Genomic DNA, 132,773 nt, shown 5'->3' with positions numbered 1-132,773 from the left:
GGAGGTCATTGACAGCGTCGATGTTCCGACACTTCACCGGCTAGTGTAGAATTTCGCTATTCGTCTGCGTCACATAATCGCAAATGATGGCACGCATATCGAGCATGTCACAACCTACATCCGAAAAGGGGTAGTGACGTTTACATGTTGAATAATGCGTATGTACGCCGTAGTTAGTAACTAATGTAGGTTTTTTTCACATAGTTCAATAATTGTCACTCTATATCTTTCATATATTATAAAAACGTAAGTTTTTGTGCGTTGTAGTATGTCTGTTACCCCTTCACGCTGAAACGGCTGTAAGTGTATAGATAAAATTTGCAATGAGGGTTGCCTGTACCTTGAATTAAAACAGGCTATCTTATATATTTCTAAAAACCAAAGGGTTTCGGGTGCGGGAGAAAAGAAGTGTACCTCATGACGCGGAAGTAGCCATACTTCATTCATCCAGCATCTGTGAATGAGAGCACTAGTGACTTTTTGCAGACTTTACACGTGATTTCAAGCCTTTACGAAACTTTTCCTCGCTGACATCCCCCACAAAAAGATGAAAGATGTTCGTCGCTTACTTAATTTTCGTTGTTCACTCAGGAAAACTGGCGCCTAAGCCATAACACTTTATTTTATTACTTCTTCACTACTATCTGTATTCGCGGCACATTTTGCATGCAATATTCACATATATCACTGATTTTTTGTTGTTGTTGTTGTCATCAGTCATCTCACTGATTTGATGCGACCCGACACGAACTCATCTCTTGTGCCAACCTCTTCATCTCACAAGGGGAGGCCACGGCGTTTGGAACGCGGATTTACTTCAAACTTCTCCCACTCGTAGCACTACATTAGGACAATAAAATGTGTAAGCGGTAGCGCGTACTTCTCAAGCGTTACTGAGAAAATCGCAAGATAATTTCGGTCGTCAAGTATATACCTGTGCGTGGCCGTTTTTACCAGGAAGCGGCAGCAGCCGAGTGGGTAGCGTTCAAGCCCCTGATCGCTGGATCGAGTCCCGTTCGTCACTCTTTTTATTTCTAACACAGTCGTTTTCTTTACTATTTACATTACAATTGATATAATGGGAAAAATGCTTGTAATCGGATGAACATTTATTAAATTTGCAGTGTTATTTGGCAGCCTACAAATTTTTATTGTCACAAATAATATAATATTCATAACTATCGACTAGTAAACGACCAAACGCATAAAGTGATACTGAAAATGTCTGCTTGTCCGTGATTTGAGAAATCACGTATACCTGGAAGGAGCCCGAAACTACTTGTTACCTCCAAGATTTGACCAGCACAGACAGCATTCGAAAGACGTACAATTAATCGTCGCTTTCGACATTACGAGTACAATGGCAGAATGGTATTTTTTTGTAAAAACATGGAAAACATAAAGTTAAACGGCACCAGCTGCATTGAATAAATGCTGTTTTCGCATACGCAAGGTCTTTTGAGATTTTACGTGGAAAAGCGAACCTCGTTAAAATTTTCAAAAACCTCTCTTTCAGCCAAGAATTTGGAAGAAAACCATGCATAACGCTGCATTTCCTCAAATATCGGCGCTGATAATTGATCATGCAGTATCGAGTGTATTTTAATAGCGTCTTCAAGAGGCAATTTTCGATTAAATACGAACAGTTTTGAAGATAAAAATTTGTATACTGCCAAATAACATTGTAAATTTAATAAAAGTTCATCCGATTACGTGTATTTTTCCCATTATATCAATTGTAACTAGTAAAGAAAATTGTGTTAGAAATAAAAAGAGTGACGAACGGGACTCGATCCAGCGATCCAGTGATTACGGGGCTTGAACGCTACCCACTCGGCTGCCGCCGCTTCATGGTGAAAACGGCCACACGCAGGTATGTACTTGACGACCGAAATTATCTTGCGATTTTCTCAGTAACGCTTGAGAAGTACTCGCTACTGGTAACATATTTTGTTGTCCTAATGGAGTACTCCGAGTGTGCGAAGTTTGAAGTTAATCCGCGTTCCAAACGTCGTGGACTGCCCTTGTCAGAGCAGCACTTGGAACCTACGTCCGCAATTATTTTCAGGATTTACTGCAATCTCTGTCTACAGTTTTTGTCCTCTACAGCTCCCTCTACTACAGTGGAAGTCATTCCTGATGTCTTGACAGATGTCCTATTGTCCTGTCCCTTCTCCTTGTCAGTGTTTCCATGAATTCCTTCTTCTCAGTGTTTCCATAAATTCCTTTCCCATTTTGCGCAGAACCTCCTCATTCCTTACGTTATCAGTCCACCTAATTTTGAACATTCGTCTGCAGCACCACATCTCAAATGCTTCGAATCTCTTCTGTTCCGGTTTTCCCACAGTCCATGTTTCACTACTGCACAACGCTGTGCTCCAAACGCACAGTCTCAGAAATTTCTTTCTCAAATTAAGGCCTATGTTGGATACTAGTGAACTTCTTTTGGCCAGGAATGCCCTATTTGTCAGAGCTAGTCTGCTTTCGATGTTCTTGCTCCGTCCGTCATTGGTTATTTTGCTGACTAGCTAGCGTAATTCCTTAACTCCATCTACTTCGTGGCCATCAATCCTGATGCCATGTTTCCCACTTTTCTCATTTCTGCCACTTCTGCTTCGATTTACTCTCAATCCATATTCTGTACTCATTAGACTGTTCATTCCATTCAGCAGATCCTGTAATTCTTCTTCAGTTTCACTCAGGGTACCAACGTCGTTAGCGAGTTGTATCGTTGGTATCCTTTAAATTTGAATTTTTATTTCACTCCTGAACCTTTCTTTTATTTCCATCATTGCTTCCTCGATGTAGAGATTGAAGAGCAGGGGGGAAAGACTACGTCCCTGCCTTACAGCCTTCTTAATCCGATCACTTCATCCTTGGTTGTCCACTGTTATTAGTCCCTCTTGGCTCTTGTACAAGTTGTGTATTACCCGTCTCTCCCATTAGCTTACCCCTATTTTTCCCAGCATTTCGAACACCTTGCACCACTTTACACAGTCGAAAGTTTTTACCACGTCGACATATCCTTTAAACGTGTCTTGATTTTTCTTTAGTCTTGCTACCACTGTCAACCGCAACGTCGGAATTGCCTCTCAGGTGTCTTTATGTTTCCTAAAGCCAAACTGATCGTCATGCAACACATCCTCAATTTTCTTTCCCTATCTTCTGTATATTATTATCATCAGCAGCTTGGACGCACGAGCTGTTAAGCTGATTGTACGATAATGTTCGCACTTGTGCGGTCTTGTAGTCTTCGGAATTGTGTGGATGATATTTTTCCGAAAGTCAGATGGTACGTCGCAGACTCATACATTCTACACACCAATTTGAATACTCGTTTTGTTGACACTTTCCCCAATGATTTTAGAAATTCTAATGGAATGTTATCGATAGCTCCTGCCTTATTTGATCTTAAAGAGTTCCAAAGCTGTTTTAAAACCTGATTCTTGTACTGTATCTCCTATCTGTTATAAGTCGACTCCTGTTTCTTCTAATATCACATCAGACAAATCTTCCCCCTCATGGAGGCCTTCAATGTGCTCATTCTATCCATCCGCTCACTCCTCTGCATTTAACAGTCGAATTCTCGTTGCACTATCTTACCACCCTTGCTTTTACTTTCACCTAAGGTAATTTGACTTTTCTATGCGCTGAGTCAGTCCTTCCGACAGTCATTTCTTTTTCAATTTCCTCACATTTTTCATTCAGCCATTTCCTCTCAGCTTCCCTGTACATACTATTAATTTCATTCTTCAGCGACTTGTATTTCTGTATTCCTGAATTTCCCTGAATGTTTTTGTACTTCTTTCTTTCATCGATCAACTGAAGTATTTCTTCTGTTAGCCTTGGTTTCTTCACAGTTACCTTTTTTCTATCTATGTTTTTCTTTCCAACTTCCGTGATTGCCCTTTTCGTGATGACTGGGTGTTGTGTGATGTCCTTAGGTTCGTTAGGTTTAAGTAGTTCTAAGTTCTAGGGGACTGATGACCATAGTACTCAGAGCCATTTTGATTGCCCTTTTTAGAGACGTCCATCCGACTTCGATTGTACTGTTTCTATAGCATTACCTTAGCGAACTTCAAGCATATCTCGTCATTCCTTAGTACTTCCGTATCCCACTTCCTTGCGTATTGATTCTTCCTGTGTAATGTCTTAAATTTCAGTCTACTCTTCATCACTAGTATACTGTGATATGAGTCTATACCTGCTCCTGGGAACGCCTTACAATCCAGCATCTGTTGTTGGAATCTCTGTCTGACCATGATGTAATGTAACTGAAATCTTCCCGAATCGCCCGGCCTTTTTCAAGCATAGCTCCTCTCCTTGTGATTCTTGAACAGAGTACTCGCTATAACTAGCTGAAATTTATTGCAAAACACAGTTAGTCTTTCTCCTCTCTCATTCCTTGTCCCAAGCCCATATTTCCCTATAGCCCGTTCTTCTACTCCTTCCCCTACAACTGCATCCCAGTCTCTCATGACTATTAGATTTTACCTTCCTTTACGTACTATGTTACCCTTTCAATATCCTCATATACTTTCTCTATATCTTCGTCTTCATCGTCGGCATGTATCCCTGAACTATAGTGGTCGGTGTTGGTTTACTGTCGATTCGGATAAGAATATCCCTATCACTGAACTGTTCACCGTAACACTTTCTGCCCTACCATCCTATTCATAAAGACTCCTACTCCCGTTATAGCATTTTCTGCTGCTGTTGATGTTATCCTATACTCATCAGACCAGAAATCCTTGTCTACTTTCCACTTTACTTTACTGATCCCTACTATATCTAGACTGAAACTTTGCGTTTCCCTTTTCAGATTTTCTGTCTTCCCTGCCACGTTCAAGCTTCATCAGTAAGAGACTTTTGCTACATCTACATCTACATGGTTACTCTGCAATTCACACTTAAGTGCCTGTCAGAGGGTTCATCGAACCATTTTCATACTACTTCTCTATCATTACACTCTCGAATGGCGCATGGGAAAAAGGAACACCTAAATCTTTCCATTCGAGCTCTGATTTCTCTTATTTTATTACGATGATCGTTTCTCCCTTCGTAGAAGGGTGTCAACAAAATATTTTTGCATTCAGAAGAGAAACTTGGTGATTGAAATTTCGTAAATAGATCACGCCGCAAATAAGACCGCCTTTGTTTCAGTGAATACCACCTCAGCTCGCGTATCATATCAGTGACACTCTCACCCGTATTGCTCGATAACACGAAACGAACTACCATTCTTTGCACACAACTGTTCAGGCACGTACTTACATCCACCTACTTCGTCGTCAATGGCCAATGCTATGAGCAAACTGACGGTGTGTCTATGGGGAGCCCTCCCTAACCAGTGGTAGCCAACTTATTTATGGAGAGTTTCGAAGAGGAGGCAGTTCATGTGGACTAACGGAAACCCGTGTTTTTTTACCGATATTTGGACGACACGTTTGTCATCTGGCCCCACGGACCTGATCATCTACTGACGTTTTTAGGGCATCTAAATTCCGTCCACGACAACATACGGTTCACCATGGAGATTGAGAAGCAAGGGAAATTGCCCTTTCTTGATGTACTTGGAGATCAAATGGCACTCACAGTCATAGCGTGTACCGTAAGCCTACACATACGGACCTATATCTACACGTCTCGAGTTACCACCATCCTGCACAACTCAACGGGATGCTAAACACGCTGGTTCATAGGGCACACTCGATATCGGACGAACAACGTATGCAGGCAATGCGACATCAAAAATTGGGAGACTGCTAAAACAACACAAAGCTGACACGGTCTTCCGACCACCATCACAGATACGGGCCCTACTGGGGACAGTGAAAGACGGATTTGGCCTCAAGGAAGCGGGCGCATATAATATTCCATGTGATTGCGGCGAATCCTACATCGGTCAAACAATCCGAACAGTCGAAGACCGCTGCAAAGAACACCAACGCCACACGCGCCTAGGCCAGCCCACCAGATCGGCACTGGCAGAACACTGCTCGGAAACTGGACACAAAGCGAAATACGAAGAGAACAAGATCCTTGCCCCTACCAGTTTCTACTGGGACAGCATCTTCAAGGAGGCCATTGAAATTCGCGTAACGGACAATCTCATAAACCGAGACACAGGTTTTCAACTGAGCGAGGCAGGGCAACCATTACTTAACTCCATGAAGCAGTCGCACCAAAAGCGGACACAAGACCCTTCTACGACGGCCGCAGAGGACACTCCACGGGATTTACTGATGGACATAAATAACACTGACAATGTGCAGACAGACCCAAAAAAAAAAAAAAATTAGGCTACCAGACGGTAGAATACAACAGAAAAGAATTAGAAATCAACAGAATACAAATATGAAATAGGAATAGCATATCAGAATAGTATATAAGAAATTCACCCAATGTTGGAAATAAAGAAAGTCCAAACAGAATCAAATAAGACTGGAATGAAAGATGCAAAAAAAAAAATAAAAAGTAAAATTCTCCCAGCACGGGGACAACCGGACGTGCTCGATATTGCTCTTCTGAAGGGCATCGAGTGCGACTGCTGAGACGCGTAACGTCATCTCCTCCGACCACGTACCGGTCATTTTTGGCCTCGACGTGGCCGGAGCTTCTCTTCCAGACAGCCGTCCGAGCTATCGCAGGCTCGACGCAGATCGCTTTCAAACGAAAGCCCTCGAACTGCTCGAGGACGCGCCAAACTCCGCCGTGGTAGGGGCAGACGTCGCCCTAGCGTTCTTCACCCGAAGAATACTCCGAGCAGCGGAGGAAGCCACGCCGAGACGTCGCCAAGGAGCACGGGACTTCCCGCGACAGCTACCGCGCCCCATCCTGGAAGCGATCACCGAGAAGAACCGACTGTTTCGTGAATGGCAGCTCACTCGCCAACCAGACACGAAGCGCTGCTTAAACCGCATGAGACGGGAAATTAAGGCAGCAGTCGAGCATCACCGGAACCAGGAATGGGAAGACCTTGTGTCTACCCTCAATCCTGAGGATGGCAGTGGCTGGAGGGTGGTAAAGTCCTTCCTACGCCGGCGACAGCGAATAACGCCTTTACAGGTCGGGAGCGACTTCGCCAGCGGCCCCGACGCGAAAGCCAGCGTCCTGGCTGACGCATTTTCAGCAAACTTCACACCGGTGGCCGACGTCATCGACGACGACCACATACGGCGGGTCCACGAGCAACTACCAACCTTCTGCGCCGCAAGGGAGGAAGGCGACGTTATCGAGCCGATAACGGAGGAGGAAGTCGCTGTGCAGCTTCGCTCGCTGACCCCCAAGAAGGCTGGATGTAGCGATAGCGTCACAAACCTCCTGCTGAAGAACCTTCCGCCGGGCTTGCACCGGCAACTTGCCGATGTTTTCAACGAGATTCTCCGGTCAGGTGTCTACCCCTCTGCGTGGAAACACGCGGGGGTCGTGACCATTCTGAAATCCGGCAAGGACCCACGCAAGTGCTCTACCATCTGAGCTACCGAAGTTTGGAAGGTAGGAGACGAGATAGAGGCAGAAGTAAAGCTGTGAAGACCGGGCGTGAGTCGTGCTTCGGTAGCTCAGAGGGCAGAGCACTTGCCCGCGAAAGGCGAAGTCCCGAGTTCGAGTCTCGGTCGGGCAGACAGTTTAAATTTGCCAGGAAGTTTCATATCAGCCCACACTCCGCTACAGAGTGAAAATCTCATTCTGGAAACATCCCCCAGGCTGTGGCTAAGCCATGTCTCCGCAGTATCCTTTCTTTCAGGAGAGCTAGTTCTGCAAGGTTCGCAGGAGAGCTTCTGTATAGTTTGGAAAGTAGAAACCTTTACTTCGGAAATTAAACGTCACCAAATTGTATTTCCAAAATTCATCATTCTCGGTATCTTTGTCTCCGAGCTCTGAAAACTATTCCCAAACCTCTCAGCACGACCAACATCTGGAATGCTACACCAGCGACAATGCTACTAGCAGAGATCACATTGTTTGTAGTCAGAGCCTCTGTGATATAAAATATCAATTGTTTAAAACCTCTGTCTGAAAAATATCCAGTACACAGATTTGAAGTATGACACATCGAATGAAAATAGAGCTTACATCACTTCTCTTCAATAACAAAAATAACCTAGAAACCTTACAATTGGAGACGCTATCAGGCGCTAGCTACGCTCCCACCCACCACCGACAGGCAATTTACGGGGAACTGTGGGACCTGTGCGTAGGTACCTCGTGACACACAGCTCCGAAGAAGCGTCAAGGATTTTTCGAAACCATTCCACGCAGACTCAAGTGATTACAGTGTGTGTCGTTCGTTCCTACGCTGTTAAAACAGTTGATCATCATCAGGATTTCGAGTGAACGGAACTGCGTAACACCAACACTTCATGCCACTCGTAATTTCACTTGTTTATAATTTTTTCTATATTTTGTATATACTCTGTCAGTATTTAAGTAAACTTATAACTTTGTACTGAATACGGACATTTTCTGTATGTGTATTATAAGCTGTAAAATACTATATACTATAATTTTAGCCATTGGTGTCAATGTTACTTGCGTTACCATGTTACTTTCGTAAAATAGTCCGCAGCTCGTGGTCGTGCGGTAGCGATCTCGCTTCCCGCACCCGGGTTCCCGGGATCGATTCCCGGCGGTGTCAGGGATTTTCTCTGCCTCGTGATGACTGGGTGTTGTGTGCTGTCCTTAGGTTAGTTACGTTTAAGTAGTTCTAAGTTCTAGGGGACTGATGACCATAGATGTTAAGTCCCATAGTGCTCAGAACCATGTGAACCATTTTTTTTTTTTCGTAAAATAAATAACAACCGCCTTCATTCAGAACCGCGATTTCATTTCAATGCACGCTGTATTTTGAGCCCTAGGGGTTTATCATCACGTGCTTTGACAATCCCCATAGATTTTTAGCCGATTTAGGTTAACTGTCGACATGGTAACTTGACAAGGTATATTACAATGTAGCACATTGTCAATGTTAGTTTACAAAACTAAGACAAATTGAAGAATAACTTACTGTCTCCATCAGTGAATACATAGTTTCGAAGCACAGTATGACTAAACATTTTTACGCACGCATATATACACTTTCTATTCTACAGCACATGTGCACACAATAATCAAAACGGGTCAAAGTATTTTAGAAGCAAAGATGCTGCAGTTCTACAAATACAAAGCTTTTGTTATTTCAAAGAAGATACAAAGCTACTAGTTCATTAGCTGTACAACATATAACTTACAAAGCGTTTGTAAATATTTCAAATTCGGATGAATGTCGTCAAATGGTTGCACTATTAAATATTTGTTTATTTAGGAAAAAATAAACTTTGATATTTTAATATTGGTGTTTTTAAATAGAAATTGATACGATCAAAGCAACTGCAATAAGTAAACGGTATTCAGAAAAATCTGTTGACAAACTATAGAACAAAATGTAGAACAACACCAGTAATTGAAGCACTACAGGAATAACAACTTACACAAAATATATTTTCACAATCATTCCCTTTTTAGGCACAGCATCACAAAATATTGCTAACTTATTTAGAAAAATTAATGTTAAAATATAATTCTCCATTAAAGTATACTTCTCCACAAACAACAAACACCAAACATGGACACAGTAAACACAAACACCTCTGTAACAGAAGATGGTGAAATATGTAAATTACAAAGTAACTGCTGCCCTGCATTTTACATAGTCAAAACAGAAAGAACTCTCTACACATGTTAAGAAGAACACACTGATGCGTTTATGTTTAATCACTTTGACAAACCCACAATAGCCAACTACATATACCTTAATAGAAAAAAGAGTAAGTGACATCCACAACAGCCTAATAGCACTCCAGACAGAAAACCATGCTTAGAAACTTGGTCTACAAGAACAAACATAAATAATGTTACATAAAGAAAAATCTTCTGAAAACATGTTGAATGAATAAACAGCGTTTAGCAGCCACAGTTTTCTCAGTAAATTTAAAAGCTCATTTTTCCCTAATTAAACAAATATTTAACACTGCAAACCATTTGATAACATTCACCACATTTGACAAGTTCACAAATATTTGTTTTGTAGATAATGTCTCGTAACAACTAATATTGTAATAACGTTGTATCTTCTTTCAAATAATAACTCATGTGAATATATAGTCCATCATGAGGTCTTTGACTGTTTATCAATACAAATAAAACAGATAATGCAACAGTCACTTGTTTATTTTGCTCCTACACGTTTCGACGGTTCAATCCATCATCTTCAGGTGGAGAATTGTTTACGGTAAATAAGTTACATAAAACCGCAACCAGTCATTTTTTTGAATAATTATGTTTTATTCCCTGAACCAGTTTTCGAACATTTTCAGGTTCATCTTCAGATGGTTTCTGGAAGTTACATCATTATTTTTGGCATAATGCTGGGTGCCAAACTCTACCGGCCACACTATCAAGAGTTTCTCTCTCGTTTGGTCAAGCGTATAATCGTCAGGAAAAAAGAAAGATTGCGACCGGCCGATATCGTGTGTATCATTCAGAAGTCGCCAGCAACAAGAATCGATGCCACAGATATTAGCCAGAGCTTGGTGCAATCCAGAACGACGAATCGGAGGGACTACTGGATACCAAAGCTCTTGTCTCAGATGCAGCGCCCTCATACTGATGTCAATATAGAGCCGAGCCACGAGGTGCTCTGCCCGTTCCAAAACATAGCTGCAGCAGTCAACGCCACCGTAGGACAAACTAGTAGTTAAAGTTTCTGATGAAATTTATTTTCGTAAGTGTTGCACTTAGTACTGCAAGAGAACAGTTTGATAATACACTACTGGCCACTACTGGACCCGAAGATGACGTACTACAGACGCGATATTTAACCGACAGGAAAAAGATGCTGTGATATGCAAATGATTAGCTTTTCAGAGCACTCACACAAGATTGGCGCCGGTGGCGACACCTACAACGTGCTGACATGAGGAAAGTTTCCAACCGATTTCTCATACACAAACAGCAGTTGACCGGCGTTGCCTGGTGAAACGTTGTTGTGATGCCTCGTGTAAGGAGGAGAAATGCGTACCATCACGTTTCCGACTTTGATAAAGGTCGGATTGTAGCCTATCGCGATTGCGGTTTATCGTATCGCGACATTGCTGCTCACTTTGGTCGAGATCCAATGACTGTTAGCAGAATATGGAATCGGTGGGTTCAGGAGGGTAATACGGAACGCCGTGCTGGATCCCAACGGCCTCGTATCACTAGCAGTCGAGATGACAGGCATTTTATCCACATGACTGTAACGGACCGTGCAGCCACGTCTCGATCCCTGAGTCAACAGATGGAGACGTTTGCAAGACAACAACCATCTGCACGAACAGTTCGACGACGTTTGCAGCAGCATGGACTATTAGCTCGGAGACCGTGGCTGCGGTTACCCTTGACGCTGCATCACAGACAGGAGCGCCTGCGATGTTGTACTCAAAGACGAACCTGGGTACACAAATAACAAAACGTAATTTTTTCAGTTGAATCCAGGATCTGTTTACAGCATCATGATGGTCGCATCCGTGTTTGGCGACATCGCGGTGAACGCACATTTGAAGCGTGTATTCGACATCGCCATACTGGCGTATCACCCGGCGTGACGGTATGGGGTGCCATTGGTTACACGTGTCGGTCACCTCCTGTTCCCATTGACGGCACTTTGAACAGTGGACGTTACATTTCAGATGTGTTACGACCCGTGGCTCTACCCCTCATTCGACCCCTGCGAAACTCTACATTTGGTTCTGAGCACCATGGGACTTAACATCTTAGGTCATCAGTCCCCTAGAACTTAGAACTACTTAAACCTATCTAACCTAAGGACATCACACACACCCATGCCCGAGGCAGGATTCGAACCTGCGGCCGTAGCAGTCCCGCGGTTCCGGACTGCAGCGCTAGAACCGCACGACCAAACCCTACATTTCAGCAGGATAATGCACGACCGCATGTTGCAGGTCTTGTACGGGCCTTCCTGGATACAGAAAATGTTCAACTGCTGCCCTGGCCAGCACATTCTCCAGATCTCTCACCAATTGAAAACGTCTGGTCAATGGTGGCCGAGCAACTGGCTCGTCACAATGCGCCAGTCACTAGTCTTGATGAACTGTGGTATCGTGTTGAAGCTGCATGGGCAGCTGTACCTGTACACGCCATCCAAGCTGTGTTTGACTCAATGCCCAGGCGTATCGAGGCCGTTATTACGGTCAGAGGTGGTTGTTCTCGGTACTGATTTCTCAGGATCTATGCACCCAAATTGCGTGTAAATGTAATCACATGTCAGTACTAGTATAATATATTTGTCCAATGAATACCCGGTTATCATCTGCATTTCTTCTTGGTGTAGCAATTTTAATGGCCAATAGTGTATTTGTTAAATTTCCTGATGAAATTCATTTTCGCAGATGTTGCACTTAGTATTGCAAGAGAACAGTTTGTTAATATGTGCTTCAGGTGATGCTTTTCTAATCAATGACAGTTGTAAATTAACCAGAAATCCTGCCATAAAAAAGAGTGTCAAAATTAAGCAATTCTTTTATTCATCTCTGTACTTAATAGGCAATGTCCCAACTAACTTATAATCGCCCAGCCGAAACCACTAAGGATACAAACTTGAAATTTGCGGAGGATGTTGACCTTATACTGTACGTGGGATCGAAGAAGGGATTTTTCTTAATTCTACGCCCAACTGTGTGAAACAGTAAAAGGTTTAAAAAAAAATGTCGCTATTAAGGCAATTTTGAATCTAGACCTATGAAAACTGTCGTTTTGTTTCTTGTTCAGAATTAAAGGAATACATGTTTCAGAAGTTTTGGAAATCTAGCCCCTTTGGGGATGCAGCAATAAGTGATTTTTTTAAAAAAACATTATTAAAGAACTACTGAACTATTTTTAAAGCTACAGCCTTGAGAATTGGTATTTTACTTCTGTGTTAGAAACTGAAAAAAATGTTTCATTTTTTTTCAACATTCATTTCCTAAGGGGTCTCTTTAGTTAGACATTAAAAGAACGTGTTTTAATGTGTTTGGATGTTGAACTCCGAAGGAAATAAAGTAGGGGATGAAATGTTTTATGAAATCTTTGATTGTAAAAGCATGTTTTAAATTAAATGAATGAAAATTTGAATTTAGCTTCTCGGTTCGAAATGAAAAAAATACGTCTGTCACTATTTTTGGGAATTCAGCCACCAAGGGCATGAAATAGGGAAGACTGATTCACTGACTCATCACCGACCTGCCTAAACCACTAAGGATAGACACTGGAAATTAGCAGAGGGTGTGGATCACAAGAAAACAAATACAGAGGGCTACAATGACATCCAAAGCAGCTGGGAAAAAAATAAAAACTGGTATTTTAGGAGCAGCAGAAGAAGTAATAGGAAAAGAAAGGACAGAGAAAAGGAAAGGAATGGATCACTAATGACCTACTAAGTATGATAGAAAAAAGAAGGAAATTAAAAAGTTCTGTGAAGAGGGAACAGAATCAACAGAGAGGCAGAACAAGCAAGGGAAAAACACCTTTGATCTCTGTATTTCAGTTGAGGACAACATGAGAAAGGGAAATATTGACAAGGCCTTTAAATGTGTGAGACATTTCTCTGGAGACAGAAGAAACAAGTGTAGGGCTGTGATGGATGAAAATGGCAATATGTTGGATGACGATGATATGAAGTTGCAAGAAGATGGAAACAATATATAGGAAAACTGTGCAGCGACCAGAACTGTCTGAAAACATCATGGAAGAGAAACAGAAGTAGATGCACACAACAGAGGTGAACCTATGTTAAAGGAAGAGTTTGAACTAGCTCTAAAAAAATTGAAAAACAACAAATCGCCTGGTATAGACAATATCCCAGCAGAACTTCTGAAATCTGGAGGAGCAAAATTGAATCAGGAGTTGTATAATCTTAGTTTTAACATGTACGAGCAGGGTAAAATTCCTACAGACTTTGAGATAAACATTAAGATCCCCATTCCAACGAAGCAAATGCTACGTGAAAATTATAGGACGCTCAGCCTAGTTACTCACGCCTCTAAAATAGTAACTTCAATTACCTTAAAACGCATAGAACAAAAAGTCGAAGCTACACTCTCCGAAGACCACTTCGGATTCAGGAAAGATAGAGGAACCAGAGAAGCAGAGAAAGCCTTTGATAATGTTAAATGGGATAAGATGTTTGAGGTTGTAAGACGTATGGTTTGCCGGTGATGGGCGAGGCATGACAGAATCTCTGACCAGAGAGTAGTTTATCGTTAGTTGTTGCTTGTCGCGAGTCTGCGCTTGACTGCACGAGTCGACAGCAGTAGTCTGGTGTAGTCTGCGTGAGTCGCCGGGAGTCGGCATGCGTCGGCTGTGTGCTCTGCTCGCGACTCTGGTCAGGATTCTGGAGGATGAGTATTGTTGTAGAAGGTAAAGAAGCAGCCTTGCGCATAATTAATAATGTATGTTAATTCTAACTTAATTTGTTCAAAAAAATGCCCCCATAATAATTTTCATAATATAAAGTAACTTTTTTAAAGAAAAGCATTCACTTCAATTTAAAGAATATTTCCAATGCATGATCATTCCTTCCAAGAATCAGAAAAAAATATACGCCAGCATTGCACAAAGCTGTGTCGAAAAATGACTAATTAAGAGCAGATATAATTGCAGTTTTATTGAGGTAGGAATTTTTGCTTTTGTTATTCGGAATACAGGGCCGAAGGTCAGCGCCTCTGTCCTCATAAAATTCATCAGGTTACAAAACGTTTTTATTATTTTGGTGTTTAGGAATTTTTCTGTTTCGAACTTGACATTAAATGAGAATAGAATTTTTGTGGTAACATTAAATGTGAATGCATTTCTGCACACAGACTATAAATGGGAGCCAATTTTGTTCAGAGGTTACAATATTATTTAAAATTCATTTAATTATTATTATTTTGGGGAGTTTACATTTGGCTCCATTTCCATTTTCATTTATCATTAAAATTCGTGTGGGGAGGTTACAAGGTACTCAAAAAAGTAGGAACAGACTATAAAGGTAGAAAAATTATATGGAACCTGTACAAAAACGAGACAGCAGTTATCCGTGGACGGACAAAAAAGGAAGAGGTGCAGATACGGAAAGGTGTCCGACAAGGTTGCGCACTATCCCCTGTTATATTTAACCTATACATTGAAGAGGCGCCGAAAAAAGTAAGGGAAAATTCACAGACAGGTGTAGTAATTCATGGCAAACGAATAGATATGATAAGATATGCCGATGATATAGCCGTCCTTGTTGAAAGTGAAGAAGATCTTGTAGTCCTACTGAATAGAATGGATGAAGTTATGGGGGAAGAATATAATATGAGAATTAATAAAGCAAAAACAAAAGTAATAGCATGCGACAAAAAAGATCAAGTGAAAGTCCAAGTTCATGTAGGCAATGAACTGCTTGAACAAGTTGATAAATTGACTTATCTGGGCAGTAATATTACCAGGGATGGAAGGAGCGAGGCAGAAGTGACAAGTAGAATTGCTCAAGCAAAGGCTGCTTTTAACAAGAAGAAAAACATCTTAACATCTAAGAGCATCAGCCTTGAAATCAGGAAAAGATTTTTGAAATCATATGTGTGGAGTGTGGCATGCTATGGGTGTGAAACATGGACTATCGGAACAGAGGAAGACCAGAAGCTAAATTCTTTTGATATGTGGTGCTATAGACGCATGCTCAAAATAAAATGTATCGACAAGGTCACAAACGAAGTAGTTCTGGAAAGAGCAGGTGAGAAGAGAAGCTTCTGGAGTTTCATTGTTAAAAGAAGAGTGCAATTTACAGGCCATCTATTAAGACATAAAGGACTCCTGAACACAATGATAGAGGGATATGTCGAGGGAAAAAGACCAAGAGGAAGACCACGGCTGAGGTACATGGATCAAATCGTGAAAGATGTGGGATGTAACACCTATAAAGAAATGAAGAGAAAAGCTGAAAGACGCACAGAATGGAGACAAGCTGCCATTGTAGCTGTTGCAGACCAATCCTTGGATTGACCACTACAGAAGAAAAAGAAGAAGAAGAAGAAGAAGTGGATCTTACACTGTGGGCATCGTTTAAGCATGGATTGTTCGAAATTCCACTCCTAAGTGGGTGAAATAGGGGGGGGGGGGCATGAAAGGCCTGTTGAAAATATGTCTTTATTAAGGCATTTTTGAGCATTTTTGAACATAGACCTACGAAAGTTGGCATTTGGTTTCCCAGTCAGATATAAAAAAATACGCGTTTCAGCATTTTTGAGAATTCAACGACCAAGGAAGTAAAATAGTACGTGAAAGCTTTTTTTAAAGTAAATCATTATAAAAGAACTACTAAAACATCTTTTCAGCTACATCTATGAAAACAGGTATTTTACATGTCGGTTAGAAATACAAAATACGTGATCAAAATATCCACGGGTGTGCTGCCGGTCTATAGTGTCCAACGGCCACAATATTTCGGCGATCATACATGTCGCCATCATCAGGTGAACTGACGGACTGAGCTCCTGTGAACGTGCCGGCACGGAGATCCGTACGCTCTGGCTGCTCAGAGGGAACTGGGTTCGGTCACGGCGGCGGCCGATTTAAATACCCTCCGCCCGCGGCGCGCTCCCTCCGCCGTCCGCGCCCCGCGCCACGGTCGCGCGGTGGAACAGATTGCGACGGCGTCTGAGATGACGTCGGTGTGATGGCTCTGTCCGCCGTGGTCGTCACAACTATACGTTTGCTCGACTTACTCTTGATTAACCCGATCGCTGGTTCCCAAGCCTTGCTAAGATTATAGCCACAGTCACGGTTTATGAGGTCGTCATTGGTGCGAATTTCGATGGCCTCTCTAACAACGCTGTCCCAGTATCTCGACGTCTGTACCAGAATTCTCGTGCGGTCATACTCCATGGCGTGATTTTCCGACAAACAATGTTCAGCGACCGCCGACTTGCTCGGATACATCAGTCGAGTGTGCCTCTGGTGTTCACGGAATCGATCCTCGACGGTACGCATCGTCTGACCAATATACGACTTGCCACATTGACACGGATTCTGGTACACGCCGGCCTTCCTCAAACCGAGGTCATCTTTGGCGCTCCCCACCAGTGCACGAGTTTTATTTGGAGGACAAAACACAGTTCCGACCCGGTGTTTCTTCAGAATGCGGGCGATTTTTCCCGAGAGTGCGCCTGTGTATGGAATAAATGCAGTGCCTACCTCCTCCCTCGTGACTTCATCCATCTCAACAGGTTGTGCTGCAGTGGTTGGGCGGAGTGCACGTTGAATCTGCCACTCTGAGTACCCATTTTTTCGAAATACAGTTCTCAGATGTTGCAATTCCTGGGGTAGACTCTCTGCGTCAGAGATAGTGCGCGCCCTATGTACTAGAGTTTTAAGTACCCCATTCCTCTGTGAAGGGTGGTGGCAGCTGTCTGCGTGCAAATACAGATCAGTGTGCGTAGTCTTCCGATACACCCCATGACCTAGGGTGCCGTCAGCCCTTCTCTTGACCAAGACGTCAAGGAAAGTTAATTTACCCTCCGTTTCAGTCTCCATAGTGAATTTGATGTTGGGGTGTATGGAGTTTTGATGTGTAAGGAAGTCAAGGAGTTTATCCATACCATGTGGCCAGATGACGAACGTGTCGTCCACGTAACGGAAAAAGCAAGTAGGTTTCCATACGGATGACAACAGGGCTTCCTCCTCGAAGTTCTCCACGTACAAATTCTCTACCACCGGTGAGAGTGGGTTACCCATGGCGACTCCCTCCGTTTGTTCGTAGTATTCTCCATTAAAAAGAAAATACGTCGAAGTCAAGACATGCCTAAAATGTTCAGTGGTCTTCTCGTCAAACTTCTGACTAATCAATTCTAGTGACACTCGCAGGGGTACCCTCGTAAACAAGGAAACGACGTCAAAACTCACCATGATATCTGACTCATCCAACCTGAAGCTATCAAGGCGTTTAACAAAATCCACGGAATTACGGATGTGATGAGGGCATTTACCCACATAAGGACTTAATATTTCCGTCAGGTATTTGGCCAACAAATATGTAGGTGCCCTGATGTTGCTGACAATGGGGCGTAATGGTACCCCCTCTTTGTGAACCTTCGGGAGTCCATATAGTCTAGGCGGTACCGTCGTTTCCTTGTTTACGAGGGTACCCCTGCGAGAGTCACAAGCTCGGATTGGCTGAAGCATGGGGAAGGAAATCGGCCGTGTTCTTGCAAAGGAACCGTCCCGCTATTTGCTGAAGCGATTAGGGAAATCACGGATAACCTAAATCCGAAACCGAAATATTACTCGCAATAGCGAATAATTTTTACTTCAGCTACATTAGGTATTGAAAGAATACCTGCTGGTGACACATGAAAATCCGTGCCCTGACCGGGACTCGAACCCAGATTTCGCGCTTATCGCTAGCGGTCGCCTTACCCACGTCGGATGTACGTGCACGCTTCCAGTATCGATTCAGCCCTCTATACGCCACAGTGTTTACATTCCCTAGTACTCACATGTATGTCTGAAGGAACAAACAGACATTGCAAAAATAAGTGTTACAGCCAAGACAGCCAAAAATGGCGATAGCACTAATTTGAACAGGTTTGTCTCATTAACCCGCTAAGAGGGTACACCAGGGTCAAGCTCAGTTTTGGAACCCATACTCATGACTTTTTTTCCAATAAAATAATTAATAAATTACAAAACTGACATTAGACCTTTATTACTCACACTTAAGATTGTATTATGTATTTGTTTAAGTAAACATCTTTCGCCCAGTGGGCACTACACATCGACGCAAGGCCTTTCGCGGAGAGGGATGCGGCTTGGTGAAGCTCTGAACACCACAATTTTGAACCTAGAACAAAATTTCAAAAACTGCTTTGAAACTGATGATATTGCCCAACGTACCGCGTAGGATATTTAAAAAAATTGTTTTTAACAAAATGACGGCACTCTGGAATAGAAGTAAATATTTTCAACAGGAAAGTCGTTATAAAAACTTGCAAAAATACCGAAATTAAAATATATCGCAAAGATTCTAACTACTGCAATAGAAAAAAGGCCAACTCACAAGTTACAAAAACGTATAATGTAACTGCACATAGAGGGTGACAATTACCGAACTACATGAAAAAAACGTAAATTAGTTACGAACTAAACTTTATTCAACATGTAAGCGCCACTACAGATATTCGGATATAGGTTATGACACGTGCGATAGATATACCTGCCATCATTGGCGATGGTGTGGCGCAGACGAATAGCGAAATTCTGCGTGTTCCCCTGGAGTGTAGTAACATCGGTACTGCCGAGACCTCCTGAATGGCAATGGTTCAAATGGTTCAAATGGCTCTGAGCACTATGGGACACAACTGCTGTGGTCATCAGTTCCCTAGAACTTAGAACTACTTAAACCTAACCAACCTAAGGATATCACACACACCCATGCCCGAAGCAGGATTCGAACCTGCGACCGTAGCAGCAGCGCGGCTCCGGACTGGAGCGCCTAGAACCGCACAGCCACCGCGGCCGGCTGAATTGCACAGCAATGGTTTTTATCTTAATGTTGTATACTTTGTCTTTAATACAGCCCCACAAAAAGGAGACGCATGTGTTTAGATCCGGAGCATATGGCGGTCAATCGAAGCCCACGCAAGTGGGTACCCCAGAGCCAGAATGCGGTCCCAAAGTGCTCCTCCAGGACACAAACACTCTTCTGCTTCGATGGGGTCGATCTCCGTCTTGCATGAACCGCTTCTTGTCGAAATCAGGATCACTTCGGATAATAGGGATTAAATCATCTTCCAAAACCTTCACGTACCTAGACGTTAAGTCCCATAGTGCCCAGAGCCGTTTGAACCATTTTAAACCTCCACGTACCGTTCGCTAGTTACCGTGCCAACAAGGAATATCGCACCGATTATTCAGTGACTGAACATTGCCCACCACACAGTAACCCGTTGAGGGTGAAGAGACTTCTCTGTCGCAAAAAGTAGATTCTCAGGTCCCCAAATGCGCTAATTTTCCTTATTGACGAGCCCATCCAAATGAAATCCGGCTTCGTCGCTAAATCAATCCATACAGTGCATGCTAATTCCCATCATGCCCCGCGGCCAATCTTGCAGTTCGAACGTCCTCAAACAAACCCTTCGGAAGTTATGACGATTTCATATCATATAGCTCCAAACCGGTCACCCTGTGTATTTTGTGTGTTATGGCTCCATCTAACTTGAATACGACTGTTTGACATACAGCTACGTGCAGTAATCGCTACTGGACATCTGATAACGGATAAATTAAAAAAAGCGTCATATGAGCGATAAAGCCATTCCTTGCCTGTGTTTGACTTTTGTCGTAGCGACTCAGTCAGCCTTATTGGAAAACTACTGACTCTTATAAAAATGGTAGCCTGTTTGCTGCATGATTTGTGTACCATTTATCTTACTGAAGTTAAAAAATTCTCGAAAATCTTGGAATCAGTGGGACTGATATATAGCCAGTAACAGGTTCGATAACAGGCAAAAATTGCCGAGACTCTCGATTCCTGCAATGGATTGACTGTCTACATCTACATCTACATCCATACTCAGCAAGCCACCTGACGGTGTGTGGCGGAGGGTACCTTGAGTATCTCTATCAGTTCTTCCTTCTCTTCCAGTCTCGTATTGTTCGTGGAAAGAAAGATTGTCGGTATGCCTCTGTGTGGGCTCTAATCTCTCTGATTTGATCCTCATGGTCTCTTCACGAGATATACGTAGGAGGGACGAATATACTGCTTGACTCGTCGGTGAAGGTATGTTCTCGAAACTTCAACAAAAGCGCGTACCGAGCTACTGAACGTCTCTCTTCCATTGGAGATTGTCTATCATCTCCGTAACGCTTTCGAAATTACTAAATGATCATGTAACGAAGCGCGCTGCTCTCCGTTGTATCTTCTCTATCTCTTATATCAACCCTATGTGGTACGGATCCCACAGCAGTGAGCAGTATTCAAGCAGTGGGCGAACAAGCGTACTGTAACCTACTTCCTTTGTTTTCGGACTGCATTTCCTTAGGTTTCTTCCAATTAATCTCAGTCTGACATCTGCATTAACGACAATTAATTTTATATGATCATTCCTTTTTAAATCACTCCTAATGCGTACTCCCAGATAATTTATAGAATTAACTGCTTCCAGTTGCTGACCTGCGATATTGTAGCTAAATGATAAAGGACCTTTCTTTCTATGTATTCGCAGCACATTACACTTGTCTACATTGAAATTCAATTGCAATTCCCTGCACCATACGTCAATTCGTTGCAGATGCTCCTGCATTTCAGTACAATTTTCCATTGTTACAACCTCTCGATATACTGCAGCATCATCCGCAAAAAGACCCAGTGAACTTCCGATGTTATCCTCAAGGTCATTTATATATATTGTGAATAGCAACGGTCCTACGACACTCCCCTGCGCCACACCTGAAGTCACTCTTACTTCGGAAGACTTCTCTCCATTGAGAATGACATGCTGCGTTCTGTTATCTAGGAACTCCTCAATCCAATCACACAATTGGTCTGATAGTCCATATGCTCTTACTTTGTTCATTAATCGACTGTGGGGAACTGTATCGAACGCTTTGCGGAAGTCAAGAAACACGGCATCTACCTGGGAACCCGTGTTCATGGCCCTCTGAGTCTCCTGTACGAATAGCGCAAGCTGGGTTTCTTTTTCGAAACCCGTGCTGAGTCCTATAGAGTAGATTTCTAATCTCCAGAAAAGTCATTCTACTCGAACATAATACGTTTTCCCAAATTCTACAACTGATCGACGTTAGAGATATAGGTCTACTGTTCTGCACATCTGTTTGACGTCCCTTCTTGAAAACGGGGATGACCTGTGCCCTTCTCCAATCTTTTGGAATGCTACGCTCTTCTGGACACCTACGGTACACCGCTGCAAGAAGGGGGCAAGTTCCTTCGCGTACTCTGTGTAAAATCTAACTGGTATTCCGTCAGGTCCAGCGGCCTTTCCTCTTTTGAGCGATTTTAATTGTTTTTCTATTCCAATGTCGTCTATTTCGATATCTACCATTTTGTCATCTGTGGGACAATCTAGAGAAGGGAACCACAATGCAGTCTTCCTCTGTGAAACAGCTTTGGAAAAATACGTAATTAAATTTATACAGAGCGCTAATAGTGGGAGTCCTACTCGCATCTGGCCATTTGTTAATGTAGGGTACCATTACCCTAAAGACCTTTCGCCACATGAAGGAAAGTAGCTGATAACTAAAGTAAACGACAACTATAATTTAAACGTGAACAGTTGCCTGAAAATGAACCTGTCTGTTCAAAACCGGTATCGCTTCTATTTGTGTAAATAAATCACGTTATTAGCAGTGGATGGCTGTTGTTTTCTTCGGCTGGACGGAGTGGCCGAGCGGTTACATGCGCTTCGGTCTGGAATTGCGCGACCTCTACGGTCGCAGGTTCGTATGGATGTGTGTGATGTCCTTAGGTTAGTTAGGTTTAAGTAGTACTGAGTTCTAGGGGACTGATGACCTCAGATGTTAAGTCTCATAGTGCTCAGAGTCATTTGAACCATTTTTGTTTTCTTCCTTGCAAGAATCGACTTGTAACTTCCGTGACGCTCTAGATTTTGCGTTTTCTTCTATACGTGCAGTGCCTCCTCTGTCGTTATTGCGAATGGCTGCGCGTGGGGAATTGTACAGTGCCTTGAGACTGACCTACTCAATGTTCATCGGCGGAGCGGCTCGCTTCCTTTGGCAACACAACATAAACAAACGTGAACCAATACTTCCGCGTGCTGACTCCCCCTGCCCGTAAATCAGTCGCGCAAACACGCAAACACGCTAACAAGAAAGGTCTAGCCTAGTACACGGCGTGAGGGTATTACGCGCAAAACCGGTAACTACGTAGTAATAATGTCTCCTAAGTACTCGTTCACTGTGTGTTGCCACACTAGGGAGTCCATTAATTCAGGAAACCTAATATATAAGCCTGTGACGTTTGCTCGCTGAATAATAGGGAGCGATGGCAAAAATCCAAGATTGCCAGTTTACCGTAACATATTTGAGCTGCCGCACCCTTCAATTACGACAGGTGCACATAAAACCTTCCTGATTTCCAATGGAAATTTAGAAAAAAAATAAACTTTTAGACATACATATACTACTGGCCATTAAAATTGCTACACCACGAAGATGACGTGCTACAGACGCGAAATTTAACCGACAGGAAGAAGGTGCTGTGATACGCAAATGATTAGCTTTTCAGAGCACTCACACAAGATTGGCGCCGGAGGCGCACTCCTTCCACATGATTTTCGACACTGGAACGGTATAGATATAATTCCAACACCTGCAAGCAAGTGAGACTTGCAGAGCAGTCATATAGCTTTAATTACATCACAGGTCAACTTGTGATGTAAAACTCATTAGGCATTGTGCAACATGAAACATGACTGAACTGCATTCGCAATGCTACAAGAAAAACTATGTTCAAATTACGCGTATTCCACTTCTTTTCTTTTCTGGGACAACAGTATAAACGATGAGTTTTATTTTCAAATCCATAACTGATACATACCTCACACAGCAGTTCGCACTGCAACGGCTTGAGGAATGTTTAACACGATATTCCATACTGCAGTTCACTTCATAACTCCTTGAGGGATGTATGGCATATTCCAGCAGTACAATGCATTACCTCACACTTCAGTTTCCGCCACAGCACCTCGACGAATGTATGTTACATTATAGCAGTATATCGCAGTAATGTACACTGCAGTTGGCACCACATCACCTTGTTGAATATACAGCATAATCCAGCAGTATAATGCACTAACTCACACTGCAGTTCGTAACACACTGCCTTGTGAAATATATGGTATATTCCAGCACTGCAACGCAATAGCCCAAACTGCGGTTCGCACCACGCCGCATCATTGAATGTGTGACATAATCCAGCAGTATAATGCAGATACCCACAATGTAGTTCACACCATACCATCTTGTAGGTTGTGTGTAAAATTCCAGCAGTATCACATAATAGCCCACACTGCAGTCCACAACACCACGCGTTTTGAATTGCATGGCATATTCCAGCAGTATAACACAATACCTCGCACTGAGTTCGCAGCCCAATACCTTGGGGTAAGTATGTGAATAATGACCATTCCTCCTGGGACACTTGTGTTGTAAACTGTAGATTCTGTCGGCCTTTTTTAAGCTCTTGCTCTGAAACGCTTATCTTTTCATCTTACCATCTTATTTATTTATATCACAGGTTCCATTACATTGTAATATCACATACGTGAATTTTAGATTAACAAAAATAAGACAACATAGATCATGCAAATACAAAATAAGATTACATCAAGACTTACCAATTTACTGAAATGTCAAATTGTATTTACTTGTACAGATCTTACGACTCCCAATCTGTTAGCCATCTAGCATACATTCAGGTTTTTAAAGATATGTGTGAAATTACAATTGATATCAAAGAGGATCAATACAACTGAGAATTTTATTGAATTACAAAAGCTGTAAAAGTATCTTATGAATTTACGAACTAAGTCTGATTTACTGATCGGCCGTCGTTCACGCTTTTCAGTTATTTGCTTTCTGATAGTATCCTCTCTGTCGTAAAATTACTGCAGTCTAAAAGCATGTGGTTAATATTTTGGTTGTTTCCTCCTTTACAGGCGGACAGTGCGTCATCAATTCTTTTGCACCATTAGACCTATATCTCTTACGTCGATCTCTTGTAGAATTTTAGAACATGTTTTTTGCTCGCGTATCATGTCATTTCTGGAAACCCAGAATCTACTATGTAGGAATCAACATGGATTCCGGAAACAGCGATCGTGTGAGACCCAACTCGCCTTATTTGTTCATGAGACCCAGAAAATATTAGATACAGGCTCCCAGGTAGATGCTATTTTTCTTGACTTCCGGAAGGCGTTCGATACAGTTCCGCACTGTCGCCTGATAAACAAAGTAAGAGCCTACGGAATATCAGACCAGCTGTGTGGCTGGATTGAAGAGTTTTTAGCAAACAGAACACAGCATGTTGTTATCAATGGAGAGACGTCTACAGACGTTAAAGTAACCTCTGGCGTGCCACAGGGGAGTGTTATGGGACCATTGCTTTTCACAATATATATAAATGACTTAGTAGATAGTGTCGGAAGTTCCATGCGGCTTTTCGCGGATGATGCTGTAGTATACAGAGAAGTTGCTGCATTAGAAAATTGTAGCGAAATACAGGAAGATCTGCAGCGGATAGGCACTTGGTGCAGGGAGTGGCAACTGACCCTTAACACAGACAAATGTAATGTATTGCGAATACATAGAAAGAAGGATCCTTTATTGTATGATTATATGATAGCGGAACAAACACCGGTAGCAGTTACTTCTGTAAAATATCTGGGAGTATGCGTACGGAACGATTTGAAGTGGAATGATCATATAAAACTAATTGTTGGTAAGGCGGGTACCAGGTTGAGATTCATTGGGAGAGCGCTTAGAAAATGTAGTCCATCAACAAAGGAGGTGGCTTACAAAACACTCGTTCGACCTATACTTGAGTATTGCTCATCAGTGTGGGATCCGTACCAGGTCGGGTTGACGGAGGAGATAGAGAAGATCCAAAGAAGAGCGGCGCGTTTCGTCACTGGGTTATTTGGTAACCGTGATAGCGTTACGGAGATGTTTAATAAACTCAAGTGGCAGACTCTGCAAGAGAGGCGCTCTGCATCGCGGTGTAGCTTGCTCGCCAGGTTTCGAGAGGGTGCGTTTCTGGATGAGGTATCGAATATATTGCTTCCCCCTACTTATACTTCCCGAGGAGATCACGAACGTAAAATTAGAGAGATTAGAGCGCGCACGGAGGCTTTCAGACAGTCGTTCTTCCCGCGAACTATACGCGACTGGAACAGGAAAGGGAGGTAATGACAGTGGCACGTAAAGTGCCCTCCGCCACACACCGTTGGGTGGCTTGCGGAGTATCAATGTAGATGTAGATGTAGATGACTGCAAAGTTCGGTGATAGTGGTAGCTTAATCGTTAAACGTCGGCGGATAGTAGGAAAACACTATTTCGTATTTCCCCCGTTTCCATTAAATCGGAACACTTCTGTCAGATTTTTCTGTATTGCATGTGAGGTATTTTGTTGTATCTTATTGTTTTCCACGATTTGGCTGTTCTCTTAGCCAGGTTATCAGCTAGCACATTACTCCACATTCCTGTACGAGCTGTAATCCGTCCGAAATCCACCTGTCAGTTTCTGCATCTGCAGTCTTCTGATTTGGCATCGTATATCTTCAACCAAGAAGTTATAATACTTTGGATTTCGTAACTGTCAGTGTGGATTAGTGCAACACTTCAGAGTGGATTTTTGTATGTACGTTGTATGTTAACCGTGGACCTAGAAACGACGGACAAGCTACGTCCCCACCGCAGCCGCAGTGGTCCACAACCCCACGACGACTACTGCAGTCCACTTCACCCCTCCGCACCCCACACCGAACTCAAGTTTGCGGTGCGGTTCGGCCCCCGGTGGACCCCCCAGGGAACGTCTCACACCAGACGAGTGTAACCTCTATGTATGCATGGTGATGGTGATGTACGAGTACGTGGAGAACTTGTTTGTGCAGCAATCGCCGACCTGAGGCGGAATAAGGGGAACCAGCCTGCATTCGCCGAGGCAGATGGAAAACCGCCTAAAATCAATCCACAGACTGGCTGGCTCACCGGACCTAGACACAAGTCCGCCGGGCGGATTCGTGTCGGGGACCAGGCGCTCCTTCCTAATTCGGAAAGCCATGCGTTAGACCGCACGGCTAACCGGGCGGGCATCAGAGTGGATTACTGCAAGTCTATCATCATCATCATCATCAGTGTTCTGCTAAAAGGCAGGTTTTCACATGGTAGTTCTCCAGGCTGTCCGTTCTTCTGCCATCCTCTTCAGGTCTGCATAATTTCCTCTTCCCTTTACGTCGTCTATCATCTTGTATCTCCTCCTTCCTCTCAGTCTTCTCCCACAAACCAATCCTTCCAAAGCATCTGCTAGCAAGCACTCCCTTCTCAATGAATGTCCCAACCAGTTATTTTTCTTTTCTCTTACAACCTTCAGCAGACATCTTCTCTCACCAACCCTTTCCAATACCCTTTCATTACTTATTCGTTCCATCCAGCTTATTCTGTCCCTCCACATCCACATCTCAAACGCTTCTAACCTTTTCTCATCCTCTCGTCTCAGTGTCCATGTTTCTGCCCCATATAGTGCCACACTCCAGACATTTGCCATGCCTTTTCCTCAGTCCTTTATCTAATTTGCCACATAAGAGTCTCCTCTTTCTGTTCAATGCCTCCTTCGCTATGGCAATTCGAGTTTTCACCTCCTGGTGAAATCTCAAGTCTTCAGTTATCGTGCTTCCGAGATATTTAAATGCACTTACTTGGCTAATGGTAGATTGTCCTATTTTAATATTGGACAGTCTGCGTCTTGTACTGATGACCATACTCTTTGTTTTTGCTGTGTTTATTTGCATCCCATATTCCACACAAGCTTCATTCAGATCTTTGAGCATGTTATTCACTGTCCGCTCATTTTCTGCCACTAATACCATGTCATCAGCAAATCTTATACATTCTATTCTCTTTCCACCAATACATATTCCTCTTTTCCCATCTAAGCTTTTCGCAATAATCTCTTCAAGGTATGTGTTAAACAACAGTCTAAAACCTCGTCCAATGCTGCTTCCTTCTGACATTTCATTTCCGATCCTTATCTTTACTTTCTGATGTAAATATAAATTCTGTATCAGTCGTCTCTCTTTTCAATCTACTCCTTTCCTCTTCAAGATATCCATCAGCTTGTTCCACTGAACTCTGTCAAAAGCCTTTTCTAAATCTATAAAAACAGCAAAGATTTCTCTACCCTTTTCCATATATCTTTCCACTATAGTTCTTAGCAGGCCAATAGCATCTCTTGTTCCTTTTCCTCTTCTAAATACGAACTGCTCCTCTGCAATCCCTCTATCCAGCTTGCCATATAACCTTCATTCAACACTCTCAGCAAGACTTTAGCTGAATGAGAAATTAGACTGATGGTCCGGTGCTCCTCACATTTTTTAGTGTTTCTCTTTTTCTCTATTGGTATCATAACTGTTCCTGCGAAGTCCTCAGGCCATTCCCCTTTGTCATATATCTTGTTACAGGGGTAGACTAATTCTTTTCTTGCCTTGTTTCCCAGACTCTTCAACATTTCTGCTGGCAAATCATCTATTCCACATGCCTTCCTACTCTTCATCTCCTTCAGCGCCTTTTCTACTTCTGCTTCCAAGATGGTAAATCCATCTTCCGGCACATACTGCTCCTCTTCAACCTTAATTTCGCTTTGCATTTCATCCCCCTTATACAAACATTCAGTATATTCTTGCCATCTGTTCAAAACCTCCTGTGGTTCTTTTGCTAGTGTACCATCCGCTCTCTCTATTTCCATGTAATTCCTCTTTCTTTTACGCTCAAAAACTATCTCACTAGCCAGTCTATACATAATTTCATATTTTCCCTCAAGTCTATCAATATTCATTAAATTGTTGACTGACTCCAGCGCATTTAGAATGCAAATTGTTCAGCATTATTATTTGAGCATGCATTAAGCAAATGGGCTGTAATTTATGATTAAGATTCTTCTTGATAAGTATTGCTATCCCTGAGTCCACTCCGTCGTCTGATTTGCTTCCAGCCGCGTGTATGCATGTCCAACCTAATTTGATATTAGCTGCATGCCGCATTCATGGTGCTGTAATTTTAGTTGGCAGCAATGCATCTCAGGAAACCTGGGAGAGAATGCTGTTGTTTCCAAATGCAACCAGCAGGAAGCAGTCGAGCGGTACTATTCACTGGTTGGCGAAGCCCGTCAGCTTCAGTGATTAGTGCCATGGCAGAAAGTAGTACCGCCACTCCGACGCCTCTGAAACCTGAGCGTTACACACGTGTCGCTGTCGTGACACTGCGGTATGCCGCAGACTGTGGCGTCAATCGATTTGCACTCGTGAACATGCTATATAACACTTGGATCCACTCTACAGGCAGACACGTGACTCGTCCCGGCTGCTGGCGCGCCAAGTGGCCGAGGCATTTGTCACTTGCAGGCGCCGGCCGTCGCTGCCAAAGTGGGCACCCACAGCGCCGCATCACCGTCGAGACGCTTCTAATTAGCACTGAGCGCCAGTGAGTCACTGATCACGCAGTGCTCGTCTCACTCACCCACTAACTCATCATTCACTTTTTTTAAGTGTCTTGCACTACGTGATCAAAAGTATCTGGACACCTGGCAGAAAATGACTTACAAGTTAGTGGCGCCCTCAATCGGCAATGCTGGAATTCAATATGGTGTTGGCCAACCCTTAGCCTTGACGACAGCTTCCGCTCTCGCAGGCATACGTTCAATCAGATGCTGGAAGGTTTTTGGGGAATGGCAGCTCATTCTCCACGGAGTGCTGGACTGAGGAGAGATATAGATGTCGGTGAGGCCTGGCACGAATTCGGCGAACCAAAACATCCCAAAGGTGTTCGGTAGATTCAGGTCAGGACTCTGTGCAGGCCAGTCCATTCCAAAGATGTTATTATCGTGTAACCACTCAGCCACAGGCTGCGCATTATGAGCAGATGCTTGATTCAAAATTGTTAAGGCTTTCGTGGCCACTTGTTGACAAACTGCCTATAGGCTTCTGTCTCGGGTTCTTCGGCCGACGTTCATCTGATGATTTTACTGACGTTTCGCCAGCACGAGTGGCTGGCATTGTCAAAGCTTCACCGCCCATTGCCGGTGGTGAACCGCATACTGGCAGTTCACCACCGGCAATGGCAGGTTTATTTATATGGCTTAAGTCATTTAAGGAAGTTTCCCACTTCATCTAACTGGGGTGAAATTATATTAGATGGGTCCCCATCTGTTCTTGATATACGTGAATGACCTCCCTTCTTATCTGAAAGAAGAAGCTAAATGTCATCGTTTGCTGATGATTCATGCATCATTATGAATCCAGTAAAAGAAACTGCAAAAGGAAATGATACAAATAATGTCTTTCGAAAAGTTATTAATTGGTTCTCTGTGAATGGGCTTGGTCTGAACATCGAAAAAGACAGCACATCCAATTTTCTTCTGCAAGGAGTACACTTTCTTCAATAAATATAACACATCCACAGAAGTCAGTAGCCAGGGTAGAGCATACTAAGTTTTTTGGAGTACATATAGATGAGAGGTTTAAATGGAAAATTCATATTTTGGGTCTCCTAGAACGAATAGGTTCAGTAACTTTTGCAATCAGAATAATTGCTAATTTTGAGGACACAGGAAATAGTAAGCTAACATATTTTGCATACTTTCACTCTGTAATGTCATATGGAATAATATTTTGGAGCAACTCAACATGTAGGCTAAAAGTATTAACTGCTCAGTAGAAAATGCTTTGAATAATATATGGGGCTCATAGTTGCACATCTTCTAGTCATCTGTTTAAAAGATTAGGAATTCTTACAATAGCCTCACAGTACATTTAATCAGTAATGAAATTCGTTCTTAACAACTCGGGCCAGTTTCAAAACAACAGTAACATTCATCATTACAATACCATAAGAAAGAAAGATTTACACTGTCCTCTACTTAATCTACCTTTGACACAGAAAAAGGTAAAAATATGCTGCTGAAAAACTTTTCGATAAATTACCATGTGAAATAAAATGTCTGAGAGACAGCAGCAACAGATTAAAAAATAAACTGAAATCTTGTCTCTTTTACCACTCCTCCTATACCATAGATGAATTCTTGATCAGGAATAAATAAATCTATAGGTATAATATGTGCACTTTGTTTAATTTAAGGGAATGAGATAGGTAATAAAAATTTTAAGCTTAAAGGAAAGAAACTTGATTCTTGTGTGCATTTCTTATGCATTTGACACATTATGCATCGTAAGAGTTACTGTGAAATTGATCACTGGAACACTTAACATACTAACATGACAAACATATTGCAAACATGACATAAATATTGTGTGTGTGTTATTGATGTAGTTTTTGATACATATCTTAGGCAGGGAAATACTGTTAGTTACACTCTCTACATTTTTGATGGACGTTTTAAATGTGAAAATAACATTTTGACTCTTGACATAGGCACTGTGTGTGTTTTTATCTTCTTTACTGCTAAAATTATTCTTGGTCATGTTTATTTCTGTGCATAGTGCCATTTAGGCATAAGACGAAACGTCAGCTGCCTGCTTAGCATCTTATTTAAGTAGAGCACATGTGTTTTGTAGAATTATACATAAATGTACAGGTGGAAATAATGTAAGTTAGACACTGTATGTTTTCAGAGATATTTTAGACATAAAAGTTACACACTGCGTCTATGACATAAATATTGTGTTGCTGATGGATTCTTCACATATGTCTTAGATGTAGAATTACTGCACGTTACGCCCTTTATGTATTTTAGATGTGGAAAAAAACATTGTGAGACCTGACTGATGCAGACACTGCGTATGTGTGTTGCTGTCATATATTTTGACATACATTTTAGATGTGGAATGAAAATTGTAACACTTGACATAAATACTGTGTGCATGTGTGTGTGTGTGTGTGTGTGTGTGTGTGTGTGTGTGTGTGTGTGTGTGCATGCTCGTGTGTGCTTACATATTTTTGATAATAGTAGGTACAATTTGATATGAATATATTTAATTTGAGGGCTTCATAACGCCTTACATCAAGTGTGGTACAAAGGACTGAACTAAGATTGTTGACGGATGGTGAGTAACCTTAAAGTTAGATCACTAGCGCCAAGATGAAGATATATTGTCAATATCTTTACAATGTTTCTGATAATTAATCGAATGCTTTTGAACATGGGACAAAATTCAACTTGTTTGGATACTTCTGAGCATTGAATCAAAGCTGTTCCAATAAATTTTCAGAATGGCGCCATTGTACACAATTCAGATGAAATTTACGTATTTTAGATGCATAATTTGGATGTCGAAATACTTACTATTAAGTAAAACCCTTTACACATTTTCAGTAAATAAGTCTTGGCGTTTGGGTACTTTTGAACAGGGTGCAAAATTCAGATCGTTTGTATACTTTTGAACACGGAATCATAATGACTGACAGAGAAGTTGTTGTTTTCACTGCCTTAGATTTTCTTGTAATTTCCCACAAGCACAATTGAGCTAGTTCTGCATATTGCAATTTTTTGTATTTCCTATCTCACCATCCTGTCTCACCATTTTGTGTTTTTTAATTACCTGCCATGCCATATTGCAGTTTTATTAAATTTCCCATAATGCCACTAAGTATTTTTGAATTTCCTACTACTGCTATCTCATATTTTTTGGCTATTTCAGTACCGGCTATTGGTGGTTGCTTGAGCTGATGAACAACTTTGCCACAGCCATTCAACTGTCAGTGCTTGGTTAAATGGTCAAATGATATGAAGATTGGCTATGAACTGTAATGGGTGATTCATGTTAATGAATATCATGGAAGCAATGTTTTCTCACACAGATCCCATGAAGTTCTTATGTTTACTCGTCATAGTTCAATTCTCCAGACTGTAGTGTATAATTACTTGTAAACTGCTTAGAAGTGAGCTCTCTGATACTTTGTTTCCCTCCAGGTGACTGCTGCTACAGCGTTATTTTCTTCTTATGGTTGTAATAGATGAAGTGTGGCACTTGTCAAAGGAAAAGTTGACCATCATTTAAATTTATTCTGATTAGTGAGGCATTCTTCTTATTTCTTTGATGTTTTGTCCATATGTGACATTTTAATAACGCAGTAACGCAGTTGATTCGAAATAACTTTCATGTCATGTACCTTATATTAGAGATGACCACTGACGACGGTGGTGTGCACAAATATCCATAGCATGCGATTTTTGATGCAGCAATGATGACGTATCCATGCTTGTAACTTAGCTAACTACTGTGTTTGCTTAACACTGCATCTGATGTCGTTGTAGTACGTTCATGTAGCTCTCTTACCTTAGTATGGTGTGTTGTTGTATTTTTAGATGCACTTGAGAATGGGCAGTGCGTGAAACTAGTGGTGGAAATAACATCCTTCTTCAAATAGTATGGGGTTGTTTGATGTGAGGGAGCACCATGTTACCTGAGGACTTGTTTGTATGGAAGACAATGAAATGAGAAGTCATTGACGATGGTTATGAGGATATTGCGATTTTTCAGCTGCTAGAAGAAAGGCACTGAGCCATTAGATGAGTGATTGTGATTTGAGGATGGCTGAGAGTAGGCCCATATTTGGTTAATTGAGATCAGTAAAACGAAAGACACTGACGGCCTAATAAGGATAAACGAAATACATTCCCTAATACTGGTCATGATGAGATATTTACATCATGTAACCCAGTATGAGTGGAAACATAATATTTTACTTTCAAAATGATGGGAGCTGCACTATAAATTGATTGTTTTGAAGTCGTAAGGCACATGAATTAGTTGAGATGAAGCGAGGCTAGCAAGAATATTAGTGATCAGTATTGTGTTTGGAGACAGGAAAAAGGCAGAAGCTGGAGCACTGAGAAAATGTATAAATTGTAAAGGTTCCTTCCTCTGTCACTTAGATAAATGATCACCCACTGTGAGCCACCACTTAAAATTCCCAACATGTAGAAAGAAGACAAGTGAAGGTGTTCAATGTTTTAATGACTGCAGTATTGTGGTAAATTGCTCGGACCAAGTTTGCTTCTTCGTTGAATATGAGATAGTTTACTGAAATTTCGAGTGTTTAATTAATGATTTGAAATGAAAGGTGATGATAGATATTCTCCAGACCTTGATTATTTTCCTGGTACTTATTTTCACAGTGATCTGAATTTTTATAAAAGCTGTACCAACCAGCAGTCGCACATGTCAAATTGCGTTCCTCCATTTACCAGCTGTATAAGAACTGGGTGTATTGAAATGATAATGCTATAATTTTGCATGTTTATGTGTAGGTAATAATTTTTTTCTTTTTAGCTGTGTAGTTTGATTTCTACGGCTATCAAAATATAGATGATACATGTGTCACCTATGTGTGGTGTTGTGGTATAAATTATTTTGTTACTAAGAACACATTTTGTTGACATACCCAGCGAGTACTATGGTACTCTTCTATCGCTTGACACTCTCTTACAGGTGGTGACTTTCTTATGTATGCTCTGTGCTCAATGATTGTTTTCTTCCCGACAGATCGAGGAATGACATCTGCTTACAGATTGACCATTTAGCTATTTTTAGACATAATCACCACTTCTGTCGATTCATTTTTGTAGATGCTGTGACACTTTTTGTATGCCCATGTCATACCAGCTCGCCGCCATGCTATTCAGAAAGTTATGAACCTCTTCTTTCACCTTGTCGTCGGAGCTGAATCGCTTTCCGGCCAAATATTCGTTTAACCTAGGGTACAGGTGATAGTCACTGGGCGCCAAGTCAGGACTAAAGGGTAGGTGGGTGATTATGTTTCACTGAAACTGTTGCAGGAGAGCAAGGGTTTGCCGAGTGATGTGTGGGAGGGCGTAGTCATAGAAAATGTGTACAACCTTGCTGAACATTCCTCTTCTCCGGTTCTGAATTGCCCGTTTAAGTTTTTTTCAGAGTCTCACAGTACCTTTCAGCATTAATTGTGGTCCCAGCGATTCAGCTCCGACGACGAAGTGAAAGAAGAGGTCCATAACTTTCTGAACAGTGTCTACAAAAAAGCATCGACAGAAATGTTCAAGCGGTAAACGGATGTAAACCATTGTAGAAATAAACAGGTCTATGTAAAAAATAGGAGACTTTACTTTTGGGATTACTCTCGTCATCTTTAGTCGTTGGCTGATGGACTGTCACATGATTCGATTTAGCATGGTCTTTGCATGCTACTGACTTATCATCTCCTGCAGATCATTCAATGGCCCACCCAACGCCATTCTCCACATCCATAATTGGCGGCATCTTCTGTCATAATAACCCCAACCGTCCCTGTGATGTGTCAGTGTGTATGATGACCCAGTGTGTGTTGAGTGTGCAAGGTAAGTATCCCTCTCTTTCTTAGAAAAACGTTTTGATGCTAGGATGCTATATATTCGATATACCACTTTAAACTGAATTATAGCAAACAGTTTTTCCATCAAGTTATCGTATCTCATACACTGACTTAAAATTATCAACGTAGTTCCCGTTTTATTTAAAATTCCTGTTTGTCATTCTTATCTTAAGGTTGTTCCTAGGTTATTTCAAGCACTTCCTTGGAAATTAGCCGCAGATTTTTCTTTCTTTAATATTTCCGGCGTATCTTGATTCTTCAAAAGATAAGAGTGGCGCTTGCCAAGTTGCTGGAATGTCGTACACAACATAAAAACGTTTCACACAATTTATTTTTAAATGAGAGAGGAAGGGACGAAGTGCGTCTGCTTTACGAATCGAACCACTAACCAGCTCAAGCAGGTCAGGCTTTTACACCTTCCTCAACACACTACTGACTAATTGTCTCCGCTTCCCTGTACCTCTCATTCTGCAATGATATTAATTTCTCCGGACTCAGCAGTTAAAATGAAAAACATCCACAGGTACAACTTCTTCAGACATGTGGAAAATACACCTCTTTCAGATTAAAAAAAAAAAAAAAAAAACACTCCGTCTTCAGGCCACGAGTGGCCTCCCGGGACCATCCGACCGCCATGTCATCCGCCAAGGAGGATGCGGATAGGAGGGGCGTGGGGTCAGCACACCGAAGCCGCTACTATTCGGTCGAGTAGCTCCTCAATTGGCATCGCGAGGTTGAGTGCACCCCGAAAAATGGTAACAGCGCACGGCGGCCGGATGGTCACCCATCCAAGTGCCGTCCACGCTCAACAGCTCTTAACTTCAGTTATCTCACGGGAATCGGTGTATCCACTGCAGCAAGGCCGTTGCTCCTTTCAGATAACGTCAATAAATTAAATTAAAAAGTACGTAAGTACACAAAGGTGACAAAAGTCATGCAGTAGAAATATGCACATATACATTTGGCTGTAGTATCGTATTCACGAGGTATAAAAGGGCAGTGTACTGGCGGAGCTATCATTTGTACTCAGGTGATTCGTATGGTTTCCGACGTGATTAGGGCGCGAGACGGTTATTAACAGACTTTGAAAGCCGAATGTCTTCACTTAACGATCTAGAGCAGCGGCGATAGCGTAGAGTTGTCACTGCTAACACACAACCAGGACTGCGTGACATAACCTCAGAAATCAATGTGAGATCTACGACAAATGGACCCGTTACGATAGCGTGGCGAAAACTGTTAATGGGCTATGGCAGTAGACGGCCGACCCACGTGCCTTTGGTAATAGCACGCTTCTCCTGGGCTTTTGGGTATATCAGTTGGATCCTAGACTAGAAAACTGTGGCCTGGTCAGATGAGTCCCGGTTTCAGTTGGCAAGAGCTGATGGAAGGATTACATTGCGGCACACATCTCACGAACCCATGGACACAAGTTGTCAACAAGGCACTAGGGAAGCGGGTGGTGGCCTCAAAATGATTTTTACATGGAATGGACCGGGTCCACTGGTCCAACTCAACTCACCATTAACTGGAAATGGTCATGTTCGGCTACTTGGAGACCACTTACAACCGTACTTGGACCTCATGTCCCCAAACAATGAGGCGACGTGTCACTGGGCCACAACTGTTGGAGATTGGTTTAAAGTACATTCTGAACAATTCGAACCTATGACTTGGCCACACAGATCGCCCGGTATAAATCCCATTGAACACTTGTGGGACATAATTGAAAGGTCAGTTCGTGCACAAAATCCTGCAGCGGAAATACTTTCGCAATTATGGTTATAGAGACGGTCGATCATCAGTCCAGAAACTGGTTTGATGCAGCTCTTCATGATACTCTATCCTGTGCAAGCTTCTTCATCTCCCAGTAACTACTGCAACCTACATCCTTCTGAATCTGCTTAGTGTATTCATCTATTGGTCTCCCTCTACGATTTTTACCCTCCACTCTGCCCTCCAGTACTAAATTGGTGATCCCTTGATGCCTCAGAACATGTTCTATCAACCAATCCCTTCTTCTAGTCAAACTGTGCCACAAATTTTTCTTCTCCCCAATTCTATTCAATACCTACTTTAGTTACGTAATCTACCCACCCAATCTTCAGCATTCTTCTGTAGCACCACATTTCGAAAGCTTCTATTCTCTTCTTGTCCAAACTATTTATCGTCCATGTTTCACTTCCATACATGGCTACACTCCATACAAATAGTTTCAGAAATGACTTCCAGACACTTAAATCTATACTCGACGTTAACAAATTTCTCTTCTTCAGAAACGCTTTCCTTGCCATTGCCAGCCTACGTTTTACATCCTCACTACTTCGACCAGCATCAGTTGTTTTGCTCCCCAAATAGCAAAACTCATCTACTACTTTAAGTATCTTATTTCCTAATCTAATTCCCCCAGCATCACCTGATTTAATTCAACTACATTCCATTATCCTCGATTTGCTTTTGTTGATGTTCATCTTATATCCTCCTTTCAAGACACTCTTCATTCCGTTCAACTGCTCTTCCGGCTCCTTTGCTCTCTCCGACAGAATTACAATGTCATCGGCAAACCCATGGAGGTATGGCTCAGTATTTCTGCAGGGACTTCCAACGACTTGTTGGGTGCCTACATTATATCGAGCAAAAGGAGGTCCGACACAGTGTTAGAAGGTATCCCATGATCTTCTTTTTCATATCAGTGCAAGTAGGCACGCAAAGAATAACTCCGTATCAAGTTGGAGTTTTATGTCAATCAACATTTTTAAGAATCACGAAGCGCTGACAAAGGGGAAAGTCACGTAAAACTGCCAGAAAAGGGTAATTTATAGATAGTCGAAGAGAGAATCTCAGGTTTTTCCATATAGAGTGAGAGAAATCAGATGAGCCATGACTGGGAAATCAGTTATGTGCAAAGCCTCAATGTAATTTTAAACATAAGATAAAAATAGACGTGCGTTAAAAATCTTCGTAAGAATCTGCGGAAAGGACGAAGTTCTTGCAAATGTATACGAAGAGTAGATTCTGTTGTCTTCACTTTATAGAGAGGCAGTTACAGTAATTCGCTGTTAACACTAAGTTCTTGTACTATCTTCGTCTTTGACATAGTCTAATATCACAAGATTTTTCTTGTTTAATTTGTGGAGTGCATGTTAATAAGGTATACATGTGTAAATCTTTCACATGTTGGGTAGAAGAAATAGAGACTTACATCTTATGTTCATATAGATTTAATTTTATTTATTAATTATTTAATGTCAATGGACAAATAAAGATCATATTATAAAATAGGGAAGCGGTTTTACATGAATCACAGCTAGCTTCTACATTGATAACTTATGAACGAGTTTAGCACAACGAAGACAATCCTTGGAAAAACATACTCGTGGAGATTACAACGTGGATTCCGCCGCGGCGGCCGGTACATTGACTCTCTTTGCCAAATTTCTCTCGGCAGATGAACACAATTCTTGTCCTGGACCGATGACATCGGGGTTCCACCGTGCTAGTAGTGTCTCCCTGAGCAGAGGGAGAGTTGCATTGTTGCAAACGAATAAAACGAAAAGCAGTGGACCCTGTACCATCGTAGCTATATGGACATAGTACACGTACTGCGCTATGCCTTGTGCCTGGTGGAAGCCAATTCTAACAATCGTACCTATGCCACTTAAAGTGACAGTCTTAGCTGACATGTAAAGAATTAGTTTCTTTGAGCCAAACGTCTCTTTACTATAAATTTTGAGCTGCCGCATGGAATTACGAGTACGTCGGTACATGTATCCCACCAGTCCAAGGCAAACAATATTGTAAGCTACTGACAGAGAAATTCCGACGATGAATATCACCCGACTGTGGAACAGGTAATATTCGCTCGTTCTTTCCAAAGCAATGGTTGCCACCAGTACTACGCTCCAGGGTATTAGCGAACACAACAGCTGACGGCGGAATACCTTCCTCACTTCAGCACGTTCTAGGTCGCTAGGAAGCCTGAGGTGACGAACGCATGCGTACATTTGGTAGCAGAATGAGTTGAGCCAGATACAGCTCAGAAGAGTTAGTGCGCTATCGATCTGCACCGTCGTAGATAAGTCGGGGACACCGGCCATACGATACAAGACCTCAGAAAACAAGATCTGGATCATACCTGTTATCTGAAAGGACAAGAATATCTTTCCGGGCAAGTTACGTAAATTGGGAAGGTACACGTACACTGCGGCAGTCAAAAATCGGAAGAGAATATTCACTGCTACAAACGTTATTTCTAAAGGTTCTAAGCCGTCGATTTTAAAATCCCTGTACTTCAAGGTGCCACTGTTTAGATTCTCTTTGTAGCTCAGTATTCTGTTTGTCGGCTTGTCTTTCTCCTGTATGTAATATCCACTGTTTGATGAGTACCAACCACGGTGGTCCATGGGGGCGCGACATGCCTCGAGATAACTTGTGGAAGCAAAATCGCGACACTTCAGCAGGAGAATAGCCCTGCAAACAGAGCAGACGGCGTCGGTTGCGTTGAGTTGCGGGCAGGGTTGGTCGTCAGGACCACCGAAAACGCAGCGGGCATCGCGCACAGACTGAATCATACTGAAGGGGACGTCCTGGCAAATGCTGATCGAGTTGACAGTCATCCAGGCGAAGAGGCAGAGGTTGACGTTGGCCCTCTGCGTGTAGGCCAGGTAGCTGGTGACGGGTATGTGGGGCGACCCCTGCGACAGGTCGTGCCACAGCTGAAGGCGGCACTGCTCGCGCCGCTTAGTGGTTTCCGGAGGCAGGTCTTCCAGTGGGCACGTGGGGTGGTCCAGGCCGTTGGCCAACAGCTGCATGCAGCCAGTGTCCACGGACAGCGTAGCGTTGCTTTTGTCCTCCAGCTGCCACTCCTCGCCTGGAAGATCAATGAGAGCAGCTGGGTGGTGGTTGTCGTTGTACGCTGAGTCTGCCACAAATGTGGACAACTTTCCACCACCAACGGTTATCGTATTATTGATGCCACTACCAAACAATCCCATATATGAGTATCTCAACACGGTGTGTCATTCTTAATCTGCTCAGTTACGCTGCCAGCTGGTGTGAAGTGAATAAGTGTTCTTCAATATTCTCAGACCCTTAAGTTGAATATATGAAGATGGTATCTGTTCCTGAAAGAACAGATACCATTGATGACTGTGCAGCTTCTCTAGAACGAAATGTTAAATAAATATAAACCCTTAGCTACCGACAGATGTTGTTGATTTATATCAATGGGGACAGCTGAAAATGTGTGCCCTGACCAGGACTCGAACCCGGAATCTCCTGCTTCCATGGCAGACGCTCTACCTATGTGAGCCACTGAGGGCAGGGACTTATCCCTTGCACGCTTCCTGTGGGTCCCACGTTTCCAACTGTCCACAACCTACACTACTGGAAATTAAAATTGCTACACCAAGAAGAAATGCAGATGATAAACGGGTATTCATTGGACAAGTATACTACGTCTACATGACTACTCTGCAATTCACATTTAAGTGCTTGGCAGAGGGTTCATCGAATTGACACGTGATTACATTTTCACGCAATTTGGTTGCATAGATCCTGAGAAATCAGTACTCAGAACAACCACCTGTGGCCGTAATAATGGCCTTGATACGCCTGGGCATTCACTTAAACAGAGCTTGGATGACGTGTACAGGTACAGCTGCCCATGCAGCTTCAACACGATACCACAGTTCATCAAGAGCAGTGACTGGCGTATTGTGACGAGCCGGTTGCTCGGCCACCATTGACCAGTCGTTTTCAGTTGGTGAGAGGTCTGGAGAATGTACTGGCCAGGGCAGCAATCGAACATTTTCTCTATCCAGAAAGGCCAGTACAGGACCTCCAACATGCGGTCGTGCATTATCCTGCAGAAATGTAGGGTTTCGCATCGATCCAATGAGCAGTAGAGCCACAGGTCGTAACACATCTGAAATGTAACGTGCACTGTTCAAAGTACCGTCAGTGCGAACAAGAGGTGACCGAGACGTGTAACCAATGGCACCCCATACCATCACGGCAGGTGATACGCCGGTATGGCGATGACGAATCCACGCTTCCAAAGTGCGTTCACCGAGATGTCACCAGACACGGATGCGACCATCATGATGCTGTAAACAGAACCTGGGTTCATCCGAAAAAATGACGTTTTGCCATTCGTGCGCCCAGGTCCTCGTTGAGTACACCATCGCAGGCGCTCCTGTCTCTGATGCAGCGTCAAGTGTAACTGCAGCCACGGTCTCCGAGCTGATAGTCCGTGCTCCTACAAACCAACCTTGTGTGAATGCTCTGAATCGATAATCATTTGCGTATCACAGCATCTTCTTCCTGTCGGTTAAATTTTGTTTCTGTAGCAGGTCATCTTCGTGGTGTAACAATTTTAATGGTCAGTAGTGTACATTCTTTGTGTCGCTAATAGATATTTGCCCATTCAATGGTATATGTTTTTTCGGGAACAGATACCATCTTCATATAGTTAAAGGCTACCCGGCCACTGACCTTCTTCTGTGCGAATGCGCACACTTTGCCCGAACTCTTTCGGGATTCGTCAGCTTAGGCTGGCGCGAGTAATGAGTGAATGGGCAAATACCTATTAGGAACACTATGAATGTAGGTTGTGAACTATTAGGACTGTGGGTCTCACAGGAAGCGTGCAAGGGATAAGTCCCTGCAGTCGCACCCTCCCCTGTGCTCTCGGTGGCTCAGATGGACAGAGCATCTGCCATGTAAGCAGGAGATCACGGGTTCGAATCCTGGTCGGGTCGCACATTTTCAGCTGTCCCCATTGATGTACATCAACAACACCTGTCGGCAGCTAAGGGTTTCGATTTAACTGTCATTTCACTTGGGTTGAAGTTGTTGTTTGTCGTATTTTGTTACTATCCTGTAACTTTCTATGCTGACAGTCAAAAGGTGACCATTTTTAAATTAATTTTAATTACAGTACGGGTGTATAAATGTAGACTAAAGCGTCAATATGCTTAAAATAATGAAGGGCAATTATTCAATCACTAGAAAGAAGGAAACTCATCGTCCACATACTATGAGCTATAATTTTGTACCGCTATTTTTGCTCCATTCTTCACAGATGCAACTGCTGGTTTCAACAATCAATTCTAATTACGCTGCATTCCTCTTCTAAGATTTACAGCACTTATTAATTCGTACTCTTTCAATACTAATATTATTAAGATGTATTTTAGTGTTTGGAATAATTCATAATTAATTATTCATGTTTTGTAATAATAAGCAACGTCTTTTGTTTCATAAATGGCCTCAAAACCTGTACCTGGTAAGAAAATTACAAGCACAAATGGTGCACGTTCATATTCAAATACTATCACTGAAAAGCTTCCAGAAACTCTTGAACTGATAAGAGCTGTCAAAATCAAATGTTGTTGCTGTTGTGGTCTTCAGTCCAGAGACTGGTTTGATGCAGCTCTCCATGATACTCTATCCTGTGCAAGCTTCTTCATCTCCCAGTACCTACTGCAACCTACATCCTTCTGAATCTGTTTAGTGTATCATATCTTGGTCTCCCTCTACGATTTTTACCCTCCACGCTGCACTCCAATATTAAATTGGTGATCCCTTGATGCCTCAGAACATGTCCTACCAACCGATCCCTTCTTCTAGTCAAGTTGTGCCACAAACTCCTCTTCTCTCCAATTCTATTCAATACCTCCTCATTAGTTATGTGATCTACCCATCTAACCTTCAGCATTCTTCTGTAGCAGCACATTTCGAAAGCTTCTATTCTCTTCTTGTCTAAACTATTTATCGTCCACGTTTCACTTCCATACATGTCTAACCTCCATACAAATACTTTCAGAAAAGACTTCCTGACACTTAGATCTATACTCGATGTTAACAAATTTCTCTTCTTCATAAACGCTTTCCTTGCCTTTGCCAGTCTACATTTTATATCCTCTCTACTTCGACCATCATCAGTTATTTTGCTCCCCAAACAGCAAAACTCATTTACTTCTTTAAGTGTCTCATTTCCTAATGTAATTCCCTCAGCATCACCCGTTTTAATTTGACTACATTCCATTATCCTCGTTTTCCTTTTGTTGATGTTAATCTTGTATCCTCCTTTCAAGACACTGTCCATTCCGTTCAACTGCTCTTCCAGGTCGTCTGCTATCTCCGACAGAAATACAATGTCATCGGCACTGTTCACCATGTTTCTCACTCTTTTTTGTGGTGGACTATTGTTCTTTTGTCACTCGATACCACTGTTTCGTCGTACACTATTTTTCACCACGTAAATATTGCGACTCCATTACGTGTTTCATCTTCTTTGGTATGATTACCTATTTGTTTCCAACCTAACGAAGTATACGTTCGAGAGTATTTTCTATTTATGATGTTTATACCGTGTGTGTGTGTATGAGTGAGAGTCACATATAGTCTCTGAGTGCACCCACTTTCCGAATGGAAGGTAACCTGAGAAATGAGGTAACTACTTCTACTGGAAGGGATCGTGACAGAAAGGCAAAACTTTCAATTAAAGCCTGAAAATTTCGTCTGAGAAAATAAATGACCATTAAGAGGGACAGCAGAAACAGAAGACACAAATGTAACTCGCAAAGGAGATCAGTGCGCTTCTAGGCGCTTCAGTCGGGAACCGCACGACCGCTACGGTCGCAGGTTAGAGTCCTGCATCGGGCATGGATGTGTGTGATGTCCTTAGGTTAGTTAGCTTTAAGTAGTTCTAAGTTCTATGGGACTGATGATCTCAGACGTTAAGTCCCATAGTGCTCAGAGCCAATTGAAACATTTGAAAAGAGGTCAGAGCAATTAACAGCCCAGAAGTGACATCACATAGCGATGTCGATATCAAAATAGTACTAGGTGACGAAACCAAAATCAGTATTGTGTCGTCAGGGACTGAAAGTCGATCAGGCTGGCACAGAAACAAAAGTGCATGATCCAAACAAATGTTAATAGGGGTGATTATTTGCAAACTACGATGAATTATACCTTAGCGATGCCGATTTGAAAATGGTACTGGTCGACGAAACCAGAGTCACTATTGTGTCGTCAGCAACTCGCTATCGACCAGGCTGGCCACAGAAACAAAGGTGTGTGATCTAAAAATTGTTAATAGGGATGATTATTTGTCAACTGCGGTGAACTATACCTCGGTGTGGTTCCAGGCATCGAGAAAAACAGATCGTAAGTAAATGTATTGGATAAGTCCAATAAGAGCTGGAAGTGACCTGCTGCAGAAGATGAAGTTTGGTATGACGTTGGAAGTGCTGTAGAAGGGATTTCTGAGTCCAAGGAACTATCACCACATGGACTTTGACTGATTCTGTATTGAAAAAATACTTTTTAAAATAGACACGGACCTTAAAAGCCATATAAGCCAATTGAATTAATACTTTAGAATGATCACACGTATGAGACAAAAAAAAAAACACATGCACCACAAAGGAATTATCCGAATGGGACAGAAATCGGTAGATGTGATATACATGTAAAGGTCAGGAAAATTTGGACTATTTATTCAAGAGCAATAGCTTCATAAATTGAGCAAATCAATAACAATCTCTGGTCCTTATGTAAGCATTTATTCGTCTTGGCACTGCACTGACTGTTAGAGTTGTTGGACTGCTATTGAGGGATATCGTGTCAAATTTTGTATGATTGGCGCGTTAGATCGTCAAAATTCCGAGATGGTTGGAGGGGCCTGATTTTGTCAGTTTTGTTGATGGAGAATTCGTGTTTTGGGTCTTGTGTTACTTTATTGTGACAGATCCTAGTCTATATCCACGAAAGATTCGCTTTTTGCTACAGCGATAATACGCCCTAGCGTTTTTTAGATATAGACCACGAACACTGAATGTCCCACATAGCTCTCACGCATTATTGTTGATCGTGTCGAGTGACCACTCAAACTAGGGACTGTAATGGGACGTCTAATGTCAAAACCTGAAGAAGGTGTGAACTTTGAACACATGTAAAATTGTGTGGTGAAAAGTGATGGTGGCGCCTACCTCCTTTCTTCCTTCTCTCTTTTTTTTTGTTTTTGTTTTTTTAGTGCTGTCCGTCAGTGGGATTGTAAATTTTTTGCGGGTACTCGTACGCTACTACGATTTCTGTTCTACGACTTATAATAGAAACAAAGAGGAAAGGCATTAAGTATATATTAGTTGGAAAAAGTCATCCTAAGGAAGGCAAAGATAATCAACAAAATGGTTCAAATGGCTCTGAGCACTATGGGACTTAACAGCTAAGGGCATCAGTCCCCTAGAACTTAGAACTACTGAAACGTAACTAACCTAAGGACATCACACACATCCATGCCCGAGGCAGGATTCGAACCTGCGACCGTAGTGGTCACGCGGTTCCAGACTAACGCGCCTAGAACCGCACGGCCACACCGGCCGGCGATAATCAACATTTTCCATATAAATTGACTGCGATGCAAGTTCTCATTAAAATTAATGAAGTTACAACCGTGTAGTTGTGAAGAAGAAAACTGTTATTCTTAATGGAAATTAAATAATAAGGATACTTCGGATGTTCTATTCGAATAATTCGTTTATTACAAAAAGTTCCCTTAAACGGAAAGATACACAAAAGTGTAAAAAGTTACTTTTTTTGATCGCAACAGAAAAATAGAAGAAAGCCAGTAAAGGTGGTAAATTACATCGGTGGTCTTAGTTGTAACGTAATCGTGATACAGTATCAAACAAATACAACAAAAGATAGTAGTTTTCGCTGGATCTAACTTTCTTTGCGTAACAAGTTTACGTCAGTAAATTTACTATTGGGACTGACACACGACCGCAGAGCGAAAAGTTTTATTTACGGTATAGAATCCATTATTAAATTTAAAGGAAACTAGCCTATGTAGACAGCACGATTTATTTATGAAAGTATACGATAGATAATTCACAGTGCAATCAGCTTTAAATGGTTATAAGTTTTGTATATCTGTGCAATTAAATCCATCCAGCTAGAGATCATGTTACCCAAACGTTTCTCTAACGGGAGCGCTTCCGTATACATTTTCCCATACTTTGAAATTCACGCATACATATGAGAATTACTTAAGAATTAGGGAATCCTTTCTGATAGCAAGAAAGTCAGATGCGTCAACTTTAACATTGCTTATACGTATATTATTTCAGTCAGAAGCTACACTGAAGAGCCAAATAAACAGGTGCACCTGCCTAATATTGTGTAGCACATCCACGAGAACAAAGAAGTGCCTCAGCACGAATTTGCATGGACTCGATTAATGTCTGAAGTAGTGCTCGAAGGAACTGACACCATGAATCCTGCAGGGCTGTCCCTCAATCCGTAAGAATACGAGGGGATGGAAATCTCTTCTGATCAGCCGACGTTGCAACGCTTCCCAGAAATGCTGGCTGGTTCAAATGGCTCTGAGCACTACGGAACTTAACATCCGAGGTCATCAGTCCCCTAGAAATTAGAACTACTTAAACCTAACTAACCGAAGGACGTCACACACATCCATGCCCGAGGCATGATTCGAACCTGCGACCGTAGCAGCAGCAAGGTCTCCGACTGAAGCGCCTAGAACCGCTCGGCTCCCAGATATGCTCAATGATGTTCACGTGTTGGGAGTTCGGTGGCTAGCGGAAGTGTTTAAACCCAGAAAAGTATTCTTGGAGCCACTGCGTTGCAATTCGGGTTATGTGGGGTGTCGCATTGTCCTGCTGGAATTGCCCAAGTCTGTCGGAATGCACAATGGACATGAATAGATGCAGATGATCAGACAGGATGCTAATGTACGTGTCACATGTCAGAGTCGAATCTAAACGTATCAGGGGTCGGTCCCATATCACTTGAACTGCACACGCCCCACACCATTACAAAGCCTACACTAGCTTGAATTCATGAGGTTGTCTCCAAGCCCGTACACGTGCATCCTCTCGATACAATTTGAAACGAGACTCGTCCAACCAGGCAACATGTTTACACTCATCAACAGTCCAATATCGTTGGTGACGGTCCCAGGCTAGGAGTAAAGCTTTGTATCGCGTAGTCATCAATGTACACGAGTGGGTCTTCAGCTCCGAAAGCCCATATCAATGATGAATGGTTCGCACGCTGAGACTTGCTCATGGTCTAGCATCGAAATCTGCAGAAATTTGCGAAAGGATTGCACTTCTGTCACGTTGAACCATTCTCTTCAGTCGTCGTTCGTCCCGTTCTAGCAGGATCTTTTTCCGGCCGCAGCGATGTCGGAGATTTGATGTTTTACCGGATTCCTGATATTCAAGTCACTCGTGAAATGGTCATACTGTAAAACCCATAGTTCGTCGCTACCTCGGAGACACTGTGAGCCGTCTCTCGTCCGCCGACTATAACACTACGTTCAGTCTCACTTAAATTTTGATATACCACCGATCTAACAACTGCGCCAGACACTTGTTGTCTTATATAGGCGTCACCGGCCACAGGGCCGTATTCTGCCTGTTTACATACCTATGTAATTGAGTACACATGCTTAGACAAGTTTCTTTGGCTCTTCAGTGTATTTTCGAGTACGTGGTTGCACAGGGCTAAATATACTAGCCGGCCGCTGTGGCCGACCGGTTCTATTTTTATTACTAACAGGGCCATTTATTTAAATTTGACTTGCAATCTCATCCCTCAGGCTGGCCAGGGTGGCCGAGAGATTCTAGACGCTACAGTCTGGAACCGCGTGACTGCTACGGTCGCAGGTTCGAACCGTGCCTCGGGCATGGATGTGTGCGATGTCCTCAGGTTAGTTAGGTTTAAGTAGTTCTAAGTTCTAGGGGACTGATGACCTCAGATGTTAACTCCCATAGTACTGAGAGCCATTTGAACCATTTTTATATATACTATATCATAAATCGAGACTGATTACTGAGGCAGCCTAGTACACCGTGTTTCGGTGGGCAGAGCCCTCCTTCTCAACTCCCTGCAGCCACATGAGAGTTCGTTCATAACGTTGAAAACGATCCTTACTTGTTAATACACATCCACACAGATATTTCTCAGATTTACTGTAGGTCAGAGTACTGACATTTAAGCATAGTCCAAGCAGTCTCCTTTAGTAGACCTGGAGCACCTTTTAAGTGTTCTGCCAATGAATCGCAGTCTTTCGTTTGCTGTACCCACAATATGATTTATGTGATCGTTCCAATTTAGGTTATTTGTAGTTGTAATCCCTAAGTATTTAGTTGAATTTACAGCCTTCAGATTTGTGTGACTTAACGCGTAATCGAAATTTAGCTGATTTCTTTTAGTATTCATGTGAATAACTTAACACTTTTATTTACTCAGGGTCAATTGCCACTTTTCACACCATACACATATCTTATCTAAATCACTTTGCAAGTCGTTTTGATCATCTGATGACTTCACAAGAGGGTAAATGACACCATGATCTGCAAACAATCTAAGACGGCTCCTCCGATTGTCTCCTATGTCGTTAATAGAGATCAGGAACAATAGAGGGCCTGTAACACATCCTTGGGGAACGCCGGATATTACTTCTGTTTTACTCCATGACTTTCCGTCCATTACTACGAACTGTGATCTTTCTGACAGGAAATAGCGAATCCAGTCGCACAACTGAGGCGATACTCCGTAGGCACGCAGTTTGATTAGAAGACGCTTGTGAGAAACGGTGTCGAAAGCCTTCTGGAAATCTAAAAATATGGAATCAATTTGACATCCCCTGTCGATAACACTTATTACTTCATGAGTACAAAGAGCTAGTTGTGTTTCACAAGAACGATATATTCTGAATCCGTGCTGACTATATGTCAATAAATCATTTTCTTCGAGGTACCTTATAATGTTCGAATACAGTATATGTTCCAAAACAATACTGAAAATCGACGTTCGTGATATAGTCCTGTAATTCAGCGGATTACTCCTGCTTCCCTTTTTGGGTATTGGTGTGACTTGAGCGATTTTCCCCTCTTTAGGTACGGATCTTTCTGTGAGCGAATGGTTGTATATAATTGCTAAATATGCACCTATTTAATAGCATACTCTGAGAGGAGCCTGACTGGTATACAATCTGGACGGGAGGCCTTGCCTTTATTAAGAGATTTAAGCTGCTTAGTTACACCGAGGACATCTACTTCTATGTTTGTCATCTTGGCAGTTGTTCTTGATTGTAATTCAGGAATATTTACTTCGTCTTCCTTGGTGAAAGATTTTCGGAAAACCGTGTTTAATAACTCTGTTTTAGCGGCACTGTCATCAGTGACTTCACCGTTGTTATCGCGCAGTGAAGGTATTGATTGCGTCTTGCCACTATGTATGACCAGAATCTCTTTGGGTTTTCTGCCAGATTTCGAGACAAAATTTCGTTGTGGAAATTTTTAAAGCATCTCGCATTGATGTACGCGCCAAATTTCGAACTTCTGTAGAACTTGGCCAATCTTGGGGATATTGCGTTCTTTTAAATTTGGCATGCTTTATTCGTTGCTACTGCAACAACGATCTGATCAGTTCTGTGTACCATTGGGGATCGGTACCATCACTCACTAATTAATGTGGTATAGGCCTATATCTCTCAAATGCTGTCGATACTATCTCTTTGAAAACATTCCACAACTACTTTACACTTACATGATAATTTCCGTAAGATTAATGGATTTCTATTGTTAATGTTAAGCCTCTGGTTTAGTCAGGTTATCCAGGTCCCATCTCCTTAAATTCCCACCTTTTTACAGTTTCTTCAGTTTTAATCTACAGTTCATAACCAATAGATTGTGGTCAGAGTCCACATCTGCCCCAGGAAATGTCTTACAATCTAAAACCTGGTTCCTAAATCTCTGTCTTACCATTGTATAATCTATCTGATACTTTCTAGTATCTCCAGGCATCTTCCATGTATACAGCCTTCTTTCATGATTCTTGAACCGAGTGTTAGCTATGATTAAGTTGTGTTCTGTGCAAAATTCTACCAGGCGGCTTCCTCTTTCATTTCTTAGCCCCAATCCATATTCACCTACTACGTTTCCTTCTTTCCCTTTTCCTACTACCGAATTCCAGTCACCCATGACTATTACATTTTCGTCTCCCTTCACTATCTGAATAATTTCTTTGATTTCATCATACATTTCTTCAATTTCTTCGTCATCTTCAGAGCTAGTTGGCATATAAACTTGTACTACTGTAGTAGGTGTGAGCTTCGTGTCTATCTTGGCCACAATAATGAGTTCACTATGCTGTTTGTAGTAGCTTACCCGCACCCCTACTTTTTATTCATTATTAAACCTACTCCTGCATTACCCCTATTTGATTCTGTATTTATAACCCTCTATTCACCTGACCAAAAGTCTTGTTCCTCCTGCCACCGAACTTCACTAATTCCCACTATATCTAACTTTATCCTATCCATTTCCCTTTTTAAATTTTCTAACCTACCTGCCTTATCCTGTATAGTACAAGAGTCAAAAACATGTCGAAATGAAGTGTTAGCTTGAGACAAATCCAGATGGAAAGCTGCCAGCCAGTCGAAAGATCGAAGATGGAAAGGATACCAGCAACTATCGCAATTATCCTACGTGATGTAGAAAATCACGGAAGATCTAGAAGTGAATATCTACAGGTGTTTTTTGTACCTGATTCCTCGAATGACAGTAGAGTCAACAGCCTTCAGTGCATAAACGTGAAGCGCGTGTATCCCAGAATCAAACTTACCTTTGATGTCGATAGGAGGTTCATTTGGTACTCCACTATAGCTGAACATAAAGTAATGAATTTTGTAAAGCGGTAGGAAACTTCGAGCTTCGTTGAACCAGACGTGGTAGTAGAAGCCATAGAGGGCGTCGGCGAGAGCGAACATTGGTGACGCCTCTGGCTGTTGCTTCTCACACTGCGCGCTGAAGTCGTCGCGAAAGGAGAGGTACTGCCCGTGGTACGACAGCAGGCGATCATTCAACAGCGGCAGCCTGTTGACGCACGAGCGGCGAGGTTGAACGTTAAAAGCAAATAAAACAAATACGCCAAATCATGTACAGTGCATGCAAGAACGTAAAAATATGCATGATCAAATTTTCACTCTGCAGCGGAATGTGTGCGAGGATTTGAAACTTCCTGACAGATTAAAAATGCTTACTGGACTGCGACTAGAACCGTCGTGTTTTGTTTTTTAAGTAATGGTCATTCCTTGTGATGAGCTACGGTGATACACATGGCGGTCCATTGACCGTGACCGGGCCAAATATCTCACGAAATAAGCGTCAAACGAGAAAACTACAAAGAACGAAACTTGTCTAGCTTGAAAGGTGAAACCAGATGGCGCTATGGTTGGCCTGCTAGTTGGCGCTGTCATAGGTCAAACGAATATCAGCTGCGTTTTTTTAAATAGGAACCTACATTTTTATTACATGCTCGCGTAGTACATAAAGAAATATGAATGTTTTAGTTGGACCACTCTTGTTGCTTTGTGATAGATGGCGCTGTAATAGTCACAAACATATGGCTCACAATTTTAGACGAACGGTTGGTAACAGGTAGGTTTCTTAAATTACAATACACAACGTAGTTACGTTTGAATATTTTATTTCGGTTGCTCCAATGTGATACATGTATCTTAAGCTAACTTATGATAACTGAGAACATGTACCTTTGTGAACCTATCATTTCTGAGAACGCATGCTGTTACAGAGTGATTACCTGTAAATACCACATGAATGCAATAAATGCTCAGAGTGATGTCCGTCAACCTCAGTGCATTTGGCAGTATATGTAACGACATTCCTCTCAACAGCGAGTAGTTCGGCTTCCGTAATGTTCCCACATGCTTTAACAATGCGCTGACCCATGTTGTCAGGCGTTGTCGGTGGATCACGATAGCAAATATCATTCAACTTTCCCCGCAGAAAGAAATCTGGGGACGTCAGATCCGGTGAACGTGCGGGGCATGGTATGGTGCTTCGACGACCAATCCACCTGTTATGAAACATGGTATTCAATACCGCTTCAACCGCACGCGACCTATATGCCGGACATCCGTAATGTTGGAAGTACATCGCCATTCTGTCATGCAGTGAAACATCTTGTAGTAACATCGGTAGAACAGTACGTAGGAAATCAGCATACATTGCACTAATTACATTGACATCGATAAATTGGGGGTCAATTATCCTTCCTCCCATAATGCCGCACCATACATTAACACGCCAAGGTCGCTGATGTTCCACTTGTCGCAGTCATCGTGTATTTTCCGTTGCCCAATAGTGCAAATTATGCTGGTTGATGTTACCGCTGTTGGTGACTGATGCTTCGTCGCTAAATAGAACGCGTGCAAAAAATCTGTCTTCGTCCCGTAATTTCTCTTGTTCCAGTGGCAGAACTGTACACGACGTTCAAAGTCGTCGCCATGCAATTCCTGGTGCATAGAAATATGGTACGGGTGCAATCGATGTTGATGTAGCATTCTCAACACCGACGTTTTGATTCCCAATTCTCGCGCAATTTGACTGCTACTGATGTGCGGATTAGCCGCGACTGCAGCTTTAACACCCACTTGGGCATCATCATTTGTTACAGGTCGTGGTTGACGTTTCACATGTGACTGAGCGCTTCCTGTTTCCTTAAATAACGTAACTATCCGGACACTTAGATGATGTCGTCCAGGGTACCGAGCAGCATACATAGCACACGCCCGTTGGACATTTTGATTACAATAGCCATACATCAACACGATATCGACCTTTTCCGCAGTTGGTAAACGGTCCATTTTAACACGGGTAATGTATCACGAAGCAAATGCCTTCCGCACTGGCGGAATGTTACGTAATACCACGTACTTATACGTTTGTGACTATTACAGCGCCATCTATCACAAAGCGAAAAAAGTGGTCCAACTAAAACATTCATATTTCTTTACCTACTACACGAATATGTAATAATAAATTGGGGTTCCTGTTTTAAGAAATGCAGTTGATATCCGATGGACCTATGGCAGCGCCATCTAGCGGGCCAACCATAGCGCCATCTGGTTTCCCCCTTCAAGCGACAAGTTTCGTTCTTTGAAGTTTTATTGTTTGACGCTTATTTCGTGAGATATTTGGCTCGGTCACTATCGATGGACCACCCTGTATAACGTTAAACAAATGTTGATGAAATTTTTTATCATTGCCAACAGGTTCTTCAATTTATCTACATAAAGCATGGAACTTTAACGGACGACAATAGCAGTGTACATTTTTCATCCGCAAAAGACGTACACGAATGTCTATGTTCTGTGTTATTCCCCCCATCTCCGGACAATCCAAGCCAAGGCACTCTCCCGACGCTCCTCAAGCTCCTTTCCAGCAGTATGTGGGGTCTGGACCCCTCCACCATCCTCCACACCTATAAATCCCTCATCCGCCCTATCCTCTGCTACACCCACCCTGCCTGGAACTCTGCCCCTCCTACCTTTTACAAATTCCTTCAGATCTTTGATTACCATGCCTTCCGCCTCGCCTATCGCATTCGTCTCCCCTCCCCCACATGGATCCTGTATTACCTAATTCCGTTCCCCCACCTCCTACTTTTCCTCGAGGGGGTACAGATCCTCTAAACTTCCTGTAAACTCGATCCTCCTCACCCGCTTGTCTCACCCATCCTCTCCCACCCCCGTCCGCTGCCGTGACTGTATTCCCACGTCCCACCTGCTCTCCATCTCTCCACCCTCCTTACCCTTTCCCATGGTGGCTTCCGCCAGCTCCCCCTTCCTGATGATGCCCTCCTCCCCTCCATCTACCCCTCCTACCAACTTTGATCCTCACTCCCACTTCCTGTGTATTTTTCTTTGGGCACCCGCCCTCCCTTCTCTCCCCCTTCCCTACCTCCTCCCTTTCTTCCCACTTCTCCCCCAGGCTTCCCCTACCCCCCTCCCTCTAATCCTCCTCCCATCTCCTCTACCATTGGCATCTTCACTCTCCCATCTCCCTCCCCCTCAACCTTCTCTCCCTCTTGGCAGGTCCCTGGACTCACACACGTTACGTGAACATTCGCTCGCCGGAGATCATCGCCATCCGTTTCTCGTGTGTGCCGTCGTGTTTTCTGTTTAGTGTTCACCGCCATACTCCATCGTTCACATGTGCCAGCGACATCATCAGTGTTAGTGCGTCATGTCAACAGTTTGTAGTGTGGATTATCGTCGAGAGTGAACGGCTCCGTGGTTTTGTATTTATGTGGCTACTGTTTTATTACCCACCATTACGTAAATTATGTGTATTCCTTCTGTGTTATTACACAGGGTGGTCAGAAATAGTCTGAAAAGTTTGTGATGGTGTTGCAAGGTATATTGTCGTGAGAAATAATTCTTTAAAAAAAATTCGATACCTAGCGCCGTTTCCGAGATAAATACCATTGAATAAAACCAATCAGACCGTTTCGTGATCAAATTTCAAGCTCGCCGCCAGGTATAATTACTGTCAGTTGGTGTCAGCGTAGATGACAGCACATGAAACTGCTCAACCTTTGAGTCTGTTCGATATTGAGTCGGTGTCACATTTTTATATCATTTTTTTGGTTTTCGGGAAAGCAAACCAAGAACACGTTCGGCAACCCCGTTTATTGAAACTGCACACTCAGTAACTTGTCTGGATAACTTCAGTGCTAATTGACTCAGAAACAGCGGAATGTATTTAATTTTCTTTGTGACATTTATTTCTGAGTCCAACCTGCTCTGTAACACACTTAGACGCTTTTCAGACTTTTCCTGACCACCCTGTGTACAGGGTGAGTCACTAACTATTGCCACCTAGAATAAATCCGAAAGTATGATAGTAGCTGAAACGTTTGTGGGACATATGTTGCATGGGACAACGGGGGTCATAATATGACTTTGGTTTTTTGCTGCTCGGTGTGGTCGCTTCAGAGATATGAAGATCAACTTCGATTTTTAAATGGGATGCTATAGTCTGGTACTTGTTTTCTGAAGGCGGCTATCGAGACGAATCCAATGATGTGTAACAGTAAGGTCTTTGAAGGTCAACGAAGATAAAAAATGTGGTTGTTGTCTTCAGTCCTGAGACTGGTTTGATGCAGCTCTCCATGCTACTCTATCCTGTGCAAGCTTCTTCATCTCCCCATACCTACTGCAGTCCACATCCTTCTGAATCTGCTTAGTGTATTCATCTCTTGGTCTCCCTCTACGATTTCTACCCTCCACGCTGCCCTGGAGTACTACACTGGTGATCCCTTGATGCCTCAGAACATGTCCTACCAACCGATCCCTTCTTCTAGTCAAGTTGTGCCACAAACTCCTCTTCTCTCCAATTCTATTCAATACCTCCTCTTACCGAGCGAGGTGGCGCAGTGGTTAGCACACTGGACTCGCATTCGGAAGGACGACGGTTCAATCCCGCGTCCGGCCATCCTGATTTAGGTTTTCCGTGATTTCCCTAAATCGCTCCAGGCAAATGCCGGGATGGTTCCTCTGAAAGGGCACGGCCGACTTCCTTCCCCATCCTTCCCTAATCCCATGAGACCGATGACCACGCTGTCTGGTCTCCTTCCCCAAACCAACCAACCAACCAATACCTCCTCATTAGTTATGTGAGCTACCCATCTAATCTTCAGCATTCTTCTGTAGCACCACATTTCGAAAGCTTCTATTCTCTGCTTGTCTAAACTATTTATCGTCCATGTTTCACTTCCATACATGGCTACACTCCATACAAATTCTTTCAGAAACGAGTTCCTGACACTTAAATCTATACTCGATGTTAACAAACTTCTCTTCTTCAGAAACGCTTTCCTTTCCATTGCCAGTCTACATTTTATATCCTCTCTACCTCGACCATCATCAGTTATTTTGCTCCCCAAATAATAAAACTCCTTTACTACTTTAAGAGTCTCATTTCCTAATCTAATTCTCTCAGCATCACCCGACTTAATTCGAGTACATTCCATTATCCTCGTTTTGCTTTTGTTGATGTTCATCTTACACCCTCCTTTAAAGACACTGTCCATTCCGTTCAACTGCTCTTCCAAGTCCTTCGCTGTCTCTGACAGAATTACAATGTCATCGACGAACCTCAAAGTTTTTATTTCTTCTCCATGGATTTTAATACCTACTCCGAACTTTTCTTTTGTTTCCTTTACTGCTTGCTCAGTATACAGATTGAATAACATCGGGGAGAGGCTACAACCCTGTCTCACTCCCTTCCCAACCACTGCTTCTCTTTCATGCCCCTTGACTGTTATAACTGCCATCTGGTTTCTGTACAAATTGTAAATAGCCTTTCGCTCCCTGTATTTTACACCTGCCGCCTTTAGAATTTGAAAGAGAGTATTCCAATCAATATTGTCAAAAGCTTTCTCTAAGTCTACAAATGCTCGAAATGTAGGTTTGCCTTTCCTTAATCTTTCTTCTAAGATAAGTCGTAGGGTCAGAATTGCCTCACGTGTATGTGGTATGAGCGACCATTTACAGAAGATGTTCGAAGTGATGACCATTGGTAACTATGCGGTGCTGCAATCTTCTTATCATGTATTGAGTGATATTCCTTATCACTTCGGCACTTATCGAAACACATGCTCTGAGCATTCCCTCTTGTATATCGTGCAAATAGTAAATATTCGCCGAATATGGCGTATCCATCTAACCTGCCATCGATATGTAAACACCCTTCGACGGTTTCACAATATATCACTAATGGGAACGACAAGACTAGTATCGTCGAATCAAGCGAATGTGAAAGACGTATTCCTTCGAAGAATACGTCGATATGCTTCTCATTTACAGAGACTGCCAACTAAATTCAGTGAGATCTAGAGAGTTATTCGCTGAAAGATATCCCAACGTACTCACCCTACACGTGTGTATGATGAATTGAGAACAACTGGATCAAAAATGGATCTGAGCACTATGGGACTTAACATCTTAGGACGTCAGTTCCCTAGAACTTACAACTACTCAAACCTAACTAACCTAAGGACATCACACACATCAGGATTCGAACCTGCGACCGTGGTGGTGGCGCGGTTCCAGACTGAAGTGCCTTGAACCGCTCGGCCACATGCAACTGGTTCTTCAACGCATCAACGCAGTTACTAACGAGGAAACGGAAATTGGTACTCTTGTAACTGTGGTTCGAGATCCTTGTGTTAGTTCGCGTCAAATTGCAAGGGAATATGTTCTGCATCGCCATTAATATCAACCTTACCATATCAGTCTCCACCAAGAATTAACTGGTACAGATTGTATGCGTCACATTGAATTCTGCCGATGGACTTAACTTCAGATTTAGAAGGATGACACATTTATTAATGTGATTTTATTTAATGACGAGGCTACATTCACGAACCATGGAAGCGCTAATTTGCATAACGTGCATTACTGGGCAACTGAAAATCCGTGTTGGCTGCGACAAGTTGCACACCAAAAACCGTGATCGGTGAATGTACGGTGTGGAATTCTGGAGGAGAGAATTATAGTCCCCTATTTCATCGAAGGAAATCTTAATGGTAGGAAGTACACCACATTCTTGTAAGAAACATTAGGTATGTTTTTGGAAGAAATACCCTTAGGAACAAGGGACAGAATGTGGTATCTACACGATGGGTGTCCGGAACAGTTTTCGCTGACGGCTAGACATGAGTTGCAGAGACAATTCCCAAATCGTTGGATTGGACGCGGAGATGTGTCGTGGCCGGCTCGTTCGCCATACTTGATGCCTCTGTATTTATTCTTGAGGGGATTCGTAAAAGACATTGTTTATAAATACGTTCCAGCTACACCTGAAGATATGCGAGAGAGAATTGTGAGAGCATGTGCTTCGATAAGTGCCGATGTGATAAGGAATACCACTCAATCCATCATAAGAAGATTGTGGCACTGCAGTATTACCATTGGTCATCATTACGAACATCTTCTGTAAATGGACGTTCATGCCACCTTTGTGACCTTCGTTGACCTTCAAAGACCTTACTGTTACACATCATTGGATTCGTCTCGATAGCCGCTATGAGAAAATAAGTACCAGATTATAGCATCCCATTAAAAAAAAAAAAGTGGACCTTCATACCTCCGCAGCGGCCGAACCTAGAAACAAAAAACCAACGTCATATTATGGACCCCGTTGTCCCATGCAACTTTTGTCCCACAAACTTTTCAGCTCGTATCATACTTTCGGAGTTATTCTTGGTGGCAACAGTTAGTGACTCACCGTATAGTCTGAATTGATTTTAAATGTATACAGCGGGGTCCAGAAAAATGTAGACGCTCTTCAATAGTCAGTATTAATAGAACAAAATGACATTCCGTTACAATTATTGCACAAGTGGAGGGTTATTTTACGTGTTTAAAGTGACCCCCATTAGCAGCCAAGCAACGTCGATGCCGCTGAACTGTTGACCTAACTACGACTGCCAGTGTAGCCAGAGGTTTGCCCAAGTTATCATTGTTTAGATAAATTATAAAAACTTGGGTAGTACACGAAAGCAACAGCACTCCCTCTAGTAAAAGTAGTATCACCGTTCATTATAATGGTTTGCTCTGCTCATCTGCTGCGTATCATGTGACCCATTTGAAGACAAAAAACAACATCAAAAATTGAAGACCTAACGGAATCCCGTAATGACTAATTGCTGTAACCATCTCCTTCAATATCGTCCATTAGTAACGTTTGTTTGCTTCATTTTGAATTAAATAATCTCAGTAGTTTGCGTAACAGTTAAGGAAAAATTGATTCAAGAGTCATAATGAGTATGATAAAATAGTTTAGATAGTTTGATAAAATAGTTTAGATAAGTAGTTTAGACATGAAGAGAATAGAAGCGTTCGAAATATGGCGCTACGAAAGAATGCTGAAGATTAGATGGGTAGATCACGTAATTAATGAGGAGGTACTGAATAGAACTGTGGCACAACTTGACTGGAAGGGATCGGTTGGTAGGACACGTTCTGAGTTATCAATGGATCTCCAATTTAGTACTGGAGGGAAGCGCGGAGAGTAAAAATCGTAGAGGGAGACCAAGAGATGAAAACACTGAGCAGATTCAAAGGGTTATAGGTTGCAATAGTTATTCGGAGATGAAGAAGCATGCAGAGGATAGAGTAGCTTGGAGAGCTGCATCAAACCAGTCTCAGGACTGAAACCCACAACAACAACACAACATTGAGTCTAACATAGGCTTCAATGTACACTGGTGTATACCTTATTATATACTTCCCAGGCGACTTCTTGTCTTCTTCCACCTTGTAATTCGCTGTCTGCTCGCTGACATATTGCATATCCTGTACCCAACCCCTTAATTTCGTGTGTAGCATGTCCCTCATATGCTCCACGTGATTAATCCAGGTACTGAGTTGCTCATCATTCGGGTCCATTTTCTGAGAAACACAGAGAATAATTGAAATTACTAGCATAATATTCGCAAGCAGCAGCCAGTCTTAATTTATACTTATAGGTAGCTCTATTATGTAACATTTAAATTGTGGCCGGCACATGGACTAACACTTAGTTTTCTACAGCCATTGCAACATGAATCCAAAATAAGTGTCTAGCGATGTCTCATTAAATACAGACAATTTTCAACCTATAACAACAGATAAGAGAGTTCCAATTATTTCTAGGTAGCAACAGTATGTGAAGATAACACGATCCAGAATTTTTTTTTCTTTTTGCTGTGCTTTCTTTTTCCTTGTTTTCCACTTTACTTTCTTGATACATCGAAATAGTCTTTTCAGGATGAGTACTGTAAATTTATTTTTTCCTACAGCTGTGTTCCTGTTTGCCTCATGTCTTCACCATCACAAATCGTTGAGCTGATTGCTGAGCGTTGTGACCTGACTAATCAAATGTCTCCACCCTGGCCAGTTACCAGCTTCTCTCAGAACCTTCTGAGCTGACAGACCAGAGATGTTCTTGATCTGATCAATCCACCTACTCATTGCCCTCCCCATCGGAGAGCGTCGTGAACTGGCGAACCAAGCGTCTCCACCCTGGCCAGTTACCAGCTTCTCACTGAACCTTCTGAAGAGGAAGACCAGAGACGTTCTTGATTTGATCCGTCCACCCGCTCGTTGCCCCTACCTCTGGTCTTGTGACCACGACGCTTCCTTTCATGATTATTTTCTCGAGATTTTCTCCACCTCTTCTCACAATATGGCCATAGAAATGGAGAATATTTTGGTTGACACGAGAAAAAGGCGCCAGCAGATACTGAGTTGGTCAATAATGGACGCATTTCTTCTTCTTTCTGTCTGTTTTATGTGCAGCATCACGCGCCAGCTCCAAAGCTCAAATGCTTCGATGCACTGTGAAAGGTCTCTGTTGGATTCCTTCTATGTTAATTTTCTAAAACTGTCGTCATTTACGGCATAAATTCCACTTCTAAATTTACTGTGGTGTTTCTGGCTATCTGGGAGGAGACTGAGCAGTGGAACGAGTTACTTTTACACATAATCAACAACGATCTGTCACACCACTACACTTTAAAACATAGTTTATATGTAATTCATGTCACACAGTCTCATACGGAACCTACATCCACTTTCTTTTATATGTTGTGTATGATAAGATACTGTCATCCCCCTTCCCTTCTGTGTGAAAGGATGCATGAGCAAATGTATTTCTAGTTGCATGCTTGATGGTAGCAGACAAGCCTGTCTGCTAGATAATAGTAGGACTAATGTCGGAACAGGTAGCTATGCTTTCTAAAAGCAAAGAGGTTTCTATTCTTGTTATGGTCCTATCCGTCCCTTGTCATGTTGGTATAGGAAGCTGCCTCTCTGGTCACTTCCGTTTGTATTTGTTAAGCACCCTCGCTAGGGGCCCAAGCCAGTCGGTCTGCGGCGAGCGTCTGAAGTGGTAAGATCTCCGGCTAAATGCGTGTCTGCTAAGTCCATAGGACAATGGATTTCTTAAGTTCAACCTAACTGAAAATTTAATCACCTTTATTTCAGGTTTAGATCTAAAATATCTAATGTTATCTTAAATTGCAACGCAGTGTAGTTCGAGTGTGAAGTTCAGAATGTCTTCCAGTAGTTGCTTTGTCACTACTTTGTGAGTAAAGTGGAACCACGTGTGGATGATCCGTAATTCTATCTAAGATCATCAATCTTAAATGCGAAAGTGCGTGAGATTATAACATCTTGTCTTGACAATATTTTTCAATATAGCAACTTTTCTTTATGTTCAACCCACGTGGGGTGTACTTTGTGAGACCAGTACCACGTGATTATACTGTTGTTTGACCCATCAGGTTAATAGTAAGACGATAGTAACCAGTTCGAAGTTTTTCTTTTGTAATTTGTGTTTCGATGTAATTTATTTTAATTATAAAAATTATTGTGGAGTTACACTCTTTGTGCAAACCAAGTTGACCACGTGAAGCATGTAGTGTAATTATCAAAGTAGCCCTCAGATATTCTTTTCGGGAAGATTTCACAGAGAGTTAGTATGAATTTAGTATACCAGTGTGTGGTAATTTCATGACGGACAGGATTGCGCTATGAATGTAACTTCTTTGGGTGACAATTGGATCGGTTGGTTGTGGTTAATTTCCTCTTGCATATGTTTCAGCATTCTTCGTGTGTTATTTTATGAATGCAGTGTTGTATGCAGTCTCCCAATCTTGGTTCCATATTTGATGTGTTCTGTAAGATTACAAACTCACATTTTCACAATCCTAAATAAAACACCAGTTTAGTTATGAATCAAGTTTAATTTGCTGAAATTTTAATGGAACAATGATCAATGTTAAAATAAATGTCCAAATATAAACTGATTTACTTCTTTTAATTTAAATTGTCTTTATATATACCACCGGTTATCAAGAGATGACTACTAAAAGATTATAATTAATGTTAATCTGGTTGGGAATTTGGTAAGCTAGACTGGATACCTGGTGAAACAGTTGTTCAGTAATGCAAGGTTAACTTCCCCAGATAGCTCACAGCTTTTAACCCCGCTTTTATTGTCTTGAATATCAGCACCGCTTTCAGAACAAATTAATGCATCAACATTACAACTGTTTGTCTCTGGCTTTAAGAGTCCGTGTCTCGCAACAAGGAGTGTTGACATTTTCAAAAATATAGGAAAGCCAATATATTGATATTAAAAAGATATCGTTACAGGCCACCGACATATCGAAAAATGTGTCGATATATCGTCAGAAAACGGACGGGCCTATAAATATATCGGGTTCACATTGTAAAAATACTGCCGGTTTTAGATCTGTATAGAGTTATTATTAGATATTCTGTACATCAACAAGCTAGCTACCAGCTTATCACCCTTATAGCAAGAATTGAAACGAAAACGATGCACGTTCACGCTTGGTGATCACCATTTTTCCTAACAATGGTAAGTGCATGTAAGCGGCGCAATAAAATGTGTCCCATGAGTCATTACATACAGAATTTGTCTGGAACACTTATTGTCGACTTCCCTGTTTTTTTTTTCAGTTCTGTAAACGCCAGTGAACTAGCAGTCGTATAGTCAACTTTGAGTGGTGAAGTTAAACGTTGCAGTTTCTGTTCACACCGCCAAGCCCCCAATACGTCAGCATACCCCTCACACGTCTCCGTCCAATAGCGTAATTTACATTGTGGTAATCTTTTTCAGAAACTGTTTCTAATAATGCCGATGTGAAGAAATAGCACACAGCTGATGTGCTATTTCTCAGAATCAAGAAACTTGTTGTTTAATTGACACAACCATCACCTAGTGCATTCTGACTTCTTCTTTGTACTACCTATACTTCCGTGAAGGGAGTCAAAGAGAAATACTGGACGTGATCGGAGCTCGAAAAGTAGTAAGACTCCACACAGTGAAAGTAAAATTATATTTTACTGCAATTTCGAAACAACAGCTTCATACACTACTGGCCATTAAAATTGTTACACCAGGAAGAAGACGTGCTACAGACGCGAAATTTAACCAACAGGAAGAAGGTGCTGTGACATGCAAATGATTAACTTTTCAGAGCAGTCACACAAGGTTGGCGCCGGTGGCGACACTTACAACGTGCTGACATGAGGGAAGTTTCCAACCGATTTGTCAAACAGAAAAAGCAGTTGACCGGCGTTGCCTGGTGAAACGTTGTCGTGATGCCTCGTGTAAGGAGGAGAAACGTGTACCATCTCGTTTCCGACTTTGATAAAGGTCGGATTGTAGCCTTTCGCGATTGCTGTTTATAGTATCACGATATTGCTGCGCGTTGGTCGAGATCCAATGACTGTTAGCAGAATGTGGAATCGGTGGGTTCAGGAGGGTAATACGGAACGCCGTGCTGGATCCAAACGGCCTCGTATCGCTAGCAGTCGATATGACAGGCATCTTAGCCGCATGGCTGTACCGGATCGTGCAGCCACCTCTCGATCCCTGAGTCAACAGATGGGGACGTTTGCAAGACAACAACCACCTGCTATTTACAGCATCGTGATGGTCACATCCGTGTTTGGCGACGTCGCGGTGAACGCACAATGGAAGCGTGTATTCGTCATCGCCATACTGGTGTATCACCCGGCGTGATGGTATGGGGTGCCACTGGTTACATGTCTCGGTCACCTCTTGTTCGCATTGACGGCACTTTGAACAGTGGACGTCACATTTCAGATGTGTTACGACCCGTGGCTCCACCATTCGATTTCAGCTGGATAATGAATGACCGCATGTTGCAGGTCCTGTATGGGCCTTTCTGGATACATAAATTTTCGACTTCTGCCCTGGCTAGCACATTCTCCAGATCTCTCACCACTTGAAAACGTCTGGTCAATGGTGGCCGAGCAACTGGATCGTCACAATACGCCAGTCACTATTCTTGATGAACTGTGGTATCGTGTTGATGCTGAATGGGCAGCTGTACCTGTACACGCCATCCAAGCTCTATTTGACTCAATGCCCAGGCGTATCAAGGCCGTTATTACGGTCGGAGGTGGTTGTTCTGGGTACTGATTTCTCAGGATCTATGCACCCAAATCGCGTGAAAATGTAACCACATGTCAGTTCTAGTATAATATATTTGTCCAATGAATACCTGTTTATCATCTGCATTTCTTCGTGGTGTGGCAAACTGCAAAAAAGTCTAATATAAATAAAAATATCGCCACTCCATATTGTCATTTCTATATCGATAAACCTTGGAAAGATATGTCGGCGATGTATATCGAAACATTTCGTGATCTACATCGATATTTGGGCTTATCGATATTCTGTCAACAACCCTACTCGCAACCATAAAACTAAAGGGAAAACACGAGTGTTCAAACAAGTCGCAAGTCTGAGGTAGTCGTTATTGCTCTGTTGTGCGATATCATGGTGATTTCCTTCGTAGTCACTCGCTCTAGTGTGATCCGTCTTCTTATCTCATCTTCACACCTTGCCGTGTCACAGTTGTTTGACCCAAGATTGGTGAAAGACCTGTGAGCTCGACCTATACTCATCGATCACTTATTATGCGTTTCGACTTGTTGAGATTGAGGTCCAACCCATATGGTGGACTAATGTCTTTCACTGTTGTTAACAGCTCAGCAAATTCATTGTCGCTGCTGTGTACAGGTACGGTGTCCACAGAAAATCGGAGCTTGTTAATAAGTCTACCACGAATTGAGATGGCTTTAGTCCAGCCATCACCAGCATTCCTAATAAAATTTTCTGTATAAATATTGTACAGTTTGGGGCATAGAACTCGACCCTCTCTGACTCTTTTTGATACGCTGAAGAAATCAGATGTACCAGCACTTGTCTTCGAAGCTGCGAGGTGATTATTGTGTGAACTTCTGATCAGTACTGTCAAGTGCAGTGAGACACCAAACTCTGAAGTACCTGTCACAACTTTTCCCAGACAATGCAGTCAAAGACTTTCCTATAGTCACGGAAGCAGACAAGACAAGAACACAAAGGTCTCGCAATTCCTTGTCGTACGTTGAGAAACTGTTCACGAGTTCATTTTCCTTGAATATAACCTGTTTGTTCTGCGGATAAGCGTGGATGGATACATGGTTTCAAACACTGGGACGAGATGTAGTCGTCGTGAATGTAATTCCTATTTTTATTTTTTCCTGGTGCTGTGTACTCGCACGTTTATTAACACGTTATTTAAAATTTTTTCCGTGAACAGAATAACGTGAAGTTGCAATTTTGTGTTACGATGTAAATCGATGTATTCGGAATGTTTTGAAAGTGTGATTTTAAGCTAGATATGTTAGCTGCAGAAACATACCGATAGATCGACAGAGAAAAAACATCAACAAAGAATCTGGACCGAAAACGAGAGAGTGTTTGCCGTGCCGAGGGAGGGAGGTTATATTGCGTGCCGTGGTAGGTGTGAAACAATTGTTTCCCTCATTATTACGTGCACCACGGACGAACAAGTAATTAGCATATGGTTCGCGTTGCTTCTCACAAGGGAAACTGCCCATTGCATCCCCATCAGATTTAGTGGTAAGGGAGTCCAGTGGACAGACTGTCAATAACTGAACATAGATCAAGCACGAAAACAGGAAGAAGGTTTACTGAACTGTGAAATAAAAAGCAAAATAGGAACAGTGAACGGTAGATTACCATTATTTGCACGAAGATTTTAATGTTGTAATCAGATTTCCAAAATCTTTATTAGCTTAAAGTTTAGTATCTGACGGTAAATTATACAAATAACCCCCAGCAACGAATTTCCAAAATATAAACGCTTCATCCGATTTTGTCGATCGCCATGTCTTTAGAAAGCTATTAGTGTAAACCTAAATTGCTTGGAATTACAGGCATGTAACGTAAATAGTACTTGAGATACTGGAGGTCAAAGTGGTTGATTACTATCGATCGCGTCAGACCATAAGTACGCCACAGTTTCACGAAAAAAAGGTTGCAGCGTGCTTATAAATATATTTATTCATCTATGTCTTTGTTAATATCCGATATATGCTATTCATAAAGAAACGTGAATTATTTACTGTGTTTTAGAAAGCATAGAGACATTAGGCTTCAGGCCTACCTTTTGCTTCTTTTTTTTATTTATGTGTGTGGTCTTCAGTCCAGAGACTGGTTTGATCCAGCTCTCCGTGCTACTGTATCCTGTCCAAGTTTCTTCATCTCCCAGCTCCTACTGCAACCTACATCCTTCTGAATCTGTTTAGTGTATCATATCTTGGTCTCTCTCTACGGTATTTAACCTCCACGCTGCCCTCCAATACTAAATTGGTGATGCCTCGATGCCTCAGAATATGCCCTACCAACCGATCCCTTCTTCTAGTCAAGTTGTGCCACAAATTTCTCTTCCCTCCAATTCTGTTCAATACCTCCTCATTAGTTATGTGATCTACCCATCTCATCTTCAACATTGTTCTGTAGCACCACATTTCGAAAGCTACTATTCTCTTCTTGTCCAAACTATCTATCGTCGACGTTTCACTTCCATACGTGGCTACACTCCATACAAATACATTCAGAAACGACTTCCTTACACTTAAATCTGTACTCGATGTTGACAAATTTCTCTTCTTCAGAAATGCTTTCCTTGCCATTGATAGTCTACATTTTATATCCTCTCTACTTCGACCATCATCAGTTATTTTGCTCCCCAAATAACAAAACTCATTTACTCCTTTAAGTGTCTCATTTCCTAATGTAATTCCCGCAGCATCACCCGGTTTAATTCGACTAAATTCCATTATCCTCGTTTTGTTTTTGTTGATGTTCATCTTATATCCTCCTTTTAAGACACTGTCCATTCCGTTGAACTGCTCTTCCAAGTATGTCTCTGACAGTATTACAATGTAATCGGCTAACCTCAAAGTTTTTATTTCTTCTCCATGGATTTTAATACCTACTCCGAACTTTTCTTTTGTTTCCTTTACTGCTTGCTCAATATACAGATTGAATAACATCGGGGATAGGCTACAACCCTGTCTCACTCCCTTCCTAACCACAGCTTCCCTTTCATGCCCCTCGACTCTTATAAGTGCCATGTGGTTTCTGCACAAATTGTAAATAGCCTTTCGCTTCCTGTATTTTACCCTTTTGAAAGAGAGTATTCTAGTCAACATTGTCAAAAGCTTTCTCTAAGTCTACAAATGCTAGAAACGTAGGTTTGCCTTTCCTTAATCGATTTTCTAAGATCAGGGTCAGCATTGCGTCACGTGTTCCAACATTTGTACGGAATCCAAATTGATCTTCCCAGAATTCGGCTTCTATCAGTTTTTCCGTTCGTCTGTAAAGACTTCGTGTTAGTATTTTGCAGCCGTGGCTTATTAAACTGATAGTTCGGTAATTTTCACATCTGCAATACGTGCTTTCTTTAGGATTGGAATTATTATATTCTTCTTGAAGGCTGCACTAGTAACTCAATTTCTGACTCAGCAGACTGCTAACACATTACGAGGAAGACGAAAGGGTTGAATTTTTTCACCGTCCTTATCCGTTTTCAGCTTGCATTCTCTCTCTCTAACAACGCTACAAGTATCGTAGACGTACGGGAGAGTCAGAACTCTTACAGATGATTAACGTCACAATCGGACAGGCAAAGATAACGACAGTGTGAATCAGACATATAGGAAGCACACTCTCAGAACTGACCACTTACGCGCGGCTGTGTGTGTCACTTTCTCACCCATCTTACGTGTAACAAACTGAGTTATGGAAACGTCACTTACCATGATCTCGAATGCGAATGGAACTAAAGCTGCTGATATGTGCCTCACACCATATGACAGCAACTGCGCAACATCCTGTGTGTAGCTGGAGACGTGTTTCAGGTAGGCGGGCACCTCAGCCTCCAGTTCTGGAGAAGACAGACGACATTCTAATGAACTACTCAACTGAACAGATTTCTGTCAGAAACACAGCTTTCACTTCCGGCTTCACCTGTTTCTATGCTACATGTACGCAGGACTACACTGGTACTTGCCAGCAAACCAACATCCAGGAAATATACACCAACTTAATCAAAAATAACTTAGAATACTGTAGCTCCATATTTAGCAATTATATACGACCATTCGCTCACAGAAAGATACGTACCTAAAGAGTGGAAAATTCTGTCAGAAACACAGCTTTCACTTCCTGGTTACACCTGTTTGTATGCTACATGTAGGCAAAATTGTCGTGGTACTTGTCAGCAAAGCAAAATCGAGGAAATATACACCAAATTTATCAAAACAAAAAAAAAAAACTTAGAATACTGTAGCTCCATATTTAGCAATTTATACGACCACTCACTCACAGAAAGACCCGTACCTAAAGAGTGGAAAATTCTGTCAGAAACACAGCTTTCACTTCCTGGTTTCACCTGTTTGTATGCTACATGTAGGCAAAACTGTCGTGGTACTTGTCAGCAAGCCAAAATCGAGGAAATATACACCAAATTTACCAAAAAAAAAACTTAGAATACTGTAGCTCCATATTTAGCAATTTATACGACCACTCACTCACAGAAAGATCTGTACCTAAAGAGTGGAAAATTCTGTCAGAAAAACAGCTTTCACTTCCTGGTTTCACCAGTTTGTATGCTACATGTAGGCAAAATTGCAGTGGTACTTGTCAGCAAAGCAAAATCCAGGAAATATACACCAACTTTATAAAAAAAAAAAAACTTAGAATACAATAGCTCCATATTTAGCAATTATATACAACCACTAGCGCACAGAAAGATCCGTACCTAAAGAGTGGAAATTTGCTCAAGTCACACCAATACTCATAAAGGGAAGTAGGAGTAATCCGCTGAATTACAGGCCCATATCACTAATGTGTCCCCCCCCCCCATGAACCATGGACCTTGCCGTTGGTGGGGAGGCTTGCGTGCCTCAGCGATACAGATAGCCGTACCGTAGGTGCAACCACAACGGAGGGGTATCTGTTGAGAGGCCAGACAAACGTGTGGTTCCTGAAGAGGGGCAGCAGCCTTTTCAGTAGTTGCAAGGGCACCAGTCTGGATGATTGACTGATTTGGCCTTGTAACAATAACCAAAACGGCCTTGCTGTGCTGGTACTGCGAACGGCTGAAAGCAAGGGGAAACTACAGCCATAATTTTTCCCGAGGGCATGCAGCTTTACTGTATGATTACATGATGATGGCGTCCTCTTGGGTAAAGTATTCCAGAGGTAAAATAGTCCCCCATTCGGATCTCCGGGCGGGGACTACTCAAGAGGATGTCGTTATCAGGAGAAAGAAAACTGGCGTTCTACGGATCGGAGCGTGGAATGTCAGATCCCTTAATCGGGCAGGTAGGTTAGAAAATTTAAAAAGGGAAATGGATAGGTTGAAGTTAGATATAGTGGGAATTAGTGAAGTTCGGTGGCAGGAGGAACAAGACTTCTGGTCAGGTGACTACAGGGTTATAAACACAAAATCAAATAGGGGTAATGCAGGAGTAGGTTTAATAATGAATAGGAAAATAGGAATGCGGGTAAGCTACTACAAACAGCATAGTGAACGCATTATTGTGGCCAAGATAGATACGAAGCCCACGCCTACTACAGTAGTACAAGTTTATATGCCAACTAGCTCTGCAGATGACGAAGAAATTGAAGAAATGTATGATGAAATAAAAGAAATTATTCAGATTGTGAAGGGAGACGAAAATTTAATAGTCATGGGTGACTGGAATTCGAGTGTAGGTAAAGGGAGAGAAGGAAACATAGTAGGTGAATATGGATTGGGGGACAGAAATGAAAGAGGAAGCCGCCTGGTCGAATTTTGCACAGAGCACAACATAATCATAACTATACTTGGTTTAAGAATCATGAAAGAAGGTTGTATACATGGAAGAACCCTGGAGATACTAAAAGGTATCAGATAGATTATATAATGGTAAGACAGAGATTTAGGAACCAGGTTTTAAATTATAAGACATTTCCAGGGGCAGATGTGGACTCTGACCACAATCTATTGGTTATGACCTTTAGATTAAAACTGAAGAAACTGCAAAAAGGTGGGAATTTAAGGAGATGGGACCTGGATAAACTAAAAGAACCAGAGGTTGTACAGAGATTCAGGGAGAGCATAATGGAGCAATTGACAGGAATGGGGGAAATAAATACAGTAGAAGAAGAATGGGTAGCTTTGAGGGATGAAGTAGTGAAGGCAGCAGAGGATCAAGTAGGTAAAAAGACGAGGGCTAGTAGAAATCCTTGGGTAACAGAAGAAATAGTGAATTTAATTGATGAAAGGAGAAAATATAAAAATGCAGTAAGTGAAACAGGCAAAAAGGAATACAAACGTCATAAAAATGAGATCGACAGGAAGTGCAAAATGGCTAAGCAGGGATGGCTAGAGGACAAATGTAAGGATGTAGAGGCCTATCTCACTAGGGGTAAGATAGATACCGCCTACAGGAAAATTAAGGAGACCTTTGGAGATAAGAGAACGACTTGTATGAATATCAAGAGCTCAGATGGAAACCCAGTTCTAAGCAAAGAAGGGAAAGCAGAAAGGTGGAAGGAGTATATAGAGGGTCTATACAAGGGCGATGTACTTGAGGACAATATTATGGAAATGGAAGAGGATGTAGATGAAGATGAAATGGGAGATATGATACTGCGTGAGGAGTTTGACAGAGCACTGAAAGACCTGAGTCGAAACAAGGCCCCCAGAGTAGACAATATTCCATTGGAACTACTGACGGCCGTGGGAGAGCCAGTCCTGACAAAACTCTACCATCTGGTGAGCAAGATGTATGAAACAGGCGAAATACCCTCAGACTTCAAGAAGAATATAATAATTCCAATCCCAAAGAAAGCAGGTGTTGACAGATGTGAAAATTACCGAACTGTCAGCTTAATAAGTCACAGCTGCAAAATACTTACACAGATTCTTTACAGACGAATGGAAAAACTAGTAGAAGCCAACCTCGGGGAAGATCAGTTTGGATTCCGTAGAAACACTGGAACACGTAAGGCAATACTGACCTTACGACTTATCTTAGAAGAAAGATTAAGGAAAGGCAAACCTACGTTTCTAGCATTTGTAGACTTAGAGAAAGCTTTTGACAATGATGACTGGAATACTCTCTTTCAAATTCTAAAGGTGGCAGGGGTAAAATACAGGGAGCGAAAGGCTATTTACTATTTGTACAGAAACCAGATGGCAGTTATAAGAGTCGAGGGACATGAAAGGGAAGCAGTGGTTGGGAAGGGAGTAAGACAGGGTTGTAGCCTCTCCCCGATGTTGTTCAATCTGTATATTGAGCAAGCAGTAAAGGAAACAAAAGAAAAATTCGGAGTAGGTATTAAAATTCATGGAGAAGAAATAAAAACTTTGAGGTTCACCGATGACATTGTAATTCTGTCAGAGACAGCAAAGGACTTGGAAGAGCAGTTGAATGGAATGGACAGTGTCTTGAAAGGAGGATATAAGATGAACATCAACAAAAGCAAAACAAGGATAATGGAATGTAGTCTAATTAAGTCGGGTGATGCTGAGGGAATTAGATTAGGAAATGAGGCACTTAAAGTAGTAAAGGAGTTTTGCTATTTGGGGAGCAAAATAACTGATGATGGTCGAAGTAGAGAGGATATAAAATATAGACTGGCAATGGCAAGGAAAGCGTTTCTGAAGAAGAGAAATTTGTTAACATCGAGTATAGATTTAAGTGTGAGGAAGTCATTTCTGAAAGTATTCGTATGGAGTGTAGCCATGTATGGAAGTGAAACATGGACGATAAATAGTTTGGACAAGAAGAGAATAGAAGCTTTCGAAATGTGGTGCTACAGAAGAATGCTGAAGATTAGATGGGTAGATCACATAACTAATGAGGAAGTATTGAATGGGATTGGGGAGAAGAGAAGTTTGTGGCACAACTTGACCAGAAGAAGGGATCGGTTGGTAGGACATGTTCTGAGGCATCAAGGGATCACCAATTTAGTATTGGAGGGCAGCGTGGAGGGTAAAAATCGTAGAGGGAGACCAAGAGATGAATACACTAAGCAGATTCAGAAGGATGTAGGTTGCAGTAGGTACTGGGAGATGAAAAAGCTTGCACAGGATAGAGTAGCATGGAGAGCTGCATCAAACCAGTCTCAGGACTGAAGACCACAACAACAACAACATCACTAATGTCGATTTGTAGTAGGGTTTGGAACGTACACTGTATTCGTACATTAAGAAGTACCCCGAAGAAAACGATTTATTGACAAATAGCACGGATTAAGAAAATATCGTTCTTGTGAAACACAACTAGCTCTTTATACCCACGAAGTAATGAGTGCTGTAGATAGGGGATGTCAGATTGATTCCATGTTTTTAGATTTCCAGAAGGCTTTCGATACCGTTCCTCACAAGCGTCTCCTAACCAAACTGCGTGCCTACGGAGTATCGCCTCAACTGTGCGACTGGATTCGTGATTTCCTGTCAGAAAGGTCACAGTTCGCAGTTCTAGAAGGAAAGTCATCTAGTAAAACAGAAGTTTTCCCAAAGAAGTGTTATAGGCGCTCTATTGTTCCTGATCTTTATTAACGACATAGGAGACAATGTGAGTAGCCATCTTAGATTGTTTGCAGATGACGCTGTCATTTACCGTCTTTTAAAGTAGTCAGTTGACCAAAACGAATTGCAAAACGATGTAGGTAAGATATTTGTATGGAGCGAAAAGTGGCAATTGACATGAATACTAAAAGAAATCAGCTAAATTTTGTTTGCGTGGTAAGTCACACAAATCTGAAGGCTGTAATTAATAATAAATAATTAGGGATTACAATTACAAATACCCTGAACTGGAACAATCACTTGGATAATGTTGTGGGTAGAGCAAACCAAAGACGACGATTCATTAGCAGAACACTTAGAAGGTGCAACAGGTCTACTAAAGAGACTGCTTACACCACGCTTGTCCGCCCTATTCTGGAGTACTGCTGTGCGGTGTGGGATCCGCGTCAGGTGGGACCGACGGATGACATCGAAAAAGTACAAAGAAGGTCGGCTCGTTTTGTATTATCGCGAAATATGGTAGATAGTGCAACAGACATGATACGTGAATTGGAGTGGCAATCATTAAAAGAAAGGCGTTTTTCGTAGCGACGGGATCTTCTCACGAAATTTCAACCAACAGTTTTCTCCTCCAATTGCGAAAACATTCTGTTGGCACCAACCTACATAGGAAGAAATGATCATAACGATAAAATAAGAGAAATCAGGACTCGCACAGAAAAATTTAGGTGATTGTTTTTCCCGCGAGCCGTTCGAGAGTGGAACGGTAGAGCGACAGCTTGAAGGTAGTTCACTCAACCCTCTTCCAGGCACTTTACTGTGAATAGCAGAAGAATCACACAGATGTAGATGTCCATATTGTAACGCTCCTTAAAAAAATGATATAATAGACTTCACGATTAAGTTGAATGAATGTCTGATTTGTGGAATAAGTACTGAACTCGAAATGTCGTGTTGCGTGTTGTCAGTGCATGTGGTGTGCATTTTGACGTGGAGACACCATCTACAACCAAGGACGTCTCGTTTGTTGCATTATCTGCACAATTACCGTTTACGGAATCTGACGGATTTCTTAAGAAGAGACTGAGTGCTTTGCACTGTTGTTTCCTTTGACATATTGCTGGCAATCTGGTTAATTGTGTGAAAAACGGGTAGATCTTGACCTCATTCGGTAAACAATCAAGCTTTGAATTCAGCACGTCATCCACGTGCAGATCAGCGGCGTCCGCAGTGCCGGAATCCATCGTCTGATTGCTAGTCAAATTAGTGGGTGAAATTATAGTGTCAGGAAATGTCCGTTATTTTTGGAAACGGAACTCACGTTTTCTGTGATGCTTTGCAACTGTTGCACCGCAGAGTGGTCACTATCATTCTCAACATTGTTGTCAATAATAGGAAAATCTTCTATTTTGATATCTCTGTCAGATTACACGCCGGAACCTTGACACTTTTGCGCGGCATCGTATCAAATACAGAGTACAAATCCAAAGACAAAAATACAAAAAATCCACACTCAACTCAATGAAAAACTCAAGGCGGAGCATAAGAATGCCAATGAACTGTGAAAAAATTTTGAACAGATTTGTAAACCAGTACACCGCGTTGCGCTAAAAAAAATTTAAAAAAGGGTCAAACTACTGTTACCGCTACAGAGTGGTTGAGAGAACATTATATATATATATATATATATATATATATATATATATATATATATATATATATATCTGACTATTTTGATATCACTGATTTTACAAAGCGAACGACTAGCAGGGCTGACGTCAAGTGCAACGTTCTTTAATAAAAAGAAAGAGAAAGATTACGATTACGTTGAATGAGTGTCTGATCTGTGGAATGACTACTGAACTCGAATTGTCGTGTGGCGTGTTGTAAGTGCAAGTAGTGTTCTTAGTCTGTGTAATTGTTAGCAAAACTTAACACGAATCGATTGGGTAATGCAACTCCAAATACCAATAAAGAAACAGTCACTGCAAAATACATTCACCCCTATTACCACTGAATGCTAAAGCCCTGTTAAAAAACCAATAAGTTTGATCCCTGTACACGTAACAATGAAATTAAATTGTCTTATCTCTAAAGCAGCAACGGTGGAACGCGTATATTCTGGTCTCTCATAAAAAAAATATAAATATACTAACTACAGACTCAGCAGTGTGCAATGCTGGCCATAATACTTGAAATGCACACGAAATTCATTTGGCTCATAAACTAGAACATTTACGAAATTCCAAATTCTTTGAAAAATGTATGACCTGGACCGGGAGGCGTTGCTTATTATGATGGATTACTAGCACTCACTGCATACAGCAAAATTATATTGCAAATTAAGTTTGACTTTTCAAAAACATCTGACAATTGAAGTTACATTATTCACAATTGATTCACAAACAATGAGATTTTAACAGCAAGTATTATCTAACTTCATTAATCCAACGTAAATGCAAATCATCAAATTACACATAGCTCTGTCAACAAATCTTAAAAGCATTACAAAAATGAAATACCTAACTAGACTTTCTGTGAAAACCGTTTACGTACATCGTGGGGTTACTCAACAATACCAAATTGTCAGCCAACTCACCTATACTAACGCTCTGGCAAAAACAGAAATCGTAATTATTGAGAATTTTCACCTTGGTTGCACCAAGACTTCTGCTTCTATGTTCAACAATATCGACATACCTGCATTAATCTAACTCTTGGTGACTTCACACAGCACACCACAGAAGCTGCCCACTCCATCGTCTTTCCCTCACACGCAGCTGCCTACAAATGTGCGCCCAGCTCTCTCCAGCACTACATTCTCAGACCAGAAACAGTATCTCTGGCTCTACGGTCGCGCACAGTCAGCAATCCACATTATCGAGCCTATCAGAGACATTCGTCGTTTATAGTATACTAGTTTCATTTTAATTTATTAATATTCTTATCTTATTCTGGTACCACATACAAGTGCGACCCAGTGTACTCCTTTCAGCATTGTGTTCAACGTTAAAGACCAGATATTCATCATTTTGATTTACAGCTCCTTGTATTGGCCGTGTTTGCAGTTAAAATTGTTGGAAGTGAGGTCCTTCAGTTATGCAAAACACCATTTTCTCTCAGTACCCAAACATGTTACGGGACCACTGTGCCACCATCAGTGGGTTTTCGTTTCTTTAATTCTTCAATGTGAACATTTTTGTTAAATGATTATAAAATTATGTGCATCTTTAGTTCAAACAACAGATCGTTTTTTTTTTGTAAATACTCACACGCGCACACACGCACACACGCGCACACAGGCACACATCTACACACACACACACGCGCGAGCGCGCGCGCGCAGGCGGGCGCGCGCAGAAAACTGATACACTAAAATCTGCAAAGACGCACCATTGACACACAAAATGAATACCATATAAAAGAGAGCACACACAGCTAAAAAGCGCACAGAAAACACACACACACGCACACGCACACGCACACGCACGAAAATAAAATGCAAACAAAATTCAAATTTGGCGCCGAACTCTCTGGTGAACAAATGAACACTGACTGGGCTGCGACACACAACAAACCACAATCACACTGTGTTTTGGTGAAGTGAAGAGTGTTTTACTACGCTATTTGTGGAAAATACTTGTTATAGCTGCATATGCATCACAACACCTCAGCATGATGCGAAGAATGGAAGTGCTTGGCACACGTAAACGTAAGTAAAAACGAATATAGGCGCGAAAACATCGCGACAAACTAAATTACGTTCTAGAAGATAGGTTAACTCCCAGCAGAAAACTTTCTCATCAGCATTCTTTGGTTGTAGATGACAAGCTACGTGTAGTAATTAACACACAAGTGATCCAGAAAATTCATGCACACCAAATGTAAAGGTATTTACAAAAAGGTACGATATGTTGTTTGAACTAAAGATGCACATAATTTTATAATCATTTAACAAAAATGTTCACATTGCAGAATAAATAAAAACGAAAAGCCACAGATGGTGGCACAGTGGTGCCGAAACATGTTTGGATACTGATAAAAAACGTTGTTTTGCGTAATTGGCGGACCTCACATCAAACAATTAAAGACGAGATTCAATCTTTAGAAAAAAGTGGAATGTATACTGCTTCCCGTTACTTTTTTTGTGACAATGTATGTGAAGACCAGTCAGAAAAGGATATAGCTGCTACACTTAACACGAAAACGTATGGAGACTGAAAAAGAGAGGTTCCAACTTTGTTCAACATGCTCTCAATGAATATCGTTCTGGAGATATTGAAAGTGATCTGCTCAATAGAGCGAGTAAAGGTATAAAACAAACGTTATTTGAAATCTGTCTGTCAACAAATACCAGTCACAGAATCCTTAACGAAAAAATACAGTTCCTCTACTCAAACTTACTAACGTAGCAGTGGCCAGTTAACATCGTGCTCGCCATAAGATATAAGTGGGGATAGTCGGAGGGCCTTACTGTTGAGAATCGGGATGCCAATCAGAAAAAATCTCCGTGAGCAATGATGCTATCATTCCACCGACGCCACTTGAGCTGGTGTAACTTCTGCGCTACGACATTCGCGATATGGGGACGTGCGCTGTCATGAAGCAGTAGGACTGTGTGGAAGTTTCCCCGCCGTTTCGCCTTAACCGCACACATTCTTCATTCTCCAATGGATGTCTCTCGGTATTGGTCCTTCGGCATCCAAGAGAAGAATAACAGCACGTTAGTACTGCTCGGACGCATTTGGTAATAACGTCGCCGTCGTCCACGTGTCCGCATTTACTACACGCATGGAGGAAAGACGCGAATGCCATAATAATCCTTTGCCTACTACCGAGCGAGGTAGCGCAGTGGTTAAACACTGGACTCGCATTCGGGAGGACGACGGTTCAATCCCGCGTCCGGCCATCCTGATTTAGGTTTTCCGTGATTTCCCTAAATCGCTCCAGGCAAATGCCGGGATGGTTCCTTTCAAAGGGCACGGCCGACTTCCTTCCTCGTCCTTCCCTAATACGATGAGACCGATGACCTCGCTGTCTGGTCTCCTTTCCTAAAACAACCCACTCCAACTCCCTTGCCTACATGTCGGTGCTTATATACCTCCATAGGAGTAGCGCTACGTTGGGTATAGGCTGCAGCACCATTGTCTCCCATATTGGAATACGTGCGGCCAGCATGCTCTACCTGATATGTTGCAAAACGTCGCACATAAAAACTGGATTCTTCCGGGGCTTATACCTCGGGTTCTATTGGTGACAGAAATGTAGGGTCAAGTGTTTTGGATAGTCCTTGGGCTATGGACCATTTGTATACCCCACAGAAGGCGCTTATTAGTCTCACTATCCAACAGTATGGGGTCAAAGTATCGTTGTTACAAAATTCCTCCTGCTTAGGCAAACGGAGCGACTCAGTTGAGTCTTTTTGCATTTGATGTCTATGGTTAGTCTTAAGTGGCATTTGGAAACATCATTAGTTCATGGGGGTTTCCTTAGGAACCATCCCCCATCCCCCCAAAGAAACTTTTTTCTTTACCATTCATTCGTACCAAAACCGAGCCGCGGATTCCAAGGCCATTCACAATAAATGGCTGAAATTCTTACGATGTATTCCTAAGATCCCGATCCCCAAAAATTTTACTGATTTCTTTATCCATTTACGAGATACTTAGGTTCATAGTTACCTCTCATGTACGTGTCAAATATGCACTTAAAATCCGGTTAGAGGTGAAAATGTAGTTTATAAAGTGACGAACCACTGACAAATAAGCTGTAAAGTGCCCATAGCACCGAAAAACACCGTAAAGCATCTTGGACTAACATTTGATTCCACCGTGATGACAAGCTATTACAAAACCAACAATGAACGAAAGAAAACGATTAGGACTTTTAAAATTGATTAAAAAAAAATTTCATGGAGCAACAGCCCCACATCTACTTTATGTCTACCGCAGTTTTATAATACCAACCCTGGAACATGCTGCGCCAATATGGATGATACCTAACGTTCAAGCCGTCCGCTGTGGCCGAGCGGTTGCAGGCGCTACAGTCTGGAACCGCGCTGCTGCTGCGCTCGCAGGTTCGAATCCTGCCTCGGGCATGGATGTGTGTGATGTCCTAAGGTTAGTTAGGTTTAAGTAGTTCTAAGTTCTAGGTGACTGATGACCTCAGAAGTTAAGTCGCATAGTGCTTGGAGCCCATTTTTTCAAATGTTCACACACCAAAAATAATTAACAGAGATAAAAGAATGATACGAACAGCGATAAATACTAGTCCAAGAGCCAATAGAAGAGATCTATATCTTGTAGCATATGTACAGCCACTAGAGGAGAGACTGATACAAGTGACAGCAAAATAAGGAGAATCTAGATTAACAACACAATCAAAAAAAAAAAAAAAAAAACAACGCACTCGTTAAAACAACCACCGTTGCAGCTTAATTTTCCAAAACATAAATATTCGTTCCCATCAAGTGCTACTGCACAACTATGAGAGAAACCCAGCAAGAACAAGTTATGCCACAGGAATTACAGGATCAAAATTTACAAGAAGATTAATTTATAATAGTTAAATACACAAATAACCCAACTGAAGTTTTTAGGGACATTTTTTCTTCAGTATGGATCAAAATTCCACCTCACAGCCAAAATAACGGGAACTAAAATTTATATAAGGCAAATAGCCCAAACCCCAACAAAAATAAAGAACGCAACCACAGTATAAGGAAGGAACTACGCTTGGCTCAAACGAACTCATCGCCTGTTTGAAAATGGGTCCGCTATTCCCTTCAAGAGAATACACTACCGCCGATTAAAATTGCTACACCACGAAAATGACGTTCTACAGACGCGAAATTTAACAGACAGGAGGAAGATGCTGTGATATGCAAATGATTAGCTTCTCAGAGTATTCACACAAGTTTGGCGCCCGTGGCGACACTTACAACGTGCTGACATGAGGAAAGTTTCAAACCGATTTCTCATACACAACCAGCAGCTGACCAGCGTTGCCTGGTGAAACGTTGTTGTGATGCCTCGTGCTAGGAGGAGAAATGCGTACCGTCACGTTTCCGACTTCGACAAAGGTCGGATTGCAGCCTACCGCGATTGCGGTTTATCGTATCGCGACATTGCTGCTCGCGTTGGTCGAGATCCAATGACTGTTAGCAGAATATGGAATCGGTGGGTTCAGGAGGGTAATACGGAACGCCGTTCTCGATACCAACGGCCTCGTATCACTAGCAGTCGAGATGACAGTCATCTTGCCTGCACGGCTGTAACGGATCGTGCAACCACGTCTCGATCCCTTAGTCAACAGATGGGGACGTTTGCAAGACAACAACTATCTGCATGAACAATTCGACGACGTTTGCAGCAACATGGACTATTGGCTCGGAGACCACGGCTCCGGTTACCCTTGACGCTGCATCACAGACAGGAGCGTCCGCGATGGTGTACTCAACGACGACCCGCGTTACGAATGGCAAAACGTCATTTTTTCGGATGAATCCAAGCTCTGTTTACAGCAACATCGCGGTGAATGCACATTGGAAGCGTGTATTCGTCATCGCCATACTGGCGTATCACCCGGCGTGATGGTATGGGATGCCATTGGTTACACGTCTCGGTTACCTCTTGTACGCATTGACGTCACTTTGAACAGTGGACGTTACATTTCAGATGTGTTACGACCCGGAGCTCTACCCTTCATTCGATCCCTGCGAAACTCTCAATTTCAGAAGGATAATGCACGACCGCATGTTGCAGACCCTGTACGGGCCTTTCTGGATACAGAAAATGTTCCACTGCTGCCCTGGCCAGCACATTTCTCACACCAATTGAAAATATCTGGTCAATGGTGGCCAAGCAACTGGCTCGTTCCAATATGCCAGTCACTACTCCTGAAGAACTGTGGTATCGTGGTGAAGCTGTACACGCCATCAAAGCCAAGCTCTGTTTGACTCAATGCCCAGGCGTATCAAGGTCCTTATTACGGCCAGAGGTGGTTGTTCTTAGTACTGATTTCTCAGGATCTATGCACCCAAACTGCGTTTAAACGTAATCACATGTCAGTTCTAGTATAATATATTTGTCCAATGAATACCCGTTTATTATCTGCATTTCTTCTTGGTGTAGCAATTTTAATGGCTAGTAGTGACACCTGACGAGGAATGACTGCTAGACACACACTTGATACATGTAGTATCAGTGAGCCTGCTGTCTGTGTGTAGAATGGGGAAGGCGCCCGACCTACCTGAGTTTCTCTGAGGGCACATGTTGACTCTGCAGAAGCATTTCGGAAACTGCACGACTTGTCAGCTTTTCGAGGAGTTCTGTGGGGAGTGTCTTCAGTACGTGTTAAACCGAGGTGAAACCACGTCCAGACGTCGTTGGGTTGGGCTGACACACCTCATTACAGATGTCGGATGTCGTACGCTGGGCGGACTGGTAAAACAGAACAGTCGGCGAACTGTGATGAACTACCATCAGACTTTCATGCTGGGTAGAGTACAGCGACCACTTCTATCGATGGCCGTCCACAGCCAGCGACCCATGGATGTGCCGATGTCAACAACACAACGAAGACAACTACGACTGAAATGGGCTCGTGACCATCGGCACTGTTCGTTAGCACAGTGACAGAGCTTTGCATGGGCTGATGAACCCCAATACTATGCGACTTAGCTTCTGAGGTCATCAGCCGCCTAGAACTTAGAACTAATTAAACCTAACTAACCTAACGACATCACACATGCCCGAGGCAGGATTCGAACCTGCGACCGTAGCGGTCGCTCGGGTCCAGTCTGTAGCGCCTAGAACCGCACGGCCACTCCGGCCGGTATACCTCCTTCATCATGCCGACAGGGGGGCGCGAATCCGTCGTCTACCAGGGGAACAGCTCCCTTGGTCGCCATTCCATTATGCTCTCGGGAACATTGACATGGGCATCCATGATTCCAGTGGTGCCCGTGCAAGGCACCATGGTGGCCAAGAAGTATCGTAGACTGGTTCAATACTGTACTGTCTGCCATCGGGTTCCCCTAAATGGCAGGCAGCACCGCATAACAGCCACGCTATGAGCGAAACAAACCAAGAGCCAAACAGGCGAAGACATCAGGAAACACGCCGAAGATTCCAGTCCATTAATAGGAACCTTTCCTTGCAGAGGTCGCCGCCACATATCCGGCCACGGATTTCTACACCGGGTTTCTATTGGCTCCAGCTCACTATATAGGCCCGATCAAAGGCAGACTGGTCTTCGTCCGCTGCTAATGGCAACCGCTATAGCGGAGTCTCCCAGAAGATATCACCGAAGCCGCTGTACTGCACCGCCGATCGAAGTACCAGCCGACCGAGAAGAACCACATCTCCGGCTAGATCGACGGACGTCTACATCTATTGTACAGCCAGCTATTGTATTGTAGAGGAAGTTACGTTCAATAAGCTGTTGGAGAATACAACAAATACCATGTACACCCCTTCATGACGCCAGTGACATTTTTCAACAGGATAATGCGCCATGTCACAAGACGAGGAGTGTGATGGAGTGGTTAGAGGAACACAGTGGCGAGCCATAATTGATGTGCTATGCCCCCAGCTCGCCAGATCTCAACCCATTGGAACACATCTGTGATATGACTGAATGTGGTGCCAGAGTTCATCACCCACACGGGAATCAGGTGACTTGTGTGTGCAGATGTGTGTCAACTCCATCCAGCGACCTATCAAGGCATCATTGCTTCCGTGTCACGACGCGTTGTGGCTTTTATCCGTGCCAATGTGGACACACTGGCTATTACGTATATGGTCATAATGTTCTGCCTGATCAGTGTACATGCGTACAGTTACACATAGTTTTTTATAATATATATAGATACCATTGTATGTATTGTATTGTATGTTAACCGGGGACCTAGAAACGACGGAGAGGCTCCGTCCCCGCCGCAGCGGCAGTGGTCCACAACCCCACGACGACTACCGCAGTCCACTTCACCCCTCCGCTGCTCCACACCGAACCCAGGATTATTGTGCGGTTCGGCCCCCAGTGGACCCCCAGAGAATGTCTCACACCAGACATGTGTAACCGCTACGTCTGTGTGGTAGAGTAATGGCGGTGTACGCGTACGTGGAGAACTTATTTGCGCAGCAATCGCTGACATAGTGTAACTGAGGCGGAATAATGGGAAGAAGCTCGCATTCACCGAGGCAGATGGAAAACCGCCTAAAAACCATCCACAGACTGGCCGGTTCACCGGACCTCGACGCAAATCCGCCGGGCGGATTCGTGCCGGGGACCAGGCGCTGCTTCCCGCCTGGAAAGCCGTGCGTTAGACCGCACGGCCGAGCGGGCGGGCCATGGATACCATACTAGATAAAGTTCTCGCACATTGCGAATTTCTAACTCGTCGAGCGAAGGCGCCGCGACTCGGCTGATACCTCGAAAATTTTCGCCATTGAAATTCACCGAGAAAACCTGCAGTTCCAAAGAACATACTTACAAATAAGGACTCACCTGTTTTGCTGATGAATTCTTCTCGGGTTATCAGCCGAGTGGTGGCGTCGTCTTGTGGCAACGTTTCAATGAGTTTCGTACCCATCATCTTCTGGCGAAGTGTGTCAACTCCCTCCCATCTTCGCCAGAAGATGATGGGTACGAAACTCATTGAAACGTTGCCACAAGACGACGCCACCACTCGGCTGATAACCCGAGAATAATTCATCACTGGAATACGCCGAGAAAGACTGCAATCGCATGTATCTCACCTGTTTTGTTCAAGTGCCGCTGGAGAAAATTCCATTTTTGGCGCCCGGCGCATATTCTGCCTAGGCGTATGGCTTTTGTGATGTGCCGAATGGTGCGCAGTAATTTGGAGAGGACAGGATCCCTCTGATCGTCTGAGGTCAGCGTTTCCACGTTCCACTCCGTGATGTTAGACCTTTAAAAATAAAACGTAGTCAGCTGGTGTAACAAAACAAATCATGAAATTTGATTGTAAGAGGGGATGTGATACGTGGGGAGGCGCCGGTGCCAGTCGCTTTCTCCGTTCGATTCACCCGGATCGATCGTCTCCCCCTGACGTTTCTTATCTTTGCCTCGTTGGCCGGTGGTGGTGCTGGTGAGCTGGCGGGCAGACTGGGTTTTGCCTTCGGAACGGCCAGTACGTGTCGCTGCTCAGAGGGTGAAACTAGTGTTTGCGTCGAGTTAGCTGGATTTGACCGGTGTGTGTGGCTCGGAGTGCGGAAGTGCACCTGTTATTGCAAGTTCTTGAGGCGTGACTGGGTCATGGTCTTCTACACAGGACGCTGAGCAATGTATTATTCATTTTGGCTATTGGAGTTGAAATATGTACCACGCAGCTGTCTATTGAAGAAGTAGACATTCAAGCTTTCTACTTTTTCAATCAGACCTACCCGTGTTTTCACTAGCTTCTTTCTTATGAGTGTCAATATTGTATTGGAACTGCGACGTACTGGTGTAATAATATTATGCTTTGTCTCATCGTTGCCCTTTTAAAACTAGCCTGTTTGTGCTGGGGCAGTTTTACGCATTTTGAAATTTGAAGTCTACAGATAATGCTCTTATCCATTTTTAATTTGCCTTTGTCTTGATGTGATCTCTCTTTGCAGAATTTTATCTTAATATATTCTAGGGGCTGTTAACATTGTTTCTTTTCACTGTGGCTGTGTGTTTGTGCTATTCTGTTTCAGCACTGCAGCGGCCACCTAGTCCATGTCTATATCGATGTCCGGAGTACGACGCCTTGGCCGACCAATACCAGAGGGAACGGGAGGTTCTTTTGGCCGCGGGGAACATGGCAACCGATACGGCGGCCACTCAGTTCTTCGGGTTGCAGTGAGTGGGGATCTTGCATTCAGTTAAGTTTCCTCTACATTGGGACGCCAAGGCGCCTGTTCCGTTTGCTATACTCCTTATATATTTACCTTCAAAACCATAAAGGAAGGAGACTAGTGTTCTGAATTATACCGTATGTGCAGCGGGAGTTGAACTTATGTACATGCTAAAGAGAAATACTTGATGGGAAGCGGAAATCGGAAATTATGTGAATTGTCCTATTGCGATTGCCCAGGTGACCTATTTAAAAGAAACTTATTTCACCTTTATTATTAAAGTGCCCTCTGTCAAATGAAACTGATTTCACCTTTTATTTTTGAAGTTGTTACAGTTAGTATAGAAGTTATAAGAAGTTCTTCTTTGCAAGTAATTCAATCAGAAAGGTTTTGTGTAATGTATTTTTTTGACTTGTTTATCCTGTTCAAAAGAAACTTATTTTACCTTTATTATTCAAGTGCCCTTGTTAAATGAAACTGATTTTACCTTTTATTATTGAAGTGCTTACAGTTAGTAGAGAAGTTATAAGAAGTTCTTGTTTGCACCTAATTCAATTAGAGAGGTATTGTGTAATGTATTTTCTGACTTGTGAATAAGATACTCTTGTACAAAATTTTTGTGTAAATACTGTGCCCTTTGGGTTAAACTGTTGATCAGTAACAAATTAGTTGTATCTTGCAAGCCCTCTGTACTTATTGTTTCACTTGTCACCGGTTTGCACGTAAACACGACGTTGCAGCATGCTTAAAAGTGATGCCCCCGGATTGTTAGTGTGAAACTCTCATCGCTTTGAAAATAAAACATTATTCATCTTTGCGCTTCACGTCCACATATTTGCAGCCCTCTGACGCTAGAGGGCTCACAACTGTAGGGTGTAAGACGGCGGTGTGTGACGTAACTTTATCAGTGCGTGAGAAACAGAGTGCTGTAATCGTGTTTCGAATTCTAAGAGATCGTCCAGACACAGGGCAACCTCTCCTGACAGACCACACATGAACGCTGAAGCGATCCAGCGCCTCGAGTTCGCTCTCGTCGTTCATCCTCCAAACAGTCCGGACTTTGCGCCGTCCTACGAGGCGTGTTTTTTAAGTAAGTACCGTTTTGAAATTTAAAAAATACGTGCTAAGATATCACAATAATTTTATTTCTACATGAAAGCCTGTACCTTAATCTACTTTTCTACATAATATCCGTCAATATTGAGGCACTTGTCATAGCGTTGTACCAGTTTTTGAATACCCTCGTCATAGAAGTCTGCCGCCCGACTTGTAAACCACTGCATCACCACTGTTTTGACTTCGTCACTGGGCGCAAGATCGGGGCTGTACGGAGGATGATCTACAGTTTCCCCTCGAAAAGATGTGATGAGATCTTTGGTCTGATTCGCCACATGCAGAGGGACATTGTCTTGCATCAAAACGATGCCCTTGCTCAACTTCCGTGGACTGTTTCTTTCTCTCTGGTGTGACGTGGGCCACCCATGTTTCATCGCCCGTAACAATTTGGCTCAAGAAACCATCACCGTCGTTGTGGTACCGCTCAAGGAAAACTTTTAGTTTCGTGGACATCCGTCAACATTTTCGGTAATTCGAGGCTCTGAGCACTATGGGACTTAACATCTATGGTCATCAGTCCCCTAGAACTTAGAACTGCTTAAACCTAACTAACCGAAGGACACCACACAACAGCCAGTCACCACGAGGCAGAGAAAATCCCTGACCCCGCCGGGAATCGAACCCGGGAACCCGGGCGTGGGAAGCGAGAACGCTACCGCACGACCACGAGCTGCGGACCCGGTAATTCGAGTGCTCGGTCACAATGCCATACATAACACTACGAGAAACACTAGGAAAGTCATTCCGCAAGGAGGAAATCGTAAAGCGTCTGTTTTCTCTCACCTTATTGTCCACTTCCTGCACCAAACCTTCATTAACGACCGAAGGACACCCACTCCGTTGTTCATCATGCACAGTTGTGCGGCCATCTTTAAATGCTCTCACCCACTTTCTTACCATTCCATCACTCATAAAGTTTTCTCCGTAAACTGCACAGATCTCACGATGAATATCGATCGCTTTTAGGCCTTTAGCACTAAGAAATCTTATAACAGCCCGTACTTCACAGTCGGCGGGACTCACGATTATCGGAGGCATCTTAAACACTCAGGATACAACGTAAACAAGGAAGAATCAGACTGTAATGGCGTCAGTGCGTAGATTAAGGTACAGGCTTTCATGTAAAAATAAAATTATTGAAATATCTTAGCACGTCTTTTTTTAAAATTTCAAAACGGTACTTACTTAAAAAACACGCCTCGTATATTCATCGGTTTCAAAAAGTTAAAGGATACTTTCGCGGATTTCACTGTGATGGTGATTAAGGCGCGACGGTAACACCAAACTGGTCTCTCTTGGAGAGAATTGTGGTCGTTCCTACGGAGAGTACTTAGAGAAAGATATATGCAGACATGAAGAATAAAGATGTAGAGTGTTACTAACATTTGTTTTATTTAAAAATGTATAAGAATTTTCACATAAATTCGGAGACAGTATTTTTCAGCACACCCCAGTATTTTGTTGAACAGAATTGTGAAAGCTAAACCCAACTTGCCCTTTCACCAGTATTAATGTTTTCCTTTGGTACAGGCGCCCAGGTCATAAGAGATGACTCAGAGTGAGCTCCTCCAGCGCAGCAGGCCGGAGTGGCCGAGCGGTTCTAGGCGCTACAGTCTGGAACCACGTGACCGCTACGGTCGCAGGTTCGAATCCTGCCTCGGGCATGGATGTGTGTGATGTCCTTAGGTTGGTTAGGTTTAAGTAGTTGTAAGTTCTAGGGGCTGATGACCAGAGTAGTTAAGTCGCATAGTGCTCAGAGCCATCTGAACCATCATCCTCCAGCATATATTACGGGTGTTATGCGCGTCTGCTGACACATTTTCGAAAACTGACTGGTCTCTGTTGAAATACAGGGTGTCAGAAAAGTCTTTCTCTGATTACATAAATTGATAACTCAGGCTAGAAGTAAGATAGAGATATGAAACGTGTGTCGAATTGTTTACAGCTATCAAAGTTTTTTTTCTGTTTTAGGATCGCAGCACGTAGGTAGTGGATGAGGGAGTGTGCCCAAGAAGCCATGTTAACCAATCAGGAGAGGGCACAGTGTGTCCTGTGGTACCATGAGACACGATCACCAGCCACAGTGCAGAGACATTGGAAGGAACCCACCTGATGTCAAGAGCATTAAAGCCTGGTATGAGAGGTTCAAGAACACAGGATCCCATAAGTATGTGGTATCACGTAACATTCCAACACAGCGGACGGTATTTGCTTCGTGATACATTACCCGTGTTAAAATCGACCGTTTACCTATTGCGGAAAAGGTCGATATCGTGTTGATGTATGGCTATTGTCATCAAAATGCCTAACGGGCGTGTGCTATGTATGCTGCTCGGTATCCTGGGCGACATCATCCAAGTGTCCGGACCGTTCGCCGGATAGTTAAGTTATTTAAACAAACAGGAAGTGTTCAGCAACATGTGAAACGTCAGCCACGACCTGCAACAAATGATGCCCAAGCAGGTGTTTTAGATGCTGTCGCGGCCAATCCACACATCAGTAGAAGACAAATTGCGGGAAAATCGGGAATCTCAAAAGCGTCGGTGTTGAGAATGCTACATCAACATCGATTGCACCCGTACCATATTTCTATGCACTAGGAATTGTATGGCGACGACTTTTCCGTCGTGTACAGTTCTGCCACTGGGCACAAGAAAAATTACAGGACGATGACAGAATTTTTGCACGTGTTCTATTTAGCGACGAAGCGTCATTCAGCAACAGCGGTAACGTAAACCGGCAGAATTTGCACTACTGAGCAAACGGAAAATTCACTATGGCTGCGACAAGTGGAACATCACAGACCTTGGTGGGTTAATGTATGTTGCGAAATTATGGGAGGAAGGATAATTGGCCCCCATTTTATCGATGGCAGTCTAAATGGTGCAATGTATGCTGATTTCTAAGTAATGTTCTAGCGATATTACTACAAGATGTTTCACCGCATGACAGAACGGCGATGTACTTCCAACATGATGGATGTCCGGAACATAGCTCACGTGCGGTTGAAGCGGTATTGAATAGCATATTTCATGACAGGAGGATTGAACGTCGAAGCCCCATACCATGGCCTGCACGTTCAACGGATCTGACGTCCCCGGATTTCTGTCCGTGGGAAGAGTTGAAGGATATTTGCTATCGTGATCCACCGACAACGCCTGACAACATGCGTCAGCCCATTGTCAATGCGTGTCGTTACACGTAGTGCCAAATGCATTGAGGTTGACGGACATCATTTTGAGCATTTATTGCATTAATGTGGTACTTACAGGTAATCACGCTGTAACAGCATGCGTTCTCAGAAATGATATGTTCACGAAGGTACATGTATCACATGGGAATAACCGAAATAAAATGTTCAAACGTACCTACGTTCTGTATTTTACTTTAAAAACCTACCTGTTAGGTAGCGATATATTTGTGTCTATTACAACGCCATCTATCACAATGCGAGAAAAGTGGTCCAACTAAAGCATTCATATTTCTTTACGTATTACGCAAATATATAATAAAAAATAGGTGTTCCGTTTGACCTATGGCAGAGCCATCTAGCGGGCCAACCATAACGCCATCTGGTTTCCTCCTTCCAGCTAGACGAGTTTCGTTCTTTGTAGCTTTTTCGGTTGTCGCTTATTTCGTGAGATATTTGGCGCCGTCATGATCAGTGGACCACCCTGTATACTGATGCAGTCTGAAGCGACCAATGGAAACTTGTACTAAGTCTGGGATTCAAACCGGGGTCTCCTGCTGACTAGGCAGATGCGCAGACCACTAGGCCACCCTGGCATAACGACTTTGGAAAACTGCTCAGACTTACCTTAGCGCATCTCCCTCCTTCCTATGCCCGCCATAGCCCACTTGCTATTCACTCGAAACTCAAACAGCATTGCAGAGGCTCTCGAACTCTATTAAAATAACACCTCCACATCAAACGATTCGGGAATTCGGATTGAGGAGCAATGGATGTGAAAGGGTCCTGTGGTCCCCTTTCATTATCATTTTATTTGCTTTCCAGTGATACAGAACTCTCTGGCACGCGCGCGAGTGAATAAATGTGGGTGTGTTTCATTTTGCTATACGGTAGTCTGCTGCAGAGAATCAAAGGCAGTCGTACAGAATGGTAACCCTTGTACACTACTGGCCATTAAAAATTGCTACACCACGAAGATGACGTGCTACAGACGCGAAATTTAGCCAACAGGATGAAGATGCTGTGATATGCAAATGACTACCTTTTCAAAGCATTCACACAAAGTTGGCGCCGGTGGCGACACCTACATCGTGCTGACATGAGGGAAGTTTCAAACCGCTTTTCTCATACACAAACAGCAGTTGACCGGCGTTGCCTGGTGAAACGTTGTCGTGATGCCTCGTGTACGGAGGAGAAATACGTACCATCACGCTTCCGACTTTGATAAAATTCGGATTGTAGCCTATCCCGATTGCGGTTTATCGCATCGAGACATTGCTGCTCGCGTTGGTCGAGATCCAATGACTGTTAGCGGAATATAGAATCGGTGGGTACAGGAGGGTAATACGGAACGAAGTGCTGGATCCCAACGGCCTTGTATCACTAGCATTCGAGATGACATGCATCTTATCGGCATGGCTGTAACGGATCGTGCAGCCACGTCTCGATCCCTGAGTCAACAGATGGGGACGTTTGCAAGACAACAACCATCCGCACGAACAGTTCGACGACATTTGCAGCAGCATGGATTATCAGCTCGGAGACCGTGGTTTCGGTTACCCTTGACGCTGCATCACAGACAGGAGCCCCTGCGATGGTGTACTCGACAACGAACCTGGGTGCACGAATGGCAAAACGTCATTTTTTCGGATGAAACCAGGTTCTGTTTACAGCATCGTGATGGTCGCATCCGTTTTTGGTGACATCGCGGTGAACGAACATTGGAAGCGTGTATCCGTCATCGCCATACTGGCGTATCACCCGGCGTGATGGTATGGGGTGCATTGGTTACACGTCTCAGTCACCTCTTGTTCGAATTGACGGAACTTTGAACAGTAGACGTTAGATTTCAGATGTGTTACGACCCGTGGCTCTACCCTTCATTCGATCCCTGCGAAACCCTACATTTCAGCAGGATAATGCACGACCGCCTGTTGCAGGTCCTGTACGGGCCTTTCTGGATACAGAAAATGTTCGACTGCTGCCCTGGCCAGCACATTCTTCAGATCTCTCACCAATTGAAAACGTCTAGTCAATGGTGGCCGAGCAACTGGCTCGTCACAATACGCCAGTCACTACTCTTGATGAACTGTGGTACCGTGTTGAATCTGCATGGACAGCTGTACCTGTACACAGCATCCAAGCTCTGTTTGACTCAATGCCGAGGCGTATCAAGGCCGTTATTACGGCCAGAGGTGGTTGCTCTGGATACTGATTTCTCAGGATCTATACACGCAAATTGCGTGAAAATGTAATCACATGTCAATTCTAGTATATTTGTCCAATGAATGCCTGTTTATCATCTGCATTTCTTCTTGGTGTAGCAATTTTAATGCCCAGTAGTGTAGTTTTCAGGTAGGGAAAGAGGTTTGCCCCCCCTTGTGTGAAAGTTACCGGTGTAAGGTTGGTGGTGGATGCCTCATCTCTGGGGTTTCCTGGCCACGGGGTCGCGTGGGAGACGTTGGAGTGTGTGGACAGCCAGTCTGCTTCCAACTCGCCGAGGGTCTGCAGCCGAAGTCTCTTCGAAGAAAGGTGAGCTGACTTAACCGTGTGGCCCTTTGTCTCATAGCAAGAGGGGAGACTTTAGATTTTGGTCTCGCGTTTCATCTTATGAAGATTGATTTGCTGAGTCCCAGCAAGGAATGCACGTCTTTTGCAGACTTTCAGTTTGATTCCTAGACTTGACTTTGATCCGTAAGAAGAACATAGGACAAAGGTGTTGCATACGTTGAAGCCCCCTCGGTTCAGTGCGAATGTTTGTGTGCCTGCAACTGCGTGTGTATGCATTCTAATCTTTTCCGAATCTTGGCAATTTTTGCTTCTTTGTGAATTTTCTTTGTCTCATTACTTTATGCGCAGTGGAAACCATCCACATGGGTTACTATTAGAGTTTGTTGGCCCTCTGCCACTATCCTTTGTCTGTTCAAATGTGTCCTGTGTAAGATGTTAATTGTTCGCGACTGCGTGGTTTGATGTTACTAAAATATGGCGACTGTATGTAGAAATTGAGTCTCCACGAACCACGTGGACACACGAGTCTGTTGTGAAACGTATAGCGTTTCACAAACAATTGTACTTAGTTACCAGGCAACAGCACTCTATAGATGCATTACATCAATGTTTTAGGAATAAATAATTTTGCCTCCAATCTTATCCAGTGTACCGATGCTACGTCTCAGTTAACTACGCCATTTACCGTGTTGTTTTCCTTGTTAGCCCATCCATAGTGTTGCCATGTGCACAGGTCCAATAATTAGTGTCCTTTTCTTATTTAAAACAAATGCTTTGGAATAGATCTTGTTTTCAGCAACGTTGCTGCAAGCTGCACATATGCACAGTGTTCGCGCTCTCTTTACTTTATTCAGTATTTGATTGACCGGAACAATGCGTGGATCATATTAATAATTACATTCCATTCTTTATCAGTGACTTTACAATGAATGTTCTTTTGTGAGTTTTCGTATGAATAAATTGAGTAATTTTCCAACTCAGCGCAACCGGCTTTTTGTTGTGTGGCTAGAGTTGGTGGCGACCCAATTTTTTACGCTGATTTGAATGTCTGATAGCATTTTCTTATTCAAAGTGCGCGTGGCTCTTTCAGCCATCGGGATACGTTCAAAGTGCGCTTCACGCTACTTACTCATGCTACGGAAGACGCTCTACCTTCTACATGTTAACGACGAATATGCTGCCATTTACCATACGTTCGCCTAAAGGCATCTACAACCCCTTAGACACTAAAGCATTACGCGGTTGCATACGTGCAAGGCGTAGCCTTCCCGGCCAACGTCGTCCAAGGACGACAGGCGGCAAGAGAAGCCTCGCCAGAGGTCCTTCGTGCCAGGGACCTATTTCCTCGGCCATGTCACGTGTGCAGAACTGGATCGGTACGAATTCTTCCGCGTCCCTGGTATATAGCCTGGCGCAAACCAACAAGTCGGCAGTTCGCTGCACCGGAGGTCTAGGCCAATTCCTGCGCCGGTTCTTAGCAGCCCATCAGTCATAGCCCGGTCGGAAGGCGCCACAGTGGGACCTACGACTTTGCATCGACACCGCAAGACGTACCTGTCGGCCAACAATGCCGAACGCTCAGCTCCCTCCTTAGCGGTCAGTGGCACAGTCTTCATGTCCCTCTACGTTTATGCCATGTTCCAGGCCTGTATGAGAAGTTGTAATAATTTTTGGTTACGAAGAATTTTTACTTTGTTATTAAATTTCTCTACTGTGGTCCGAATAAACCCTGTTCTTGATTACCTCTGTTTTATTATTGAGCCGTATATTTGGGGCGACGTCTTTGTTTTCCCGGGTCGTGTGAGTGGGCGAGTTCGGTTGGGGACTCAGGAGGAACCAGGTCCGCGCAGTGCCAGAACACGCTGTGGCCGCTGGCGGCACGCATGGACATTTCAAAATATATATAAATGACCTGGTAGATAGTGCCGGAAGTTCCACGCGGCATTTCGCGGATGATGCTGTAGTATACAGAGAAGTTGCAGCATTACAAAACTGTAGCGAAATGCTGGAAGATCTGCAGCGGATAGGCACTTGGTGCAGGGAGTGGCAGCTGACCCTTAACATTGACAAATGTAAAGTATTGCGAATACATAGAAAGAAGGATCCTGTATTGTATGATTATATGATAGCGGAACAAACACTGGTAGCAGTTACTTCTGTAAAATATCTGGGAGTGTGCGTGCGGAACGATTTGAAGTGGAATGATCATATACAATTAATTGTTGGTAAGGCGGGTGCCAGGTTAAGATTCATTGGGAGAGTCTTTAGAAAATGTAGTCCATCAACAAAGGAGGTGGCTCACAAAACACTCGTTCGACTCACACTTGAGTATTGCTCATCAGTGTGGGATCCGTACCAGATCGGGTTGACGGAGGAGATAGAGAAGGTCCAAAGAAGAGCAGCGCGTTTCGTCACAGGGTTATTTGGTAAGCGTGATAGCGTTACGGAGATGTTTAGCAAACTCAAGTGGCAAACTCTGCAAGAGAGGCGCTCTGCATCGCGGTGTAGCTTGCTGTCTAGGTTTCGAGAGGGTGCGTTTCTGGATGAGGTATCGAATATATTGCTCCCCCCTACTTATATCTCCCGAGGAGATCACGAATGTAAAATTAGAGAGATTCGAGCGCGCACGGAGGCTTTCCGGCAGTCGTTCTTCCACCAACCATACGCGTCTGGAACAGGAAAGGGAGGTAATGACAGTGGCACGTAAAGTGCCCTCCGCCACACACAGTTGGGTGGTTTGTGGAGTATAAATGTAGATGTAGATGTAGACTACCGGATGGAAGGGTTGTGGTCACCAGAGTGCACGACTTCGTCATAAACCGGATCCAGCAAGCTTTAAGATGAGTACATTTCATTCCAAGTAGAGAAACCTCCACCATTGTGACATCTCGCGATTCTCCAGTGACTTGGATTCGTGTTGCTGCTCTTAGCGTCGGCGAGACGAAGAGCAGAGAGTGGAGTGCTTGGGGAAGGCGGATCTGATTAGCTTTCCTCGACTTCTTATTACTATTTACTGCGTTCAACCTCTTGCAATTTGTTAAGGTCAACCAACGGCAATTTTTCTTGTGTGGTGGCCTCTAACGCCCTAGTTACCTGCCCAGCGGGTTAGTGTATGTAACGGCAGTGTACATTTCCTCCCCTTGCAGCTGCTGTCCGCTGAGGCGTATAGCTTTGACAGCTTTCTTGATTGTAGGCCGGTTGGTGATTCTTCTACACTGATGGTAGTGATTCCTTTCTCGTTCTGGGCGCTCTAAACACACTATTCTCGTCGTAGTGCACACCGCCGGTTCCGGTTTTTGCGCATTGTTCCATCGTTGCATTTGATTTATCGGACGTCAGGTAGCTTCAGCAAGATTATCATTAGTCATTCGTTAGACTGCCACTAGTCTGAGTTACCATCTTGTAAAGTGTATGCAACTCTTGTCTGGCTATCTTATCGCTCGCGAAGGTGTTTGTTGCCGGACCTCCTCAGAGGTTGATTCCTGGAGCACCGTCTGGATCAGTTGCTTGTTTTCTTAATTAACTGTTGCTATTTGCTGTTATACAGCAGCTTTCAATTTTTTTGTATTATTGCCGTTCCTGGCGTGTATGGCATTCAGCCGTGATTGTGGTTATTTGCTTTAAAGTTCTAATTTGGTATTTGTATTTACGCAGTAAGCCTTTAAAAACTTATTTACTGCCATTCTTGGCGTCTGATGCCGTCTGCTGTTTTTGTGGCGACTCGCCTTTAATATTTCAATACCTGTAATTTGCAAGTTGCAGCGAGTTTTAAGCAATTCTTAATTTATTGCCATTCCTGGTGAATAAGGCCTTCTGTCCAGATCACAGTGGCTTGCTTTTAAAACATTATCTGTTGTATCTGTATTTAATGGTGATTTGCTACATTGTAACTCTCTGGAAACACTATTATTTACACTGTTGCTTATTTCTTCATTAATAGCGTGTGGTATTTTTTTTATTTATTGTTGACTCGGGAATTGCTGACTTAAAATAAATTGAGTGTAACTGTAAAGGGCAACCAATAATGACTGAATATGGCCCCGTCCACAATCGTAACCGAATCCTGCCCTCCCTCGACTACCAGGTCACAATTATTGCTTCTCAAGCACTTTCCCGTGGGAGATATGGCGTCCCATCTTGCAAGATGAGAAAAGCGGACTACGTTGCTGGTTTGACAAACACTCAAGTACACTATCTCACCTCGACTGGCATACAGTATCACCTGATCTAATGCCATCGACGATCTCTGGGAGTAATTGGAAAAGCGGCTGAAACATACCACTCAACGCCCCTGCAGTTCGGTCCCTCTAAGAGTTCAAAACATCAGGGAACGGCCTCAGCTGGCTGTAATCTGAAGCCTGTTGGATCCTCTTCCTCGCCGAATTGATGACATCATCAGGGCTACAGTCAGTTCTGATTACGTAGGCTTTCCCGGCGTAATAAATCTTGAAAGTCTCTTCGGGTTTGCTGCCGGATCCTAAAATCAACTTGACTCGATATTTTACGCTCCACACTGCCCTCCAATGCTAAATTTGTGATCACTTGATGCCTCAGAAGATGCCCTACCAACCGGTCCCTTCTTCTTGTCAAGTTGTGCCACAAACTCCTCTTCTCCCCTATTGTATTCAATACCTCCTCATTAGTAACGTGATCTACCCATCTAATCTTCAGCATTCTTCTGTAGCACCACATGTCAAAAGCTTCTATTATCTTCCTGTCCAAACTATTTATCGTCCATGTTTCAGTTCCATACGTGGCTACACTCCATACAAATACTTTCAGAAACGACTTCCTGACACTTAAATCTATACTCGATGTTAACAAATTTGTCTTCTTCAGAAACGCTTTCCTTGCCATTGCCAGTCTACATTTTATATCCTCTCTACTTCGACCATCATCAGTTATTTTGCTCCCCAACCCGCAAAACGCCTGTACTACTTTACGTGTCTCATTTCCTAATCTAATACCCTCAGCATCACCCGACTTAATTCGACTGCATTCCATTATCCTCGTTTTGCTTTTGTTGATGTTCATCTTATATCTTTCTTTCAAGACATTGTCCATTCCGTTCAACTGCTCTTCCAAGTCCTTTGCTGTCTCTGACAGAATTACAATGTCGTCGGCGAACCTCAAAGTTTTTATTTCTTCTCCATGGTTTTTAATACCTACTCCGAATTTTTATTTTTTTTCCTTTACTGCTTGCTCAATATGCAGATTGAATAACATCGGGGAGAGGCTACAACCCTGTCTCATTCCCTTCCCAACCCCTGCTTCCCTTTCATGCCCCTCGACTCATAACTGCCATCTGCTTTCTGTACAAATTGTAAATAGCCTTTCGCTCCCTGTATTGTACCCCTGCCACCTTCAGAATTTGAAAGAGAGTATTCCAGTCAACATTGTCACAAGCTTTCTCTGAGTCTACAAATGCTAGAATCGTAGGTTTGCCTTTCCTTAATCTTTCTTCTAAGATAAGGTCAGTATTGCCTCACGTGTTCCGACATTTCTACGGATTCCAAACCGATCTTCCCCGAGGTCGACTTCTACCAGTTTTTCCATTCGTCTATAAAGAATTCGCGTTAGCATTTTGCATCTGTGACTTATTAAACTGATAGTTCGCTAATTTTCACATCTGTCAACACCTGCTTTCTTTGGGATTGGAATTATTATATTCTTATTGAAGTCTTAGGGAATTTTGCCTGTCTCATACATCTTGCTCACCAGATGGTAGAGATCTGTCATGACTGGCTCTCCCAAGGCCGTCATTAGTTCTAATGGAATGTTGTCTCGAGGTATAGGAAGAGTGAATGGCAGTGTACGAACAAATGTAAGAAGAGTACAAGGGTAGTAGAAGTAAGATTAGTGGTTGGGGCTCTCAGTGGCGTACGTACCCCGACGCAGAGCAGGAGTCTATGCAGTCGGCAGCGACGAAGCACTCGAGGTCCATGGTGAGCTGGCCGCTGTCCGTGGCGTCAGTGAGGCCGGCGAGAGCAGCCAGGCCGTCGTCGCACTCCTCGAACCCGAGCCTCCAGGGTCCCAGCGTCCAGCTTGTTATCAGGCGAAGCATGGCACCCACCGCGATGTACCGATACTCGAGGGTCTTGCAAGCTATCAACACGTCAGTGCGTCCTGCGAAACGTTGTAACGTATTACTATCTCTACGAGGTTTCTCGTCGAGCCATATACGTTATCTTGCATTTCTAGCTGCTTTTCTCAGACAAATAATGATAAAAATTCAGAAAATCAGGGGCGCCACCAACCCAAGCCCTTCCTAACCATTTACAAAAAAACGGAGCAGCCAGATGAATAGCACTCCGTGCCGTGCATGAAGCAACTTCCAGAATGAGATTTTCACTCTGCAGCGGAGTATGCGCTGATATGAAACTTCCTGGTTGATTAAAACTGTGTGCCCGACCGAGACTCGAACTCGGTCCCGAGTTAGAGTCTCGGTCGGGAGTTCGAGTCTCGGTCGGGCACACAGTTTTAATCTCCCAGGAAATTGCATATCAGCGCACACTCCGCTGCAGAGTGAAAATCTCATTCTGGAAACATCCCCCAGGCTGTGGCTAAGCCATATCTCCGCAGTATCCTTTCTTTCAGGAGTGCTGGTTCTGCAGGGTTCGCAGGAGAGTTTCTGTAAAGTTAGGAAGGTAGGAGACGAGGTACTGGCAGAAGTAAAGCTGTGAGGATCGGGTGTGAGTCGTGCTTCGGTAGCTCAGATGGTAGAGCACTTGCCCGCGAAAGGCAAAGGTCCGAGTTCGAGTCTCGGTCGGGCACACAGTTTTAATCTCCCAGGAAATTGCATATCAGCGCACACTCCGCTGCAGAGTGAAAATCTCATTTTGGAAACATCCCCCAGGCTGTGGCTAAGCCATATCTCCGCAGTATCCTTTCTTTCAGGAGTGCTGGTTCTGCAGGGTTCGCAGGAGAGCTTCTGTAAAGTTTGGAAGGTAGGAGACGAGGCACTGGCAGAAGTAAAGCTGTGAGGATCGGGCGTGACTCGTGCTTCGGTAGCTCAGATGGTAGAGCACTTGCCCGCGGAAGGCAAAAGTCCCGAGTTCGAGTCTCGGTCAGGCACACAGTTCTAATCCCCCAGGAAGTTTCATATCAGCGCACACTCCGCTGCAGAGTGAAAATCTCATTCTGGAAACATCCCCCAGGCTGTGGCTAAGCCATATCTCCGCAGTATCCTTTCTTTCAGGAGTCCTGGTTCGGCAAGGTTCGCAGGAGAGCTTCTGTAAAGTTTGGAAGGTAGGAGACGAGGTACTGGCAGAAGTAAAGCTGTGAGGATCGGGCGTGAGTCGCGCTTCGGTAACTCAGATGGTAGAGCACTTGCCCGCGGAAGGCAAAGGTCCCGAGTTCGAGTCTCGGTCAGGCACACAGTTCTAATCCCCCAGGAAGTTTCATATCAGCGCACACTCCACTGCAGAGTGAAAATCTCATTCTGGAAACATCCTCCAGGCTGTGGCTAAGCCATATCTCCGCAGTATCCTTTCTTTCAGGAGTGCTGGTTCTGCAGGGTTCGCAGGAGAGCTTCTGTAAAGTTAGGAAGGTAGGAGACGAGGTACTGGCAGAAGTAAAGCTGTGAGGATCGGGTGTGAGTCGTGCTTCGGTAGCTCAGATGGTAGAGCACTTGCCCGCGAAAGGCAAAGGTCCGAGTTCGAGTCTCGGTCGGGCACACAGTTTTAATCTCCCAGGAAATTGCATATCAGCGCACACTCCGCTGCAGAGTGAAAATCTCATTCTGGAAACATCCCCCAGGCTGTGGCTAAGCCATATCTCCGCAGTATCCTTTCTTTCAGGAGTCCTGGTTCGGCAAGGTTCGCAGGAGAGCTTCTGTAAAGTTTGGAAGGTAGGAGACGAGGTACTGGCAGAAGTAAAGCTGTGAGGATCGGGCGTGAGTCGCGCTTCAGTAACTCAGATGGTAGAGCACTTGCCCGCGGAAGGCAAAGGTCCCGAGTTCGAGTCTCGGTCAGGCACACAGTTCTAATCCCCCAGGAAGTTTCATATCAGCGCACACTCCACTGCAGAGTGAAAATCTCATTCTGGAAACATCCCCCAGGCTGTGGCTAAGCCATATCTCCGCAGTATCCTTTCTTTCGGGAGTCCTGGTTCGGCAAGGTTCGCAGGAGAGCTTCTGTAAAGTTTGGAAGGTAGGAGACGAGGTACTGGCAGAAGTAAAGCTGTGAGGATCGGGCGTGAGTTGCGCTTCGGTAACTCAGATGGTAGAGCACTTGCCCGCGGAAGGCAAAGGTCCCGAGTTCGAGTCTCGGTCAGGCACACAGTTCTAATCCCCCAGGAAGTTTCATATCAGCGCACACTCCACTGCAGAGTGAAAATCTCATTCTGGAAACATCCCCCAGGCTGTGGCTAAGCCATATCTCCGCAGTATCCTTTCTTTCAGGAGTGCTGGTTCTGCAGGGTTCGCAGGAGAGCTTCTGTAAAGTTTGGAAGGTAGGAGACGAGGCACTGGCAGAAGTAAAGCTGTGAGGATCGGGCGTGAGTCGTGCTTCGGTAGCTCAGATGGTAGCGCACTTGCCCGCGGAAGGCAAAGGTCCCGAGTTCGAGTCTCGGTCAGGCACACAGTTCTAATCCCCCAGGAAGTTTCATATCAGCGCACACTCCACTGCAGAGTGAAAATCTCATTCTGGAAACATCCCCCAGGCTGTGGCTAAGCCATATCTCCGCAGTATCCTTTCTTTCAGGAGTCCTGGTTCAGCAAGGTTCGCAGGAGAGCTTCTGTAAAGTTTGGAAGGTAGGAGACGAGGTACTGGCAGAAGTAAAGCTGTGAGGATCGGGCGTTAGCCGTGCTTCGGTAACTCAGATGGTAGAGCACTTGCCCACGGAAGGCAAAGGTCCCGAGTTCGAGTCTCGGTCGGGCACACTGTTTTAATCTGCCAGGAAGTTTCATATCAGCGCACACTCCGCTTCAGAGTGAAAATCTCATTCTGGAAACATCCCCCAGGCTGTGGCTAAGCCATATCCCCGCAGTCTTCTTTTTTCAGGAGTGCTGGTTCTGCAAGGTTCGCAGGAGAGCTTATGTAAAGTTAGGTAGGTAGGAGACGAGGTACTGGCAGAAGTAAAGCTGTGAGGATCGGGCGTGAGTCGTGCTTCGGTAGCTCAGATGGTAGAGCACTTGCCCGCGAAAGGCAAAGGTCCCGAGTTCGAGTCTCGGTCGGTCACACAGTTTTAATCTGCCAGGAAGTTTCATGAAGCCACTTGATTAATACAGGATTGGAAATCGGAGTAAGGGGGTAAGATCGACACCAAATAATTTATCTTTCGCGTAGATTATTTATTGTAATTAAATATTGGCTTGCACATCCTAAGTATACATAACTGATGCGTGACTCGAAATATTTAAGTAAGAATTACGTGAGAATGAAACACAGCACAATTTAACTACAGCAAGAAGAAACACAGCAGACGGGTGCGGGAGACAATTATACTATCATCTCCTTTGCATTAATACTGTAAAAATATCTAAGTGAGATTTGCATTACGATTATACGCATGCTCTATTCTGGACAGAGGTTTAGCCGATACATAAGGCTGTGCGATCATTATTTAACATACTAACTGCGTCTGCTTCTTGCTAAAGGTGGGACTAGGGCACGTGGTGCATTCTGACTCAAATTGTTGTGCTGCTTTGTAGAAAGCGCACGACAGAAGAGATATTCATGCAGAAGTTGTAGCCCATTAAACAAGCAAACTGTTAAAATAAATCCTATTGCGGTGCCGTGGTGAAACAGAAGGGTAATTGATTACCAAACACGTGGCACAAAATCGGCACACACAGACAAAAGCAATTTCCACAAAATATAAGATTAAAAATCATTAAAAAATAACTCGCTTCACACGCTTCAGTTAATCTGAAGTTCTTAAGTATTTCACCAGTTAAACATAACGAAGTCCTAACTCAACCTGATTCCTATCACCTGAAACCCCGCTTAAGAGCTACGATTCGTACTCACCAAGCGTTCACCGTAGAGTGCCCCTTTCTCTTTCCAGATTACCCAGCTCCTCGAGCAGCGGAAGCTACCAGAGGGGTAGCCCTCCGTCACCAACCCCACACACAAAAACAGCCTTCGACACAGCCGTCGACTAAGATGGGAAAACGTCTCTGTTCAGGTATTGGAAACATAAGTTAGTCATCCTGTGCTCTCCTTTGAACGAGAAGCAACATCGTCTGCCCCAGCAGACGATGACATATTCAGCGATTCCCACAAAACAAAACCGAAACCCATATTAAAACACACATATAATAATCAATAAGCCTTAATTGAGTGCTCAGTCTTTCTGGAAGAGTTCATAAATAGAGCTAAAATCAGGCAGCAAAATGAATAGGTTGTACAGAGTTCGACAAGCGTCTTATGAAACGATTTCACAGAGATGTTTCAACGCTTTCAGTCATCTGCATGCATGTAGACAATTCAGGCAATATTGTATTAGCTAGTACTAAACAGAGGTGATGGCGATATGCATATACAGGGTGATCTATTGATCCTGACCGGGCCAAATATCTGACGAAATAAGCGTCAAACGAGAAAACTACAAAGAACGAAACTCGTCTAGCTTAAAGGGGAAACCAGATGGTGCTATGTTTGGCCCGCTAGATGGCGCTGCCATAGGTCAGACGGATATCAACTGCCCTTTTTTTAAATAGGAACCCCGATTTTTTATTACATATTCGTGAAGTACGTAAAGAAATATGAATGTTTTAGTTGGACCACTCTTTTCGCTTTGTGAAAGATGGCGATGTAATTGTCACAAACATATGGCTCACAATTTTAGACGAACGGTTGGTAACAGGTAGGTTTTTTAAATTAAAATACAGAACGTTGATACGTTTGAACATTTTATTTCGCTTGTTCCAATGTGATGCATGTACCTTTGTGAACTTATCACTTCTGAGAACGCAAGCTAGTACAGCGTGATTACCTGCAACTACCACATCAATGCAATAAATGCTCAAAATTATGTCCGTCAACGTCGATGCATTTGCCAGTATATGTAACGACATTCCTCTCAACAGCGAGTAGTTCGGCTTCCGTAATGTTCCCACATGCTTTAACAATGCGCTGACGCATGTTGTCAGGCGTTGTCCGTGGATCACGATAGCAAATATCCTTCAACTTTCCCCACAGAAAAAAATCCGGGGACGTCAGATCCGTTGAACGTGCGGGCCATGGTGTGGTGCTTCGACGTCCAATCCACCTGTCATGCAATCCACATGTCATGCTATTCAATACCACTTCAACCGCACGCGAGCCAAGTACCGGACATCCATAATGTTGGAAGTACATCGCCATTCTGTCATGCGGTGAAACATCTTCTAGTAACATCGCTACAACATTACGTAGAAATCAGCATACATTGCACCATTTAGACTGCCATCGATAAAATGGGGGCCAATTATCCTTCCTCCCATAATGCCGCAGCATACATTAACCCGCCAAGATCGATGATATTCCACTTGTCGCAGCCATCGTGGATTTTCCCTTGCCCAATAGTGCATATTATGCCGGTTAACGTTACCGCTGTTGGCGAATGACGCTTCGTCGCTAAATAGAACGCGTGCAAAAAATCTGTCATCGTCCCGTAATTTCTCTTGTGCCCAGTGGCGGAACTGTACACGACGTTCAAAGTCGTCGTCAAGCAATTCCTGGTGCGTAGAAATATGGTACGGGTGCAATCGATGTTGATGTAGCATTCTCAACACCGATGTTTTTGAGATTCCCGATTCTCGCGCAATTTGGCTGCTACTGACGTGCGGGTTAGCCACAAAAGCAGCTAAAACACCTACTTGGGCATCATCATTTGTTGCAGGCCGTGGTTGACGTTTCACATGTGACTGCACACTTCCTGTTTCCTTAAATAACCTAACTATCCGGCGAACGGTCCGGACACTTGGATGATGTCGTCCAGGATACCGAGCAGCATACATAGCACACGCCCGTCGGGCATTTTGATCACAGTAGCCATACATCAACACGATATCGACCTTTTCCGCAATTGGTAAACGGTCCATTTTAACACGGGTAATGTATCACGAAGCAAGTACCGTCCACACTGGCGAAATGTTACGTCATACCACGTACTTATACGTTTGTGACTATTACAGCGCCATCTATCACAAAGCGAAAAAAGTGGTCTAACTAAAACGTTCATACTTCTTTACATACTACAGGAATATGTAATAAAAAATAGGGGTTCCTATTTGTTGATGTCCGTTGACCTATGGCAGCGCCATCTAGAGGGCCAACCATAGCACCATCAGGTTTTCCCCTTCAAGCTAGACGAGTTACGTTCTTTGTAGCTTTTTCGTTTGATGCTTACTTCGTGAGATATTTGGCCCGGTCACTATCAATGGAACACCCCGTCTACAGATTAAATCAGTATCCCCTTGCACAAGGTATAAAAGGCAAATGTGTTGGTGAAGCTGTCATTTGTACCCACGTGAGAAGCATTCCGACGTGATTACGGGGATTAAAAGACTTTGAACGCAGAATGCTAGTTGGAGCTCCCAGCATCAAACATTCCGTTTCGGAGATCGTTGGGGAATTCAGTATTTAGGGATCAACAGTGACACAAGTGTGCCGAGAATACCAGATGTCAAGCATTACCTTTCACCACAGATAACGTAGTGGCCGAATGTCTTCACCTAACGACCGAGAGCAGCAGTCTTTGCCTACAGTCGTCACGGCTAACAGACAAGCAACAATATTGTTAAGGATTTCGCGGCCACTTGTTGAGAAACCGCCTAGTGGCTTCTGTCTCTGGTTCTTCGGCCGACGTTCATCTGATGATTTTACTGACGTTTCGCCAGCACGAGTGGCTGCCATTGACAAAGTTTCACCCTCCATTGCCGTTGGTGAAATGGAGCTCCAGTTCACCACCAGCAATGGAGGGTGAAGCTTTGACAATGGCAGCCACTCGTGCTGGCGAAACGTCAGTAAAATCATCAGATGAACGTCGGCCGAAGAACCCGAGACAGAAGCCAATAGGCAGTTTGTCAAGCAACACTGTGTCAAATAACCGCAGAAATCAATGTGGGACATACGACGGGTGTACCCGTTAGGACAATGTGGCGAAATCTAGCGTTAATGGGCTATGGCAGCAAACGGCCGACGCGAGTGCCTTTGCTGACAGCACAACACCGCCTGCTACGCCCGTCCTGGCCTCGTGACTACATCGGTTGGACCCTAAGCGATTGGAAAACCGTGGCCTCCTCGAATGAGTCCCGATTTCAATTGGTAAGACCTGATGGTAAGCTTCGAGTGTGCCGCAGACCCCACGCAGCCATACACTGAAGTCTCTGGTAATCCATCAAGGAAAGTGGGACAGCAGACGGAACGAAGTACTTGAATAATGATAACAAAACCAGCGGCTGTATTTAAATCCACCGTCGTCTACTATTTTTTAACAAATGTCACCAGTTTCAACACCAAATGGTGTCATCTTCAGGACCCGAACGTAACCAGCCATCCACAACCGCTTTCATAAGCACTGAACAGAATTGCTTGTAGCGGGTGAAAATTAACTGAATTACGTACCTTCCATGGCAATAATCGTCCGACCAGGCTGGGCATGTTATTGTCACAGTAGGTACGGAACTCAGTTACAATCCTGTTGGAAGAACATCCGCAACTGAGCATTATACCAGAGGTTGAAATTACCGCTTCAGTTGCACTCATAGGTAGCACACCGAGTCTAGTACACGTCTCTAGTACACGTCCACTGCCAGTAACGATACCTGAGGATGGGCTTATGAGAGCTCGAAATCGGTCGTGATAATAAACGAAATTTACAACTGAAGCGGTATTTGCAACCTCTGGGGATCAGTTAATTCCGGCCCGATGATACGATTCTGTTCATTGGAGCGCCGGCCGCTGTGCCCGAGCGGTTCTAGGTGCTTCAGTCTGGAACCGCGTGGCTGCTACGGTCGCAGGTTCGAATCCTGCCTCAGGCATGGATGTGTGTGACGTCCTTAGCTTAGTTAGGTTTAAGTACACTACTGGCCATTAAAATTGCTACACCACGAGGATGACGTGCTACAGAGGCGAAATTTAACTGACACGAAAAAGATGCTGTGATATGCAAATGATGAACTTTTCACAGTATTCACACAAGGTTGTCACCGGTGGCGACACCTACAACGTGCTGACATGAGGAAAGTTTCCAACCGATTTCTCAAACAGAAACAGCAGTTGACCGGCGTTGCCTGGTGAAACGTTGTCGTGATGCCTCGTGTAAGGAAGAGAAATACGTACCACCACGTTTCCGACTTTGATAAAGGTCGGATTGTAGCCTATCGCGATTGCGGTTTGTCGTATCGCGACATTGCTGCTCGCGTTGGTCGAAATCCCATGACTGTTAGCAGAATATGGAATCGGTGGGTTCAGGAGGGTAATACGGAACGCCGAGCTGGATCCCAACGGCGTCATATCACTAGCAGACGAGATGACAGGCATCTTATCTGCACGGCTGTGACGGATCGTGCAGCCACGTCTCGATCCCTGAGTCGACAACCGTCTACACGAACAGTTCGACGACGTTTGCAGCAGCATAGACTATCAGCACGGAGACCATGGCTGCGGTTACCCATGAGGCTGCATCACAGACAGGAGCGCCTACGATGGTGTACTCAACGACGAACCTGGGTGCATGAATGGCAAAACATAATTTTTACGGATGAATCCAGGTTCTTACAGCATAATGATGGTTGCATCCGTGTTTGGGGACATCGCGGTGAACGCACATTGCAAGTGTGTATTCGTCGTCGCGATACTGGCGTATCACCCGGCGTGATGGAATGGGGTGCATTGGTTACGTATCGGTCACCTCTTGTTCGCGTTGACGGCACTTTGGACATTGGACGTTACATTTCAGATGTGTTACGACCCATGGCTCTACCCTTCCTTCCTGTGAAACCCTACATTTCAGCAGGATAATGCACGACCGCATGTACCAGGTCCTGTACGGGCCTTTCTGGCTACAGAAAATGTCCGACTGCTGCCCCGGCCAGCACATTCTCCAGATCTCTCACCAAGTGAAAACGTCTGGTCAATGGTGGCCGAGCAACTGGCTCGTCACAATATGCCAGTCACTACTCTTGATGAACTGTGGTATCGTGTTGAAGCTGCATGGGCAGCTGTACCTGTATACGGCATCCAAGCTCTGTTTGACTCAATGCCCAGGCGTATGAAGGCCGTTATTACGGCCAGAGGTGGTTGTCCTGGGTACTGATTTCTCAGTATCTATGCACCCAAATTGCGTGAAAATGTAATCACATGTCAATTCTAGTGTAATATATTTGTCCAACGAATACCCGTTTATCATCTGCATTTCATCTTGGTGTAGCAATTTTAATGTACAGTAGTGTAGATAGAATCCCGATGAGCGTTAACTGTAAACCTAGACCTTATTAACTGATAAGAAATTAACTTAGACGTTACGTTCTGCTTCTTAGATTAAATACCACATATGATCAGCTCTATGTTGCTACGTTTCCACACGTTCTCATGCGGGGGATGAACAAGATCATATGTCAGTTACGCGAGTACTTCTCAAAGATAGAAGAAGTTGGAAATAAAATAATTTCCATTATACATGGAGTAATACGTCACTTTTTTAACGCGAATCTTGACTAAGGTTGTTACGTTATGGCACTACATTACTACGCATTTATGGCTGACAGGGTGTGTAAAGCTTAGGGCATCATTTATGGCTTTATACACAGGTGATCAACGTTGTGTTTAGGAAATCTGTAATAACTTAACCAAACATACACTAACTATAAATATAATATGTACGAGCGTCCACTGTATGTAGCTACAAGGGTGACGAGGAACAAAACTTTCAATGGGAAAGGTTAATTGTTAGTTAGTTGTTGGTTCAAGAGCCTACGCATTCAACTAGGTTATGCCACCCTAATTGTCGAAATACACACTCTAGTTATCAGATATTACCTACTTAGGATGTTGCCTAAAAGGCTATTAACTATTTGGGATGAGGATTATTGAGAGCGTCGTGGAATTCTCACATAGACTACCAAGAAATAAGGACCTAATATTTCAAGTAGGGTGTGTCAGGGCGTACAACGCTACTGCCTCCACACTTATATACTATTGACCGACAAAAGTCAATCTAATAATACGAACATAAGCTATATTTTTCCCTATTGAACGGGAACATAAATTAAGGGTATGGTCTAATAGTGAGCAAAGTATAAGTGTCCGATATAGGTCAGGCATTTACAAAATATAGTCTGCAAACTAAAGTTTGATAGGAATAATATCTCAAAGGTTCCATTGCATACAGCGTGACTACGTGCGCAACGATATAGTTTCCTTTAAAAAGATTCTTTAGAGCAACAAGGTCAAAGTTATCTGCCTATGGAAAAATACTTTAAACGATATTGCACAAATATTAAATTTAGCTTAAATTGGCGTCAAGATCTCACGAAATAGTATTGGCCAGCTTGAATTAAAGGCGACCATAAGGTTTAATGCCTATGGGTAGAAAGAAAAGGCAGTGTGAGCCAGAATCATTGGTAGGTTTGGCTACCATATTGCCAGTTATGTTGGAACTAGAACAATATTTACCGTACGGAATATGAAATAAAAGGAGTATTGAACTTTACCAAATGACGTGGTGAATTTCTAAGTCTTAAGCGTCGAACTATCAGGAATGGATATGCAGTGACAAGGCACGAAATTTAGTGTGATTCTTTAGCTTAGTGCCGTTCTTAACTGTCAGTCGTAAACTAATCATTCACAGAATGGGTTAATTTTGACCATCTGTATTGAAAAAGTCGTCTATTTTCAAGTTGCATATAGTGATTTGGAAACTTAACTTGTATGTAACAGGGCTAAGTATCATAGTACACTACTGGCCATTAAAATTGCTACACCAAGTAGAAATGCAGATGATAAACGGGTATTCATTGGGCAAATATTACACTAGAACTGACATGTGATTACATTTTCAGGCAATTTGGGTGCATAGATCCTGAGAAATCAGTATCCAGAACAACAACCCTTGGCCGTAATAACGGCCTTCATACGCCTGGGCATTGAGTCAAACAGAGCTTGGATGGCGTGTACAGGTACAGCTGCCCATGCAGCTTCAACACGATACCACACTTCATCAAGAGTAGTGACTGGCGTATTGTGACGAGCCAGTTGCTCCGCCACCATTGACCAAACGTTTTCAGTTGGTGAGAGATCTGGAGAATGTGCTGGCCGTGGCAGCAGTCGAACATTTTCTGTATGCAGAAAGGCTCGTACAGGACCTGCAACATGTGGTCGTGCATTATCCTGCTGAAATGTAGGGTTTCGCAGGGATCGAATGAACGGTAGAGCCACGGGTCACAACACATCTAAAATGTAACGTCCAATGTCCAAAGTGTCGTCAACGGGAACAAGAGGTGACCGATACGTAACCGATGGCACCCCATACCATCACGCGGGGTGATACGCCAGTACGGCGATGATGAATACATGATTCCAATGTGCGTTCACCGCGATGTCGCCAAACACGGATGCGACAATCAACATGCTGTAAACAGAGCCTGGATTCATCCGAAAAGACTTTTTGCCATTCGTGCACCCAGGTTCGCCGTTGAGTACACCATCGCAGGCGCCCTTGTCTATTATGCAGCGCCAAGGGTAACCGCAGCCATGGTCTCCAAGCTGATAGTCCATGCTGCTGCAAACGTCGTCGAACTGTTCGTGCAGATGGTGGTTGTCTTGCAAACGTCCCCATCTGTTGACTCGGGGATCTGGACGTGGCTGCACGATCCGTTAGAGACATGCGGATAAGATGCCTGTCATCTCGACTGCCAGTGATACGAGGCCGTTAGATTCCAGCACGGCGTTCCGTAATACCCTCCTGAACCCACCGATTCCATATTCTGCTAACAGTAATTGGATCTCGACCAACGCGAGCAGTAATGTCACGATACGATAAACCGCAATCGCGATAGGCTACAATCCTACCTTTATCAAAGTCGGAAACGTGATGGTACGCATTTCTCCTCTTTACACGATGCATCACAACAAAGTTTCACCAGGCAACACCGGTCAACTGCTGTTTGTGTATGAGAAATCTGTTGGAAACTTTCCTCATGTCAGTACGTTGTAGGTGTCGCCACCGGCGCCATCCTTGTGTGAATGCTCTGAAAAGCTAATCATTTGCATATCACAGCGTCTTCTTCCTGTCGGTTAAATTTCGCGTCTGTAGCACGTCATCCTCGTGGTGTAGCACTTTTAACGTCCAGTAGTGTAGCATCACAAGCTAGTATATTATGTATAGGATTATGAGTTATGCTACTAAAAGGTGTTTAACAAAATCAAATTAATAGCTTATACATACTGGGTTAATAAGCGGGCATTCGTAGGAGGTAAGTACGCGGTGACCACAAGAGAATAAGGTGGTCGATTTTAACACAAAATGAATTACGGTGGACGAAACAATGGTCGGAAACCTTCGAAAAATGATTATGCATCCTACCCATCACATTCCACAACCTCTGTCTAACACGTACTCTCACACATTTCGAAAACGTCTTGGGCTCAATGAAGAGATGTTGACCGATTATTTTCAGCCTTTCAAAACCGCACTTCGTGTCATCTGGTTACACGCAAAAAGCAGGACAAAGTCGATTGATGTGTAGCGTAGTGAAGTTTCATAGTCATTTGCCGTCACATTGAGAATGTCTCATCTTGTTTGATAGCAATATATGCAAGCAAAGCTTAGTCTCAGTACCGCAAAACTGGGCGGTGATTAAAGTAGTGTGAATCAGTGCTATACGAAAAAGTACTCACTGAACTCTCCACAGTAGGCGCTATATACCCAGTCTGCACCGTAGCCTTTGAAGTTAGAGGTGTGGATCTTAAGGCAGACACAGTCTAGCACCGTAGTGCCGTTCGCCGCCAGCAGAGCCAGCAACGGAGCAGCTACCCCCAGTGGATGCATTGTCAGCTGTTGTTGAGACCGAGAGGGAATCACACGCAGTGAACATCGCAGGCACCGCGGGCCCACTATAAGGATTCTCGTAGCGGAAGTCTTTCCGCAGGATGGGAAAACCACAGGAAGGACAACGACTTCCGTGCTTATTCTTTTTTCCTGTCACAGCACCAACCAGCAAGCACACAGTCGTTACAGAAAAATATTCCTTCGTTTCACGCGTACATCTGCCACACGTTTTTAGGACGACAGAGAAAGCCACTAAGGGATAAACGGGTGATACCCAGAAGTGAAGGTTTAGTTTCCGACATAAGAATTGCGAGGCTTGACCTTCTTTAACACTGATTCACCAACTGAGAGAGGTTGTAGGTAACTCCGCTCATTGTAACAATAAATTTGTTCATCCCTGTGATTGACGCTATGGCTGTTATCTTATACAGGGAGACAATATTATTGAAATACGTGCTATAAAATCGTCATTACGGTTTGTGTTAGGATGTTCAAACTGCTGGCCACGCGGCACTCTGGGAAATAGTATGCGCTGGCATAGTTTGGTTTAGCGACGAAGCCCACCTTCATTTGGAGGGTTCGTCAACAAGCAAAATTGGCGCATTTGGGGGACTGAAAATCCGCATTTCGCGACCGAGAAGTCTCTTCACGCTCAACGGGTGACTGCCTGGTTTGCAATATCCAATCACGGAATAATCGGTGCGATATTTACCTTGATGGCACGGTAACTACCGAACGGTACATGAAGGTTGCGGAAAATGGTTTCATCCCCATTTTCCAAAGTCATCCTGATATTGACAATATGTGCTTCATGACAGGCCTAACTCGACCGCCATAGAAGCAGGAGAGTGTTTGATGCCCTGGAGGAGCAGTTTGAGGACCGCATTCGTGTTCTGGGGCACCCAGAGGCCACTGGCATGGGTCTCGATTGGCCGCCATATCTGGATCTGAAGACATGCGACTAATCTTTGTGAGGCTATATTAAAGACAGTGTGTACAGCAATAACCCCAAAACCAATACTGAGCTGAAAACAGGCATTCAGGAGGTCATCGACAGCGTCGATGTTCCGACACTTCACCGGCTAGTGTAGAATTTCGCTATTCGTCTGCGTCACATAATCGCAAATGATGGCACGCATATCGAACATGTCACAACCTACATTCGAAAAGGGGTAGTGACGTTTACATGTTGAATGAAGTGTATGCACGCCGTAGTTTGTAACTAATTTAGGTTTTTTTCACATATTTCAATAATTGTCACTCTATATCTTACATGTATTATAAAAGTGAAAGTTTTTGTGCGTTGTAGTATGCCTGTTACCCCTTCACGCTGAAACGGCTGCAAGTGTATAGATGAAATTTGCAATGGGGGTTGCTTGTACCTTGAATTAAAACAGGCTGTCTTATATATTTCTAAAAACCAAAGGATTTGGGATGTGGGAGAAAAGAAGTGTACCTCATGACGCGGAAATAGCCATACTTCATTCATCCAGCATCTGTGAATGAGAGCACTAGTGACTTTTTGCAGACTTTAGACGTGATTTCAAACCTTTACGAAACTTTTCTTCGCTGACATCCCCCACAAAAAGATGAAAGATGTTCGTCACTTACTTAATATTCGTTGTTCATTCAGTAAAACTGCCGCCTAAACCATAACACTTTATTTTATTACTTCATCACTACTATCTGTGTTCACGGCACATTTTGAATGCAATATTCACATATATCACAGATTTTTTTTTTCATCAGTCTTCTCACTCATTTGATGCGACCCACCACGAACTCATCTCTTGTGCCAACCTCTTCATCTCACAAGGGGAGGCCACGACGTTTGGAACGCGGATTTACTTCAAACTTCGTACACTCGTAGCACTACATTAGGACAACAAAATGTGTAAGCGGTAGCGGATACTTCTCAAGCGTTATTGAGAAAATCGCAAGATAATTTCGGTCGTCATGTATATACCTGTGCGTGGCCGTTTTTACCATGAAGCGGCGGCAGGCGAGTGGGTAGCGTTCACTTTACTGATCCCTGCTATATCTAGACTGAAACTTTGCGTTTCCCTTTTCAGATTTTCTGTCTTCCCTGCCACGTTCAAGCTTCATCAGTAAGAGACTTTTTCCACATCTACATCTACATGGTTACTCTGCAATTCACACTTAAGTGCCTGTCAGAGGGTTCATCGAACCGTTTTCATACTACTTCTCTATCATTCCACTCTCGAATGGCGCATGGCAAAAAGGAACACCTAGATCTTTCCATTCGAGCTCTGATTTCTCTTATTTTATTATGATGATCATTTCTCCCTACGTAGAAGGGTGTCAACAAAATATTTTTTGTATTCAGAAGAGAAATTTGGTGATTGAAATTTCGTAAATAGATCACACCGCAAAGAAGACCTCCTTTGTTTCAGTGACTACTACCCCAGCTCGCGTATCATATCAGTGACACTCTCACCCGTATTGCTCGATAACACGAAACGAGCTACCCTTCTTTGCACACAACTGTTCAGGCACGTACTTACATCCACTTACTTCGTCTTCAATGGCCAATGCTATGAGCAAACCGACGGTGTGTCTCTCACCAGTGGTAGCCAACTTATTTATAGAGAGTTTCGAAGAGTAGACACCTCAAGCGGACGAACGGGAACCCGTGTGTTTTTACCGATACGTAGGCGACACGTTTGTCATCTGGCCCCACGGATCTGATCATCTACTGACGTTTTTATCATCATCATCATCATTTAAGACTGATTATGCCTTTCAGCGTTCAGTCTGGAGCATAGCCCCCCTTATACAGTTCCTCCATGATCCCCTATTCAGTGCTAACATTGGTGCCTCTTCTGATGTTAAACCTATTACTTCAAATCATTCTTAACCGAATCCAGGTACCTTCTCCTCGGTCTGCCCCGACTCCTCATACCCTCTACTGCTGAATCCATGAGTCTCTTGGGTAACCTTGCTTCTCCCATGCATGTAACATGACCCCACCATCTAAGCCTGTTCGCCCTGACCGCAACATCTATAGAGTTCATTCCCAGTTTTTCTTTGATTTCCTCATTGTGGACACCCTCCTGCCATTGTTCCCATCTACTAGTACCTGCAATCATCCTAGCTACTTTCATATCCGTAACCTCAACCTTATTGATAAGGTAACATGAATCCACCCAGCTTTCGCTCCCATACAACAAAGTTGGTCGAAAGATTGAACGGTGCACAGATAACTTAGTCTTGGTACTGACTTCCTTCTTGCAGAAGAGAGTAGATCGAAGCTGAGCGCTCACTGCATTAGCTTTGCTACACCTCGCTTCCAGTTCTTTCACTATGTTGCCATCCTGTGAGAATATGCATCCTAAGTACTTGAAACCGTCCACCTGTTCTAACTTTGTTCCTCCTCTTTGGCACTCAATCCGTTTATATTTCTTTCCCACTGACATTACTTTCGTTTTGGAGATGCTAATCTTCATACCATAGTCCTTACATTTCTAATCTAGCTCTGAAATATTACTTTGCAAACTTTCAATCGAATCTGCCATCACAACTAAGTCATCCGCATATGCAATACTGCTTATTTTGTGTTCACATATCTTAATCTCACCCAGCCAGTCTATTGTTTTCAACATATGATCCATAAATAATATGAACAACAGTGGAGACAGGTTGCAGCCTTGTCTTACCCCTGAAACTACTCTGAACCATTAACTCAATTTACCGTCAACTCTAACTGCTGCCTGACTATCCATGTAAAGACCTTTAATTGCTTGCAAAAGTCTGCCTCCTATTCCATAATCTTGTAGAACCGACAATAACTTCCTCCTAGGAACCCGGTCATATGCCTTTTCTAGATCTGTAAAGCATAGATACAATTCCCTTCCACTCATAACACTTCTCCATTATTTGCCGTAAGCTAAAGATCTGGTCCTGACAACCTCTAAGAGGCCTAAACCCACACTGATTTTCATCCAATTGGTCCTCAACTAATACTCGCACTTCCCTTTCAACAATACCCGAGAAGATTTTACCCACAACGCTGATAAAAGAGATACCTCTGTAGTTGTTACAATCTTTTCTGTTTCCATGTTTAAAGATTGGTGTGATTACTGCTTTTGTCCAGTCTGATGGAACCTGTCCCGACTCCCAGGCCATTTCAATTATCCTGTGTAGCCATTTAAGACCTGACATTCCACTGTATTTGATGAGTTCCGACTTAATTTCATCCACCCCAGCCGCTTTATTGCACTGCAATCTATTGACCATTTTTTCCACTTCCTCAAATGTGATCCTATTTCCATCATCATTCCTATCCCATTCTACCTCGAAATCTGAAACATTACTGATCGCATTTTCACCTACATTGAGCAACTCTTCAAAATATTCCCTCCATCTGCCCAAGGCATCCACAGGATTCACCAGCAGTTTTCCTGACCTGTCCAAAATACTTGTCATTTCCTTCTTACCTCCCTTTCGAAGACTGCTAATTACGCTCCAGAATGATTTTCCAGCAGCTTGACCCATAGTCTCCAACCTGTTTCCAAAGTCTTCCCACGATTTCTTCTTGGATGCTGCAATTATCTGTTTGGCTTTGTTTCTTTCTTCAACATAACTTTCTCTGTCTACCTGGGTTCTGGTATGTAGCCATTTTTGATACGCCTTGTTTTTCCTTTTACAGGCTGCCTTGACTGTATCATTCCACCAAGCTGTTTGCTTCATCCTACTTTTACACACTACTGTTCCAAGACATTCTTTAGCCACTTCTAGTACTGTATCCCTGTATCTTCTCCATTCGTTTTCCAATGACTGTAATTGACTACATTCAACTAACTGGTACCTTTCTGAGATCGCTGTTATGTACTTGTGCCTGATTTCCTTATCCTGAAGTTTCTCCACTCTTATCCTCCTACATATGGCCCTGACCTCCTGCACTTTCGGCCTCACAATCCCAATTTCACTGCAGATTAAATAATGATCAGTGTCATCAAAGAATCCCCTGAATACACGTGTGTCCCTCACAGCCTTCCTGAATTCCTGATCTGTTATTATATAGTCAATGACAGATCTGGTTCCGCTGCCTTCCCAAGTATACCGGTGAATGTTCTTATGTTTAAAAAAGGAGTTTGTGATTACGAAGCCCATACTGGCACAGAAATCCAAGAGTTGTTTCCCGTTCCTGTTGGCCTCCATATCCTCTCCAAATTTACCCATAACCTTTTCACACCCTTCTGTTCGATTCCCAATCCTGGCGTTAAAATCACCCATGAGCAGAACACTGTCCTTGTCCTTTGCTCTAATAACTACATCACTGAGTGCCCCTTCACAATGCGAATATACTGACACAATCCTATTTTTCTTGCTAGACACTGTCAAATCTATCCACATCAGTCGTTCGTTTACATACCTTATTGCAACTACGCTGGGTTCCATTTCTTTCCTGATGTAAAGCCCTACACACCATTGTGCTATTCCTGCTTTGAGCCCTGACAGGTAGACCTTGTATTCTCCCACATCCTCTTCTTTCTCACCCCTTACCCGAATGTCACTAACAGCTAAAACTTCCAGCCCCATCTTACTTGCAGCCTCTGCCAGCTCTACCTTCTTCCCAGAGTAGTCCCCATTGATATTAATAGCTCCCCATCTCATTACCATTTGTTTGCCAAGTCGTATCTTAGGAGTCCCTGGTTTGTCAGTTAGAGGTGGGACTCCGTCACCTCCAAAGGTCCGAGGCATTTTGCTCTGATGGTTGCCAGCATCATATTTAAAGTACCAGGGAAGCAGGTTTCTAGCCTTACTTGCCCCGAGTCCCATTGGGTTTTACCCCTAACGGCTGAGGGACTAACCGGTGGATTTGGTAGTCTTTGCCGTATGAGCACAAAGGTGACCACGAGATGCCCAGCCTTATTCCAAAGTAACCGGTATCCCGACTGTCGGGACCACTTACTTGGCCACTCATACGCTGCCCGTGGTTCATGAACTAGGACATGACTATAGGAACCCACACCACTGACGTTTTTAGGGCATCTAAATTCCGTCCACGACAACATACGGTTCACCATGGAGATCGAGAAGAAAGGGAAATTGCCCTTTCTTGATGTACTTGTAGATCGGAGATCAAATGGCACTCAGAGTCATAGCGTGTACCGCAAGCCTACACATACGGACCTATACCCACACGCCTCGAGTTGCCACCATCCTGCACAACTAAAGCCGGCCGAAGTGGCCGTGCGGTTAAAGGCGCTGCAGTCTGGAACCGGAAGACCGCTACGGTCGCAGGTTCGAATCCTGCCTCGGGCATGGATGTTTGTGATGTCCTTAGGTTAGTTAGGTTTAACTAGTTCTAAGTTCTAGGGGACTAATGACCTCAGCAGTTGAGTCCCATAGTGCTCAGAGCCATTTTTTGCACAACTAAACGGGATGCTCAACAAACTGGTTCATAGGGCATACTCGATATCGGACGAACAAAGTCTGCACAAAGAACTCAAAGACATAGAAAATGAGTTTCACAAGCACGGATACAGCAAACGACAGATTCAGACAGCCCTCAGACGACGGAAACACTGCAGAAACCCCAGATGAAGAACAGTCTAAAGATGAGGAAACAAGCCTTGCCTTTCTAACGTATGCAGGCAATGCGACATCAAAAATTGGGAGACTGCTAAAACAACACAAAACTGACACGGTCTTCCGACCACCATCACAGATACGGGCCCTACTGGGGACAGTGAAAGACGGATATGGCCTCAAGAAAGCGGGCGTATACAATATTCCACGTGGTTGCGGCGAATCCTACATCGGTCAAACAATCCGAACAGTCGAAGACCGCTGCAAAGAACACCAACGCCACTCGCGCCTAGGCCAGCCCACCAGATCGGCACTGGCAGAACACTGCTCGGAAATTGGACACAAAGCGAAATACGAAGAGACCAAGATTCTTGCCCCTACCAGTTTCTACTGGGACAGCATCTTCAAGGAGGCCATTGAAATTCGCGTAACGGACAATCTCATAAACCGAGACACAGGTTTTCAACTGAGCGAGGCAGGGCAACCATTACTTAACTCCATGAAGGAGTCGCACCACAAGCGGACACAAGACCCTTCTACGACGGCCGCAGAGGACACTCCACGGGATTTACTGACGGACATAGATAACATTGACAATGAGCAGACAGACCAAAAAAAAACAAAAAAACATTAGGCTACCAGACAGTAGAATACAACAGTAAAGAATTAGAAATCAATAGAATACAAATAGGAAATAGGAATAGCATGTCAGAATAGTATATAAGAAATCCATCCAATGTTGGAAATAAAGAGAGTCCAAACAGAATCAAATAAGATAAGTTAAGGCGTCAAAATGGCATTAGGCCCGCCTCTCCCCATAAGGGACTGGAATGAAAGATGCAAAAAAATAAAATAAAATAAAATTCTCCCTGCACGGGGACAACCGGACGTGCTCGATATTGCTCTTCTGAAGGGCATCGAGCGCGACTGCTGAGACGCGTAACGTCATCTCCTCCGTCCATTTTTTTTTTTTTTTTTTTTGGTCATCAGATCAGTCTACTAACTGGTTTGATGCGGCCCGCCACGAATTCCTTTCCTGTGCTAACCTCTTCATCTCAGAGTAGCACTTGCAACCTACGTCCTCAATTATTTGCTTGACGTATTCCAATCTCTGTCTTCCTCTACAGTTTTTGCCCTCTACAGCTCCCTCTAGTACCATGGAAGTCATTCCCTCATGTCTTAGCAGATGTCCTATCATCCTGTCCCTTCTCCTTATCAGTGTTTTCCACATATTCCTTTCCTCTCCGATTCTGCATAGAACCTCCTCATTCCTTACCTTACCAGTCCACCTAATTTCCAACATTCTTCTATAGCACCACATCTCAAATGCTTCGATTCTCTTCTGTTCCGGTTTTCCCACAGTCCATGTTTCACTACCATACAATGCTGTACTCCAGACGTACATCCTCAGAAATTTCTTCCTCAAATTAAGGCCGGTATTTGATATTAGTAGACTTCTCTTGGCCAGAAATGCCTTTTCGCCATAGCGAGTCTGCTTTTGATGTCCTCCTTGCTCCGTCCGTCATTGGTTATTTTACTGCCTAGGTAGCAGAATTCCTTAACTTCATTGACTTCGTGACCATCAATCCTGATGTTAAGTTTCTCGCTGTTCTCATTTCTACTACTTCTCATTACCTTCGTCTTTCTCCGATTTACTCTCAAACCATACCGTGTACTCATTAGACTGTTTATTCCGTTCAGCAAATCATTTAATTCTTCTTCACTTTCACTGAGGATAGCAATGTCATCAGCGAATCGTATATTTGATATCCTTTCACCTTGTATTTTAATTCCACTCCTGAACCTTTCTTTTATTTCCATCATTGCATCCTTGATGTACAGATTGAAGAGTAGGGGCGATAGGCTACAGCCTTGCCTAACAACCTTCTTAATACGAGCACTTCGTTCTTGATCGTCCACTCTTATTATTCCCTCTTGGTTGTTGTACATATTGTATATGACCCGTCTCTCCCTATAGCTTACCCCTACTTTTTTCAGAATCTCGAACAGCTTGCACCATGTTATATTGTCGAACGCTTTTTCCAGGTCGACAAATCCTATGAAAGTGTCTTGATTTTTCATTACATTGGTTACACGTCTCGGTTACCTCTTGTTCGCATTGATGGCACTTTGAACAGTGGACGTTACATTTCAGATGTGTTACGACCCGTGGCTCTACCCTTCATTCGATCCCTGCGAAACTCTACATTTCAGCAGGATAATGGACGACCGCATGTTGCAGGTGCTGTACGGGCCTTTATGGATACAGAAAATATTCGATTGCTGCTCTGGCCAGCGTATTCTCCAGATCTCTCACCAATTGAAAACGTCTGGTCAATGGTGGCCGAGTAACTGGCTCGTCACAATACGCCAGTCACTACTCTTGACGAACTGTGGAATCGTGTTCAAGCTGCATGAGCAGCTGTACCTGTACACGCCATCCAAGCTCTGTTTGACTCAATGACCAGACGTATCAAGGCCGTTATTACGGCCAGAGGTGGTTGTTCTGGGTACTAATTTCTCAGGATCTATGCACCCAAATTGCCTGAAAATGTAATCACATATCAGTTCTAGTATAATATATTTGTCCAATGAATACCCGTTTATCATCTGCATTTCTTGACGTACCAATTTTAATGGCTAGTAGTGTAAGTTAGGGACATGAATTATGAAACATCCGCAAAAGCAAATTTCCCTCGTCATGCGCTAGAAAAACAGTCGAGGAAAGTGGATCTTCCCGGCATGAATTAAAAGGATAGCCTTGAAATAAACGGAATTAATTAAAGGATGGAAAAAACTGCAACTGGCTAATGTGGTCCAGTGAATACAACGCGGGATCAGTCCTGTACAAACAGTCGATTAGTAAAAGTGCCGGAACATTCGTTCTACATCCTGCTACCATATACACACTACTGATCGGGAGCTATATGAGGTCTGTGGTGAGTGTGTGTTGACCACAGCACGTGGTGTTAGTTCACCGTGAGACATGAATTGGTATTTTTAAGAACATTATTTGGAAATTAACCTCGCAATGTTGAAACAATGAGTCCGGAAGTCGCACGTTATTCACAGTAAGAGTTTTCTTTATAAAAATTTGTTAAAGCTTCAATACAGTAAGTCTGTTTTTATTTTACTTTTGTTCAAAAATAACGCTTCATAACTTACTGACCTAACGCCATCTGCCGTGGTCAACGCGCGCTTACCACCAGCGTGATTTGCTTCGGTGTTCAGTAGTATGTGTGTGGTCGCAGGATGCAGCATGGCCGGCCGCTGTGGCCGAGAGGTTCTAGGCTCTTCAGTCCGGAACCGCACTGCTGCTGCGGTCGGAGGTTCGAATCTTGCCTCGGCCATGGGTGTTTGTGATGTTCTTCTAAGTTAGTTAGGTTCAAGGGGGGACGTTGATGAAAAACACACACTATTTCAAAAATGCACCAAATCCACAATTTTGGAGATATGGCAATGAGATTTTGTACCATGCTTTAGATAAAAGTATCACATTTACATACAAAATCCTTTGATTATATGTATTCAACTCCTTTTTGGAATGAAATTTGACTTTTCATTTTCAAAAAATAATGTATGTTCCTTTAACTCAGAAAGTTTCAAGAGACTTTTACAAAAAAAATTTCTATTTCATCTCTTTATATGTTGTAAGCTTCTCTCGTGAAATTTCTGAAATAGGTCAAATATTAGAATTTTTACAATTTTTTAATTTATTCCACAAGTACAATTTTAAATTCACGCAAAATTCCAAGCACTTCACCCCATATCTCAGCTTGCAATCAGAACTTCAAAATTTGCTCTTGAGACAGTGTTTATTGGGTTCACAGAAACATGTGTACAAAATTTCATAATTCTAGCATTCACAGAATCCGAGGAAAAGGTATATAAACTTTGAAAAACAAACTTTTCAGGAAACGCAATTTAAAGTTCAACCTAACCTTTTTCCTTATGTCACTTCTTCAGAAGGTACCACATTTGCACTCTGGGTCGTCTTTCCCTTCAAGGCTTCTCTTCTGGTTTCTTGTTCTCTGTCTTCTTTCCTTTACCAGATCTTCAATTGACTTTTATGCTGCAGAGACGCGCTGTAAATCTATTTTCCTCAGGATGTCTTGAGTAAAATTTCCTATGTTGAAGCGCATTCTTTCTAATACTTTCGTCCTCGCGACGTTCCCACCATTAAATTCAATAACTGCATCATAAGTTGCAAAAAATTGCTACACCACGACGATGACGTGCTACAGAGGCAAAATTTAACCAACAGAAAGAAGATGCTGTTATATGCAAAAGCTTAGCTTCTCAGAGCATTCACACAAGGTTGGCGCCGGTGGCGACACCTACAACGTGCTGACATGAGGAACGTTTCCAACAGATTTCTCATACACAAACAGCAGTTGACGGGCGGTGCCTGCTGAAACGTTGTTGTGATGCCTCGTGTAAGGAGGAGAAAACCGTACCATCACGTTTCCGACTTGATAAAGGTCGGATTGTAGCCTATCGCCATCGCGGTTTATCATATCGCGACATTGCTGCTCGCGTTGGTCGAGATCCAATGGCTGTTAGCAGAATATGGAATCGGTGGGTTCAGGAGGGTAACACGCAACGCCGTGCTGGATCCCAACGGCCTCGTATCACTAGCAGTCGAGATGACAGGCATCTTATCCGCATGGCTGTAACGGATCGTGCACCCACATATCGATCCCTGAGTCAACAGATGGGGACGTTTGCAAGACGACAACCATCTGCACGAACAATTCGACGACCTCTGTAGCAGGATGGACTATCAGCTCAGCTTCGGCTACCCCTGACGCTGCATCACAGACAGGAGGGCCTGCGATGGTGTACTCAACGACGAACGTGGGTGCACGAATGGCAAAATATCATTTTTTCGGATGAATGCAGGTTCTGTTTACAGCATCATGATAGTCGCATCCGTGTGTGGCGACATTGTGGTGAACGCACATTGGAAGCGTGTATTCGTCATCGCCATACTGGCGTATCACCCGGTGTGATGGTATGGGGTGCCAATGGTTACACGTCTCGGTCACCTCTTGTTCCCATTGACAGCACTTTGAACAGTGGATGTTACATTTCAGATGTGTTGCGACCCGTGGCTCTACCCTTCATTCGATCCCAGCGAAACCCTACATTTCAGCAGGATAATGCACTACCGCATGTTGCCGGTCCTGTACGGGCCTTTCTGGATACAGAAAATGTTCGACTGCTGCGCTGGCCATCACATTCTCCAGATCTCACACCAATTGAAAACGTCTGGTCAATGGTGGCCGTGCAAGTGTCTTGCAAACGTCCCCATCTGTTGACTGAGGGATCGAGACGTCGCTGCACGATCCGTTACAGCCATGCGGATAAGATGCCCGTCATCTCGACTGCTAGTGATACAAGGCTGTTGGGATCCAGCACGGCGTTCCGTATTACCCTCCTGAACCCGCCGCTTCTATATTCTGCTAACAGTCAGTGGATCTCGACCAACGCGAGCAGCAATGTTACGATACGATAAACCGCAATCGCGATAGGCTACAATCCGGCCTTTATCAAGTCGGAAACGTGATGGTACGCTTTTCTCCTCCTTACACGAGGCATCACAACAACGTTTCAGCAGGCACCGCCCGTCAATTGCTGTTTGTGTATGAGAAATCGGTTGGAAACTTTCCTCATGTCAGCACGTTGTAGGTGTCGCCACTGGCGCCAACCTTGTGTAAATGCTCTGAAAAGCTAAACATTTGCATATCACAGCAACTTCTTCCTGTCGGTTAAATTTAGCGCCTGTAGCACGTCATCTTCGCGGTGTAGCAAATTTAATGGCCAGTACTGTAGTTCAATAACTGTCATCCTGTGTATTTCGTGTGTTGTAGGTCCCTCTAACGTGAATACGACTGTTTCACATAGAGCTTGAAACTCTATACGTACGTGCAGTAATCGCCAATGGATATCTGATGATCGATAAATTTCGAAAAGCGTCATATGATCGATAAAGCCATTCCTTGCCTTGTTTGACTTTTGCCGTAGCGGCTCAGTCAGCCTCATCGAAAAACTACTGATTCTTATCATAATGATAGCCAGTTTGCTGCCTGCATGACTTAGTATCACATTTATATTACTGAAATAAAAAAATTCTCGAAAATCTTGGAATCCGTGGGACTGATATACAGCCAATAACAGGTTCTATAACAGGCAGAAATTGCCGATAGTTCGATTCCTGGAATGGATTAATTGCCTATATCCGTAATTTGTACAGAGCCCTCATTGAGCGAGTCCTACTCGCATCTGGGCTTTTTTTTTGTTTTTTTTTTTTTTTGTTACCCTAAGGAACTTTCGCCACAAGGAGAAAAAACAACCGATATCTAACGTAAACAACAACAAATATAATTTAAACATGAGCAGTTGCCTGAAGGTGAACCTGTCTGTTCAAAACCGGTAACGCTTATATTTTTGTAAATAAACCGCGATATTAACAGTGGATGGTTGTTGTTTTCATCCTTGCAAGAAACGACTTGTACCTTCCATGGCTCTGTGGATTTTGCGTTTTCTTCTATACGTGCAGTGTCTCCTCTGTCGTTATTGCGAATGGCTGCGCGTGGGGAATTGTACAGTGCCCTTGAGACTGGCCTACTCAATGTTCACCGGCGGTGCGGCTCGCTTCCTTTGGCAACAGAACATAAACAAACGTGAGCCAACACTTCCGAGTACTGACTCCCCGTGTTTGGACAGCGAGGCATGAGTTATCACCAGCGCGTTCCACTGCCCGTAAATCATCCCCGCAAACACGCACACAAATAAGGCCTAGCCCAGCACACGGCGTGAGGGTATTGTGCGCAAAACCGGTAACTACGTAGTAATAATGTCTCCTAACTACTCGTTCACTGTGTGATGCCAGACTAGGGAGTTCATTAATTCATGAAACTTAATTTATGAGTCTGTGACGTTTGCTCGCTGAATAATAGGGAGCGATGGCAAAAATCTGAGAGTGTCTGTCTAAAGTAACATATTTGAGCTGCCGTTTCCCTCAATTACGACATGGCCACATAAAACCTTCCTTATTTCCAAACGAAATATGAAAAGGAAACTGTGAGACGTAGATACTTGCCATTTGCGCATCATACATGGTAACTCAAAAGTTTTGTGCAAAAAATTAGTGCACATCTCCATGGAGTCCTTCCGTAACCAGAAAAATGTCTAAACACATGATCCGCGCACGTGCATGCCTGGAGTACAGGACGATATTGTAGACACAGACGTCGTCAAGATCCCGTAAATGCGATGCGTTACAATGCGTCGTTACATAACCCACAGGAAGAAATCCACAAGGATTACGTCCAGAGATCGTTGGGGGCTACTTGGTTAGTCCATCACCTTCTATCAGGGTTGTTCAAAAGGTACGGTACGAAACAGCACTGTGGGTGTAACTGAAGTCTTTCTTTTTTTTTCGAAAGAAATCACCAGACCCCTGAGCACAGCCATCCCGCTATTTCAGGAGCCGAAGTATTCCCTTTTCCCAAAATTCCTTCAGTTAGACGTCCGGCCTGAAGCGCTTTCCTTTGAAATGCTTTTACGCCGACCAGACACACGAAATAAATGAAGATGGTGTCTGTTCTTTAGGACATGTCCGAAAGAACAGATATCATTTTCATATAGTTAAGGCTAACCGGCCATTGACCTTCTTCTTGTGTGCAGGTCCACACGCATTGCCCGAACTCTTTCGGGACCCGGTATGATTGTCTGCCGCGAGTAATAAGTGTAGCGGGCAGGGGCACTACGAATGTGGTGTGTGGACATTAAGTTGCGAATGTGGGTCTCACGGGGAACGTGCCGGCGATAAGTCCCTGCAGTCGCACTATCGTCTGTGCCCTCGGTGGCTCAGATGGAGAGAGCGTCTGCCCTGTATGCAGGAGATCCCGGGTTCGACCCCCAGACGGGGCACACATTTGCAAGTGTCCCTGTTGATGTATATTAACGCCTGTCGACAGCTTAGAGTATTGATTTAATTATCATTTCACTAAAGACATGAAAGTCTTAGGGCGACATGTCAGGGCTGTAGGGGTGCTCCTACTTGAACTTGTACATTACACTTTGTGTGACACCTAGCAAGGTGGTGCAGTGGCTAGCACACTGAACTCGCATTCGGGAGGACGACGCTTCAAGGCCGCGTCCAGTCTTCCGTGATTTCCCTAAGTCGCTTCATGAAAATGCCGAGGTAGTTCCTTTGAAAGTGCACAGCCGACTTCCTTCCCCCATCCTTCCATAACCCGATGGAACCGATGACCTCGGTGTTTGGTCGCCTCCCCCACATTAACCGGTGAAATTTGTGTGACCTTGGAGCCATGTGGACGTGTATTATCGTGAAGCAGAATCACTCTCTCCGCGAGCAGCAGGTTTCCCCGTGATCACGGAATTCGATGACTATCAAACCTCGGACGTCGAAACAGATGGTGAGCATCACCTTGCGTGGTGAGGGCTCGGCTTTGAATTTTTTAGGGGGAGGTAAGGGCACTACATTTGCGTCCCTCGATGTCTCACTACATTACCCCAAAGCAGCATATGCAAACGTCAATGGGTTTTTGATGTTGCGACGTTTCGTACCTTTTCATATGGACACTCTGTAATATCCACGCAAACATTTTACTACATACATTTACTACATCATCGTGTGTGGAATCTGAATGAACATTCTCGTGATATTAAAAAACAGGACTTCAGCGTTACTAAAATAATAAATAATTATTGTCAATGACATAATTAAATATTATGTAAAAACCTGTATGTCACATAATACCTATGGAAAAAGATAATGATAATCTACACCTTTCGTTATCTATGATTCTTCTAGAATAATCCTTCTTCTTGTTCGAACTGTTGTACTGATCGGATGTGACTGATGTCTCGTATCAGAGAGGTCTGTAAAAAAAATGGTTCAAATGGCTCTGAGCACTATGGGACTCAACATCTTAGCTCATAAGTCCCCTAGAACTACTTAAACCTAACCACCCTAAGGACATCACACACACCCATGCCCGAGACAGGATTCGAACCTGCGACCGTAGCAGTCCCGCGGTTCCGGACTGCAGCGCCAGAACTGCACGGCCACCGCGGCCGGCGAGGTCTGTAAAAAACTGTATTATATTGCTAAGTAATATTTCAAAAATAGAGTTTCTGTGTCACTGAAATCAACCCTTTCGTTTGAACTTTTGTTTCAACATGACTCTCGTCCTAAATGAATGTTACGTTTTCTTATCAGCTACAATTGAGGGCAGCAATTAGCACTATTGATCTATGGTGCGGTTTATAGGTAAATGCTGAATAACAAGTGATTAACATTGAGAATTGCTTTTAAATGTTAATTCACACAGTAAAGGTGCAGAAAAGATTTAATAATGTCACGTAGAAGGTGTAATTAGCTGAATGACGGCCACTAACTTGACATCACGAGGGTTTATTCAGCACTTGCACATACAAGAGCGCCAGAACACATACAGTATATATACAGCTACAAAACACACCGGTACAATGATTCTTCACATTCATGGATACTTCTAGAATGTACTCGAACCAAATATAGAAATTAAAATCGTACAGTTCAGGTGCGTTTTGAACCCAGGACCCTCCGTGGAATAGTTTAGTATCATAACCACAACACCACGGTGTTACTCAGCCTAAATTGCGACATTATATACAGGGTGAGTCACCTAACATTACCGCTGGATATATTTGCTAAACCACATCAAATACTGACGAATCGATTCCGCAGACCGAACGTGAGGAGAGGGGCTAGTGTAATTGTTTAATACAAACCATACAAAAATGCACGGAAGTATGTTTTTTGACAAAAACCTACGTTTTTTTAAATGGAACGACGTTAGTTTTGTTAGTACATCTGAACATATAAACAATACGTAATCAGTGCTGATTGTTGCATTGTAAAATGTTAATTGCATCCGGAGATGTTGTAACCTAAAGTTGACACTTGAAACCTCCGACGTTCAGTTGCGTGTTGTAACAAACACGGGCCACGGTCGGCGAGCAGCATCTGAAGGGACATGTTTACGATGACGAGCGTGTTTACGAGTGTGGCTGTAGTGCATTGTTGTGGTTTGGTCTAGCTGTCGCAGTGTCCGCATGTAGCGCTTGCTGCTATTGTTATTCTGCATTCGTTTCCGCACGCAGACCAACTGTAGTACACCGTGTTACCAGACGTCTGGGATAGTGAAGTGTTGTAGGAACTGTGACCATGGTGTATTCGAACTCTGAAAAGGCGGAGATGATACTCATCTATGGCGAGTGTCGACGAAATGCAGCTGAAGCCTGCAGGGTGTATGCAGAACGGTACCCGGACAGAGAGCATCCAACGTGCCGCACATTGCAAAACATCTACCGCCAACTGTATGCAACAGGTATGTCGTAGCACGCAAACGGGTCCGTAACAGGCCCGTCGCAGGAGAAGCGTGTGCAGTTGGTGTGTTAGCTGCTGTTGCCATGAACCCACACATGAGTACACGGGACATTGCGAGAGTCGGTGGACTAAGTCAAGGTAGTGTCATGCGCATACTGCATCGTCACCGCTTACACCCGTTTCATGTGTCGCTACATCAGCAATTACATGGTGATGACTTTAATCATCGAGTGCAATTCTGTCAATGGGCATTAACAGAGAAAGCGTTGCAGTTCTACCTGTTTACCGATGAAGCGGGTTTCACAAATCACGGGGCAGTGAATCTACGGAACATGCATTACTGGTCCGTGGACAATCCTCGCTGGCTCATACAGGTAGAGCGACAGCGACCGTGGACTGTAAATGTATGGTGCGGAATCATTGGCGACCACCTCATTGGTCCTCACTTCATTGCAGGGGCCCAAACAGCTGCAACATACATCGCGTTTCTACAGAATGATCTGCCAACGTTGCTCGAAAATGCCCCACTGGAAACGCGTCGACGTATGTGGTATAAGCATGATGGTGCACCTACACATTCCGCAATTAACACTAGGCTGACCCTTGACAGGATGTTCGACGGGCGTTTCATAGGACGTGGAGGACGCATAAATTGGCCAGCCCGTTCTCCTGATCTTACACGTCTGGACTTCTTTCTGTGGGGTACGTTAAAGGTGAATGTGTACCGTGATGTGCCTACAACCCCAGAGGATATGAAACAACGTATTGTGGCAGCCTGCGGCCACATTACACCAGATGTACTGCGGCGTGTACGACATTCATTACGCCAGAGACTGCAATTGTGTGCAGCAAATGATGGCCACGACATTGAACATCTATTGGTCTGACATGTCGGGACACACTCTATTCCACTCCGTAATTGAAAACGGAAACCACGTTTGTACGTGTACCTCACCCCTCATGGTAATGTACATGTGCGTCAGTGAAAAAGACCAATAAAAAGGTGTTAGCATGTGGACGTAATGTGCTGTTCCAGTCTCTTCTGTACCTAAGGTCCATCACCGTTCCCTTTGGATCCCTACGTAATTCGGTGCTCTCCGATACACACGATCAAACAGCGGAGGAGTGGTACTCAAGCGTCAACTTTAGGTTACAATATCTCCGGATGTAATTAACATTTTACAATGCAACAAACGGCACTGATTACGTATTTGTTTATACGTTCGGATGTGCTAACAAAACTAACGGGGTTCCATTTAAAAAAACGTAGGTTTGTGTTAAAAAACATACTTCCGTGCATTTTTGTATGGTTTGTATTAAACAATTACACTAGCCCCTCTCCTCACGTTCGGTCTGTGGAATCGGTTCGTCAGTATTTGATATGGTTTACGAAATATATCCAGCAGTAACGTTAGGTGACTCACCCTATATATATATATATATATATATATATATATATATATATATATATATATATATATATATATAATATGTTAGTAGTATAGATTCTGTAAGTGATTGTCTTATGTTAGCCACCATCTTAGTGGAATATTTCAGAGGCAGTTTTAAACTGAATTTTTAAACAGACATCATTGATCGACGTTATTGCGATAATAATTCTGTATTGGTGGTCCAGAATCCACTCAGAGGTAATAAATTCCACTTACATTGGGAATAATCTTTAACTATAGTGCAAACAGCATCTTACGTGATAAAAATTGTTCTCTGCTTATGTATGAAGCCAGGTTATTTCGTAACAACTTTCATGAAATGTTTTTATGAGCAAATAATACGTTAGTGTTGTGCGCATGTGGTATTGTGTGTCAAAACTGTTCATTCCGCTTAAAGAAAAGCGTTGCCACCTCGAATAAGAGTAGCGGTAAACTGGACAGACGATCTGCAACTAGTAATGAGACTATTATGCAACGTGTGAGGTAGCGGGGGAGTCGTGGCGCCCTGGAAATATTCAGAGTTCAGAGTGGGCGGCCACCCCTCTGGCCGCTCGGCAGGGACGAGGTCGTTAGCATCCACGTGGTGGCTCACAACGGCCGGACCACGTGGTCCATCCAGCACGTGGCTGGGAATCCCTCGGTGACGCTGTGCGCCAGGAGGGCCAAAGATGGCGGACTTTGTGATACCTTAATGGTAGACATTTCACAGTTCGTATGAAAATTAATAGTAACCAGATGAATTATGATACATCTAAAAGAAACAGGTACATTTCTATTATTTGCACGACGATTCTGATGGTGTAATCAGATTTTCCACTCATTTATTAGTTTTTAGTTCAGCATCTGGCGGTAAATTATACAAGTAACACAGAGCAACGAATTTCCAAAATATAAACGCTTCATCCGATTTTGTCAATCGCTGTGTCTGTCGGACGCTATTAGTGTAAACCTAAGTTGGTATGAATTACAGGCAGGTAGCTTAAATAGTACTTGAGTTATTGGAGGACAAAATGGCCGATTACTGTCGATCGCGTCAGGCCATAAGTACTCCCCAGTTACACGAAAAAAGCGGTAGCAGCATGCTTGTAAATATATTTATTCATCTATGTCTTTGTTTGTATCCGATATATGCTATTTATGAAGAAATTGGTTAAATATTTACTGTGTTTAGAAAGCACAGTAACATTAGGCTACTGGCCTACTTTTGTTTCTATTCCTTTGATATATGTTTATTTAATTTGTTTATGTTTATAATAACGTGTGTTAGAGCATGTTTTTGGTTGAGCCGTAGGAATATTTATTTAATTCAGTATTTCGAATATGTTTCATTATGTTTGTGAGTGTACGTTGGCGTGGAGACATGGAGGGAGCGCTCTAGCCAATCACAGCGCTCGTTACTAAGAGAGGCGGATGTAGGTTGGGCAGGAGCATCGTTTCCGGAGAGGACACGGGGGAGTTCCGAACAGTACGTGTGACGGTGCATCACATAAATATTGACATTTTTAGCGGTTGTAAATCGTAGTTTACGTATTTTATGAATATAGTTAGGGTAAAAGCTATACGGAAGGCAGCCATTGAGCGGCTACAGATATTTTATATAAGTTATTGGTATTTCTGCTTAAATAAACTTGTTATTATTATTAGAAAATGAATTTCTTTGTAATAGTTGTCACCTCTAATGTTCGCAGTGGCTAATTATTTTTAATAAGCATTTTTCAGTAATTTGTGCTGCAAGAAACTCATCTTCCGATGCAGCCTCTGGGCGGCCATTACGCCCCGAACTATTAATTTATTTATCAAAGTGTTAACAGTGAATGTAAATGCGAGAGATTTCGTTGTACGAACCTTTTAAAATTGCAACAGATAATTAATTTACGTCAAAGTCCATGTTTTTAAACTATACAGATTCCATGAGTTCAGTAAGTTTTATCTTGGCCGCTCCACGGCAACGATAGAAATTCTCTCAAGTCTTGCTTTGCAATCAATAAATAGAAATTAACAAAATTACATTCATTTCAGTTAACGGCAACTATATTTTAGTCATCACGTTCAAAATCTACAGTTGGTATGCGAATAACTGAGGTCCTTCAAGAACCAGTTTCATATTTACTTATGCACGTAAGTAAAAGTGATAAGAAAAGACAATATCCCTGAGAGAAAGAATCATGCAGATAAGTTATATATATATATATATATATATATATATATATATATGTGTGTGTAATTTCCCTTTTGTATATAACGAATAACGAATCCCCACCGACGTCACAAACGGACGTCACATACGGCAGAGGACACGAAGAGTGCTGGGCACGATGGCGTGGCAGACGTACGGTCGCGAGAGAGACTTGGAGAGAGTGGAGCGGTTTGCGCGTGGTCGCGGCAGACAGAAATACTTTGGCGTGCCGGCTTGTGCACTTGTGAGATTTCCGTGGCTTCTACAGTGAAGAAGTAGTGTGCGTTTAGAAGTGAATATCTCACGAGCTGTGTTGTTGTTCATAATTAATTACTTGCTGTAGGTATCTATTGTTTCCCTGTTATTCAACTTATATTTCATTTAATTGCTGGACCATCGACACCTAAAAGTGTTTTTCAGAAAAATACCACATTCTCAAAAGTACTTCTACTATCGTACTCATCATTTAAAGTCGTTAAGATAGTACCTGTAGATTTTATTTAACTGCAATCTTTCATTTGTAAATTTATATGTTACATTCATAATTCGCAATTGCCGAGTGATAGAAACCTTCGACCATTCGATTCATGTGTGTGTTCTTACCTTACGCTGTAGACTCAGAAGTATTTGGCCTGTAATGCGGCAGCTAGGTATCGCAGCCCCTGGACAACGAAACCAGCCAAAACTTTTAATATTTCAACGTTGAGTTGGAGGGTACGTAGTTAGGGGCCACACCATCATTCACTTTCTTATTGTTTGAAAGCACGCAAACAGCACCAAAGATTGCTAAAAATCCTTACTCTTGTATAGTTGAGATTATTTAATGTGCATGTAGCTTGTTTGCTGGTCCTATAGGATCACTTTTGTGCGTGAACTTAGTGCCATTTACACTGCTTGTCTGACAACATTGGTACACGATCCCAGGTGGAGATTTATTTAACAAAATGAAGATTATTAGCCGGGAGAAGCAGCGATTAAATAGAACCTCATGTTACGCTAATGATAAGTAACTGGTTTTTTTTTTAGTCTTGCCCAAAATCGTACAATACCAATCTACCACGACACACCACAACTCCTTACATCCATCAGAGTGGAAATGTTCGCTTCTGGAAATCACAACCGTATAAATTATGTGTATTCCGGTGGTGCTCTATCCTACCGAAAGATGACGTTCGGCTGAAGGGGAAGAAACTGAGTGACAGCAAAGTGCTCGAGCTTGTCCAGATAAACGATCACTGTTCCTGTTTGCTTGATGAATAAAACTGGTCCAGCAGTGCTGTATTTCTTCAGCACACACCCCACACTCATCTCTTCACTGTCTCTGACATGTACCCGAAAACAGCCGGGGTTTTAGGAGCCGGAGATGTGAATAACGTGCCGATTAAACTTCTCACTTCGTCAGAGAAGACGACGTTTTCTAGATAGCTACGGTTTTGGCCGATCCAGTCCAAAAAATCAGTAGCAAATTCGTGGCGAAGCTGCAGTGTGTTCCGCTTCAATGTATGTACAATTTTAACTTTGTATGTTTGCATGTGAAATTGTGCATGCAGCACCGTGGGAACTGTTGTGCGAGAGATATTAGAACTCGTGATGCTCCTGAATTGACGTTGCTGGGCTTCTTTGGGAGGTCTCTCTGATCTCCTCTACCATTTCATTAGATGTGCGTTTTCTGTCGAACCTGATGGTTTACACTGTCATATCGAGGCCTAATCGTCTTAACGTCGTGTGGCTCCCTTTGAAATTTACGTAGGAAATTTCTTTGGGCAGCAGTGGGTGATTTCGTGTCCGCTTACTGCGCTTTCTACTGAGGTGTAGTCAGTTCTTGCTTATGACCGAGCGCCTGAAACAAAACAAATCGTTACGGAAAATACCAGACAAGAGAGAGTAGAAGTCACGCTTTGAGGGTTCCACGTAGGCTTAATTATATATGTACATAATAAAATATAATAAAGTTTGTAACCCTGTGCAGATATATATTTACAGGCACCGCCTATAACTTGACGCTCTCTAGCGTCGTTGGGTGACGTTTCAGGGTATGGTTTACTACGTAAAGCTTCATCTACCAAGTCCCCTCTAC

At 43.3% G+C, this 132,773-nt stretch overlaps 1 protein-coding gene across 1 annotated transcript; it reads right to left on the bottom strand.

Moving 5' to 3' along the window:
• Nucleotides 1–38,340: 38,340 nt before the first annotated feature.
• On the bottom strand, nucleotides 38,341–110,134 carry LOC124550993. Its single transcript, XM_047125825.1, has 7 exons — nucleotides 109,959–110,134; nucleotides 97,020–97,257; nucleotides 83,229–83,401; nucleotides 67,700–67,827; nucleotides 59,262–59,437; nucleotides 50,800–51,050; nucleotides 38,341–40,000 (listed from the first exon to the last, which is right to left on the bottom strand). The coding sequence occupies exons 1-7, from the start codon at nucleotides 110,107–110,109 to the stop codon at nucleotides 38,514–38,516; spliced, it is 2,604 nt and encodes an 867-aa protein (XP_046981781.1). The 5' UTR covers nucleotides 110,110–110,134; the 3' UTR covers nucleotides 38,341–38,513.
• Between the last annotated feature and the right edge of the window lie 22,639 nt (nucleotides 110,135–132,773).

This window comes from Schistocerca americana, chromosome 9, assembly GCF_021461395.2.
Source record: "Schistocerca americana isolate TAMUIC-IGC-003095 chromosome 9, iqSchAmer2.1, whole genome shotgun sequence".
NCBI classification, from domain to species: domain Eukaryota; kingdom Metazoa; phylum Arthropoda; class Insecta; order Orthoptera; family Acrididae; genus Schistocerca; species Schistocerca americana.
This window is presented reverse-complemented; position numbering and strand designations above follow the sequence as displayed.

Bases quoted from the DNA above. Each gene is read 5' to 3' on its own strand.
- LOC124550993 (XM_047125825.1), bottom strand. From the start codon at position 110,109: ATGCATCCACTGGGGGTAGCTGCTCCGTTGCTGGCTCTGCTGGCGGCG. The intron at 97,258-109,958 runs GTGAGTACTTTT...AACGTTTCGCAG, and splicing joins CGCCTACTGTGGAGAGTTCA to GACGCACTGACGTGTTGATA. The intron at 59,438-67,699 runs GTAAGTGACGTT...TGTGTTTCTCAG, and splicing joins CATTCGCATTCGAGATCATG to AAAATGGACCCGAATGATGA.